General features: G+C 36.7%; 2 protein-coding genes across 3 annotated transcripts; one reads left to right on the forward strand and one right to left on the reverse strand.

Moving 5' to 3' along the window:
- Nucleotides 1-5914: 5914 nt before the first annotated feature.
- LOC124100753 (nodal homolog) lies at nt 5915-7849 on the reverse strand. Its single transcript, XM_046456369.2, has 2 exons — nt 7202-7849; nt 5915-6844 (listed from the first exon to the last, which is right to left on the reverse strand). Exons 1-2 carry the CDS (start codon nt 7610-7612, stop codon nt 6698-6700), a joined length of 558 nt encoding a protein of 185 aa, XP_046312325.2. The 5' UTR covers nt 7613-7849; the 3' UTR covers nt 5915-6697.
- A 33036-nt stretch (nt 7850-40885) lies between these two features.
- Nucleotides 40886-117652, forward strand: Map3k1 (mitogen-activated protein kinase kinase kinase 1). 2 transcript variants are annotated; one of them, XM_046456274.2, is made up of 20 exons: nt 40886-41166; nt 82620-82770; nt 85826-86026; nt 89370-89570; nt 89942-90058; nt 90434-90582; nt 97647-97768; nt 98340-98421; nt 98534-98717; nt 100658-100936; nt 102869-102990; nt 105015-105106; nt 105391-105580; nt 105891-107175; nt 107536-107688; nt 108464-108626; nt 110016-110147; nt 111937-112079; nt 112746-112877; nt 115035-117652. In XM_046456274.2, exons 2-20 carry the CDS (start codon nt 82627-82629, stop codon nt 115182-115184), a joined length of 4041 nt encoding a protein of 1346 aa, XP_046312230.1. In that variant the 5' UTR covers nt 40886-41166; nt 82620-82626; the 3' UTR covers nt 115185-117652. The 2 variants fall into 2 exon arrangements, with proteins under 2 accessions (XP_046312230.1, XP_046312229.1); XM_046456273.2 differs by lacking the exon at nt 40886-41166 and adding an exon at nt 42066-42569.
- The last annotated feature ends 26527 nt before the right edge of the window (nt 117653-144179 follow it).

The following is a 144179-nucleotide window of genomic DNA, read 5'->3' on the forward strand; positions in this document are numbered from 1 at the left end:
CCAGATCTCCTCTTTGATATCTTAATTACATTGACTTAGCAATGTAAAAAATTATTTCTACAAGAGAAACCCCCAGCTCCAAACCTTCCTGGAGCCTAGGCAGAAGTCCACTCACTCATATGGCCGTGCCCAGATGCAAGACCCCATCTCACCACACCCAGAAATGAACCTCTAGAAGAAGTGTGTCAATAAGACCATGCACACAAAAGCTAGAAGATACATAATATGTTTGATCTTTTTTATAGGGAAGATTAAGTGAATTAGAAACCCATAATCAACAAAAGCAATGATTAACTAATTTATATACATTAAACCTTCATGTAGAAGAGATAAACTTTAAGACAAAATGTGGCAAAGGTAATTCAGTATACTAAGAATTTTTAATAAAACCAGAAAAAAATATTTAATAAAAAAAAAACCTCAAGGAATTCAGATGGCCAATAAAAATATTCAAATTCTTATTTTGAAGATTCAAATTAAAACAATGAAATGATGTATTCTGATCAGAATACTTTTCTCTGGGTAGGGAAAATAAAAACTGAAAGTTGAGGGAAATATAAATTGACAGTCCTTAGAAGTTCAGAAGTATATCAGGACCATCTCTGTCTACCAGTTTCCCCTTTAGAAATTATCCTTGTACATGAAGATATATATTCAGAGATAATTACAGCACCATAGTAGAATGTGACTTCACCCCTTGAGTGTCTACTATTAGGTAATCAGTTATTGAACTATTTAAACCCTAAATAATACTCGTGTCTCTGAATATTTAATTCTGAAATGTACCAAATCCTTGCTAAGTAGCTACAGTATTGTTTTAAAGTTGTGTTTGAATGCAAAGCAAGTAGTTTTGAAGGGCATATGTCAGACCTCACAGTCATTATCCCAGGGTAGGACTGTATGTATACAGTAGACATTTCTTGTATACTTTGCTATTTTTTTAAATTTAAACCAAGTTTTCCAGGTGCAGTGGTTTCCACCTGTAATCCCAGCAGCTCAAGAGGCTGAGGCAGAAGCATCACAAGTTCAAAACCAACCTCAGCAACTTAGTTAGATCCTGTCTCAAAAGGTATGGGGATGTGGCTCAGTAGTTAAGTACCATGGGGTTCAATTCCTGGTATTAAAAAAAAAATTAAACTACTTTCATAAATTTGTCAGAACTTCAGCTGCGATGTACTAAGAAAATTAGTAATCAACAAAAGTTAGTAGATCCTTACTTCAGAAAATCCACCACCCAACTGAGACAAAGCTCAGAATGGACAGGAAAGACCACACCTTCTCTAGTTCCAGACCTCTCTGCCTAAACACCAATTTACATGGATGAGTAGTAAGACAAGCTAACAAGAAACATACAATTCTGTGTCTGAGTGTCTTAGTGTAAGACCATTTATAAGTTTCACTGATGTGCTTCTCCTTCGTTTCTAAGGAGTGAAGACAGATCAAGTCATGTGACTAAGATGCAAAGTGTCATCATGAACTTTCAGTTTCTCTTCTGCACCAATAGCTAGCAAGTAATTTGGGCATTAACATCCACATTGAAGTACTTCCCTGTGTCTCATTTTGTAGCTAGGTTTTAGAATCAAAAACCAGAAGTCATGTGAGTAAATGTTAAAATGGACAAGCATTTCTTTTAAAGAGCTTTCAAGTTGCTTCTCTTTTCCATGATCCTTGACAAGAAGGCTTGAAACTCAATGTACATTCACCCATTCTCCTTCAGAGGTGCTAAGACATTGATGGAGATCAAAAATAAAAGGCAACCCGGCTGCTGCACGGTAGGAAGAGAGCGACTATGCTGTGGCCCCATCCACCAATGTGTGGGGTGGCTTTCCCTGTTGGCTTCCATCTAATGACAACAGCCAGGACCTACAAGACCATCATCCAGGTTCCTGCAGGCAAGGTATTGGTAACCTACAGGGACACTACAAGATGTACCTTGAATCCACACTGTCCGAGAGGAAGACACACAGACAACATGAAGAAACAAGGGAAGAAAGTACCCAAAACAAACCAAGCTGATACAATAATAGATTCCATTGACAGCACAGTAAATGAAACATCAGAAAAGGAGTTCAGAATGCACATAATTAAAATGATCTGCAAAGCAAAGAACGAATTGAAAGTAAATACAATTGATTGATTCAACAAAGATACAAGAGAAAATACAGGCAACAAAAGATTATTTCAAGAAAGAGAGACTCTGGGGGAAAGAAACAAATCGTTAAAATAAAGGAAACAATAAACCAAATAAAAAATTCAATAGAAAGCATCAACAACAGACTAGATCACTTGGAAGACAGAACCTGAGGCAATGAAGACAAAATATATAATCTTGAAAATAAAGTTGACCACACAGTGAAGACGGTGAGAAACCATGAACAGAACCTTCAAGATTATGGGATAACATGTAAAGACCAAATCTAAGAATTATCAGGATAGAGGCGGCACAGAGATACAAATCAAAGAAATGCACAATCTCCTCAGTGAAATAATATCAGAAAATTTCCCAAACATGAAGAATAAATTGGAAAATCAAATACAAGAGGCTTACAGGACACAAATGTAAAAAATTACAACAGATCTTCACCAAGGCACATTATAATGAAAATGCCTAGCATACAGAATAAGGATAGACTCTTAAAGCCCACAAGAGAGAGAAATCAGGTCACAAAGGAGGAGACCAATTTGTATCTCAGATTTTTCAACTAAGACGTTCAAAGTCAGGAGATCATGAAACAACATATACCAAGCTCTGAGAGAAAATGGATGCCCAATCAAGAATTTTATATCCAGTAAAATTAAGCTTCAGATTTGATGACGAAATAAAAACATTCCATGGAAAAACAAAACTTTAGAGAATTTACAATGAGAAAGCCTGCACTACAAAATATTCTCAGCAAAATATTCCATGAGGAGGAAATGAAAATCAGCAAAGGGAGGAACTACACTAAAGAAAAATCCAATCAAAGTAGAAACCAAGTCAAATTAAAAAACAAAAATAAAGCAAAATGACCAGGAATACAAACCATGTCTCAATAATAACCCTGAATGTAAATGTCTTAAACTCAATTAAAAGACAGACTGGCAGATTGGATTTTAAAAAAAGACCCAACAATATGTTGCCTTCAAGAGACTCATCTCATAGGAAAAGACATCCACAGAGTGAAAGGATGGGGGAAAAAACATATCACTCACATGGGTCACATAAACAGGGGTTTCCATCCTAATATCAGTTAAAATGGACTTCAAACCAAAGTTAGAAGAGATAAAGAAGGACATTTCATACTGCTTAAGGGAAACATACATCAACAAGACATAACAATCGTAAATATCTATGCCCCAACAATGGAGCATCTATGTATATCAAACATACCCTTCTCAATTTCAAGAAGCAAATCGATCACAACACAATAATTTTGGGTCACTTTAACACACCCCTCTCACAACTGGGTAGATCTTCCAAACAAAAACTAAAAGAAACTATAGAATTCAATAATACAATCAATGATTTAGACTTGACATATAAAGAGTATTTCATCTATCATCAAGCAAATACACCACCTTCTCAGCAGCACATGGATCCTTCTCTAAAATAGACCATATATTATGCCACAAAGCAATTTTCAGCAAATACAAAAAAAAAAATAGAGATACTACCCTGTATTCCTGTATTCTATCAGATCATAATGGAATAAAACTAAAAATCAGTGATAGAATAAAAAATAGAAGCTCCTCCAACACCTGGAGACTAAACAATATGATATTGAAGCAATAGGCAGCAGAAGACATCAGGAAGGGGACAAAAAATATTCTTAGAGGTAAATGAGAACACTGATACAACATATCAAAACTTCTGGGACACCATGAAGGCAATACTAATAGGAAAGTTCTTTGCATTGAGCCGATTCATTAAAATAATAAAAAGTCAACAAATAAATGACCTAACATTACATTTCAAAGCCCTAGAAAAAGAATAAATCAACACCAAAAGTAGAAGACAGGAAATAATTAAAATCAGAGCAGAAATCAATGAAATTGAAACAATTCAAAAAATTGACAAAAAAGTTGGTTCTTTGAAAAAATAAATAAAATTGGTAAACCCTTAGCCATGCTAACGAAGAGAGAAAACTCAAATAACTAAAATTTGTGATGAAAAAGGAAATATCATCACACTATAAAATTACAGAAGATAATTAGAAAGTATTTTGAAAATTTATACTCCAATAAAATCGAAAATCTCAAGGACACTGACAAATTTCTAGAAACATATCAGGAGGACATACACAATTTAAACAGATCAATTTCAAGCAAGGAAACGGAAACTCCATCAAAAACCTACCAACCAAGAAAAGACCAGGACCAGATGGATTCTCAGCCAAATTCGACAAGACCTTCAAAAAAGAATACCAATATTCCTCAAATTATTCTATGAAATAGAAAAGAAGGGTACCATTCCAAACTCACTCTATGAGGCTAGCATCACCCTGATATCAAAACCAGACAGACAAATAAAGGAAAGAAAACTTTAGACCAATATCCCTAATGAACATAGATGCAAAAATTCAAAAAAAATCCTGGCCAATCTCATAAAAAAAACATTAAAAAGATAATGCACCATGATCAAGTGGGGTTCATCCCAGAACTGCAAGATTGTTTCAACATATGGAAATGAATAAATGTAATACATCACATCAGTAGACTTATTATAGATGCTGAAAAAACATTTGATAAAATACAGTACTTCTTCATGTTCAAAAACTAGAAAAACTAGGAATAGTAGGATCATATCTCAACATTGTAAAAGCTATCTATTGTTACACCCAAGGCCAACATCATTCTAAATAGAGAAAACTTGGAAGCATTCCCTCTAAAAACTGGAACAAGACAGGGATGCCCTCTTTCACCACTTCTATTTAATATAGTCCTTGAAATTCTAGCTAGAGCAATCAGACAAAAGAAATTAAAGGGATATGCATAGGAAAAGAACTCAAACTATCACTATTTGCTGAGGATGTGATTCTATATTTAGAAGATCCAAGAAATTCCACCAGAAAACTTCTAGAATAAATGAATCAGCAAAATAGCAGGATATAAAATCAATACCCATAAATCATTTCTATACATAAGTGATGAATCCTCTGAAAGAGAAATTAGGAAAACTTCCCCATTCAAAATAGCTTCAAAAAAAAAAATACTTGGGAATCAATCTAACAAAAGAGGTGAAAAACTTCTACAATAAAAACTACAGAACACTAAAAAAGGAAATTGAAAAAGACCTTAGAAGATGGAAAGATCGCCCATGCTCTTGGATAGGTACCACCATTTCACCCATCGATCCCACTCCTGTCTATACCCAGAGGACTTAAAAATCAGCATACTATAGTGACATAGTCACACCAATGTTTATAGCAGCTGAATTTACAATAGCTACACTGTGGAACCAACCTAGATGCCCATCAATAGATGAATGGATAAAGAAACTGTGGTATATATACACAATGGAATATTACTCAGCATTAAGCGAATAAAATTTTGGTATTTGCAGGTAAATGGATGGAGTTAGAGAATGTCATGCTAAGCAAAATAAGCCAATCCCAAAAAACTAAAGGCCAAATGTTTTCTCTGATTAGTAAGTGTTGATCTATGATGGGGGGGGGGGATGGGAAAAATGGAGAAACTTTGGACTGGGAAAAGGGGAGGGTGAAGAAGGGTTATGGTGGGGGGGTAGGAAAGATGGTAGAACGAGATGACATCATTACCCTAGGTGCATGGATGATTGTAGAATGTCAAAGGATGTGCATCTCTACACCGTGTACAACCAGAGAATTGAAATGTTGCACTCTGCACGATGAGTTGAAATGCATTCTGCTGTCATGTACAACCAAGTAGAACAAATAAAAATAAAAAAGACCAACAATGATGTTAGTGGAGTTTTATTGAAGAGAGTAAATAAAGCTAATCATTGAAGTCATCAGGCAGGAAGTGCCTTAAATAATGAAGGACTTAATCCTTCCATGAGTCCAAAGACCCCCTCCACCAAAGATCAGTCTCAAGTGACATCCTCCACTCCCAGCAACATCCAGGCTCTGATCCGACTCTCACCAGGTAGTTGTGAAGGCCTTGGTGCCCTGAATCCATGCATAGCCTGTGACAGGACACTCCCTCGGACACAGCCTTCACTCACTGAAGAAGCCAGGCAAGCTAGGTGGGGAGGAAGCAACATTCCAAGGCCTAGGCCAGCTTTGGACCAGCTCCAGGCCTGTGGTACAGAGCAGGACAATGGCAGAATAGCCCAGAAGGATCTGAAACAGCCCCTTTTAACCAATACCGTTTTAGCTCCAACCCAAGAACACACCCACCTATTTTGGTTCCTCTTTTCCCACTTAAGTGGCCTCCATGAAGCATGGCTCACTGACATAATCCAGGACAGAGCAATGTTCAGATGTCTGGACAACTAATAGGCCCAGCCCTAGGAACAGGAATGTCTGAGAATAGCAGTACAAAGTTTCTGCCCATGTCAAAGAAAAGTGGCCAAGGCAGAGTGACTACCATAATGCCATCCTTCTTACTGGGCTTTGAAAAATAATCGAATCCCCTCACCCTCCAAAGAACTCTAGTTATTTCCAGTGTCAACCCCAGTCCCTCACTAGAGTCCTGAGATTTGAGTGGGTATGGGACCCACAAGAGCCTCCAGGGTATCTCAGGAGCAGCCACACTTTTCTATCAGGGATGTGTTCAGGAAGTGCACGCTCATCTTGTATTCATCATCCTGGACCATCAAGGAGAAAAGCCTCATCTTGATGGGACCACAGACTTGGAAGAGCCAGGAACAGGTAGGTGCCTCCTTCTGTGGAGGCAAAAAAAAAAGAACAGGCGATGAGCATTATTATAGCCAGAGCCTCATCCTTAGGAACATCAGTAGATTTGACAGGGGTAAATGGGAAAGGAGAAGGAGGGCATGGGAAGTCTCTAGGTTAGGGCTACTTAAAAACAGTTGTTAGGAAATTGATGTTGTTTCTTATGGACAATGAGGATAGGGCATGAGGTCACCATGGGAGAAGATATGACAAAATTACATGAGTACTGGATTATGTTAGAGCCACTTTCATTGACTTCTTTGACACAAAAGGAGACAGGCCTAGAGAGTTGAGCATTTGTCCTTTCCCAAAATATCCCCAGAAGAGAACAAAGTTTCACATCTTACCTTGTAGCACTCAGAGCTGGAGTGATGGGGCTCACTGGTCAGAGCCAGGCAGGTCCCCTGACAGCGAGGGAAGCTGAAAGTCTTGGGTGCAACAATGCACTCACCCCAGAGAGCTCTGTGAAGGTTCACTTTGTGATCCTGCAGGTGACAGAGCTTTCCTGCTGGGAACTGAGCCTGGCCATGGTCTACCTGCCTGTGATTCTGGCCCAGAATCAGCTGTTCCACATTAGGGATAAAGGGCTCCTGGATATGAGGCAGGTGAAACAGAGGTGGTTGTGCATGGAACAAGGATATGAACAGCAACACCACATCTCGCTTTTCTTGGGTTCTGGAACACTCATTCAGGCTGGCGTCTGCAGTATCAGTGGATGAGGTCTTTCCCTCTGCCATGAGAGCAGGCACCACCTCCATCCAATACGTTAGTAAACAGTAGATCTCCAATAACGATCCTCTCTCTGACTGGTAGGATGGTAAGATAATGGGGAAAGAGCCCAGAAGGACTCTTTGGGGACCCCTTTGATGGTCCTTGAACTCTAGAATAAGGTCAGTGCCATGGGGAGCAATTGGCACCCAGGCCCATAGCTGTATTGAGGAAATCCCCAAGAAGTGAGCTGCCTCAAAATGGAGAAGCCAGTAACTGTGCAGGAACTGGATGCCTGTGGGGAAAGAAAAGGGGAAGCTTCAGGAGGCTGCTACCACAGATTCCCACAGAGAAAGCTTACTAAAAGCCTCCCTACCCATTTCTTGCTCCCTATCTACCAACCTTGCAGGACAGGGCAGTTACTTAGCAGATTCAGCTGTGTCTACCCATCTATAAAGCCAGCCCTTGATTCCACAGCAACTAGGAGTTAGTTTCCTCTACACGCATCACCCCACCACTGGAATTAAGTCTGAGAATGACAGCCCTAGGGCTGACGACCATCCCAGTCACTATGACTCAAGACAAGCCACCTGCCCTCTCGTGCCTCCTAGTCCACTGTAGTTGCCCTGGTTACCAGTTGTGCATTCCATGCTTTAGAACATCCTTCTACTTAGAACATTAAACTCAAGGACAGACCTACCTATGAAAACTGCCAAGATGAGACTGAAACAGATTCCTCCCCTGCTAGACCAGTTGAGTATTCCTGCCCCTTGCTCTACCCCAAGGAGGCCCAAATATCTGATGATTTACACTCATATTCCTATTTGCCCTACAAAATGCTGGCAGGCAGCTCCTGGAACAATCTCTTGCCATTAGAGGACAAAGCTTCTTCTACTTACTTTTAGATGTAAGGGTAAAGCCACGTTGCCTGGCAGAAAAAATCTCTTTCACATGGGAAGGCAGAATCCTACTGTGACAATCCAACGATTCCACCCAGCTAAAATGCATGCACCAAAGCCCCAGAGTCAAAAGCCCAGTAACAAGCCATGAGCTACCCCTCCTGCTGCTACCACCCTCCATGGCGCCACCCTCAGATGCTGGTCTGCCCACTTCATTGTCTTTAAATAACCAACTGCCCATGTGTGGGCCCTATACTAATCCCTGCAGCCTAGGACTGATTATGCACCCATTTAATTCAGGTGAGAGAATCTGACACTCCTGAAACCACTTCATTACCTACTGGGCTTACAGTGTGAAGGTGCAAGCAGTGATAATGTACAGGGTTTCTCTAATTAAACTTGTAAGTACAAAGACATAATTAGTAGACAGATACATTTATGTAGAAGATGTGCACTAACAGAATATGTCAGTCCAAATGCTGGCAACAAAGACAGGTAAGGATGTTTAAAAGTTACACTCTAACCCAATTTTGTATCCTCCAGAGTAGCAATCTTAGCCAACATTAGAATCACCTAGAGTGTTCGTTAAAACAGAGATTGCTGGGCCCTGTTGCCAGAACTTCTGATGAGTCAGTGGGGTCTGAGAATTCACCTATCTAGCAAGTTCCCAGATGCTGCTCCATTGATGCTGGTTCTGAGATCACACTTTGAGAACCACTGGTCCCATTATTTATATCATGACCAGGATATAGAAAATGCTCAGTAAGTATATGTGGTTTCATTAATAAGAAATGAGCTGTTCCTGGTGTGCTTTGCAGCTCTAGAATTTTTTTTAAAAAAATCATTCACATTAAAATAATGAAAGTCTGGAAATATCAACACAAGTACTCATAAGGAAAGTAGCATTCAGAATTCATGCTCCCAGCATTCTTTGGTTTCATTTAAGGAGAGTAAATACACAAATCTTCAAAAAATTAAAAATGACAAAGACATGAGAATTCTCTTCACATTTCACAACACTTACAAGTTATTATGAGTATATTACTTATATGTGCACAATGAAGGTATAATATTTCAATTAAACAGATGCTATAAGGCGTACTTCATTAACAAATTAGACTGTATTTAACAGTATTTGCTTTTTTTTTTTTTTTTTGGTACTGGGGTTTGAATCCAGGAGCACTTAACCATTGATCCATATCCACAGCCTGCTTTTTTTCCAGATTTTATTTTGAGATAGGGTCTTGCTAAGTTGCTTAAAGTGTCACCAAGTTGCTGAGGCTGGCTTTGAACTTGCAATCCTCCTGCCTCAGCCTCCTGAGTCTCTGGGATTACAGGGTGAACCACCATACCCGGCAATATTTGCTTTTCTTAAAAGACCAAATCACATTGTCACACACACAATCAAAAGAAGAGATACTTGAGGTTCATTTATTTTCAATTAAAAATTCAGTGCTTGTGTCCCAAATTATGTAAATAAGTTTATCACAAGTAATAATAATCAGTACATTCCATCTTCAGAAATGCTTCATCAACATGAGCTAATAAACTTACACAGCAAGCTCATGAGGTAGGCATAATTATGCTTCTTTTGTGGTTGGAGAAACTGAGGAAGAAGTTAATGAGTTCCAGACAGAACTCAGTCAGTTCCCAATGCAGAGTAGACTGTTGAGAAAATATCCTTGGATTTTTGTCTCTTAAAAATCAGAAGATGCCAAACCAAACCAAAGGTGAAAATAACTCAATTAATAGAAATTATCTTTGGTAAAAGAAAGGGTACTAAGGACAGAATTTTGAAAGTTAATAATTTGTAGGCACCCAGGGTCCCTGCTAATTACCACCAACTCCTCTGTATTATTTTTCTCGTGATTGAGAAGTCGATGATGACTCTCTCTTTTGAGCTTATAATCTTTTCTTTTTGATGAGCAGGTTCCTGTGGAACCCCAATTAAATACGTAGTCAGCTTATGCAATTTCTAGCAAACATGCCTTTCCTCGTTATTTACATAAATTAATCTTCATATTCTCAGCAAAGGGAAAAGAAGCAGCTTCCATCTGATCCCCCAGCCTTCTCTAAATGGCTTCAAAAGCTGTATCAAGTATGAATGTGTTAAGTAAAATCCTTCACCAGTTTGTAAATTGCTTTAAATAAAACCCTTCAATAATAATCTGGCATGAGGAGCTTATTTTTACTAATTTGTAGCTAAGCAGCTGTTGTTTTGTTACCGTCTTCAGCTTCTTTTACACAAAAAAAATCTTAAAATGAATCATGAAGACAGGAAAGTCCAGATTGCTTTCAATAGTAAATATTTCTATATACTTCTCTCAAAGGGCTTTGCAAGTTTCAGAAAAGTAAACACACACACACACACACAAATCATTTTGAAAAAAGATTACTGGGGAAAATGTTGGCTAATGATATGGTCAACTTATATAATTTATATTCTAATGGATTTTATATCTCATGTGTCACTGCCATGTTATAGGTGAGTATGTGTGAAGAGAATATACTAGTAAATTAGCCAATTCTTTGAAGCCTATCACATGCCTCAAGAGGGAAAGGTAGGAGTGACTTCTTGATTCATTGACTCCAGAATACCTGTATTGGCACCATTCAATTCTGTCCATTGGATGTGGTAAGAATCAGAAGCAGATGAAAATATATCATTACTAATGTGTTCAGTGTCTTCCTGACACTTGGGATAATATATGTAAGGGTGATTTACAAAGGTAAATTATAAATTGGAGTCCTTTCTGTGGACAGGGGTGTGATGTCCTTCTGTAATATAGGCATCTTTAAGCTTTTTTTTTTTTTTGAGTGCCTTGCCAATAAAAAACTTAGCTGCTCATTCACTAACAAACTATGTATGTATACTTCTCTAATAATATTAGATACATTATAAGACATACAAAAATAGAAATTGAAAAATAATTTAAAAATAGTTTCTTGTATTTCTAGTATTTTCTTCCAGTTTCTAATGGATTATCTTTGAAGACCATTGTTCTACTGTAATATTAAGTTCATTATGAAAATAAAGGGTGATAATTATAATTAACGTTTACATAGCATATATAAACACTGCTAAGTATTACTAATTCCAGTGCTTTTACATATATTGTTTAGTCTTGGTATCAGCCTTATGCAAGAGGTCTAATTATTATCTCCATTTCACAGATGATGAAATTGAGGCACAGACTGGTCATTTAATTTATTCATGGCCACACAATTACCAAGCAGTGAGGAAAGGATTTAAGCCCAGGTAGCCTGGGGCTAGACTCCAGCTAATCTGAAAGTTGAAGGCCTGGCAAGTTATTATACTAACTGGTAACATAGAGAGAAGGCCTCATACATATCAGCTTCCATAACACAGCATGATGGCTTATGTCTTACCATCTTATAATTATTGCTTTGAATATTTATCTCCCCTACTAATCTAAAAAGTCCTTGAGTGCAAGGACTGGAGTATTTTTTTATTTACATTGCAGCATTGAGTATACTGCCTATTGCCTAAATTGTTATTTAGGCATTTGTATTGTAATTGTTATTATAGGCATTTGTTGAATGGATGGCTTGATGAAAGAAAAAGAGATTTCTTTTTTAAAGATAGATGGATGGATTTATCCAAATTACTAGATATCCACTGAAATTTAAATGTACTTGATATAGGGATGGAAAGATTTTCCACCAATAAAAATATTCACAGACTTTCCTCTTTCTTCAGGTAAGAATACCATCCTATTTGTAAACCTTCTATTACCTAACCTTAGAAAAACCAAGAAAGGTGAAAGACGATAAGAATGTTGTTTATGGAAAGAATGTTTCTCAGGAGTTTCATTCATGTTTTCTTTCAAGAAAAGAACAAAACAAGAAAAGAATCTGCCCTTGTGCTCTATAGAGTCAATAGGAAATTTATCATTACAAACTTAGCCTGGGTACCTGCAGGTTAAAATATACATATATGTATGTGTGCACGTGTGAATGAATGAATGATGAGCTTGCCATTGTGAAGTGGAATCAGGTTTAATCCAGTCTTAATCCAGCATATGTGGTTACATTTTCATTAGCAATATGCTTTGTCACATTACAAACCACCAAACTGCAAGACTGTTTGACATTCATGCTCACACCAGGGAAGTTAGTCTGTTTCCTTCCTTTTGAGTGGCACAAGTCAGCACTGAGATATGATAGCCAATTTTGAAAAGTTTTCTATTTGAAGGTGGAAAATCTTCAAGGCACTTTGGAACACACAGTTTAAATAAAATACGTATATCCTTCACACTAACAACTTCTGTATATAGCTTAAGATACCAAAGCTTCTGAATCAAAACAGTGACTGTGGAATTGCTTTAATTCATCAAATTATGTACTTAATGTAATGTGATGAGTTCCATCTAAATACTATATAATTTTGTATGTTTTCATTGCTTTATATTCTTTCAAATTAAGATAGCATTATTGACTTCTTTTGGTATAATTATCTCTAGCTGTTTTTAATTAGAATGATTAGTATTGTTCTTTAGGGCTTTCTTTTAGCAATCAGTTCCCATTGTTCTATAACATTGCCTGCCAAATTTATTTTATCTGAGAGCTGTGCCTGTCTTGTCTTTATTTTCCTCTCTTCAGGATCATTGCCACCATGGGGTCCATAAATCATTACTGAATTGAAGTACAATTTAACTACTTGGCAAAGTTAGCATTTTTCAGGATATTATTCATTTTGATAAAGAGAGAAGGGAGCAGAGCTCTGCTTCTTAAACTGTGGTTAAGCAGATCCTCTATGCAGCATCAACATCACCTGAGAGCATCTCAGAAATGCAGAATCTGGGAACTCTGGGACTTAAATGTGCATTTGAACCAACCATGAATGAAGATTCTGCTTCAGTAGGTCTGGATGGGACTGAAGATTCTGCAGTTCAGGGAGCTCCCAGGTTACACCTATTCAAATAGTCCTGAGACCATTCTGAACAGCAAGGACAAGGAAAAGAGCCCATGTGATGATGCATCTGCAAGGTCTCTTCTGTCTACAACTGAGATTTACTGGGAAAAGTCAGTAGTTGATGCAGAATGGTTTGCCTAGCATATCATCTGTGACTAGACCTTGGCGTTTCTGCTTAGTATCACTACTAAGTGAAGGTAGTGCTTCAATTTATTTTCTGATAATGTTTACATTTGACCCTTGCAATGATTTTTGCATTCTATTGGTTAATATTATTAAAACCAGATAACTCTCATTTGAACTAGTTATTTTTAGGAGAGAGAGAAAATAAAAAACCGACAGAAGTAATTCTCAAGTAAAAAACAAACAGCTGGGGGCTGGGGTTGTGGTACAGTGGTAGAGTGCTCACCTACCACGTGCGTAGGCCCTGGGTTCGATCCTCAGCACCACATCAAAAATAAAATAAAGGTATTGTGTCGAACTACAACTTAAAAAATAATATAAAAAGCAGACTTGTCTGTTAAAATGTTAAATTTTGCAATGTTTTAATATTAGTTAAATGTTTCACAAAATGAAGTATATCCCAGTCATCTCCAATTTTGTTAGCGCAAACTTTGGAAAATCATCTGATCTGTAAATTAAGCTTAAAACTGAGTTTGTTCAAAACATGGATGCCAAAAGGTACTAAAAAATATATTGCTTCCTCTATATAAATTGTTCTTAGAGTATAGTCCCCCGGGATAACAGCATTCCCTGGGAACTTGTTGGAGAAACAAATTCTCAGACCCCACTCAAGACATACAGAATCAAAAACTCAGGGTAGGTCCCAGAAATCTGTTTTCAAGAAGCCTTCAGGTGATTCTGATACAAACTAAAATGTGAAAAAAACAGCTCTTTCTACAAAGTGAAATTATGATGATTCTCAGTCTTATTGCCCCAAATTTTTAAGGACTTTTCTATTCTGTTACATTAGTTCCATAAAGTTGTGTAGCACAAACAATTTTTCTTTCTATTTTATTTTATTTTTTGAGACACCGTCTTACTAGATTGCTTACAGCCTCACTAAGTTGCTGAGCCTACGTTTGAACTTGTGCTCCTCCTGCCTCAGATCTCCTGAGCCACTGAGATTACAGATGTGCACTACCACACCCAACACAAAAAATTTTCTAATAGTATAAAAGCAACGTAAACTAATTCCTAGAATATAAAGCACTGAGATACTGAGGAATCTCATATTACAATACATAGACATGCTTAAAACAAAACTAAACTCCAAAGAAATAATAGGAAATCTCAAGATGCAAGAAATGATATGGGAAAGCACAGGCAAAATGTAAGCAAGAGTAGATGCTTGCTCCAGGGGTTGGGTTCTAATGCTCATATTGGATAAGAGATGTAGACTGGGCTCACATAAGGTGGAGAAATAAAACTACTATTTTATAAACCTGGGTCCCTCTCAGTAAAAAGAGCATTAGATAAATTCTTCCCTCTGCCCAAGAAAGGTGGTCTTTTCCTCAAGCTCTGAGTAGAAAGAAAGGATTCTCTGGCAGATTTCAATCCCTGATTGGATCGTGCATGAATGCAGAATCTAATTTAACACATTGCAGAATGCAGAGATCCCAAAGTGACATCCTGAAACTCCTGGGACCAGCAAAAGCAAGCGTGAAACCTCTCTGCAGGGATATTTCCAACCCAATGTGTAGAAGTCAGCACTGGGAAAACAGAAAAAAGAAGTGTGAAAAAATGTTTTTCAAACAAAGAAAAGTCTTCTTCAAAAGACCTTGTCTAATGAAATGACTAAAGAGTGTTCCTCAGAGCTTGGTGTGGTAGCTCACGTCCGTAATCCCAGTGACTCGGGGAGGCTGAGGCTGGAGAATCACAGGTTCAAAGCCAGCCTCAACGACTTAATGAAGTCCTAAGCAATTTAGTGAGACCCTGCTACTAAAACAAAAAATAAATTAAAAGAGCTGGGAATGTGTCTCAGTTTTTAAGTGCCCCTGGGTTCAATCCCCAGTACCCCCACTCCCCAAAAAAGTCATTCCTCAGTGCAAAAGAAACAAAATAAATTGAATCCAGAAAGAATTTCTTACAACTCACTGTAGTTCAGTGGTAGAGCGCTTACCTACCACATGTGAGGCACTGAGTTCGATGCTCAGCACCATATAAAAATAATTAAATAAAATAAAGGTCTTGTGTCCATCTACAACTAAAAATATAAGAAATAAAATGAGTAAAATTCAAATAACCTGATTTAAAAACGAACAAAAGATTGGAATAGACTTTTCCCCAAGGAAGACAAACCAGTGGCCCAAAACCACATAAAATGCTTAAATTAACATCATTAGTCATTAGAGAAATATAAACCAAAATCAAAACATCCACTGGCTGCTATAATCAAAAAGACTGATAGCAATAAGTGTTGGTGAGGATGTGAAGAAATTGGAACCGTCATGCATTGCCTTTGGAATGTAAAATGATGCAGCTGTTTTGGAAAATACTTTGGCAATTCCTCAAAATGTTAAGCATAGAGTTACCACGTGACTCGGCAGTTTTTCTTCTAAATATATGTTTATGAGAGTTGAAAACACATTCACAAAAGAACTTTTCACAAATATTCATAAGAGCATAATAGTCCAAGGTGGTAACAACTCAATTGTCCAACTGATGAATGGATAAGACAAAATATGATAAATCCATACAATGAAATATTATTTGGCCATAAAATGCATTACTGATTCATGCTATAACATGGATGAACCTTAAAAACATGCTCAGTGAAAGACATAAGTCACTAGAATCACATATTATATGGTCATACTTATTTGAAATGTCCAGAAAAAATAAATCCATACAGAGACAAAGAAGGTCACTGCTTGTAGTAGAAAACAAGACTAACTGTTAACATGTATAGGATTTTATATGGGATAATAAAAACAACTTAAAAGCAGACAGTGATATTGGCTGCACAACTCTGTGAACATACTAAAAAGCATTGAATTTGAATCTTAAATGGTGAATTTGGGTTGTGGTGTAGCTCAGTAGAGCACATACTTAGCATGCATGAAGCCATGTTGAATTCCCACCATCAGAGAGAAAGAGAGAGAGAGAGAGAGAGAGAGAGAGAGAGAGAGAGAAGTTTATAATATATGAATTATATCTTTAAAAAGTTGTGATAAAATAAAACAAGAAAAAATAGAGATTACAGATAAGTAGAGCTTAGAGGGAAATGCATAAATTCAGATGTATATATTTGAAAATGAATGAATTTGTTTTCAACTCAAGAAACTAGAAAAAGGGTGGCAGAATAAACTCAAAGTTGAAGGAAGGAAATAATTTAGGAAGAACAAAATTAACAACAGAAACAAAAAGAGCTTATCAATAAAACCAAATTCTAGGTCTTTGAAAGTTCTTCGAAAAGACTAATAAAATAGACAAATCTGTTGTGATCAACTGAAAAAAAAGCCCAAATCAAAAAAAGGGAATGTGAAAAAAAGAATATTAGCTACAAATATCACAGAGATGTTTTAAATTTTAAGAGAAGTGTATGGTTTCCTTTAAGATAATAAATTTAAGCATACACAATAGATAAACTGTGGAACCAACCTAGATGCCCTTCAATAGATGAATGGATTTAAAAAATGTGGCATATATACACAACGGAATATTACTCAGCAAAAAAAGAGAATAAAATCATGGCATTTGCAGGTAAATGGATAGAGTTGGAGAATATCATGCTAAGTGAAGTTAGCCAATCCCCAAAAGCCAAATGCCAAATGTTTTCTCTGATAAAAGGAGTCTGATTCATAGTGAGGTAAGGAGGGGGAGCATGGGAGGGGTAGATGAATTCTAGATAAGGAAACGGGGTGGGAGGAAAGGGAGGGGGAAGGGAGTTATTAATGATGGTGGAATGTGATGGACATTATTATCCAAAGTACATGTATGAAGGCATGAATTGGTGTAAATATACTTTGTATACAACCAGAGATATGAAAAATTGTGCTGTATATGTATAATAAGAATTATAATGAATTCTGCTGTCATATATAAATAAAAAGTTAATTAAAAAGATAATAAATTTAAACTCCTAACCACATAGTAATTTCACAAGAAATAATATTTTCTTTATGGAGGAAATTAAGCATATTCATATAAGACAAAAATTAATATTTAAATATTTGGAGAAAATCTCTCTGTATATTTTCCTTTAGTAACTTTCCCTGTGGTAACCCTGAAAGTCTCCCTTCCTGCTCCTTAAAAGTGGGGTTTCTTGGTAGAGAGGATAGATATCTGAACTCCATAGGTCTCCTGTTCTCTGCAGGGTGGAGGTAACCTATCCAATTGCTCTAGCTGACATGAAGTAGCAAGGCTGAATGGCATGTCTGTTTCGCCAGCCCAAACTCTCTCTAAATCTCAATGTCCTCCAAACTGAATAGGAACGAGTAAAATCAGCAAATCATAGTTTTGTAGAGCTAAATCAACATCCCCTAACCAATTTTATTAATAATAAAAGTGATAGTTTAATCATCATTTATCCATCTCCCATATAGTAATTTGAGAGGGAAAAGGGAGATTATTTTATATTCCCTTAAAGACCCAACACTACATAATAAATAATCTTGAATGATTACTATGTGCTATGCAGAATTCTAAATTCACTTTGTGAGTTAACATTCTTCATTCCCCCTCAAAAAAAAAAAAAAAAGTATTATTTTTAGTCTCCATTGTACATGAGAAGATGAGGCATGCTAAGTAAATAAAGGTGTCCCCCATGTCATTAATGGAAAGACCCAATAAAATAAGGAGGTAAATTAATCTATAAATTCAACACAAACTCCAAATTATACATATTGATACATGGAGAACAAGAGGAAAAAGTAAGCTATTGATAGAAAAATGAAGACACAGAGTCTTGTCCTATTAGATATTAAACTTATTAAGATCAATCAATCAGTGTGACAGATATATAGACCCACTAGAGAGATTAACAAATCTAAAAATAGAACCAGGATCTATGTGAACTTGGTGTGTTAGACAAATCAGTGGAAGAAAGGGTGTACTATTCTAATTAGCTATCCATAGGGAACAGTAAATAAGCCTTATTAAATTAGGAACAATAAATTAGGCCTCACCTCACAACATAACATATTTAAAGCTATGCTGAGTATATATTAAAGTATAACAAATAAAAATCTAAAAATTTGACTGCATTAAAATGAAATGTCTAGGCAATGAGAGACAGCACACACAAAATTAAAAGGTAAATCACTTACTAAGAGAAGACGCATGCTGTAGAAAGTTCTTAGGATCTGTATCCCTAGGGTAGGTTTCTTAGACTCAACAAATGGAAGTCATTTATATATGTTTCAGACAGGCAAAGCCTAAGAACAGGTAATTCACACAATAAATGTGAAAAGATTCTCATCAGTAATTAGGGAATTGCAAATGAAAACAACATGAAAGACCATTTCATATTTACAAGACGGTCAAAAAGTAAAAGTCTAAGAATATAAACAATTGAGGAGTATTGCTGAAGTCAGCATTCTTAATGTAAGTTGTCAAATTTGGCAATATCCAGTTAAACTGAAAATGTCCATGCCCTACAAACCAGCCATTCCTCTTCTAGGCAATGACCTAAGCCCCACTCCTCAACTCCATTGGAAAGGTATAAGAGAATCTTTCAACATGGAGAAACAAGAGGAAAAAGTATCTTTGGGAAAAACAGGAGGTAATCACAATGTTTATTCATAAGTCAATGAATATATAAATTGATGTATATTTACACAATGAAATGCTATAGAGCTTAAAGCATATGAGGTAGTTCTGCTTACATCAATATGATTACATCTCAAAATCAGTGTTTTAAAATAGATTTATACAAACCACAAAACAATATTTAATTTTGTTAATCCCAATGGCATTCCTCATAGAAATAGAAAAAGCAGTCATGAAACTCATCTGGAAAAATAAGAGACCCAGAATAGCTAAAGCAATCCTTAGCAGGAAGAGCGAAGCAGGTGGCATCGCTAAACCAGATCTTAAACTCTACTATGGAGCAATAGTAACAAAAACAGAATGGTATTGGCACCAAAACAGACTGGTGGACCAATGGTACAAGACAGAGGACACAGAGACTAACCCACAAAATCACAATTATCGTATATTAGACAAAGGTGCCAAAAACATGCATTGGAGAAAACATAGCCTCTTCAACAAATGGTGCTGGAAAAACTGGAAATCCATATGCAACAAAATGAAATTAAACGCCTATTTCTCACCATGCAGAAAACTCAACTCAAAATGGATCAAAGACTTCACAATAAAATCAGATACCCTGCGTTTAATAGAAGAAAAACTAGGCCCTAATCTCCATCATGTGGGATTAGGCCCCAACTTCCTTAATAAGACTCTTGTGGTGCATTAAAATCAAGAATCAATAAATGGGTTGGACTCAAACTAAAAAGTTTCTTCTCAGCAAAAGAAACAATCTGTGAGGTAAATAGAGAGCCTACATCTTCAGAGAAAATCTTTACCCCTCACATATCAGATAGAACACTAATCTTTAGGGTATATAAAGATCTCAAAAAGCTAAGCACCAAAAAAAAAAAAAAAAACAAATAACCCAATCAACAAATGGGCCAAGGACCTGAACAGACACTTCTCAGAAGAGGATATGCAATCAACCAACAAATATATGAAAAAATGTTCATCATCATTAGCAATTAGAGAAATGCAAATCAAAACTACTCTAAGATTTCATCTCACTTCAGTCAGAATGGCAGCTATTAAGAAAACAATAAGTGTTGGCAAGGATGTAAGGAGAAAGGCACATTCATACATTGCTGGTGGGACTGCAAATTGGTGCAGCCAATCTAGAAAGCAGTATGGAGAATCCTTGGAAAACTGGGAATGGAACCACCTTTTGACCCAGCTATCCCAGTCCTTGGTCTATACTCAAAGGACTTTAAAATAGCGTACTACAGGGGCAAAGTCACATCAATGTTTATAGCAGCACAATTCACAATAGCTAAACTGTGGAGCCAAACTAGATGCCCTTCAGTAGATGAATGGATAACGAAAATGTAGTATATACACACAATGTAATATTACTCAGCAATAAAAGAGAATAAAATCATGGCATTTGCAGATAAATGGATGGAATTGGAGAATATCATGCTAAAGTGAAGTTATCCAATCCCAAAAAGCCAAATGCCAAATGTTTTCTCTGATATAAGGAGACTGATTCATAGTGGGGTTAGGAGGGGGAGCATGACAGGATTGTGATGAACTCTAGATAGGGCAAAGGGAAGGGAGGGAAGGGAGGAGGCATGGGGGTAGAAAAGATGGTGAAATTGTATGGACATCATTACCCTAAGTACATGTATGAAAACACGAATGGTGTGACTCTACTTTGTGTACAACCAGAGATATGAAAAATTGTGCTCTATATGTGTAATATGAATTGTAAAGCATCCTGCTGTCATATATAACAAGTAAGAATTTTTTAAATTTTTTAAATTACATTTTGTTTATGGATATCAATATATGTAGTCAGAGCAAACAATGGGGACAAGAAGGATATACACCAGCCTCAGGATGGTAATGATCTTTGGAGATCAGGAAAGAGAGGTCTTTCTATCAGTTACATTTTATTTCTTCAAAATGTATTTGAAGTTAAGCGTGCAAAATATTACCACGTATTAAAAGTGGTTGGTATCTAACTATCTACCACTACCACCACTTTTTGTAATTTTATATGATTTAATAATTTAAAAAGCAAAATAAGTTTCACTTATTTCTGTGTTTCTACAATTTTTGATCCAAGTAAAATCATCAGTTAATTTACGTTTCCTAATATACATACAAGAAGAGTATTCTTTAAAAACTAATAAAAATAGAAAACTTTCTCAACTTTCATTATGATACAGAATGTCTATGAAATAATGAAGATGCCGTTAAACAGACAAAAAAATGTACAAACAGAATTTTAGTTGATTACAGAGTAGGGTGAACATAAAAAATTTTGTGTATCTTTTTCTGGAATAAAAAATAGTCTTAAAGACCCTAAGGAAAAAGTATAACAACAAAAAGACCTTAATTCCCATCTGTTTTCAAGTATAATAAACCACCTGAATAAAAACAAATGAGACTGTTCAGTGCTTTGGTACTTTTTTAAGAGGACTTGTGTGACTTACTTAGATATTTCAAATGAGAAAACCAGTTTTGAGGACACATTATCGTTAGACCATGCCTTGCCTGTCTTGTTTTGTTTTGGCCCCCTTCCTTCAGAGACAGCCATTACGCCAGCCATGGTCAAAGTGTATGGTGATGTTTCCAAATGCACATCATTGCTTTGGTTGAGTGTATTTTCTGCATCTTCTTGACTTGAATCACGCCAAAAAGAAACTGTACCCATTAATGAGTCACTGCTGGTTTCCTTCTCTTTAAACTCTGGTAACCACTAATCAGCTTTCTATGTCTATAGATTTGCCTTTCCTGAACATTTCATATAAATGAAGTCATACAATACATAGTCTTTAGTGTCTGGTTTCTTTCACTTAGCTTAATGTGGTCAAGTTTCATCCATGTTATGTTATCAATCAGTACTCACTCCTTTTTATGGCTGAATGATACTTCATTGTATGGATTTGCCACATTTTGCTTTATCCATTCATTAGTTGGTATACATTTTGCCTTTAATCTGTTATGAGCAATGCGGCTATGAGCACTCATGTACAAGTTTTTGTGCAGACATGTGCTTTCAGTTCTTTTGGATCCATACCTAGAAGTAGAATTCCTGGGTCTTTAAACATTTTAAGGAATTACCAAACCATTTTTCAAAGTGACTGCATGATTCATATTTCTCACCAGTAGATTCTCCATAATATTTCCAACACTATTATTATTTCTAACATTATTATCTCTTGTAAACTACTATAACCATCATAGTGGGTATTATAGTTTAGAAATGAGATGTCCCCCCAAAGCTCTTGGGTGACACAATGCAAGAAAGTTTAGAGGCGAATTGATTGGGTTATGAGAACCTTGACCTAATCAGTGTGTTAATTCATGAATAGGGATTAACTTTGTGGTAACTCTAGGCAGGTAGAGTGTGGCTGGAGGAGGTGAGTCACTGGGGGCATGTCTTTGGGGTATATATTTTCCCCCTGGTATGAAGTCAGTCTCTCTCTCTCTCTCTCTCTCTCTCTCTCTCTCTCTCTCCCCCCCCCCCCCATTGCCATGTCCTGAGCAGCTTTCCTGCATCATGCCCTTTTGCCTTGATGTTCTGCCTCAACTCAGGCACAGAGTAAAGGAGTCGGCCATTTATGAACCTTTGAAAACTGTGAGCACAAATAAACTTTTCCTCCTCTGAAGTTGTTCTTGTCAGGTCTTTTGATCACTGAGGGGGAAAAAGTCGATAGAACAGTGGGTATGCAGTGCTGTGTCCTTGTTCCTTCATCTGCATATCCTTGGTGGTGAATGATGTTGGGCATCTTCTCATGAGCTCACTGGCCACTTCTTGTGCGTGTTCTTTGGAGAAATGTCTACTTTAATACTCTGCCTATTTTAAAATTGGGTATTGGTCTTTTCATTCTTGAGTTATAAGAATTCTTTATATATTCTAGATACTCTTCCTTTTTTGGGGTTGTGTTTCCAATTCCCTAATAGTACCTTTGAAACCCAAGAGTTTTTAATTTTAACATAGTCTAATCAAGCAATTTTTTTTCTTTTGTTCCCCGTTCTTCTGGTGTCATATCCAGGAAATCATTGCCAAATCCAACATCATACCATTTTTCCTCTGTGTTTTCTTCTAAGTTTTGCAGTTTTAGCTCCTACACTTAGGTCTTTGATCCATTTGGAGTTAATTTTTATGTGTGCTATGAAGGAGGGTTCCCACTTCATTCTTTTACATGGAGCTAACTAGTCATCCTAGAACCATTTGTGGGAAAAAAAATGCTATCCTCCTTCATTGCACTTTAGCACCCTTGTCAAAAGTCAATTGATTCTACATATGAAAGTTTATTTCTGGATTCTAGATTCACCCCATTGATCTGTCCTTGTGCCGCACCACACTGTCTTGATTACTGTCGCTTTGTCATGAGATTTTAAACTAAGGCGTACAAGGCTTTCAGCTTTGCTCTTTCTCAAGGTTGTCTGGTGCATTTATTTTTTATTTGTAACATATTTCATTTTTTACAGATCCCAAGTGTTTTCTTCTCTGGTTGACATCATCACCAAGACCTCCTTCCTGGAGCTGATTGAGGCAACCCCCATGAACAAAGGCCTGACTGTGACAGGGGAGGTTCTTCCTTCTTCTCAAAGGCTACTCTTAGACCAGGTCTCTTGTCTTTGCCTTGTTTTGGTTTTTTAATTATTTTTTTTTCTTTTTGTGAGTTTTGCTATTTTTATTGGTTCTTTTTAGTTATACATCAGAATATAGAAGCATGGAATATAATTTGTCCTCATTCAGTTCCCAGTACTTCTCCTTACCCTCCCCTGCACCCTCCCCCCTGTTCTCTTCCCTCTACTCGACTGATCTTTCTGTTTTTCTTATAGGATTTTTTTTTTTTTTTACGAATATACACGATGGTGAGATTCACTGTGGTATGTTCATATATGTTCATCGGAAAGTTAGGTCAGACTCATTCCACTGTCTTTCCCTATCCCATCCTTTCTCCCTTCCCTTTGTCTTCTCCACTGATCTTTCTTCTATTTTTTTTAATGCTTTCCCATCCCCCATTTTTGGTTAGCTTTCATGTATCAGAGAAAACATTCGCCCTTTACTTTTAGAACAATTGCTCTATCTCTGATTATTCTAGTTGAATTATTTAAACTGAAACAGAGTGAATGATTAATAATAGACTTTAAAAAATATTTTTGGGAAATATTTTTAAATTATGTGTATAAAAATATGTACATAGAGAGAAGCGCAAATCATAATGGTGCAGCTATGTACATATGTATATAGCAAATGATATTGTGAGAGATATATAAATGTATGCGTGTGTGTGTGTGTGTGTGCACATTTTTACTTTTCTCCACATTTCCACACGTGACTCCTTTCCTAGCTGGCAAAAAGCACCCTTGATTTCAGTCCCCCAGAGAGTGTAAATTTGAATTCAAACAAACAAAACAACATCCCTCCTCAGTCATTAGGCTCTCTTTGTCAACTATTTTAGTGTTCTGAGGAACACAGCTTCCCCAGTGCTACCACTCTGTGCCAACAACCCCGAGACCAGTGGCCAGCTGTCACCTGACACCATCTATGACTGTCAGTAAAAATTCTGAAAGCAAGTCATGCATGGTGAGAGATTTTCCCTGGCATGAGAGGCTGAAATATTTTCCAAATGTTTAAATCGTCTAATATATATCTCAAGAAACTGTTTTGGAAAAATAGGAGGGAAAAAGACTTTCCAAAACACCAACAAGAGGCTGAAAAAAGTCATAAAAATAAAAATCACGATGTGTTCAAATAAGATAATATGCTATTTATGTACATAATAAATACTCTGCTTTCTATCATTTTTGAATACCCTCTTAGTGTTTTGAAAATAAATCAAAGTACTCAGTTTTTACTTGTACCACATTGCTTTTTCTACATGCACACAATATAAACACTGACCAGATACTTAGATACCATGTATTGGAAAGGTGCTCATTACTAGCCTACCAAGGGAAACTCCAGATCTCAGCCCAACGCAACATTCAGCAAAACAAATTTTTCATTTCCAACTAGAGAAATTGGCAAAGAGTCTAAAGAAAGGTTTGATGGAGAGCTGGGGAGAACAGGAGCAGAGACTGTCCGAAGAAACTGGCACTTCATGGAATAGCAATTTGCTACAGTTTGCAAGTTGAATGTCCCCAGTAGGCCCATGTGTTGAAAGCTTGGGGCTCCATGGTGGATGCCACTGGGAGGTGGCACAACCTAGTGGGAGGCCCTTAGGTCATTAAGGGTCCTTCAGTCAAGGGGAATGGTGGGACCCTCACTCTTTCCTCTTCTTCTTTTGCTTCCTGGCCATGAGGTGAGCAGTTTGCTCCACCATGCACTTTCCACCATTGCCATCTGGCAACCCCATCAGAGGTCTAAAAGCAATGAATCTGCCAAAATAAACCTTTTCTCTTTATAATTTAACTACCTCAGGTATTTTGTTATAGTGATAACAAACTGACCATCCAAAGTTGTTACTAGCAGAGAAGCAGTTTATAGAACAGACCAACACAAGTACATTCCATGTGGTCTCTGACAGCAGGTTCATTGTGGAACTTGAATTAAAAAGCACCCCCTGATCTTCACATATGGACAATGAAGGGCAAGTGCAGACATAGCCCACCTGGGAATTGTGAGTGTGTACATACACAGACGAAGTTGCTTCCTTGCTTGAGTCTTTGGAAGAGCACAAGACAGATGACATTAATATCTAAAAGGAAATGTTATAATACAAAGATAATCTTGATGAATATATACTTCTGGGAACAAAGATGCTGCTATATATAGGGGCTAGAATAAACACTGAGCTTCTAAATGGCGACTTAGTCACCACTCCAAGGAGCACAACTACCTTAAGACATGGAAACTTAAAACAGAAACAACAATAACAACAGCTGACCATAACTTAAGGGAAAACAACGATTGATTTTCATGGATTAACTATAAGTGGCAGTCACAATCAAGGAAACACTGTGTTTTTGCATTATCCAAACTACCCCTTAACTCTGGTAGTGGATGGGGATGGTGAGGATGGAGGGAGGAAAGGGGACTAAATCCTTCCCTGCTCTACTAGAAAGACAGCTGAGAACACCTAGAAGGACATAATCAGGAAGTGACAACACAGCATGTTAAAAGATACATACAGATAAGCATAAAAATAAGCAGATACAAGAGGTGACCTGGTTGCCTCCAAGGTCTGGAAATGTGAGAAGGGAAGCAGAGAACCACTGTTTTCCATGACAGCACTTGAGGAAAGGTCCAGTCCTCAAACTATTTTTAATTGATAAAACTTTTTTTAAAAAGAAAAGGAAGAGGAGGAGAATATGGATCTGAAACATGAACTAGTGATCTATCACAATAACCCAAGAGCAACTGGACTGGGCCTGAAAAAAGGGAAGGGAGAGAAATAGGAGGAAACAATTTCTTAAGAAATATGGAAAAGACTCAGTGTGTGAGTTGGAGGAAGACAGAGAGCTGAAATTCAAACCAGTTTCCTGGGAGAAGAAGATGTCATCAGAGAAAAATAAACTATGTCATTCATACTGTCCACCTCATACAATTAGCATATTTCATATACCATGTTGTTTTTCTAATTGCATGACTCAGGACTGTCATTTTCATTAAATGCTTCATGCCTACCTTACTCATTTACCTATACCATAAATGCCTTTGTTTGAGGCCACTTTTGAACGTTCTCTTGGTTTTATGCAGCAAGGTATACAGTAGATTCTCTATAGACAGTCCATGCTTAATCGATAACTTCGTAGAAAAGACAGGTGTGAATGTTGATAGCTAGAAAGTAAAGAGGAATTTGATTCACTTCTTAACCAAGATAAATTTATTTCTTCCTTTCTTTTCCATATATGTTTTACTTCATCTTCTTTTCTTATTGCACTGGGTGGGAAATTAGAAAATAGAATTGTAAGTAATAGTGAGGAGAGGGCACATCCTTTTTTCTCCCAATCTTAGGGGTAAAATACCCAGTTTTTCACCATTAAGTTTATAGTTGGCTTTAGTTTTTCTGTAGATGTTGTTTATTAAGTTGAGGCAATTCCCCTTAATTCCTAGAGAGCTTAATTTCTGAGAGCTCTTATCATCTGTATCAATATGTGTTGGGTTTCATGGAATTCTGCTTTTTGCACCTATTGACATTATCATGATATGTCATTATTCAGACTTTTGATATTCTAAATTACATTAATAAACTTTCTAACATCGAATCAAAAATAAATAGTAAGTAAAATAGAAAAATAAATAAATTCAAACCTATAATTTCTAAAGTTACCTTATAAGTACTTTACGTGTGTTACTTTATGTTTTAGTCAGCTTTCTTACTGCTGTGACTAAAGGATCTGAACAGAACAACTGTAGAGGAGGAAACGTTTATTTGAGGGCTCATGGTTTTGGAGGCCTTGTTCCACAGGAGGCCGCCTCCATTCCTCAGGGCCCCAGGTGAGGCTGAACATCATGGTGGCAGAGGGTGGCAGAAGGAAGCAACTCACATCACAATGATCAGAAAGCAGAGAGAGAAGCTCCACTCTCTGATACAAATATGTACCCAAAGCCATGCCCTAATTCCCACCTCCTCCAGCCACACCCTGTGACTTCAATTAATCCCATCAGAGATTAACTCACCGATTAGGCTAAGGCTATATAACCCAATCATTTCTCCGCCAAACCTTCTTGCATTGTCTCACGTGAGCTTTCAGGGGACACCTCACATCCAAACCATGACATTTTATAGAGAAGTATTATAACTAACGCTTTTGTGATACTTTCTGCATTCCAGATTTGTTTTACATATTTTAAGTCATCATTCTTCACACTGAATCCATAAAGTAGATACTGAGGAAACCAGTGCACAGAGAGGATAAATGAGGTTTTCAAGGTTGCACAGCCAGTAAGTTACAGAGTCATGACTCAGATCCAGCAGTTTGACTCCAAAGTTTGTACTCACATATACATTGTATGCTCATACAAACATGGGTTGATACCATTATGTAGATTGGGAATTAAAGAATTGGCAGAGCATGTCATAAAGTACAGTGTGATTCACAGAGACAATATGAAAGGATTAGAGAAGACAGAGGTGATTATGAATGAAATGGCTGGGAAAGAATTTCTTGAGGAGGGGATATGAGTATCCCAGAGATCAGTTTATTGTGACTCAATTTATCAAATGATCAATTTACCAAATGAAATATTTACTGAAATTTGCTAGAAAATTTATCTGCAGTCCTGTCACTAGGACTGCTAGGAGCAGAAAGGAGCAGAGCTATCTAAACTGTGAGATTGGTAGCCAAAATTTATTGACACTTGACAAGCCTAACACATCTCTAGCTATAGGACTATACAGCAAAGCTTAAATGTGGTGAAAGTATCCATAAATGATTCTGCAAGTGGATTATTTATGAGATTGATTTTTGGTAAAATGGTTTGTGGCAAATTCACCATCAATGAATTGACACTTGTTGTGTGGCCCTGCTTCAATATCTAGAACTGGAATGTACAAACATCTGGTTTAGTCATACAGTCCTCAACCCACAGATCTTGAGTCTTTTTTCACCATAATATGCAGTAAGGAATATACTTTATTCCATAATACACACACACACACACACACACACACACAATTCACATTGTCCCTACTTCAGGCATTTCATTCTGATATTTCCTACTTTATTTCTTTTCCCCTTATTTTTAAATAATGGTTACAACCCACTAACACAGTTTCTTTTGTTTTCTTTCTTTTTTTTCCCCCTCAGCACTGAATATTGAATCCAGGGCCTTATAAATGCCAGGCAAGTGCTCTGCCACTAAGCCACATCCCCAATCCAACACCATTTCCTAATCATTCATTGGTTCTGACCTGCAATTTAGAAAACCTTGTAACAAATGAATATGCCAATTCCCCTGATCTGATCATTACATATTATATACATGTACTAAAATATCACACTGTACCCCCATAGATAAGTACAATTATGTACCAATTAAAAATTATAAAAATATATTTTAAAAAACTAAACCTTATAACAAAACATGTTCAAGCTTGATTATATAGTAGAAGGTTAACATTTCTGAACTGAACTGAACAAATACAGTAAATGCCATTTGGATGAAAATACTGGTTGCAATTCTACCATGACGTTCAGGGATGCAGTTCTCCACTGCAGTGAACCAGTGCTGTCCCAGATCCAGCCATGGGGAAATTGTCCAGCTCCAAATCTGGGGCAACCACTGTGGCCTGGTGAGGTGCTGAGGATGCAGCTAAGGAGCTGGAGGAATGTGCCTTCATCACAAGACAGCCCCCTAACTGTCCCCTTCCGTTTCTTCTGCTGAACCTGCCTGTCTCACTTTCCATGGTAGGCCTTGCTATCTGCCTCCTAGGAATTGCTCTTTTCCTTGTTCCACTAATAAACCTGACATCATGTTTATATATATAAATATTTGTTGATGGACCTTTATTTTGTTTATTTATTTATATGTGGTGCTGAGAATCAAACCCAGTACTTCACACATGCCAGGAAAGCTCTCTACCACCGAGCCACAACTCCAGCCCACCTAATGCCATCTTAAGCTTTCCATTGCCTATGCTGTTCTAGAATTGAGTCACCAATCCTTCAAGGCCCCTCAAGGGGATGTCATACTGACAGGAAGGTGGTAAAACAGGGTAAAAACTTACTGCTATATTTGCCTAATTCCTTCTTTCCCCTTGAGGCTGGAGGGAAAGACAGAATTGCACTCAGATTCTGTGGTAGTGTTTCAAATGCAGTAAAGTTGATTCATCACTGTTTCAAGAAAAACCAGACTTGGGGTATACTGACAGGACTTTCAGATCATCTGGCTAAAGCCATTATTTTATGTTATTTCTAATTCAGTGACATGGAAGTATCAAAGGAGAAATGATAAAAATCCATGCCAAGTGCTACTGTAGAAAGTCTCCCCATTTTACCATGCATTTAAACAAATTGGATACAGATGATACTTCAAGTACAAAACATTGCAGGCCTATTCTGCCCTTTTGAGTTCAGTTAAATTTGTAATTACCTGGTAAAAGGAAGTACACCAGGAGGAGCAATGACTTTCATCACGGACTTCTTTAAAGTTAAGAGCTGAGAAACAAAGAGATTGTAGTCTGCACTTGTTTCCAATGACAAGACACTGTTTTTTCTTCCCCCCTTGATACCAGGGATTGAACTCAAGGGCACTCAACTATTGAGCCACATCCCCAGCCCTTTTTGGTATTTTATTTAGAGACAGGTTCTCACTAAGTTGCTGAGGGTCTCGATAAGTTGCTGAGGCTAGTTTTTGAACTCACAATCCTCCAGCTTCAGCATCCAGAGCCACTGGTTTTATGGGTGTGCGCCACTACGCCCCGCTAAGACACTGCTTTTTTAGTGATCTTTTTCCCCCTTATTTGTCAGTTTTGATCCTCTTCATGTGCCCCTCTCCAATGGACTTGTATTGTACTGGCCCCACTGGATACAAGTAGCAAAAATTAGCATCAAAGATGAAGACTTAGTAAAGCCCCACCTGTTTTCAGGTATTCTTCTGACATTCCATCCTTTGCAGCCAGAGATATCCACATTGGAGTCAGCCCAACACTTAATTTAAAAAGAAAGTTTGATTAACATTCCTTAGGTTACAAGGACTTTATAAAGCAAAGTGCTTTCTTGGCATCTTTGTTAGTATTTTTTTTTTCCTTCTGAAGGCATACAAGTGTCTTTAAAGAAGGAAAAAGGGCAGAACTTTGGAACTGACTAAATAAAAAGGTGAATGTGAAGTACTCCACTTGCAAAGCTGGGAAAATGTAAAAGTGAAAATATTACATCAGTGTTTGCGTGTCCTGAATACTTGCCACACATATTCGATAATCCTGGTGAAATGGGTACAAACCTATATTGAAAGTCCAGCCCCACATTAGACATGATGCTAATGAGGAGATGGCAGGCAAGGTCCCCATTTGAGTAACTCAGCATCATTCAAAGAAATCTTGTTACTTTTGGCACCTATTAAACTTCTAGCCCCAGTAAAATGCTGGGAAATTGTGTGCTGCTGCTCACAATAAGTCCGACTGAGGAAATATGAATGATTACTACACTATCACTACTCAAAAAAAAAGAACTTTAACTGCATGGTACCTGATAAACATTTGATAAATATTTGCTGACTGATTAAGAGGTGCCTGATTATTATGCAAAGGATACATTTATTTTTCCCGAAAGCAGCAATGTACAGTTAGAAGCTTTTTTTTTTTTTTGTACTCAGGGGCATTTGGCCACTGAGCCACATCCCCAGCCCTATTTTGTATTTTATTTAGAGACAGAGTCTCACTGAGTTCCTTAGTGCCTTGCTTTTGCTGAGGTTGGCTTTGAAATCACAATCCTCCTGTCTCAGCTTCCCAAGCTGCTGGGATTACAGGTGTGAGCCACTGTTCCTGGCCCCCTAGGTGGTTTGAGACAAGATATATGATACTCTTTATACTCCATTTCCAAGTTTGTAAAATGGGAAGAACTTTGTCTACCCCAAAGAGGAGCTGTAGGGGAATTCAATGGACTGGTGATCTGTAAAAAGCCCAACATATGGAAGACCCTTAGCAAATGTTAGTTGAATCAAATGCTTAATGAGCCCGGCGGGGTGAGGTATTTCTGTAACCTCGGTGGCTTGGGAGGCTGATGTAGGAGGATCCCAAATTCAAAGCCAGCCTCAGCAAAAGCTAGGCACTAAGAAATTCACTGAGACCCTGTCTCTAAATAAAATAACAAAATAGGGCTGGGATGAGGCTCAGTGGTTGAGCGCCCCTGAGTTCAATCCCTAGTACCCTCCCCTCCAAAATCCTTAATTATTCATTTTCAGGAAAGAGTCTGTCCCTAATACTCATCTTTCCACCAATAATTGTGTTATACATTTATTTTTGTCCTCTGGATTATCTAGTTGTCCTTCTCCCTTAAAAACAATCAACTTGTTTGGCAAAATACAAAAGCAAACAAAAATAAAAGGAACATTAAATATTTCAGTGACAACAAAAATGATTAAAATCTTCTTGGAAAAGTTAATACACTCACAGAGCAATCCAAGCTCTGTCAGGGAGGCATTGAATCAAAAGCGACTTCCCTGGAGAAGTGCGACTGCAGCTTTTAACAGAGAACACAACTGATTTTATGCCATCCTCTTACAAGAATGGCCTCTTGACATTTAGTCACCTACCCTAACCGTATTATCATTGTTGATTACATTAATATGAAAAGTTATGACAGATGCTGAGTTACTTCCCTTCAAATAAAATGAAAATAGCATCCAAGGAAAAAGGAAGAGATACTAGGGAAGGGGCCAGGAATCTGCTGAATTAAAGGGGCCACTCTAAACAGATGCTCAGCCACTCAAGAGACTGACAGCTCCAGAATGTGACAGGCCAGACAGTCTGGGAGCTACCTCTTCCCTTCTGCCAGAGCAGATGATGATCAGCAACTGACACATGAATAGAAGAGTTGGGCCTGTACCTGGTACTGCAGCGATGAGCTCTTGTTCCAGCCAAAAAGCCTGCAAAGCAGTTGGAGAATAGAAAAATGCAAATGTCCTGGAACTTCTCAGCTGTCCACTTGGGACCTAAGAACCAGGAGATAATTGGCTATTTCAGGAAGATCAGGAATTACCCTTAGGAAAAGATGGCAATGTAAAAATTATTTCAGGAGGTTTAGATTTCTAAAGGTATTCAAATGAAATTTTTGCCCCTGAACATTTTAATATTTGAAAATAAAATTTTTAAACTTCCTCAAATTAGTTTCAGCTTATTTTTGGCAATACCCTATTTCTAAAGAAGGAAGTGAATCTTTAAAACAAAATTTTCAGAAGCTCTGAGATACCAAAAGTGATTTAAAACAATACGAAACAATAATTTCCATGATCTTACTCTGTACCAATCAATGTCCGTTTTACCTTGAGGTGAGTTGGCATTGCAATGTTTTCACGTTAATGAAGAATGACATCACTTGAGGATTTTATGTCACTGTATTTGGTAATAAAGAAGATAGTGGTAATTTTCCAAGGATTTTGAGTCCTTCTCACAGAAAAGTTATCCTTAATTTACTTTCCCCCCCTCTCAGACTGTGATAGGTTAGGACTTGAATTATAGTTCATAAAATTGAGAAAAACAAATACTTCCGTGTACACTTCCACACATTGCCATGTGGTGCTGCAGTGTGACTCTAGATTCTATCCACTAAATCACCTGAAGCACAAGTGCATCCCACAATTGCCAAGAACTCTATGCGAGGGGGTGGGCTCTCTGCCAAGTGCACCTTTGTGTTAGTCATTGCAGCAATGTTGTATTTAGTTTTGCATCTTATTATTATTATTATTTTTTGTAATTTAATTAGGGATGGAAGTCAATGATAAGCATCTCCTCAAGAAATGCAGACTGGTACTAAAAACTCAGTCTAAAAATCAAGATCATTTTCTCATCTCATAAGTTGGATTTTTTCCCCCCCAGTATGGTTTTTGGACTTAGCACCTCCCATCTTCTCAACCTATCTGTACTTCCCCTCTGGCTATGGCCTCATGCTATCTGTGGCCTGAGAGTGCTTCAGTCCAGTCCTGTATCTTTATCTCTCACTTCTGCCCCAGGAAAAGGATGCCTGTGGTCACCTGATCAGCTTTTGCACAGGTGCAAACCTCGAAATGTGGAAGATTAACATCTCCTGGCACAGTGTTTGTCCAATGAGGGCTGTTGCTGGTGAGAGTGTTATTCTACCTTGCCCATTCCTCAGGTAAACAATTGCCAGGCACAATCAACACAGCCCTTTAGAAGGTTCCCAAGGCATCAAGCCCCGTCCACCCTCAACAGAGGAAACCAGTGAGAGAGGACTCCCCTGGACTGGCTTCCCCCTCCTTAGTCCTATTCTTCTGTCTCAGGCTCTGCTTTTTACAGGAATATAGTAAACTCCTACCAATGGTGGCTGTTTCTTCTTGACCTCAGCAACCTCCAACAATCTCTGCCTTTTTAACTGTTGTCAATCTGATAATAAATAAATAAATCTCACTGTTTTAAGGTACTTGCATATGAGTAAGTAAAACATTCAATCCACTTTTAAAAAACACAATCAAGCATCAATAATTTCTCCTAAAATCAAAATCATAGAAAAACACTTTGTTGCTTTTTTTGCCTCCCCAGATAAAGCATTATTTTTTTATTGTTACCTAGCAAGGATGAAGGCAAGGATATAGCCTGACCAGAAGTCTTTTCTACTGACTGATAGCCCTCAAAATGTTAAAGCAAGATAAACAAATAATGGCTATATCATGTGAATTTTTGCTTTTGTCTATATGTTATAGGCTTTCATAAAACTAGAGAGCTGGAACGAGTGTTAAATGCCATCTAGTTCACTTTCCTCACTTTGAAAATGAAACATGGGGGCCAGTAAAGGGAAGTAACTGATGATTCACTCAACATGACTCCAATAGTGGTGGCCCCAAAGGGGGACTCTCAACTTTTTGGTGCTTTTCCTACTAAATACTTTTGCCCTTTCTTTATAAATGATTATTTGGTTTTTCTAAAGCATCCTCATTCACAGTGCCTGTGTTATCAGTCACCTTTCTGTTGCTGTGACAAAATAACTGAGATAATAAGTTTAATAAAGAAAACTTTTGTTGGCTCACAGCTTCAGAGGTTTTAGTCCTTGGTCACTTGGCCCTGTTAGTTTGGGCCTGTGGAGACCCAGTGCATCATGGCAGGAGCATGTGGAGAGAAGGCCAGTTTACCTCATGGCGGCAAGGATGCAAAGAGACAGGAAGAAGAAAGGTCCAGGGATCCAATATTCCTTTCATAGGCACCCTCCCAATGATCTAACTTCCTTCCAGAATGCCACATTTCCTAAAGCTTCCATCACCTCCCAATAGTGCCACAGACTAGTGACAAAGCCCCAACACATAGGACTTTAGGAGACATTCAAGATCCAAATAATTGTAAACTCCGTTTACCATTGAAATAAGGTTTTAAAAAAAGTTATAATTTAGCTGGGCATGATGGCACACATCTAAAATCTAGCTAGTTGGGAGGCTGAGGCAAGAGGATCTTGAGTTTTAGGCCAACGTGAGAAACACAGCAAGAACATCATCTAAATAAATAAATGTTTTAATTTCACCATAGAAGCATCACAAAGGACTACTTTTAAAGAAAAAATAGAGAAGTTACATCTTTTTAAGCGACTTTGTAATGGTGAGCTCCTGAGAGTTTTGTGCAGTTTGTTACTAGAAGACTAGGATCCTAGCATATATGGCTCTTCCATGGGGACATAAAACATGAGATCAACACAAGTGTCTAAATATTTAACAACACAGAATGAACGGTTGCTAATGCAAAATCAAAACCAATAAACAAAGAGTGTCAGATATCTTAAGATTTTGAGAAGCCTATATTTACAAGGAAAAGGGGGCCTTAAAATCTGTCGCTTACAAGACTACATTCCAGGATTAAATGTGTCTGTTTGGAAATATTAGGGAGTCCCTTACATTTTCACATGTATACTTTTTATTGATGACAAAATTCTACCAAGTGAAAATTAAATGTCACTGGAGGTGATTCATGTATGTGAAGCAAGTGAGTTTTAAATGCATAATTTTAATTCCTACTACAGTTAATTAACCTGTAAGTATTCCTTAAGCATAGGGAGGAGATAGTATTTTAAAGTGCCTACTAACTGTTCTGTACTTTCAATAATTTCCACTTTCTTTATTGTCATCCCCTGTCTTTCTTTCAGTTCCCCCAAATGTAGAGCTTGGAACAGGATTCTAGTTGATTTGGGAGGTGATAGAAATACTGACAAAGGAATAAGGAAGTAAGACAGGGAAACCAGCCAATAAAGTTGTGTTTTCAAACTGGTTTTCACTATGAGAAAAAGTTTAATCCTGTTGGGAAAAAAAAAAAATCTAGAAACCACTGTAGAACACACCCCTGAATTATCTTACCCAAAGGGCAAGAGAGCTGGTATGTTCATCAATGTTTAACAACCAGGTCTGGTAGAGGGTAGAACTCTGATTTGTAGCATTTGTTAGTTTCTATGGTGTAAAAACTCTCCTTGTTGCCAATTTCTTTTTTTTTTAATTTTTTTTTGAATTTATTTATTTACTCTAATTTGTTATACATAACAGAAGAATACATTTCAATTCATAGTACACATATAGAGCACAATTTTTCATATCTGGTTATTCACAAAGTAAAGTCACACCATTCATGTCTTCATACATGTACTTAGGGTAACGATGTCCATCTCATAACACCATCTTTCCTATCCCCAAACCCCCTCCATTTTCCTCCCTCCCCTTTGTCCTGTCTAAAATTTCTCCAATCCTCCCATGCTCCCCACCCCATCCCCATTATGTATGTGTATTAAGAATTGTAATGCAAATAATAATAATAATAATATTACCTTTGATTAAGTAGAGGGAAGTGAAAAGAGAGGAAGGCAGGGGATGGGGATAAGAAAAATAGTAGAATGAAACAGACATTATTACTGTATATATGTATGTGACTGTATGACCAATGTGATTCTACAATATGTATACTCAGAAAAATGAGAAATTATATCCCATCTATGTATGATGCATCAAAATATATAAGTGTATCCTGGGTTGCCAATTTCAAGCTACTAGTGTGACATCGCTGAAGTTGGAGTTAGGAAGAAGCATGAACTCTGGGTTCCCATACTTCCAAGCAAATCATTAGTTGCTTTTCCTGTCAAGTCACTCCATCACTGCCTCAGGCTGCACAGGATCCGATGGTGGGGGCACCCAGTTTTACCCTGTCATTTAGTAAACAAAGTAAGCATCAATAGCTAGAAAGATATGGGTGCTTCCATATCCGGTATGTGTATACCAAACTAGTGTTGAGGACAAGGGAAAGGGTAAGGCTTCAAAGGTGACTACCACATCCATATGTTAATGACAACTAAAGTATATACAGCCAAAGGTCACATCACTAATCGAGGAAGAGCTGAGATTCAAACACTAGGCCAGGCTGATACCAAAACCCTCCTGTCTTTATGTCATACTGCTTTTCCTATAGAAAGCTTTAAGTTTCACAATGCATTAGAGAACAAAGAAAATTATATTGTATTATTTAGAGTAGATTAAACTGCTATACCAAATACATCTAAACATGTAATGGCTCAAGACAATAGAATTTTACTCCTGGGAAGAAACTGATGTTGTCTGGGGGGCTGGGGGTTGGGGTGGGGGGCTGTCCTCCATCCAGACCTTCCAGGGACCCTTTTATTCCCTTGCTCTGCAATCCCCTGGGCCATTGTAGTCACTTGTATCCAGCTGTGCCATTTCTTTTAAATTGGCAGCTCTCATACCTAGCTGCAAGGCATGCTGGAACACATAGTTCCTAGTTAGTCAGAGGCTCCCCAGTACACTTGCATGGTAATGGATGGAGAGAGGAGGGAATTTTATGGGCAGCTGTCTCTACATTTTTTTTACTATTTTTTGTATAATTAATCTTAAGACCTATAGTAATTCAAAGGTAAATTTTTCTGCCTGGTCTACAAAAAAAATTTTTTTTTCAAATAGAAAAGTTGATGCAACTTAGAACTTTTATTTCAAAAAAAAAAAAAAAAAAAAAGCAAAGTGTAGTATTCCTCTCTCTTTCTCCATTCAAGGGGGTATATTGGTGAAGACCCTCATGGTATAATTTTCACTTCAGATGTTTAAGGCATTAGGGAATAAAAGCTGCATTGAGACAAGAACTCTGAAAGATTTGGTGAATAATTTTATGTTTACTAAGAAAGTAAGAACTAACTATAGAAAAACAACAAAGATATTCTAAATTTGTTAGTAATAATAAACATATATTGCAGCTTTGAAGTTATAAGAACAGAATATAGAGCCCATTCTAAGTTGAAATCTTGTCTCTGCTGCTTCCCAACTGCATACTCTTGGTTCAGTTATTTAATCTCCCTGGGCTTCAGTCTCTTTGTCTGTAAAATGGAGATGATGATAGTGTCTACTGCATAGGGTTACTATGTAGATCAAATAATTCAATATTCATGAAGTGGTTATCACTCTCCTGGCACATAATCAAGATTCAATACAGTTTTATAATTATTTTAATAGTAATTTTTAGCAGCCTATTCAGTCTAGAGACTTCGAGGATTCTCTTCTTACAACCTTTCAGATTTGTTTTATATGCTGCATATGGTATACACCTAGAGACATTTTTTTCTTTTTTTCTATGGGCTTCCATTCCAAATGTTCAATGCCATTTGGTTTTATAAACCTTAACTGCCACCTTGACCCAAATCCACTTCTCAAGTTTCCACCTCCTGCCTTCCTCCAACAATAATCTTCACAGAGGCCTTTGAAGCATGGTGAAGTGGAGGCTAGTTGAGAGACTTGCTACTATAATATCACCTACAGTGCCCTTATAGGAGGCCAATTACCACACAGATGACAAGATTTCCTGATTTAAAACATCTGGGAACACTGGGAAGTGTGGTGTCTAGGAAAAGGATAGAGAAATCAAGTTCTAGTCCCCATCTCTCCTGCATGTGTTACACAATAAATATCTACAAGTCCGAGAGGACAGCTTTTGGCCTATTCTCAAGGTTATACTCTTTTTGAGAGAGAGAGAATTTTAATATTTATTTTTTAGTTTTTGGCGGACACAACATCTTTGTTTGTGGTGCTGAGGATCGAACCTGGGCCGCACACATGCCAGGTGAGCGCGCTACCACTTGAGCCACATCCCCAGCCCTCAAGATTATACTCTTAAGTTTCTATGTCCACCTAAGGCAGATCTCACAAACATAGCTATGATATGAATATATTCACATACTGATGGATCTGAAATTCTGTGAGTCAGCCCAATAAATAACCACTAATAAAACTGTAGATGAGAATGTTTTGAATAAATGAAGAAAAACAAAAACATATCTCCCAGGAGGGGAAAAATTTCTTGCACATACATAGTAGATGCTTGATAAATATATAATGAATGAGGTACAAGCTGAAGTAATTCTGCCAGTGCATACATTTTTTTTTTCATTTTAATGCCTGTGATATTTATGTACAGCCAAAAAAATGTCAAATGTTTAACTGGATACTCCAAATGAACTTGACTTAGGAACTGAAGTGTGACTTAGGTGATTCCCAGAAGCACTGTGAGGGAGCAGTCATCTGTAAAGCACGGGTGTAAATTTACTGAAATTGCCATGGTGTATGGGAAATCACTGCAAAGTTTATATCTGGGTGAGAATAAAGAGCTTGGAAATGGTAATTGGAGTTTTTGGTCTAGAGGCAACCTTGTAAGAAAGATGTGTCCTTTATGTCATTAAAAAAATCAAATTAAGGCAATTAAGAGTCAACAGTAGCTTGGTATTTGACATATGCGTCTGTGCAGCGATATAAAGCAGGATTCAAGCAGCACCAAAACCATAGCAAAAGGTTTAATCATGCTTAAGACTCAGAAAGTTGGGCAGGAATCCATGCAAATACTCTTCAAAAAAAGACTTTCTAAGAATGGTGGAAGGAGACAGACTTCATTACCCTATGTACATGTATGATTACATGAACAATTTGACTCTGCATCGTGTACAGCCAGAGAAATGGAAACTTGTGCTCCATTTGTGTACAAAGAGTTGAAATGTATTCTGCTGTCATGTATAACTAATTAGAACAAGTAAAAAAAATTAAGAAGACTTTCTGTAAACATGCAAAATCAAGTTGATCCTTAGGTGAATTGTCTCTCTAAAGAATTCAGTGTGTCCATATGCAGATGCATATCAACACCCAGAATGTTTCCATAAAAGATTACAGGAAAAATCAATCAAAGCAACAGAATCTATGCGAATGACCAACATTTAGGTTTCTCAGTGATGCTGTGTAGTGGATGGAAACTATCATTGCTAGTTGATAATGTTGCGTTTGGTCCCCAGTTTCAATCATCCTACAGATAGAGGTAACCTCTTGCTGGAATCCCATTTTTACTCTGCTCCTTTGCTTAAACAAAATTGGTCAGAAGTTGGAACCATTTTCAAAGGTTAAATCTTACTTTTCTCACTTAATTATCTAAGTGAGAAAAAAATGTAAATAATTTTTGGATCTAAATAAAAAATGAGGAACGCTTATCCATTTCAGTTCAGGACTTGGTGGGTGGGGCAATCAGGGAAGACCTGGGAAATAGCTTCTGTTTGGTATGGATGATATGCTTGACTACCTTTAAAAAGCATATAATTATAATCTAAACGTAGAGCTAAAAAATTAACAGATTTATCTAAACTTTCAAAATTTGTATCCTTGGATGTAATGATTTAAAACTATCTTATGGCAGATGTCAGAGCAATATTCAAAACATTTAACTAATATGAAATCAGGACCCTTTTAAGAATCCCTCTATGTCACCTTCCTTTTCAGTTAACATTATGTCTGAGAAGGGGGCTTTCATTTAATCTATTTTCGAGAAGTCAAAATAATTATTTTGTAGATTGCTCAAGCTTTTGTCTAGATACATTATGATTGACAAAGATAGCTCTCCCCTTTCTCTATGTGAGAAACCCCTCCTGCCCCCTGTCTTAATTAATGTTTCATAAAATAAATCTAGAGACATTGCTCCCAGGTTCTGGGAGATTTCCCAACTTAGACCAAACGTGTAGAGGAAAAGAAGAGACGGGGGAAAATAAACGCGATACAGAAGGTCTACTCGGTTGAAAAAAAGTCAAAAATCATTAACATGTAAATGTTGCTTTCACTTCCCAAAGCACCTTCTCGCAGAGTCTCTCCTGGTCTGCAAGGGTTTCCAATGCCACGTTCGACAACCCGGGCATTTCAGGGGTGGGGACTTGCGGACTGGGGAACCCAGCCTATCACCTGACTGCCGGAAAGAAGGACGTGCAGACAGAAGCATCGGATTCGGGGAGGGCCAAGACTTGACGGAAGATGACATGAAAGCTCTTCCTGGCACAGCATTGGTTCTTACCCCAAACGTGCGCTCTGTGGTTCTGTATATGCCTGCCGAAGGAAAAAATAAAGATCTGCAGGGACCCCCGCTCCTCCCTGTCTCTCTAGCCGGTGGGTGTTTGTGCGGTGGCGGTGGTGGTGGTGCGCGCGGGGTGGTGGGGGTGGGGGTGCTGTCCCAAATCACAGTTTCAGGATGTGAAGTAAGGATGAGAAACCTTAAAGTTTTGCGATTTGTAGCACGAGGGGGTGGGGATGGGACAAAAGAGCTGGAATGCTTTCTTCAAAACTTTTTATTTACTTTTGGTCCGCAACAGCACGTCTGGTAAACGCTGGCTTTTGCTTTGCAACAAGCTACAATCCTGGGCGCCACCTGCGCGTCGGGCGCGGGCGGGCTAGGGGTGGAAGGCTGGTCGGCGCTGGGACCCCAGACATCCACTGCAAAGAGCAGTGCGAATGACAGACTGCAAACCTTCTGGCCTGCGTCCCCTTCAAGCACCATAAATACAAGTTCGAACTAATTATTTCGTTCAGAATCTGCAACTCCCGTTGGGCGCGCTTCATCGACCCCCCCCCACACACCCACACACACGCCCCCAAGCTGGGCCGAGATTGCAGCAAAGGGGAAGAGGCGCAAAGCTACCACCAAGCCCCAGCCTCTCGCCCGTGTGGCCGGGACTACCTGGGGGCGCAGCGGTTGCAGTGCGCCCATCCCATCCCAGAGCGCCGAGCGCGGGCTCTCGGAGCCCACCGTGCTCGCCCTTGTGGAATCGGGCGCACTGACCACTCCCTCCCTTCCACCTGCGCCCACCGCCTCCCCGGGCGCACCCTCCGCCTCCGCCTCGTCGCTGGCCGGCAACCGCGCGCCCGCCCGCGGGTCCTCCAGGCCGGCGCTGGCGGGCCGCGCTCACGCAGATAGCGCAGGCAGTCCTACGCCGGCGGCGCAGCGCCCGCCCGTCCGCCCGCCCCCTGCGCTCTCCCCGCCCCCTCCCTCCCTCGCAGGGGCCGAGCGAATGTAGCCCGCGAGAGAAAATGGCGGCGGCGGCGGGGAATCGCGCCTCGTCGTCTGGATTCCCGGGCGCCGGGGCGACGAGCCCCGAGTCAGGCGGCGGCGGAGGGGCTCTCAAGGCGAGCAGCGCTCCCGTGGCAGCCGCAGGGCTGCTGCGGGAGACCGGCAGCGGGGGCCGCGAGCGGGCTGACTGGCGGCGGCGGCAGCTGCGCAAAGTGCGGAGTGTGGAGCTGGACCAGCTGCCCGAGTCACCACTCTTCCTCACCGCCTCTCCGCCGTCCTCCTCCACTTCCCCGTCGCCGGAGCCCGCGGACGCGGCTGCGGGTGGAAGCAGTTTCCAGCCTGTGGCGGTGCCGCAGCTCCACGGACCCACGAGCCGCGGCGGCGGCGCCCACCCTCTGGAGCCAGCGGCCGCGCCGGACAGCGGCGCCCCGAACCCCGTGGGGGCCGAGCCCGGGGAAAAACCGGCGCCTGCCGCCGAGCCGCCTCCTGCAGCGGCCCCCGCCGGGTAAGCAAGCGCGGCCGGGGTGCGGCGGGTCCTGGGCGGGCGGAGGGCAATGAATGAATCCCGGGCACCGCGCACGGAGTCCCGGGGCTCGGCGTTGCGGGGCTCGGCACCACTCGCCTGGACCTGCGCCCACTGGCACCTCGGAGCCCTCCAGGGTCGGCCGGCGTCCGGGTCCCAGCCGGGGGACTGGACGAGGACGTGCCGGAGAGTTTGTTATTGTTTGCAGACATGTGACAGGCGTGCGAGCCGCGCTGCGGGGACCCGTTGGGGAAAGGTGTGGGGCCCCAGCTGGCTTTGTGGGTTTCCGGGGATCGGGGCTCCCCGAGGAGCACGGGCGTCCCGGGGCTGAACCAAGGGTGGGTACCAGCCCAGCGGCGGCGCCCCGGGCGGGTGTCCCCGAGGGACTGGGGAGCGAGGCCCGAGCTGCGCGGGCGGAGGTCGGAAAGGGGCGGGGTGGACTGGGAAGACCAAGGTCGGGTGGGGGGCACGGAGGGCCAAGAAGGCGGCAGGTCCCCGGCTGTGACAGGCAGAGCCCTTGGGCCCGTAGGAACTTGAGTGCCCGGGCAGGAACCGGGACCGGACCCGGGCGCAGGCGGCGCGCCTCGAGTACCGGCCGCGGGGGCTCCGGGTGTATCGCGGGGTAACGCCTGTCAAAGCGGCACCGGCTGACCGCTGCAGACTCGGCGGGGCTTGCGGTCTTCTAGGACGTGTGGTTTTTCGAACTGCGACCCCCAACAGCTCCTTGTGTTCTTGGGAATTCATACTGCATCACTAAGACTCCAGTGACTTCTGTTTGGAGTTTGAATTTGGCCTTTGAAGTTTGCATTTGGCGAAGTGGTGTAGGAGCCAGGACCGGATGTGTCAGCCATTCAGTTTCAAAGCGGTGGTGACTGCTCCCCGCAGCCCCTGCGGCGTGGCTGGGAACCGCAGCGCGGGTGCGGTGCTGCCTGCTTGGTGCAGCTGCACCGGCCGCCGCCGAATTCCAGGGGTCACGGTGCTGTGGGCTTCGGCTCAGATGGGTCTTATGGTGCACGTGAATTAGGAAATGTGTAAGGTAATTTGGCTCCTCGGCCTCACACTGTTTTGGCTATTGGAAATTTTTCTGTTAAAAGAAGTTCTTTTAAGTGTGACAGCTATAGTCTTTTTTTTTTTTTTTTTTTTTTTAAACAACTGATAGTAATTGCAAAAGCACAAAGTGTTGATGGGCGTTTAGAGTTGCTGGAAATATTTTCGTAATAGTCACTCGCTGCTCTATAGAATTCCCTGACATTTATTAAGGGAGTAAAGTGTGTCTACTGTGAGATGCGTCAGACAGTAGGTTTTGGTTAATTATTTAATATGCTTTGATTCTTTTTTGTGCACTTGTATGTTGGTTTAAAAACATGGTCCGTTTATTACTTGGAAGTCTTCCCCTACCAAAAAATAAATAAAATCTAAAAAATATGCTTAGCACTGTACCATGGCAATATTACAATGAAAGGAGATTTGTGACTGGTACAGTTTTCTGTATGCAGTGGTACACATAACTTAGTCTTACAAGAAGAAATGTTGCTCCACGGTGTCTTGTTTCTGTGCAGATCAGATTAAAACTCAATCAGAATAATTCTTAGAAGGCAATTGTTACTACATTTCGGATTTTTAAAAAAATTGACCCCAAATTTGAGAAATTAATTTTATTTATTTTTTGGATATAATAAATAATTTGTGAGATTCAAAGACTAAGTAATCCATGCTTAATTTTTGTTTCCTTTCTTTAAGGGGGGATTTAATTGCACAGTATATTAAATAATGGATTAGTAAGCATAATATTTTTTCAAACAAGTAATTTTATTAACCAGAATGCTCTTGGTTCATCCCAAATGTCATATGCAAAGATTTCATTTGTAATAAAATTTTGATCCCTATCTTTTGAAATGTAGTGATTATTTTTTTCAGTTTTCTTGACAGTGGGGTTGAAATTCATTTGAATCTATTGGTGTAAAAACTTAGATTATAGAGAAAAATACTTGTACTATAATATTTCCATGTGTTTTATTTATATTGTCAGATTATTTACCACTTAAAGTCTTAGAAAAAGCTGATTGTAAGCAGTACTATAAGATCTCAGTTGAATTGTGCATTTTCCTCTTTTTGACAGTAGTTATTCATACTTTCAAGAGGAAAATCTAAAACTGAAATTTTTAAATATTTTTGTTTCAACAGTAGTGGAGGTCTGAAGACTTCTCCTACAGAACTACTGAATTTTTTAAAAAGAGAGCTTTGTGATTTTTACTTAAGAATTTCCTTCAGTTTATAATTTTGGATGTAGAAATTGGAAGTATAGGAAATACATTTACAAATAATAAATTATATAAGAAATACCCATTAAAATCAAAGATTTTATGTCTATCCCTCTTCAGGGTAATAACTGAAATCAGTGAAAGTTTAGTGCCTGTAAGTGGCGCCCAAGGGTTTGGGATTTTTCCTTATATTACGGAATTAGGGGCTTTTTCTTCCTATTTACTGTCTTTGAAGAAAAATTACAGTGTTACTCTCCATTGAACAGGCTATTGTGAGTTTGGTAGATATAATTACTCCATCCTATTTTTGTAACTTAAAAAACCAAACTATCAATTTGCTGGCCCATGAAAGAACAAGATATGCTGTACTTGTTAGTGTTAGTTTTTGCTTAAAACTAAGAATATTTCATAGGCTGCTGTTATATCCTCATATAGCCCTCAGTTTCACTTCCTTTTAGAAGTTGTTGAAATGAAAATACAATTTAGTGACCTGTTACTAGAAAGGACATGTAAGAGTTAGCTAAAAATAAGTCTTTTTAAAAATTAAGTTGGTGATTTTTTTTTAATAAAATAATAGAAGTAGTCACATAAGATAATCTTGTATGATTTTGTGTTGTAGTTATAAATTGTGTCCAAATTCCATTTAAAATCAGGTAAAAAAATGGATTCTTCAAAGATTAACCTTATTAAATATAATTCTGGAAGAGAAATATCAGAGCTAGAATTGTTGCCAACTTTTGTTTTCTTTTCATATCTGATCTTGGCAAGAGTGACTGGTTAACCAACATTCCTTAATATATGATTTCCAATACACTATAATAACTCCATTTTGTTAGATAGGAAAAACAGGAAGTAACCCTGTTCATTGATATTCTTTCAAGTCTTCTGTAGCACCTCAAGCAAAATATGTTGCATGTTTTAGAAATGGTCACTGACTTGTCAACTTGAAGATTTCAAAATGTGGGAAGAAAGGAGTGTTCTTTTGGTTTCACCAAGAGCAAAAAAAAAACTAGCTACAGCTTGCCTAGGCTGAGTCTGCTAATCAGTCCTTGACACTGGCTATGTGCATTCCAAAGGAAGAAGTGATAGGGTGGCAAGTAGTGGGGAATGGATTTCCCCTAGTTATAATACGGGGCAGTCAGAAGTGCTCTGAGTTAGAAAGCACTACTTTTGCATTCTGTATCCCACTCATTTTCTTGGGTTGAGGGATATCTCTTGGTATGGAACGCAGTGGAAAAATATGGCCTGGAAAAGCAGTTGTCTTCAGAGTCTGCTTAAGAACTCCATCATGTGAATTATACCTCTAGCCATGGAATGCTTTGCTTGTATAAGATATACCATGTATATTCCTTAGACTTAGTTATTTCCTTAGTTCTGGCCTCCTCTTTTAATTTTAAGTCTAAAGTGAGAGCTACTTTAAAAAGTAAATGGGAGCTGGAAGTGAGGCTCATCAGCAAGGCCCTGGGTTGGATCTCCAGCATCCTTCTCAAAAGTTAAGTAATTGCACAGAATATTAATATGATGAAGTGTGCAGTATTAGGAATAAGCCAAAGTTGTCTTTAAGAAATAATTTTAAAACATTTTATTTTTTTTTTAATTGAAGCACAAGAACATTTTAATCATGAAAGAAATCAGAACCAGAATTAAAAGGTTTATTGCAATGCAGTGAGATTAGTCAGGTACTCTTAAAATTACAAAAATATCAGGATTGTACCTGTGGCTTTTAACATGTTAATTGAGCATATAGATAGGTGTAGATAGCTTTTATATATCACTTTCCTTGTCTTTTATGTTGGGTAAGATACACACACACACACTTTTTTTTCTTATTTAATCATCTTATTTAATCTTATATAATCATCACTATAGCCCTCTAAGGCATTGTAATTTCTCTTTTCAGGAGGTTGAAACTCATTGGGGATGGTAAAACTCCATGATCATACAACTAGAAGTCAGAGCTAGGATGCAACCCCAAGTCAGTCTGACTCTGTAGTCCATTGCTTTTCATTACTATGTGCTTCTTCCGTCTTCTTTTTCAAATTAACTGAAGGTTTTAAGAAGACAGTTGTTTTGCAGGAGTTCTGATAGACCACTAGCTTGGTCTCTACTCAGTGCTGCATTCATCTGCTAATACTTACATGATGCACATCTTTCTTAAACCTGCCTTGTACACCTAATACAAGTAAGTAATATTCAGGATCCTCCAACATGCTAGGAAAAGAGGATAAATGATTAGTGTCAGTGTTTCTTAGATTTATTGGTTTTTGCTATATTAAATTATATGTGAAAGGAAATAAAGAATATGGACTGTCATTCATTCATCTTGATAACCACACAGGGTGAGAGACTTCCAGTATTGCTGGATCCTGCCTCTTTGTTACTGTATGAGATTTCATTCATTCAACCTTTATGAACCTTTGCAGATAATTGATAGTAGAGGAGAGGGTCAGCAGTACATAGCCTCTGTTTTGTTTAGTAGATGAGGATATGGAGGGGCACCCAGATTAAATATTTGTGCTCTGAGTCTCATCTACAACATCCCATACCATATTCCTGTGGCCAACCAGTGTTACCGTCTTAATTTTCTGAGGAATGAATTGGCCTTAGTAGTTGTGAGGGGTAGGTTTGTCTTATCTTTTGCTTATACATTCAGCCTGCTAGTTTTTGCCCGTTTTCTTTTGGTGTTCCCCCCCCCCCCTCCTTAGGACAGAGATGCTTTAGTTTAGGATCACAGAAATGGAAAAAGAAATCTAGATACAGATTAGTTTCAAACTATTTTTCTACCTACTCTTAAGAGTAATATAGATGGAGCTGCAAGTCCAGACATGATATTTTTTTTCTTTTGCAAGAGAAAATTAAAATGAGGGCATGAGGAACAAGAAATTCAGTGTCTGCCAACATTGGTTTTAAAATTCAGTCAATAATAAACAGCAACTCTGCTCATTAAAAAAAACTACGTAGGGAAATGTAAAATATGCTCTAGGGCATAAGATGATCAAGAAGATATCCTTGTGTTCATCTGCCTATGGCATGTCACTGTTGATGTAGGTATGTTTGGTATGGAAGGGAGTTCTATATTATTAGTGACTGACTCCTTTGCAATGCCAGGCTGGTTAGTTTGATGTAATAGATTGAGATGTAGAATGGTAAGGAGAATCATTAAGACCCACTAAGTATATATTTCTGAAAGTACACTTCTGTCACCTGGGATTTATTAATGTGGCCATTAAACCTCTTAAAGAGGAAGTTCTTGGAGTTACATGGTACAACACACACATTTCTATCATTAGTGTATTAACTAAGTTTATCACATGCAAGCAGGATGATGATGGGTATATATGGAATGAGGAGAGTGTGGATACTGGGCTTTGTGTGGATGCACTGTTCTTGACAAGTAGATGTTATCATTACTTTTCTGTGTTGCCTAAATAATCATTTAACTGATATGTTATCAAATAATCTTCAAACTGGTCTTACAGCATTCTGAATACCAAATATCAGTTGTTAACAGACTAGGAATTCTATCTTACTTTTTGTATCATCTCCCAGCATGAGTTTTTATGTTTTATACATTGCTTAATATTTAGTTGCAGTAATTGATATTTAATAAGCAGTCATCGATCATTATGACCAATTCAATATAATATAAAATTTAAATAATTAGTGTACTTCAATGACTTAAGTATAGTTATAAAAAATTGGAGCCACGTTCAAGCTGTCAAATAATTGATAAAATTGAGTTCCTCTGTTTGAAACAGTGTTACTTATGTTAATGAGTAAGCCCTCCTGATTTTCTTCTTAACCTTGGCAGTTCTTCCTTGGTGGCCGTCTTCATCCCCTGGAACATTAATGCTAAAAGACCCTTAGGGTGTTCCTAGGCCTTTCATTCTGTGTCCTCCATACCAACTGAGATTCATTAATGCCCTTTGATCGGTTATTGGCCATTCACAAGTGATTTCAGAGGTTATTTTCCCAGTTACGATCTCTCTGAAACTTAAGATCTACACTTAACTATCTGCATGATACTCTGCACTCGTATGTCCAAGTCCAGATTCACAGTCTTCACTAAACCTTTTGCTAACATGCTCTCTGTTCATTAAATGGCAGAATTAGAATCTAGGAGTCATCCTTGACCCTCATGCTCCCCTTCTTAGGTGCTGGTGATTTGAGCTGCCATCACATCCCAGTCTCAGCATCCATTATCTAGTTTGGACTGATGTCACAACCCCCCTCACACACTGCTACATTATAGCCCTTTTCCCTCCCAGTCTGCTCTCTGGATTATGTGGCTAGAGATTAATCAGATCTTAACTTACTCCCTCCAGAAAAGTGAAATGAATTCAATTGAATTTTAAAACTTTTCAAATGCTTTCCATTTGGATAAAGACAAAATGAATCCTTAACTCGCCTTACCAGGACTCTTATCTGCCTTTCCAGGTCTGGATCCATCTGACACATGCCCTTGTTCTCCCCAGACCTGACTGCTTTCATTTCCTCAAGTTTAGCATACTGCCTCCTGCCACAGGTCCTTTGCATGCCCCCTCTGCCAGCAACTCTCTTCCCATTCCCCATGTCAGCTCTTCTTTGTTAAGACATTAGCCCATTCACAGATTACCTAGTCTGGCTTTGTGGTACAGCATCCCTACTGTCAATATTGAGATTTATACTTTATTTTCTCAACCGGCTGAACAACCTTCTTCCCCAGAAGATGGCAAGACCTGAGTGTACAGGGCCTTTGACTGGTTAGGGACTCAACACCTAGCAAAATGCCTGCTACAAGATGAATATTTGGTAAATATTTATTGAATAAAAGGAGAAAGATAATGCCATAGTGTGCCCAAACTAGTGGGGTCATCTGTTCTTCCTTTTTGGTCAGACGTAGTTTAGGACCTAGCTAAGAAGAGGTTAAAACGCAAAATCTTAGACTATTGGTGTTTCCAAATTATTGGTTTGTGATAGACTCATTGGGAGATACCCCGACTTGTAGATATGCCTGGTACCTCAAGCCTCAAGGAAGCTAAATAAGGTTTACAGCAAATAGCTATATGTATGATAATTTTATAAGTTAGAAGCATGTGCTATGCATATGTAATTCTCCTATACTTTCTAGGGATTCAAGAATGTTTTTCCAGGAATAACATTGTGCATAAAAATGTTATGCATTGACATAACTGTTTGTTTTTCCAGGTTCTCAGAAAGTAACCTAAAGTTAAATACCACTTTTAGGATTCTTGTCTTGAAAACTCTAATCTCATCCAGAATTGACTAATTTGATAAGTCAGCCTCAGATAATAAAAGTTCACATTTGCATTAAAGAAAAGATTTATTAGACAACTACTATACAGTGTTTCAGGAGCTAAGAACCCGTGTAACAGAAAACTTAGTAGTGGTAACTAAACCCAGCAGCATCCCTTATCTAGAACACAGTTTAGCACTAAGGGGAAAAAAAAATGTCTCTGAGCAGCCAAAGGTTCTGAAACAAAATCTGTGCTTTGAAGTCCTTTGATTTTACACTCAGAAGAGTGTCCAGGACATTTGCTGGCTGTTGACACTTATCTAAGATGTTGTCCTTGCAGTTTTGTTCATTTGGTGTTCCTAACACACAACTTTTAACAGCAGGAGGGATGGCAGTGTGAGCTGAGCCAGAGGCAGGCAGGTTACCTTATGGCAGCAGGGTTGGCTGACCTCACAGACACAGGGGAGGAAGGCAGAAGAGGATTTTAAAACAGTGCATTCGGGGGCCACCTGGTGTTGGGACAGCTAGGTCCACCTGGATAGCCTCTAAAATTATATATTATTAAATCATAGCACTCACTATTCAACATTACTTTTTGAAATAACTTTCCTAACTTGTAAAATAAGTGTGATCAAGACTACATGATTATTTTTATTTGTCAGAGCTACTGTAGCTCATTATTAAAAAGTTATCTTGTTTCTATAGTCTCAGTGAATTAAAGTTGAAAAGTTATAATTTATTTCTATTAAGGAAAACGATCCTTGAAGTGGTAAACCTCTAAATTATCTGAGTTGTAGTTCTGCGGCCCTGATATACTAAATTAAGAGGCATACTTTAGAATTACATAAAATTAGGTGCTGCTTATTAGAAATGTCTTGTGGATTATCTGTATGGAAAACTTCTTTGCTTTATTTGTTGGCCTATGTCATTTTATACCCTACAAGTTATTTGAAATACTTAATAAGTATTAAGACACACCAATGTATTCTGACCTTTTTCCTAGTTAGATTTCGAGGAGTAAGGTTCCAACTCTGTAGCATTGACCAAATTATATAATTACTGGTAGCTTTTTCATTGAAATGAGATGGTTTCACAAACATTCTTAATGTCTACATGTTCTAAAATGATATTTGTATCATCAAACAGCACTTCATAGTTTCTTGCTTTTTCCCCCCTAAAATATCTTAATTGGCTATAGCTATTATCAATTTCCTGAACTTCCATTAATGCTCTTAATTTATTTTTATTGAACCTTAGATTTGAAAAAGGTGCAACAGATTGATGTAAATATCAATACCCCTGAAAACATTTTTACAATTTTAATCTGAATTTATTTTGAATTTTGTAAGTACATTTTATGCATTCTGGTACAAAGCATCTTCAAACCATTATACTGTATTATAACAAGATTATGATGTTATATCTGGCATCTCAAGGCCTTGATGGTATTTAAAATTTATAGAATTTAATTTCAATAACATCATTGAACAGTTCTTTTGAAAACAATGGAACAATTTTTTAAAAAATGATGTCTTCATTATTTAATAAATAGAACCATACTATGTGTATTACTGTACAGTGTGCTTTTTTTCTTAACAGTATGTTGTAAGTTATCTTTCTGAACAGAGAGCTGTCAATTAAAGGACTGTGTAGTATTTCATCAACAATATCTCAATTAGCCAGTTTCCTGTTTTTAGACATTTATATTATTTGCTTTTAGGTTCTTATGTTAAGCTTTAGTGACTTCTTTTATATGTAATATTTATATAGTTGGGCCTTTTGTTCTGGACAATAAATATTCAGAAATGGAATTCTGAAACAGGGGTGTGCATATTTAAAATTTTGATACTATAACCAGTTTGCCTTGTAAAACATTGTGCTAGTTTACATTTACCTCATAGTGCATGAGAATGCCCATTGCCCAACATTCTTGCCAATATTGTGTATTATTGGTCTTCTATTTTTGCCAATCTGGTGAATGAAAGATGGCTTCTCACATTTCTTAGCTTTTCGTGGTCACTGTATATTTTGTACTTATTTACAATTTCATGCTTCTTTTGAGTACTTCTTTCTTTCTTTCTTTTTTATATATATTTTTTGTTGTTGTAGATGGACACAATACCTTTATTTCATTTACTTATTTTTATGTGGTACTGAGGATTGAACCCAGTGCCTCACACATACTAGGCAAGCACTCTGCCACTGAGTTACAACCTCAGCCTCTTTCTTTTCTTTTTCTTTTTCTTTCTTTTCTTTTCTTCTTTTGTTGTTGTTGGTACTAAGGATTGAACTCAGAGGTTCTTTACTACTGAGCCACATCTATAGCCATTTATTTATTTATGTATTTGAAACTGGACCTCACTTACTTTCTGAGGAAGGCCTCAAACTTGTGGTTCTCCTGCCTCAGCCTCCCAAGTCACTGGGATTGCAAGTATGCACCACTGTGCCTGGCATTTATTTTCTTTAAAACGTGGAAGAGAATTGGTATTTTTCTTATTGATTTGTAAGCACTCTTTGTGTATTGTAATATTAGCCCTGACATTTGTTGCAGCTGTTTTCCTCTATTTTTATGTTATGACTTTGATTATTATTATTTGTCCATTAAGAAGCTTTAATTTTTTTTTCAAATTCCAGTTGTTTTTCTTTGATAACTTCTGTTTAAAGCACATCGAATGCCTTTCAGAGAGGCAGTGCTGTGTAGTAAGAGTATAAGCACCTGAATGCTAGTCAGTTTCACTCCTATCAAGCATTGTAACTGACCAGTTTCTTATACAAGTATTAACTTGTGACTATTAGCTATATAATTATTAGCTATTATTATTCCCTATTGTAAAATTTCTAATAGTATTTTTATGAGTTAAAATACTTTAATCTCATATCCATCTGAAGCTTAAGGGTTGATTTTAGGGATCTAACTTTATTTTCTTCAAATGATTGATTGGCCAGGTGTCTCAACACTGTTTATTGAGTTAAAAAAAAAAATTCCCTTTATCATGTAGTAAAATTTTTGCATACTTGGAAATTCTCAAACACATGTATTTCAGACCTTTTTTTGCTCTAAAAGTCTATATTCTTAAATAACAAAATTTCAAGTTTTATAGAAAGAGTAAAAGAAAGCCAGTCATTCACCAGAAAGGAAAGGGTCTATCAGAAGATTATCAGTTATATCTTTGCTGACTCATCCTTATTAATATTTTGGTCCCTAAAATATGTTTGCCTTCAATGATAGAACTGTATGACCAACTGTCATCTGCATAGTTCCTCCTAGGAGGGACAGCTCTGCCAGGCACTTTAGCTATTGTGTATGCATACTGAACCCCAGTCCTCCCAGCCTCTCCATCCTTGTAGTCAGAGCTTCTTGTCCTTTTGGTGGGTGAACACTGCCGCCATCTCCCTGGTTGGTCTGCTGTTAGTCCCCTGACTCCTTCCTCTCACCCTGTACTCAGTCACCCATTCTGTCTCACTTCTCTCTAACCCTACGTCAACCCACTTTTCTCTACATCCATGGCTGCTCACCCAGGGTCTGGACAGTCAGCCTTTTCTTCATCCTCAGGATGAATTTGAGACTTAGAAGTCCCTGGGGGTAGGCCTTTCCCACTCCTCGGCACCTCCTTCCAGGTCACCCTCTCCTGTCATTCCATACTGCTCATGTTTGTGTCCCCCAGCTGGCCTTGCTTCCCTCACAGGGTGCCGAATGCTCCTTCCCTTATCCAGTGTACTCATTCTGCCTCCTCTGTGAGATATTGGTTTTTGTTTATTTGTTTTTTCCCGTTTGCAATAAATTATTGGCATCTTACTAAAAGCAAAGGTGGCTATTGGTAGAAATCAGCACTATACTGTGAGTGAATTCTGCCGAACTCTACCGTTTCTCAATATTTGAGTTAGAGTTGACACCTGTTAAACATTTACTTTTTCCTTTATCATCATAGATGTAGTCATGACTTTCTGAGCAATAGTATTTTCAAAGAGGTGTATATAAAGCACATAGTATTGTAAAATGAATCAAAATTTCCTATTAATTTGTATTAAAATTTCAAAGGAGAAGTCTCGGGGGAAAAAAAATGTTGATGCTTAGCAAAGGTTGTCCTCTAGAATAATCCAAGGCCTTCACAGGTCAAACAACAGATAAGCTCAAATGCTTGAAGCAGAGAGCTTTACTAGGGCATGGGCATGTCCATCACAAGATTTATATCAGCTGCTGGACCTCTGTAGGCAAAGGTCCCAGCAAGCTGATGGATTATAGGTAAGCAAGCATGTCATGTGAGGCCCGTAGAATCCCCTTTGGTCTAGTCTTTGGGTGTTTCTAGAAAAATAAAAGGGCAAAGTAGTAAGCATGCCAGAGTGAGTGCCCATCATCAATGCTGCCACCAGTCCTGATGAGGGGGCACATATGCCAAGGAAACTTAGTGAATGCTGTGCAATGCTGGGACCCAGTGGGGAGGAAGTCTCCACCTGCTGTCACTTGACCTACAGGGGAGTTTACCTGATGACAAGGGTGGTTCTGGCCTTAGTCAGCTGAGTATGGGGGAGATGCTGGGATATTTGAGGTGGTGTGCCTAGTCCTAAAGAATGCAGAGGAGTGAAATAGGCAAAAGGAGCTTACAGGGGGTTTCCTGGCTTGGGGCTAGGTGGAAACCCCACAGGCCCAGAAATTAGTTGTAGGACCATATTCAGGGTGGCAAGTATAGTTCAGGTAACCCCATCTGGGTGGAGACAGGGTGCAGACAGGGCCCAAAGACCAAGATGGGGACAAGAGTCAGGGCTTTAGCCAAATAGAACCAGGCAGAGCTCTCTGCCTTATTATTGTTCTGTTTTCCAATCGTTAGATCTCAATGCTTAGGACAAAATAAAAAGCCTTTGTAGCTGGACAGGTAACCACAGTGCACTAGGAAGTGGGTCAGGAGGCCCAAAAGAGGAGTTGCACCAGACCTAGACAAGAACAGTCTAAAGTCATACTTCTGGGAGCTGTGGCTCTTCTACTCCAAGCTGTTCCCTGTGATTTCCAAGATTTTCAGATTAGGAAATGTTCTCGTGCACAATGAATTTCATCTACTCTTCTGAATGTGGTTTTAGAACTGCGCATTTTCATTTCATATAGTACTATGTGGAGATTCAGAAGGTCAGCCTGAGGAGTCTGACTTATTAGGTACTTACTGACACTGGATTCTGGGAAAGTCACTTCATTTCTTTGAATCTGAAATTTCTCATCTCTAAAATGGGGTTAGTGGTGGTAATTAGCTGATATAATGAAACATGGTTCTTTTTATAAGTTTTTTATTAATGTGTATTCATTGTACATGTTAATGGGATTCAGTATTTCTTTTCATATATATACGTAGTGACTGTGAAGACACGCTACAGTACTTTGACTATACCAGAGAGGATGAGGGTGCTCAAGGTTACCTTGCTAGTCACTATTAGTGTAGCAAAGGCAGGTTGTATAGGTTGTGCATCTTCTTTAAAGCAATTATTTTTTCCCTATCATTTTGAAAGAATTTACTAAGAAAAACATGGAAAACTGAAACATTTAAAATTCTGTGATAGGGGTAAAGCATCTCACCAGTAGTGGATAGATCAGGGTTCTCATTACTTTGTGACCTAAGGCAGGTCTCCTGGGTTTTGTTTTCTTATCTCTGAAAATAAATAGATTGGCTTACATAATCTTAGTTCCCTTCAAGTTCTTGTAACTTTCCAAAAATTTAATTTAAAATTATTTCTTATGATTAAATTTATCTGTAATTATTGAAACAACAGATAGTTCTTTGAACTTATCAACTCTTGGGATTTAAACCTGGGTACCAGCAACCATGAAAAGATATACAAATGAAAAGCATTGAAGGCTCAGAAAAATAGAAAACATATATATTAAATGACATTAAATAAAACAAAAAAAATAACTATGCTGGAAGAATATTATTTTGCAAAGTGAGAAAATAAATTAGGGCAAAGCAGTAGCATGTTTGTGTTTAGAAGATATTAATTACCAAGTTGGGGGGGCAGTTTTGAAAATCTACTTTTTGGTAAATTTACTGTTACAAGCTAATTTTTTTATCTCACAGTTTTAATTACAGAAAGAAAGGATATTCATCAGGTATACTCTGTAACAAGCAAAACAGTCCTTTGTTTCCTGTGTTTATAAAGGTCTCTTCATAAATGTGTGTGTGTGTGTCTCTCTCTCTCTGTATGTGTATGTATATATATATATATACACACACACACACACACACACACTTTTTTAAACCTTTAAAATGCATTATTCAGTGATACTTTGTTTCATTGTTTCCTCATTGTGAAGGCTCAGAAAAATAGAAAATATATATTTCAAATGACATTAAGTTAAAAAAATATGCTGGAAGAATATTATCTTAGATTTAATTATATTTGGGGGCCCTTTTCACAAATTTGGACAGAGTTGGCAGTTACTGGAAATTACAAATTTCACTATGGATCATTTTATTTTTGTGGTACTGAGGATTGAATCTAGGGGCACTCTCTTACTGAGCTATACTCCCCGCCCTTTTTTAAAAATTTTGAGACAGAGTCTCACTAAATTACCCAAACTGGCCTCGAACTTATGATCCTCCTGCCTGCGGCTACTGAGTAGCTGAGATTATAGGCATGCACCACCAAACCCTACTTTAATTTTCTTTTTAATCTAATAACTTTAGTTTTGAGTTCTAGAAAATTATGACTTTCAAGTAGATTGAGTAGAATAAGACCCTTTGACTGGTTTAATCATTGTGATTGTACCAGCTTGAAACATTTCCTCACACATCTTCTTGCCCAGTGCTCTTCTTCATACACAGAACTGTAGCTGCTCATAATTCATTGCTAAACGCAGGGACATCAGCAGTAATTACTTTTTGTCTTAGATTCCTGGTAGAGAAGAATACTTAACCCTTGCTGCTTCTGTCACAACCCATGGCAGCAGTTCCCTAGTTTTTAGTGTTTGAAACTGTTATTCAGGTATTTATTTGGGGCACTTACCACTTACTATACCAGCTCATGGATTCCAGATAAGGCTGGGATAAGGAATAGAGCAGTCTTTGATGTCAGTTGCTTTAGCAACATTCTCAATTCTGTTGTTACTGGTCCTGTTAATTGGCTATAGGTGTTGTCACCAATAGTTAAAGACTGTCATCTGCACAGTGCAAACTGAAATTATTCTGCAGTTTTTAAGTGGATAGTAGAACATTCCCTCCACTGCAAGAGGATTTGCTAGGAGAGTTTTAAATAGTGCCCAAGACACATGAGAACAAAGCCTTCCCTTTTTGGGCTCAGGTCCAGAAAGGCAGTTTGGGCATCAAAGAGAAAAGGTTATGCTTAAGAACTTGCTTTCTCTTCTCCTTCTTACTTCCTGGGCCAAGTTTTTTTTTTGATAAGATATAAAACCATTAGTGTCTGAAGTCAGCTTATCTCTGAATCCAGCCACTTGCTAAGAAGTATGTTCAGAATTTCTTTGTGCAATATAATCTGTATTCTTGTTCAGGGGTCTCCAGAATAAAGAATGTCAGAGATTTTAATTTCTAAAAACAAGTTAATAGAAAATTCTCATCTAAGTAGAGATTATGTTTGTCCACACTTGACCCAAAATGAAGTTTTGTGATTTTTTGTTGTTGTTGTTTATTTTGGCAGATTTTCTGTTTCGTGTTTCTTCTTCTTTCAGCACATACACATATAACATTTGCACACCCCCCCCCAACACACACACTATACATGCACAAGTTTTGCTAAAGAATTTCCTTTTCACTCCTTCCTGCCATGCTGTTCTGAGTGATTTCTGAGTGATGCTATTGCAGGATCTGTGAGCTATTCTCGCTGAATTCTTTCCTACAATAAGGGTTTTGGAGTGCCAGTGCACCCAGTCTGCCTGTGTTTCCTCAGTGCATTGTTAAAAATAAACCTTGTTTTATAAGTCACTTATGGAGCACTGATAGGGTCTGCATTTGTAATCAAATGTTACCTATCTGTTTGGAATTACCTATACTGTACTTTTACTCCTAAGCAGTTCTTATGCTGTTGGGTCATTTCTACCCCAACTATTTCATTTTGTATATATTTAGAGCACATGAGCTACATTTTTTATTAGCCAGAGAGTTTTGAAACCAGTCATACAAAAAAATAAAAAATAGCCATAAAAGGTAGGTAATTTGAAGCTGTCATTTATTGATATTTTAATGTCTAATCTGGGATTGATTTTTTTTAATGTTCTAGGGGAGAGTACATTAAAAAGACATTGATAAAAAGCATTGATAACAGCACTTATATGCTTTGTAAAAAGTTTCTGATTAATGAATGTAGTGTACTTAAAATGTTGATTCATTCTTTTCTCTAGGCTTAGGCAGTCACATGTGTCAAATCTTTTAAAATAATATTTTTTTCTTTAAAATATTATAATGTGTTGGAAATTTAATTATTTTGGCATTGCAGCTCTGTCTTCCAGGTTTGTTCCTATGAAAATTACGTATTTTTTTTAGGATCAGGTGTGTACATTTGACTATAATCACTGCAGAGGCCTGACAGGCATCATTGGTTCCTGCACTGTCACATGATTCCCATGTGGGTCAGTAAGGGTGACAGTACTGTCTGTGCTCTTAGCTATGTGGTTTCATGTTCTCTCCCATGGCCCAGTAACATTTTGGAGTCTTTTAACTCTGGGAAGTGAAAGCCTCACTAGTTTTCACACTGGGGTCCTCAGCAACAGAGGGAAGTGCTACTTACTGTAATGTATTGCAGCCAAGGCCAGGTGGACTCCCAGGCGTGGATAGTTGAGATGCTTCCAATGATTGTTCTTCCTGAACAAGACTTGCTCAAAAGGATATTGAGCTATTCTCCTCACGGGAGCAGAGAAGCAGCCAACTTTTTGAGGAAACCTGAGCAGGAACAAGACAGAGAACAGAAAGTAGGGAAGGGCAGGCAAGTAGGGAAGGTTTTGTAGTTGACTCACTCTGGAGCCAGTAAACTACAAAATCCAGTCAGGCCTCTTCCTGGGATGGGTAGACTCTGAGAGAACATGAAGAACCATAAAAGATCTAGCTCTGAATTTTTTTACCCCTTGACTTTTTTTTTTTTTTAATTTTTTATTGTGGGTTGTTCAAAACATTACAAATTTCTTGACATATCATATTCCACACTTTGATTCAAGTGGGTTATGAACTCCCACCTTCACCCCATACACAGATTGCAGAATCACATCAGTTACACATCCGTTGATTTACATATTGCCATACTAGTGTCTGTTGTGCTCCGCTGCCTTTCCCATCCTCCCCCCTCCCCCCTCCCCACCTCTCCCCTCCCCTCCCCTCCTCTCTCTCTACCCCCTCCACTGTATAACCCTGAGGGTCTCCTTCCATTACCATGCAATTTCCCTTCTCTCTCCCTTTCCCTCCCACCTCTCATCCCTGTTAAATGTTAATCTTCTTCTCCTGCTCTTCGTCCCTACTCTGATCTTAGTTACTCTCCTTATATCAAAGAAGACATTTGGCATTTGTTTTTTAGGGATTGGCTAGCTTCACTTAGCATAATCTGCTCTAATGCCATCCATTTCCCTGTAAATTCTATGATTTTGTCATTTTTTAATGCAGAGTAATACTCCATTGTGTATAAATGCCACATTTTTTTTATCCATTCGTCTATTGAAGGGCATCTAGGTTGGTTCCACAGTCTTGCTATTGTGAACTGTGCTGCTATGAACATCGATGTAGCAGTGTCCCTGTAGCATGCTCTTTTTAGGTCTTTAGGGAATAGACCGAGAAGGGAAATAGCTGGGTCAAATGGTGGCTCCATTCCCAGCTTTCCAAGAAATCTCCATACTGCTTTCCAAATTGGCTGCACCAATTTGCAGTCCCACCAGCAATGAACAAGTGTACCCTTTTCCCCACATCCTCGCCAGCACTTGTTGTTGTTTGACTTCATAATGGCTGCCAATCTTACTGGAGTGAGATGGTATCTTAGGGTGGTTTTGATTTGCATTTCTCTGACAGCTAGAGATGGTGAGCATTTTTTCATGTACTTGTTGATTGACTGTATGTACCCCTTGACTTTAACAATATTTTCCTGTTGGTTCATTTTGTAATTCAGGTTTAGTCACACCAGCTACCAGGTGGACATTTAGTTTACCTTTTCAAAGATTGGTAGCATGTTAACATCTGCATTTAATAAATGACACTCAGAAACACTGTTTCTTTTAGAACTTTAAATGTTAAAAAAAAAAAAAAAAACCCTTTTGAACATTCTGGCTTATTTCACAGTATCTGGTATTTCTTGTGTCATACTAATGCAGAAACCAAAAACATGAATTCTGTGAGAATTCTTTGACCTCCTATGGAGCTCAAAGAAGCTTTACTTTATATGAAGGTAAGATGATATAAATGGTATTTTGAAAACCAAAATTATTCTGATAACAAATCCCAGTTTCTTGTACTGCTTTTGTTTTTTAAAAAGCCTAATCAAATTGCAATTCAAATTCAAGACTAGACATTCCTTTTGGACGTATTTGATTTTCTGTTACCCCTTTTACCTGTTGGAGAAGGAATGGTCAGGTATCTTTAGTTGAAAGATACTTAACCTGCTCTCTTATTGCTTAAGCATTAGCATTGGCTCAGGCTCGTGAGGCCTGACTCCATTACTGTTTTACCATCTTTGCAGAATATTGAGTGAAGTTACCCAAATCTATTTTGAATTTGACTAGCCTCCTCTGTAAATGGGAAATAATTACACCTTTTGTAATTCAGAACTTCGGTATGTGAAATGAGATGATGGATGAGCATTTTAAAATCAAAAAGGACAGCCTCCTGACTATGTAATGCAGGGGGCATTAAAGAGTGGCAGCTATCTTCAGGGGGATTCCTACTTCAGTGCAGAGGTGAGTCAGAGACTAACCATGCCTAGTACATCCTACTTCTTCCTTCTCCTCCTGCTGTACTTGTCTTATGTAAAATAACAGTGAAGTTGACTTTCTCTGTGCTTGGTACACTGGATGCATTTTATGGATTATCTCATTTAAGCTTTACATCATCTTTGTGAAGTAAATGTGATATGTGTTCCCAATTTACAGGTCAGAAAGCAGAGAATCTGAGAGGTGAGATAACTTGGCAAGACATCAAAGCAACTGGTGGTCAGTGAAGCCTGTGTGTTAACTCCTGCAGTTAGTCTCCCACTCTGCACTCTACACCTTTAGAAACATTTTTAATGCATTATTTTACTTTTTTTTCCCCTTGATTCTGGGGATTGAACCCCAAAGTGCTCTATCACTGACCTATATCCCCATCCTTTTTTATTTTTTGAGACAGAGTCTCACTAAGATGCCCCGGCTGGCCTTGAACTTGTGATCTTCCTGCCTCAAACTCCTGAGTAGCTGGAATTATAGGCAATGTCACCAGACTCAGCTACTTTTTTTAATATTTATTTTTTAGTTATAGGTGGACACAATATCTTTATTTTATTTTTATTTGGTGCTGAGGATCGAACCCAGTGCCTCACAGATGGTAGGCCATCACTCTACCTCTGAGCCACAAGTCCAGCCCTTTTTTTTTTTTAATAATGAAATAAGTTTGAGTTGCATTAGAACATGAGATTCATAATCTTGTCTTGAAAATTATTAATTTCCTTTACTTAACTTTTATCCATTCTTCCTCATACAGTATATGATGAAATCAAAACCATATCTAGTGATGACTTTTTAAGGTACCTGTTTATATCTTCCAAAACATAGGAAGCATCAGCAAAACATTTTAACATTTTTTGTTGTTATGTAAAATTTTTTTAAAAATAAGGCAAGTTGTAAACACAAATAAATTTAGATTTCAACATGTTTACTGTGCCAAGCTGAAGACCAGGATCCAGACTACAAATATGGTTAAATTTCCTTAACCACATATTTTTGCCAGCTGAATGGGAGAAGGGTGTATACTACATGCATTAAAAGAGTAACTGCTAACACTTATGGAACACTTTACCCTTTACCAAGTGCTTGTCCAGACTTTGACTCACCTAGCATCCTTCCTGTTTCATGGTTGTTGGGAATAATTCAGAAGGTTAGGTGGTAAGGGAGAGTGTGACAACTGCTGACCTGCTACTGTATGCCATATATAGTTCCTCTCCTGCCATCTCTCATCTCCCACCTGAGTGTCCTGTACATACTCTCTGGAAGCTTCCTTTGCTTCCTTGGGCATTTTGAAATTTCTTTCTTTCCATTTAGCTGTAGCTAGTAGAGCTCTTTATTAAAGTGTCATGGAGGCCAGGGAGACTAGCTGATTTTCATTTCCAGTGATTTTAAATTTAAGTTCATTTCTGACTTAAGCAGCACTGAAGTTGTATTTTAATAATTGGTAAAGACTGTTTACTAATTTGAGTAGTAGAGACAGTGGTATCTAACACCAGTATCTACTATATAATGTTATGCCTAAATGGGCTTAAATTCATTTATTCTTGTATTGAGGTTTGTTCTCTACTAGGACTGCCTGCTTATCAAGCGTGAGACCTTTATTTTGTGTTAGCAGGCATCTTCTTTGATAATTAAAAGAGCTTAGTGGCTCTGGGAGAATTCAGTAATCTGTCTTCCCAACACATAAAGGAGATTACCTTTGAGTTTAAGTATAAAAAGGGCACTCAGGTAAAACTGAAGTGTCCTTCAAGGCAAGATAAATATCTTTGCCCAGAACTGTGTCTCTGACATTGCATCATATTGTTTTTTTCAATGATAATAGTAATGTGTTTGCCATCCCATAAATCTTATAAATGAACTGCTTATAGAAACTCACACTATGGGGCTGGGGTTGTAGCTCGGTGGTCGAGCACTCACCTAGCACGTGCGAGGCTCTGGATTTGATCCTCAGCACCACATAAAAATAAATAAATAAAATAAAGGCATTGTGTCCAACTACACCTAAATATATATGTGTGTGTGTGTGTGTGTGTGTGTGTATGTATGAGAAACACTATCACTTCAATTCAATGTGTGTTAATTGACATACTTTTATTATATGTTTGTACTGTGCTGGGAACTGAGTTGGTCCCAAGTAAAAGCTGGAGTTGGGGAGGTCACACGAGAGTTTAGTTCTTGTGATCTCTACCTAGTTATTGATTACTTACAGCTAGTTTAATGAGAAACCCTTGAGGAAAACTCATGTATAGTGTAGGCTCTACCTGGATTGGATAGTATTCTTGTGGGTGCTGCTGCATATGAAGATATCTTGATGAATGAAAATAATTAGTTTAAAGTAGAATATGCTTAATTTTACATCAATAGTAATTTCACCTTCAGGATTGTTTCATGGCTTGTAATACATTTATCTCTAATGAACCTTTGCTTAGTTGAACTATGGATTGCTCAGAATCTGGCACAAGTGCTGAGGGTCGAGAAGCACATGGATGGTTCCTGTTGGCAGTCATAATTCCTTGATAGGTTGGCCCAGACTTGTTCCATACCATTGAAAGGGCAGCAGGGAAATGTTAGCTCAGATTCCTCCGAAAGAGCCAGTATTTCCTGGAAGATAGGGGAGAGGATCCCACAGAGAGGCCTGAGACAATTGCCAAGCAGGAGACATAGACAAGGTGGGCCAACAGTTTTTTCCCAAGGAGCCAGCTGTCAGCAGTAGCAGTGCCACTGGAGGATGGGTACAAAGGGTGTGGTGACTGTCTCAAGACAGAGTAGTTGAGTGGAGTAACCAGAGTGGGTGGGATGAAAGGTAGGTGCAGAAGCCTGGAAGAAGAGGGAGAAAGAATTGGAAGCCCAGTAGTTCACAAAGACAAAGTATTTAGGGGGTTGTTTGGTTGTTTATTCTTAAAACAGGAAGAGCTAAAGAGATGGAGCAAAGAGAACAGGAAGTTTTATGTGTTGTTAAAGTAGTCAGCATTCTTTTCTGAAACACATTTCTCGAGAGGGAGGATCAGAGGGGGGTTGATAGATGGTTAATAGGAAGCCAGTCTGATGAAAAGATTGCCATGATTCTGAGACCTGAAGTATGTACAGAGAAGTTTTCTCATTGTTTAAATTAACTGTTATAGTTTATGGCATAACTCAACAAATTTAAAGTATTGCATAATTTCTGTTTGCATGATTTTTTCCCCTGTTCTATGAACTTGGCTTGGGTATTTGAAGTGAATACTTCCCTTAAAGTGACCATCTCTAACCCAGTTTGTTTAGTCATTTAATTGTCCCTTTTAGTTACCTCATAGAGATACTGCCGCTCTCCACATTTTACCTTGGTCAGCTTAGACTTTGGTGTTGAAACATAGGTGTGGCAACATACCTGGGGATGGGATTGATCCAAGAGTATTTCCTTAGCAATAATAATATCAAAGTTTTAAAATAATTGCCTTTTAGAAAAATAATTTAGGATCTATTTAGAAATAACCCTGTAGATAACTATTTATTCTCTTGCATACTGATAGGCTTCCTTGGAAGGATAGCCATAGAGGCATGGCTAATGTGCATGTGTCCAGTTTATCTTATAATGCTTACTTGGAATAGTGAACAAAATTGATTCAGGTTTCATGGTTTATCTTAATTTATTTGTATTTTTTTTAACATAAAACCTTCCCTGTGTACCCCTTTGCGAATCTTGGAGTGAAAATCAACACTCTAGAGATAGAAGCTCTATCTTTCATGTTTACACTGTGGTTTCAAATGCATCCTGCCAGCTGTGTTCTCCAAAATAGGAGAATCCAGGTATGAGGAATCTGAATTCTGGATTCTGACAGTCGCCGTTTCCCCGACACATGAAGCACAGGCCCTCCGAGTTAGTTCCCTTTCTTTCTCCCAGGTTGCTTCCCTAGTTGGATGTAATCTCATGGCTTCTGCCTCTCCCTTTCCAGGCAAAGTCTTTGGGGGTTTTCTTCAAGGCTTTGTATTCCCACTTAACCACAAGAAAATCAACAGTCATTAACAAAATTACAGACATGGGTATGTTCCAAAGCTATGGGAAAGTTTTTCACTGAAATATAAATGATCTAGACTCATGGTTCTTAGCTTCTTTTACTAACCATGTCTTAGTGTTTTCCTGGGAAAGGAATCTCATTTTCCCTAAGACTGGTGTCAAAGCTCTTCTCTCTTCTTATGGTGCCCGCAGGATTAATGGCACATGCTTGGTTTATACAGAGGCCTCAGTGAAACTTGTTTATGACTTGGAGACCTTTCTGGTTTTTGGAGGCTTCTGTTGGAAATGCATGACTTCCTTACAGCCTTCCATGAACAAATACCGAGCATATGAGAATCAGTTCTACTGGAGTGAAAGATGAGTAAGACAAACCTTGCCTTCAAGTAAAAACATAGCCCAAAGGGAAAGCTCATTCCACTCATTTATTCAACATCTCTTTATTGATACCTCTCTTATGCCAAGCTTTCTGCTAGGGCAAGGGACATAAGGTTGAGACCTCTTTACACCCTCAAGATCTCACAGTCAAGAGGGTGCTGGCTGCTGTTTGCTGAATGAGAACTGAGGAAAATTCCCTTCAATATGTTGGGGGGTGTGGGGGAGGCCTGTGGAGGAGGCACCAGGGACAGGTTCTCCCAATTAGCACTGACCCTTCAGCTTGTGTAATAAGGTGGGACCTATGGGCTATTAAGACCAAGGGTAGTGCCCAAAGAAAATCAAGCAAATTGTGGAGTTGTATTTTTCACTTCTTGTGTGTGCTAGGTAAACTCACATTTTATTAGCTGTCAGTTTGTTTTCGTGTTTCATTTTTAATGTTTTAAGGTTTGTAACTTTGATTCACTGTCAGCCAGAATGGTAGTGAATGAATCCGTTTTTCTCAGTAAAAGGAATAGTCATGTACATGCTTAGGAAAACAAGTTGTTCTCATGTTTTAAACAGGAGTAATACAAGTTCTATATTACAAATGTAGTTCTTTGTCCCATTTCTATTCAGATTGTTCTTTTGTATCTGAAATCATTAAAAGTACAAAATGGTTATGATGACAGGCTTTTGAAGCATATACCAGATGTTTTATAAGTCAAAACCTGCCATTGTAAAGTAGATGCAATTTGGTCCTACTAAATTGTTGTTTTTACTATAATGAAAAGAAATTGGCATATTTATGAGCAACTCCAGGGGCCCACTGCAAAGAGGAAGACATTATTTGAGAAGACTGATGCATACTTTATTTAGGACAGGAGGTAGGAGATAATGTGCCTTCTCTTTCAAGTGAATAGTGGGCAGACATCTCTGCTATTAGTAATTGCCTAAGGGACATTTCTAAAGTAAGAGTGCCATCTACTGAATATTTTTTTCTTCCCTCATTTTTGATTCCTAGAATCTTCTGTTTACTTTGAATTCTTAGTTTCTCTAACTGGGTACTGAAATTAACTCCAGTAGGTTGCTTGTGCCAACAGTGAGACCATCTTCCAGTGAATCAAATAGGGTGGGTAGGACTCTCGAGGGAGTTTATGCTTCCAAAAACAGGTGTAGAAACAAAACCTAAATGTTAGCCTGATTTAGTACTTGGCAAGTTTCAAAACCTTCCTATCATTTTAATGTACTCCCTGGCTCAAACATTTTTTTGTTTGTTGTATCTTAAGCTGGCCATATGAACACAGTAAGTGGGAGTAGGTTAGCAAATGGCCAGGAGGAAATGAACTAGTCCAAGGAGTACTTGAAGAGGATTGAGGAACATATGACATTGGCCAGGATCTACTGGGGAGACCTCAGTTTCCTGGGGGATAATATTAGTTCAGATATTGTTTGATCCAATTGCAAATCCAAATACGTACTTCAGAATGATCTATATGATGCTTTTTAGGAAGTTTTTAGCAATAATATATTATCTCATCAGTGAAAAGTTGAGAACATAAACACTAGCAAACACATCAGCATCAGGATTAAAGTATATTATTTTAGAATTTTACATTGCCATTGTTTGCAATATATTGGCACATTTTTGGTGATGTGGCTTAATTTATTGCAATTTATTAACTTATCAGTCATCTCCTGCTTGTTTACTTGTTTTTTGAACTATGCAAGTATAAAATGATTTTTTAAGGAAGATATTCTGTATGCTAAATTGATTTATATTTGCTGATATATTCAGATTATTATTCATGGGCTATATTCTATAGCCTGATTTTTAAAAACAACGTATAATGTATTAGAATTCATTCCACATAAGATGTTTATGTTTTTAAGACAAATATGACAAGCTTATGTCCTGAACACTAGATCTTATTAACCAAAGGTTAGTCACTTTTTTCCCCTCAGTTTAAAATCCAACTTGCAGTGACATCTACTCATGTTAATTAAGTAATGAATGTTAAGTGACTAAATAGAAAATGTTTTCTGTAAGTTTTTATAGGTTTTAATAATACAGAAGCAAAAATATTTTGCAATAATTATGTTTTTGGATTAGCACTCAAAAGGCGACTATTACTCTTATTAACATTGTATCCCAGCTTTTTTCCTTTAAAAAAAAATGCGAACCATAATTTCTGTGACTTGACACAGATTAAGCATTTCTTATTGTTATTCCAGATCATAAGCAAAGTAGGCTGTGTGGCTATAGTAAGCCCTGGCCCCAGGAGTTATTTTCAGACATCAGCACAACTGAACCAAGGCTCTGTCAGAGGGTGGACATGCTTCCTTTCTCATTTCAGGCCACTACTTTATTTCTTCTGACTCATCACTTCAATATGGAAAACAGTTATGTATCTTAAGGAAAATAAATTTGTGGCATGTTGTTGTTTTGTAGTACTGGGGATTGAACCCAGGGGGGTTCTACCACTGAGCTATATCTCCAACCCTTTTTATTTTTGTCTTCAGACAGGGTATGACTAAGTTACTGAGGCTGGTCTCAAACTTGCCGTCCTCCTACTGCAGCCTCCTGAGTACCTGGGATTTCAGGCATGCACCACCGAGCCCAGCTGTAGCACATTTATTAAAAGAGAGAGACAAACAGATTAAAAGAGTTAATGTTTTCAGTGTAAGACAACCTTTAAGTCCTACTTTCTTAAATGTTCCCTTAGTTGTATGGTCTTTCTGAGAGAGCTTTGATAGTCTTTTATATAAATATTTCTCATCCCATATAGTAATTAAGTTTGGATTGCTTTCATAATAGTGAATATTAGTACTGAATCTAAAAGTTTATATAGCAGTATTTCTTAGCCTGAGTTATCACAAAGCGTCTGTAGATTACATAGCTACTGTGTAGATGGTAGCAATAATGTAAATAAAGCATTTTCACATTTGAAAACGTTGGGAGCCACTGGAATAGAGGAGTGGCAAAGAATGTTTTATACAAAAATATAAAAATAAAAAAGTGAAGTACTCCCCAGATTTAACAGTTAAAGGGAGTTTGTGGTTCCTATTAAGCTTTATATTTTTTATACTCTTATCTTTAGAGCAAGGATACAGCATCTGTATATTGGTGGTAATATATGAATCATAATGTTCAGACTGACCAACCTGTTTCCTCCCTTGGTGGCCAAGAGGCAGTCTGTTCAACAATCTTCATATTCCATACATCTCTAGTTGATAGTTACTTTCCAAAACCAGAAAAAAATAGTTGTTATATTGCTTTCATCTGTTTTTCAAATAACAAATAGCATTAGAAGAAATGAAACAGCACAGTATAGGGTACAAGGACAGGACCTTGAAGCTGGAGACACCTGATTTTGAAACCCAGGACTTAGTGTGGCTATTTAATTAAGCTACTTAATCTTTCTGTAAGAGTTTATCCTTGCAGTGAAGATGAAGAGTGTCGCTTTGTGTCCTTGGTGAGACCTAGAGCCACTGTAGGACAGCACCTAGCATAGGAGGTACTCCACAAAGGGCATCTTTAACCATAATAAGAGTTGTCATTACATTTGTGGTGTCCTTTCCATTTACTTGACACTGCTGTAAGCATTCATCCAAGTTCATTCATTTTAAAACTTGGGTGAGAACTACATCCAAAGGGCTTATAACAGGTCGTAGCCCCTTGTGAGTGAGTCACAAGGTATTAACTATTATTAACCCATTTTACAGAATAAGTTAATGGGAGCAAATATGAAAGTTAACTTTCTTCTAAGTACTTTGCACATAAACTCATTTATGTGTAATAGTCACTTTATATGATAGGTACTGTTATCCCCATTTAACAGTCAGGAAGTTGACAGAGAATTAAATAACTTATCCTAAGTCAACACAGCTAGTAAATATCAGACCTTGAATTTAAATTCAGGCAGTCTAGCTCCAGAGCTCATGTCCCTGATCACATTTTTTGGTTATATATGTGGTATGACTTATTACCTTTGCTGCCCCATCCTAGGACCGTGTCTTTCAAAAGGTATATGATCTCTGTTGACTAAGAAGCTCTTTTGGTTTTGTTGTGTGTACAACCTAAATTTCCTCATGGACTCTAGCCTTAAAATGAGGTCATTTTGATGGAAGCTACCCAGATTTTCCTGGTCTGGGTGGTTGTGCCCCATCAGCACCTTTGCAAGCAGTCTCCCCATTCCCCCAGCAGTCCCCCCACCCCTGTCCACACACAAACTGCTTCCTCAAGTCCCCAGTGTCAGGTCTTACTCTGCTGGTGAACAGCTGTGTTCAGTTGCCTGTCGCCTTTTCTTGAGCAGCACTGCATCCTCAGCCATAGCCATCGCTCCTTCTGATTGCACTGGTCTTGCTGCCTCTGCCAGGTACTGATGCTGATTTTGTCAGATCAGTCACTGCCCGTGACTCTGCTATCAGTGCTGAAGATGTGTGAATGTCCTGCTGTACCAGAGACCTAGGGTGTCTTAGGGTCACTTGCAATGAAATGAGAGTCATTCTCCACTCCCTTTTAAAATTTTATGGTCTGAGGTTTTCTTGTAGCCATCTAGAGATTTTTGCAGAAAATCATTCATCAAGGTTTTTTTTTTTTTTTTTTTGTCTATAGATCATTTATTTATTTATCTATTTATATACAGTGCTTAGAATTAAACCCAGTGCCTCACACATGCTAGGCAAACGCTGACCACTGATCCACAACCCCAGCCCTCATCAAGTTTTTTTGCTCACAGCTTCTTTGTCTTTGTGCAAGACCTGAGTCTTGGCAGAGAGGAAGTAGACTGGGCCAGGGGTAAATCTTTGTGACAAATTCTGGCCTCAACCAAATTCCAGTGTCTGGCACCTACTTCATTTAGGTAGATTCATACCAGGAGACTACCTGTCTTGCTGACTGACTCTCAAATAATCTTTTCTCCCAATATTTTGCATTTTTGAGTCTTAATTGCGACGATGGCATACTGAATTTTGTGATACTTAAGAAGTCTTAAATTAAGACTGCTGGTGTTAGTTTCTTTGGATTTTTCTTCTTAGAAATACTAACTTATTGGAGTCAGAGAGTCTGCAGAGAAGATCCACTACAGATTTGTTTTCAGTGTGTTCTCTAGCAAAGGTATCCTGCTGAAAAAGGACTTCATGCCACACAAGTGTGACTCATGATGCACATAGATCTTTATTAGAGACTCTGAGATGTCCCACAATAAATAAACCCAGCTGTATTTTAGCTAGTGTTTTTAATATGCAGATTCTTAAGAGATTTCATAGTATAGAATATATTTGCCAAACTTATCTTCCACCTAGAATATCTTCTTTTAGCCATCACCAGTACCATGCCTGCCAGCCCTGTTTTTTACACATATTCAGGACTTACCTCCCTTGTGGATCTTTCCATACGTCCCCTTGAGAAAATTAGCAATGGTGTGTTCCTATTGTGGTTATCTGTGGTATTTTAAATACTGTCATAGAAACCATGGCTTATCTTTTCTTACTTCTGTTAGAATAAGCCGTCTGGAGGGTTAGGAGCCCTGCCTTATTTATCTTTTTGTTTATTTTCTTGCCCAGTGCAAGGCTTATACATGCTTGGTGTGCCAGCATTCATTGGATGGAGTAGTTTACTAGCATTAAAAACATAGAGAAGAAAAACTGCGTTTGTCAGGAAGTTATTTTTTCTCATTCTGAGCAACCCAGCTCATATACCTTTCCACCAGCCAGAAGGAAGTAGTATAGGTACTAACTGTTCCACAGAGTTTTGAAAGAAGTCATTCTGCTAGCAAAAGCTGTTAAGAGAACTTGATTTCTAATTCAGTGATATCCCCTCTTTCTCATTAATTATTATTTGGAGGCCAGTTAAACCAAGTAAAGGGTTTTATTAACAGAAAATACTCCCTCAACTGTTACATATTTAAACCACTTTGCTTAATAGCTGGGAGAAAAGTGTGTGCAGTAATAGACAGCTTTCCCCTGTTAGTAGCCTTTTTATTTGACCTCTTAGAAGAATGCTTAAACTAGACTTCACATTTCTTCAAAGAAAATTGATACAGTAAAAAGGTTTTCACACACATTTGGAGAAAATTCCAAGGAAAAAAACATACACCAGAGCACTGACTTGATATCTTTTTGATGCAAACCAAAATGTTAAAAGAGCAGCCATCTTTTCTGTCAGTTGCCTACACTGTGCCACGTGCGCTGTGCCAGGGTTCCAGTATAAAGAGCAGAACGTGGAACGTGACAGGTCGCCTGGCTAATAACTGCCCTGCATTAGTAGTAGCAGTGTTGGGAGTTCCAGTCTGCTTCTCTAGTGGAGTATGAGCTCTCATTAGGTGTGTTCATCATTGTCATGTAGACATTCCCAGCCCTATATTTGTCAAGTAGCACAAAAGGGGAATTCTTGAAAGGAAATACACATTTAGCCAAATACTGTGGAGGAAAAAAAAAATGAGCATCCTTTTCCTTACTTACCCATGTTTGTTCAACAATTAAGGAAGAGGATGCTCACAACATCCATTTTTTTCTCCCGAAGATTTCTAAAGATTCTTTGTCAGCTATCAAGTACACAGCAAAGGAAGAAATAAACTGAAATTTTTAGCAATGAGTATCAAAAAAGTACAGGCTTCTATGGGCTTTTGTTGAAAAAGAACAAATGGGAAATTAGACCATATTGATCTCAAATGCTCTCAAAACACATTGGCTCTCAGACAATTGATCGTATTAAACCCAACAGATTTTCTGAGTTCCTGGGTGAGAAGATGTGAATAGAAGATGTAGTGTAGAAGTGATTACTTTGATGAGTGAGAAAAATATTTTTGAAAAAATATTTATTTAAGAAGTAAATATTCCAGAGACAGACAGTAACTTTACAGTTCATTTCTTTTGTCTATCACTGATAGTGGAACAACATGTTTTTCCGTCTCTAAGATTTTCATATATTTCATGAGATGACAAATCTTAAAAAATTGCCACTCATTTCTATGCAATTCTGACCATTTTTATAGTTCCTACTTGTCTATATAATATTACCAACAGAAATTTTATTAGTTCACAGTTTCTGACACGTCATCAATTTTGATTGAACTTGCATCCATAGGCTCCTATAGAATTGAAATTCTATAGAATTGAAAATTCCACTTTAACTGTTTTTTTTTTTTCTTTTATGCCCATACAGAAGGGGTGTTAACCTGAAAAGATATCTGCCCTCACTTCTTGCTTTTTCTGCTCAGCTGATTTTTTTTTTTTAATAATCTTAACTGATCTCAAATTTCTAGTCTTCCAGGATCTTCATTTCATTACCAAACTAACTTAATTATTCAAGTTAGTAAACTTGATTATTCTTTCTTAATTTTCCTTGAAATTCTTACTAATTTTACCAGTCATCTTCTATTCTTAACTGTCTGGGTAGCTATACCACACACACCCCACCCTAATTTCAGATGTATATTTGGCTTTTCACTGTTATCTTTTCCTCCTGGCAAGTCTTAACTTCTGTTTCATTTTGACATTTGTTCAACCTGTGAGTACATATGATTGTTCTCAAGACTTGACAGTATACATAGTTGTCTGAATTTGTTGGTTTTTATATTCATCTATCAATACATTTAGAGGGAAGAATTATTCTTTTTCTAGATTTGGATAGAACATTCCAGTTCCATTGTTCAGTGATGTCATCAGTTGTACACATTAGATTGTTGTGACACATTAATAACTTGAATGATAGTTTTTAATAGAATCTTCAGTTACATTTCCAAGGGACATGGGTATACCAAGGAAACACTTTAGCCAAACTTTTGCATTCCTGCTTATTTTCTTTCTGGGACTAGGTAGGTGTAAAGAGATGATTTAGAAAATATTTTTGAATTGTATCACTTTTTATTCATCTGATTTTGAGCTCAGGGAGTACAGCTCTTTTAGTGTGATAACATTTACTTGTGTATAACTATGTCCACACTGAAGTCTAGCCTTGGTGTTGTAATAAATATCTCTGTAACCTTGGAGGGTATTGAAATAGACCAAAATGTTTGTCTGCTAATTTTACAGATTTACTTTTGCTGCAAGGGAATTTTCAAAATCCTTTTTAAACATTCCTATGAATATTTGTGATCAAGAAAGATACTTTTTTAATATTTAAAAGGTATAGATACATACCTTTATTTTATTTATTTATTTTTATGTGGTGCTGAGGATCAAACCCAGTGCCTCACGTGTGCTAAGCAACTGCTCTATCACTGAGCCACAACCTCAGCTCTAAGAAAGATATGTTTTAATCATAAAATATTCTTGAATAGCTTTCAAAATGCAATCCCTTAGACAAACTAAAGTTTTTTTCTAAATAACATGCCCTCTACTCATCATAATAGTTCCCTGGTCTGTAGTTGGCAATATTTTATGTGCATATTATTTTGTAGTTTTAATAGTGTGTGAAGTTTGTATCAGAGTTTGAATTTTACCAGTAATAATGTACTTAGCAATCCCTTGGAGTTTATTCAGTACTCGGTAGAATGTCAGTTGCTTTAAATATATTCATACATTTCTAACTCAAGAATACATGGTATAGAAGAACTACACAGTTAAAATACAGATTTACTTGCTTCTAAAGGGAGACTTGGGCAGACTTACACGCATTACTTACTAATTTAGAAGTTGGAAAACCTTTTGAATATCCTCCTCATTCTCTTTGAATTTGTTTACATGATCCCAAAGGCACTATTGGTGGTAGAAGTTACAGGCTGTTAAGGGCTGTGTGTGTCCATTATGTATGTTAGTGCCTTGATCTTTGTTGATTAGGAGTGATAGCAGCTACTGGCACCTGTTGCTCTGAGTGCTGGGTTGATAGCTGCAGGACAGGACAGGAAAAGGCCATGCTCTCAAAGCACTATCCTTTCCTCATCTAGGTTGCCTAGTGAATGGGTTTTTGCAGTGTGATTGTCCATTATTTTGGTTTTAGTTAATTTCATACATAGTCTTTACATTCCTATACCATGTTTTACTTTCCAGAAATCCTGTAATTCTTGGTGTGGATTACTTTAAAACTCAAATGGGGTGATATTTTAATAGAAACGAATCTATGAAACTAATCTATACTATAAATGAATTTATAGTACATGTATGGCAATTTAGAATGTTTTATAAATGTAAATCAATCAAAATCATTGAGATGTGGGGCTGGGGATATAGCTCAGTTGATAGAGTGCTTGCCTTGCATACACAAGGTCCTTGGTTCAATCCCCAGCATCATCAAAAAAAAGAAACAGAAAAGGAAAAATATATATATATTATATCACTGAGGTGATATGAAACTGATTATGTTTGTTGTTTATAATTATGTTCTTTGTTATTTCTCTTCCATATTTTTGACATTTTATCATTAATTAGAACAGGAGAATTTTGAGAGAGTACTCTGTACCCCTCAAAGGACTAAACAGAGAGGTTTGTAAGCAATGCTAAGAAATGGTGTCCCTCATAAAGATTTCTGGTGTAAAGACGTTATAAAACTGATTATATTGTGCTATATCCACATTAAGAAATTAATAGTTCTTTGTTGTGCTGAGAGGACGTTTATTCTATACAGGGTAAAGTAGGTCTGTTTCTCATAAATAAATAGGAGTTGTGTCATCTTTAGCTCTCAAGGTCAAGCATCACTGAGTAAACTGGAATAAAATATTTTGGGAACTAATGTCATAATGTGAGCCATTTTTTATATACTGTTAGTTATTATGCAAACTTATCTGTGTTGTAAGTGTTGCATATTTTAAAGATGGCAGTGGTTTTATCCTTCTTGCTCAGAAGGAGGAAAAAGCCAACAACCAATGATAGTGCATCTTACTGGAAAACAGAATTGTCTCAGTGTATTGAGATACAGAGTTTTACTTTTGTTTTCCTGTTTGCCTAGGTCAACAGATTTTAAACACTTGTAAATACTCATTTTCTTTTTGTCCTGTAGGTGAAAGAGACTGCAAAGGCACTCAGATCTGAGTTTAAATTCTGTATTTTTTACATAAACGCTTTATCACCTGGAGCATGTAACTTAATTTCCCTTGTCTTTTCTCATCTGTGCGATGGGATAGTAAGAGTCTTGTCTAGTGAGAATTGACTGAGCTAACCCTGTGGTAGTTGGTTGCCGGCCCTTTTGGCTTGTCATGCTGTTCCCATCCTTACCTGAGTCGTTCCTCCTTTTTTACTTTTTACCTGGAAACTTATATGAAGGGTGTCATGGTGGGCTGGTATTGATCTGGAACTTAGTTCCTCCCTTGCTGTCCTCTCTCCTGGGTAACAAAGCTTGGAAGTTTGGTAGTATATGAGTTCCTGCTGGTAGGAGGACTTCTCAGGTGGCTCTCAGTTGTGCCTGCCCCAAGTAATCCAGTAAATCCTTGAGATTCTTTGGCAGTCCCAAGAATCAAAAATTTTCTCTGTGTAGAGTTACCCAGATTCAAGACTGTAAGGAAAATCTTTATTTATGCTGAGGTTAAATTCTATTAATGTCCAGAATGGTTTTATTTGATCACTATAGTCTTAGTTGCTCCTATTATAACAAAGAATTTTTCTAATAATGAAAATAATTAATGTGCTTCTTTAATTTGAGTAGTAAAATTGTCACATTGTAAAACCTTTTAAAGCTTGTTTGTGTGATTATCAATAGAGATCAGCATAGATGTCTAATTTTTTTCCCATTTTTAAAAACCTTTAAAATTTTTTAAATTTGTTATATATAACAACAGAATACATTACAATTCATATTATACATATAGAGCACAATTTTTCATATCTCTGGTTGTACACAAAGTAGAGTCACATCCTTTGTGTCTTCATACATGTACTTAGAATAATGATAACCATCAAATTCCATGTCTTTCCTACCCCTATGCCCCCTCCCTTCCCCTCCTTCCCCTTTGCCCTATCTAGAGTTCATCTAATCTTCTCCTTCCCCTTTCCCCCACCCCCCACCGCAGCATTATGAATCAGCATCCTTAAATCAGAGAAATATTTCAGCATTTGGTTTTTTGGGATTGGCTAACTTCATTTAGCATTATATTCTCCAACTCCATCCATTTACCTGCAAATCCCATGATTTTATTCTCTTTTAATGCTGAATAATATTCCATTGTGTGTATATATACACCACATTTTCTTTATCCATTCATCTACTAAAGGACATCTAGGTTGGTTCCACAGTTTAGCTATTGTGAATTGTGCTGTAATAAACATTGATGTGGCTGTGTCCCTATAGTATGCTGTTTTTAAGTCCTTTGGGTACAGACCACAGAGTGGGATAGCTGGGTCAAAAAGGTGGTTCCATTCCCAGTTTTCCAAGGATTCTCCAAGGATTTTCCACTGACGCACATTCTTGGACCAGCCAACTGAAGACTGTGGGATTGGTTCACATGTACAAAGCAAGATGCCCTCAGTATTAGAAGGGAGGTGGCAGTCCCATCAGCAATGTATGAGTGTGCCTTTTCCCCCACATCCTCACCAACACTTATTGTTGTTTATATTCTTGATAGCTGCAATTCTGACTGGAGTGAGATGAAATCTTAGAGTAGTTTTGGTTTGTATTACTAGAGATGTTGAACATTTTTTCATATATTTGTTGGTTGATTGTATATCATCATCTGAGAAGTGTCTGTTCAATTCCTTGGCCCATTTATTGATGGGGTTATTTGTTTTTTTGGTTTTTTTGGTGTTAAGATTTTTGAGTTCTTTATATATTCTGGAGCTTAGTGCTGTATCTGATGTGCATGTGGTAAGAATCTGTTCCCAATTAGTAGACTCTCTGTTCACCTCACTGATTGTTTCTTTTGCTGAGAAGAAGCTTTTTAGTTTGGATCCATCCAAACTAAATTTATTGATTGTTGATCTTTATTCTTGTGCTATAGGAGTCTTATTAAGTTGGGACCTAATCTGACATAATGGAGATTTGGGCTGACTTTTTCTTCTATTAGATGCAAGTATCTCTGATTTAATTCCTAGGTCCTTGATCCACTTTGAATTGAGTTTTGTGCATGGTGAGATATAGGGGCTTAATTTTCTGCTAATGGTTTAATAACAAATCAGACTTGACAGTGACCAGTCGTAGCAATGATGAGCACATGCTTTAGGGTCATACCTATAGGGATTTGAATCCTGGTCCTGCTACCCACTTACCAGCTGTCTGACCTAGCTTTTCCAAGCCACAGATGGTAATGACCTCATAGGACTGTTGAGAAGATGAAGAAAGTTCATACATGTAAAGTACCTAGTACCTTGTCTGGCATGTAACTTTTAACCTTTTGTGCTATGATACAATCTGGCAGTTATTTCTCCCTTTCACTAGGTGTTTCCTTGCTAAAGGTGAACCATTTAAGAAATAACTTTCTTTAAAAAAAATTACAGGGCACTTGGTAGGATTCCATTTTCAAGGGTTAGTGTCTTCTTTGTGCCAGGCATTATATAGAACTAGTATTTTAGGCTCTTTGGCGTAGCACAGAACAGACATATGTTAGGGTGTATTTCTTTCCAAAGTAAAGAATCCACAGAGGCATTTCCTCCTTGCAGCATGCGCGAATGGCCCCTGGAACCTAGGCATTCATTGCCCAGGATGTTTACATGTAGCACTAGTTGTCTGTTTGCATGCGAAGGTACCCAGGAACAACTCTTAGGTTTACTTTTATTGACTTTCCATTGTTAACTACATCTTCTGACAAAGATTTCTCTTCACCCTATTTCTGTCTCATTCTTTTACTTACTATCTGGCTCTTTTCCTCTTTAATGTCATTCTTCCTGCAGTAACTCTTACCATGTATCTTACTTTTAAATTCTCAAAGAGAGGAGATCTAAAATATACAATACGATTTAGTATAGAGGGTCTTTCCACTGACGTGCATTCTTGGACCAGCCAACTGCAGACTGTGGGATGGGTTCATATGTACAAAGCAAAATGCCCTCAGTATTAGAAGGGAGGTGGCTGTGCTGGGTAGGCTTCCCAGAAAGGGAATACCTTTTTTGGGCTGTACAGGAACATTTGGCACTGATGATAAAAATAGAATAAGATACAGCCTGTCTTGTAAGATCTCCCAATGTGATGAGGGAGACAGATACATAAAACATATACTTTATTTTAATACTCTATTACAGTTAATCTTTAGCATTCTGGGAAGGAGTAGCTAGTCACCATAGAACAGTGACAGGAAGTTCTTTACTGAAGGCATATGAGGTAGCAAAGGGTATTCCTGACAAGGGGGGAAATTTTTTACCTGCGAAGACAGGTGTGAAATGCCTTGGTGAACTTAAGAAGAATTGTAGTGCTACAAGAACAGGGCAGTGGTTGGTATTTAAGGCACTCCAGGCTCGTTGATGGTACTATGAGATTAGTAAGATGATTAGACTCAGACCTAGAAGAAAAACGATCTTATAGAAGAGAGGGGAGACCTACAGGTGAAACAGTACAGTCAACAATGGTGGTACCACACTGGTCAGATAAAAGGAGGACCAACTGGCTCTCCTGAGAAGGGGCAATTGAAGCACCCCATTTTTAGCAGGTTAAGTCTGTAGGTCTGGAAAGGGTCTAGGATTGATTACACACCCAACCTCAAGATGGAAAGGTCCTCGAAAATCTAGGTCAGTCATAAATTCATTCTGAGGAATGTTCAGAAACAAACAAAAAGCAAGAAACATCATGTTTCCTAAGTGAACAAGAATTCTGAAGATCAAGCCTGATCTTGAAAGTTTCTCATATTTATCTGGCTAAAACTTTGTTTCTATACTTTTAAATCTTAAAAGGCAGTTTCTCAAAACACATTTTTGCTTTGCAAATACTATCTATTATTTAAAAGTAAGAAATATATAAGCTGTTTTAGTTGAAATAACAGATGTGTTTCTAGATAATAACTATGGCAGAAACAACTCCCTAAAACATGTTTCCCTACCATAAGTTAGAGGTGGCTCTCATCTCTTAGTGACTTTGCAGTTATCTATTAGTTTGGTTTAAAAACGTGTTTATTTTCTGCTGTAGTTGTGATAATAATTGAATGGCAATTCATTGCCATGTACATACATACAAACACACTAACACCTGATAAAAATAAAAACCACGTCTATGTGATCTGTGAAGGTTATGTTAGGATTATGAGAAAACAATACAAGCATGTAGAAAAACTTGGTTTTTCTTTCCACATTTTGATTTTCATTTTTTTCAGAGACAAACTGAGTAGGAATGATTCCTTTCTGGCATGTTTGATTCTGAGAATTCCAATGGTTGTAAATTATAAGGGGAAAAAAATATCTGTTAATTGCAACATTTGCTCTGAATGTTAAGAGACATTTCAGAATTTAGATGTTAAAATATGAAAAGATACATATTTTAGAATTAATGCTATATAATCATGAAAAGACTAGAAAGAACACTTTGGTGTGTATTTGCAGAGTAACTTATAAACAACAAAAAATCTTCATCTGAATAAAATCTAATTTGCAGATTTAGTCATAATTAAATAAAGAACCATAAAAAGATGAAGTAACATGAATAGTCATTAGGTTTTAAAGGTTTCCTTAGGACTGCTAAAGATATTAATAAATAATCAATGTTTATGTTAGTGCCTATATGTTAATGACAACATGCTTAGATATTGGCTATATAAATGAATAAAACATCTGGACCCTGCCCTCATGGATCTTATACTTGGTGAGGGGTCGGGGGATGCTTTGCAAATTGCACTGAGCAATTTAAAGGAAAAGTACATGGGCTGTGAATGAATAGAACTGGGAATTCCTAATTGAGACTAGGAAGGTCTCTGAAGACGTTGAGGAAAAAAATCTAGATGGAATGGGTAAAAATTAACTAGGTGAGAAGTAGGCAGAGTGAGAAAAAGCTCTGCAGAAGCCCTGAACAGGAAGGATCCTAGGGTTCTTGAGACAGTGAAAGAAGCAGGAGAGTGGGGTATATGCCTGGGACACAGGAGTTGAGGTGAGGCCATGGTGCCGAGCCTCAGAGGGCATTCCATACCTTTTGGATTTTAGTCTAACCGCAGGGGAAATCTGCCAGAGGATTTTAATGGGTAAGTGAGCTTAGAGTCTCTGTGGATTGAACAGGAGTAAGAATTCATGAGAAGTCCCCTTAGAAATAGGTTGCTAGTTCAGACCAGATATAGCAGCTCCACCTGGGGGAGTAAAAGTGGAAGATACATATTCTTAAAGATAATTTGCCAGTATTATCAAAAGTTTTCATTTGTACACATTTTGACCCAGCAATTCCATTTTCAGGCATTTATTGTAAAGAAAAAAACTCTCTTGTGCAAAAAATTAGCTGCTAGAATTCACATCCCTATTGTTTAGTATTTTTAAACAAGTGGGGGGAAAAAAATAAATCATTGCAGACTCTTAAGGAGACTACACCGTCCAGTCCTCTGTGCATCTGGATGGGTGCCAGGAAGAGAGGCGCTAAAAATGCAGAACCTTCCTCTCCCCAGCTGGGGGGAAAAATAGAATTAATGAGAAGAGACCCTCTTGAAACAAATTTGGGAGAGGGGAAACATGTAGTCTTAGAGGGAAGAAGATAAGCACCTTTGTCTGGAAGCATAAGAATTTCTGGCATAAAAATGCACAGCAGTTCCACCCTGGGACTGAATTTTTTTGAGAACTAGGCTGGGAACCTAAGGGTACCTCAATACATTGTTACTGAAAAGGGAAAATTTTTGTTTTTTATACTGGGGACTTGCAAGTAAATTTTGGTAGGCAGTCAGATTACAAAACCTGAGCTTCCCTCAATGCAAGTATTGATTGGGATGAATTTTGGGCAAAATGTTTCTACCCCATCTCCCCATGTATCCCCTGTGTTCTTTCTCCTGTCTCTCCCTTCCTCGTTCTCCCTCTTTCCTCTCCCATCTTCCTCCCTTCCCTCCCATTTCTCTCTTTCCTTATCCCTTCCTCTTAGCTTTCTCCTACATATACCTGTCACATTAATATGACATAACCAGAACATGAAAAGAAACAGATAATTCTAAGTAAATGAGATAATCTTTCTTTACAAAAGACAAAAATGACCTTTTTTCCCCATCTCATGTTCATTTATGCTATATGACAGTTTTTCTGTGTGACAGAAATATTTTACTATATGGTCTTAATGTCTGTTTGCAAGATTCAACTCAAATGTTATATCCTCTTTGTTTTCCTAAAAATATCTAGACCAGTCTCTTGACAGTTAAAAACATGTTGGTTCCCACTCCCCCACAATGTCATTGCTTCATTAAAACCAGTTAAGCATTTCCTTTTTAGTGCCTATTTATTTTGTTTTAGATGTTTTTGCTGGTTCTTTGAAGATATTACTTCAAAGTTGTGATTAACTGAAAAATTCCTAAAGGAGTTTGAATTTGACTTTTTAGTAAGCTTAACGTTATCATCTTTGGTATTTCCATATTTTCATTTTCCTGTTGGTAGCAAAAAAAAATCAGTATTTTCTAGCTTTTCAATAACTGTAAATTAACAATTTAAAAAATGTTGCTTCTCCCAGAATACAATTACTTTAACTGTTTCCTTATGAACCCCGTTGTTACATCTTTGCATGTTGTGTTTGTGTGTGTATGAATATGCATGCACATGTAGATATGAATATCTTTTTTTTGCTGAGAATGACACTTTACCTCTGATGTTTTGTGGAATCAGTTCTCAAAAGTTCTTAGCATAGAAGTTATTCTGGTACCTCCATATTATTTTATGAAGTAAAGATCAAAATATTTGTACTAGGTAATTTTTACTCTTTAGGTATGGAGTACCCAAGTGTTTTTTTTTTTTTTTTTGGCTAGGAAAATACAAATTTAATAATATAGCCTTTGAAACATTATATTAGGATCATAGAAGATCTAGTTAAGTTCCTTGTTAAATATTTATTTAGTTCATTTCAGAACTAAATCCATGAGAAAATGGTAGTTAAGATACCCTTCCTTAAAAAGAAACAATAAATAAATAACAAAAATAGAAAATAAAAAATATACCCTTCTAAATACTTTTCTGCCTTATACATGACTGTGTTAGGGTGGTAGAATTAGAAGCAGTGCAGTCTTCATGAATGTGTTTGTTAATGTTTAATGCTTAGGATCCATTTGGGTAACCACCTGGAGCATCATTAAATTCATGTTATCAGACAACATTCAATACTCTCCACACAGTAGTATTTGTAATATAATTTCTAATATTTTCATTCCTTGCTTAAATCATTTGGGGCTTGTGGTAGTTGTCTTTTGGTTACATGTTCATTGGAACATTGAAACAGAACTGTTCTGTCTTTGAAATTATTTTTCCAGTATAAAGAGTCTCCTTTTCATTTCTCCCTCCATTTTAGTCGTGAGATGGAGAGTAAGGAAACTCTCAAAGGCTTGCACAAGATGGACGATCGCCCAGAGGAACGAATGATCAGGGAGAAACTGAAGGCCACCTGTATGCCAGCCTGGAAACACGAATGGTTGGAAAGGAGAAACAGGAGAGGTCCTGTGGTGAGTGACTGGGGATTACCTGCTCTAAAGCATAGGAGGAAATGGAAAATTAAGCATAAATAGATCCCCTTGTAAGTTTTCATCTTCTTTATTTTAAATGCAGTAATTTTGTTTGCTTGCTATTCTGGCCACTTGAAACAAACCATAATTAAAGCTATGCTAATTGAGAAACTGTTGTAGGAACTTAACTGTTTGGTGGAGGGCTAAATGATTAAAGCAACACTGCCCTCTAATGTCAGTATCTAAAATTCTTTTATTGGAGCAGTTTTTCCAATATATTTTGGATGCTTTATCTCTAAAATAGGATGCAAGGATCTTAATTCCAGAAGTCTTCTAAGAAAGCAGAAAAATTAAATAGATACAAGGAGTTTAAGATTAAAGATGAATGAAAACTTTATGGGGTTTGATAAAAGATAACCTAGGTTCATAGATTGGGAAAGTTAGAGATACTCTATTCAAAGTATGAAGACAGCATTATGAAATACAGTTCTTTATTCTTATAAAGGAAGAAATAGATTCTAATTGTTACAGTGTCCTAGCACCAATCTATACCAACAAGTTTTTATGTTTTTTCTTTATAAACAAAGACTGCAGCATAAGATTCATCTAAACTACACCCCTATCAAATATCTAGCCTTACTTTCATTCCACATACCTGTTTAAATTAAACATAAAAGTAAAAATGTAGTCCTTCAGTCTCACTAGCCACATTTCAAATGCTCAGTAACCACATGTGCCTGGCAGCTGCCATTGGGGCAGTGTAGTTACAGAGCATTTCTATCATCTCAATGCTGCTGGAGGTCTAGCGCTAATCAGAGTTAGATATCTCAGTAGCCCCGAAGGCTTTGGACACCCCGTATCACTGAGTGTCAGCTGTTACTTGTATTCTACCCACTGGTTCTAATTCTGTCTCATGGACTTATACAGAATAAATCTGTTTGTCCTTTACCTGCAAACTTTTTTGGCTACCTTGGTATTCACGAGTTCTTTCCTTTCCAGCTAAACCTAGTACATTTCTTGCATTTCTTCCTCACTCGAGATATGGATGGAAACCCCTCACCATTTTATTATTCTTGTCAGAGGATAAAAAAAAAAAAATCAAGGCCTTGTCTTAGTAGAATGTTCTACTGAAACATCTTATAGAAAGTGGCAGTTAGAGGGGGAGATTTCTACTCAGTATAAAGAACTTTTGAATAATTAAAGCCATGTGAAGTTAGAATGTGCTGTTTTCTGAGCTCTTTGAGCTAGAGGTATTAAGAGTCTAACGCTTCTGAGAAACCCACAGAGCAGAAATTACAACTTTTTAAAGGGGAGCCAACCATCTATCTTTTGTTATGGATAAATTAACATTTTCTAGTTTTCCAAAACCAAAAATTTTTTTCTCACTGTCCACTTTCCAGCAAATACTTAAATACCTTGTCTACGTATGTAGAACAGGAGTGAAGAGGGCAGAGGTGTGTAGAATAAGACACCTAACATATTGTCCCTAAGCTTAATTACCCCATTCTGCATTTTATGGTTTATAGATTTCAAATTATCCTTAAAAAGTTAACTATCTACTTGGTTTTGTTTATTTTTATTGTTTTATGTAAGTTACTTTATATTCTTCTTGAAACCTAAGTAAGCCATAAATATTTCCAAATGGGAAACTAAGGCTTATACACAATAACTAAAATATCACATGCATGAAATATCACAAAAGTACTTTGTGACTAGGTGCTAATGAGTGGGGTGTGCAAAGAGCAGTAAGGACTTAGGAAAGAGAATGTCAAGCTGTGGAGTTAAAGGACATTCCACAAAAGGTAGGATTTTAACCATGCCTTTAAAATGGATGAGTTTCAGATTTAAAGAAGAATGAAATATGGCATTTGCCAGTGAATGGATGGAGTTGGAGAATATCATGCTAAGCAAAATAAGGCAATCCCAAAAAACCAAAGGCCTAATGTTTTCTCTAATATGCAGATGCTAATTCACAATAAGGGTGGCAGGGTTGGAAGGCACTAAAGAAAAACAGAGTTAGATTAGGTAGAAGAGAGTGAAGGTGGGGGTGGGGGTAGATGTGGGGATAGGAGGGATAGTAGAATGAAACAGATGTTATTACTTTATGTATATCTATATGACTGCATGACCAGTGTGATTCTATAACATGTACAATCAGAAAAATGAGAAATTATACTCCATCTATGTATGGTATATCAACGTGCATAAATGCATTCTACTGTCATGGCTAAGTAAAACAAATAAAAAAATTTTTAAAAAAATGGATGAGTTTTTTTCACATGATGGTATGCTGCCTGGGACACTGCATGCTGGAGATGAGGATTTGGAGGAGAGTGAGTGGAGCACAGAATGAGGGAAGGTTAGACAAGGTTAATGGAATAATGACTGACTGTGTAATAGAAGTAGTAGGAAGACCAGAAAGTTTGGCCTTTTGTTTATGGCTATATTCAATCTGAGAGATTTAAAATTTAAAAAAAAAAGTATTTTAAACTGAACTTCTACTTGAGATTCTTTAAGCTTCTGGCTTCTTTTGGTTTTCTGAGATATGTGTCTAGACTATTATGAAATGTAATTGTTTAAAAAAAATAAAGGGCAAGATGGTTTATATTCATCAGTCAGATTATTTGATTACTTAAAATCATGCTGAGTTTTTCAGACCCTGCATTTTTTCAAAATAAATGAAAAGATCTTCATTTATTTAGTAAATTAACTATAGATGTTATAAGTGCTTATTTTTCACATTTGTTGGTTAACTTTTGATTATTGATTTCAAATATTAAATGAGTTTGGGCATATAATAACAGTACCATTTCTAAAATGTTGTACAAAAACATTTTAACTAATAAGAAACCATAAATGACTTGACTTTTATATAAGTAAAAATGTCTTTAACATTTATGGTTTAAATTTTTAAAAAATAAAGTAATACCAAATAAAATTTGGTATAATTTCTGGTATATTTATATAATCTGATTAACTTCCTAGTCTGTGATATTCAAGTTCATTTATCATTTATGTTTTTGAGTAACCAAAATATTGAATACTTTTTATTTAGGTGGTAAAACCAATCCCTATTAAAGGAGATGGATCTGAAATAAATAACGTGGCAGCTGAATCTCAAGGAGAGGTCCTGGCAAGTGCTGCTTCACCAGCTCCCAAAGGCCGTCGGAGCCCATCTCCTGGTAGCTCCCCATCTGGTCGCACAGTAAAATCAGAATCTCCAGGAGTAAGGAGAAAAAGAGTTTCCCCAGTGCCTGTAAGTTAACGTTTTGACAAATATATTATTTTCTATCATTTCTAGACTCATTTATAATACAGAAAATATTGCCCAGCATTCTGTTAGAATTTCAAAGTATGATCTAGATACTCATGTTGGGAGTGGGGGTGGTGTCCTGAGACCTCTTCTGATCCATTAGGTCAAACTAATTTTTTAATAAAATATGTTTTTTGCGTCTTTCACTGCACTGGTAATTGTGGTGGGTAAAACTTCTGGTGACTTCACCTGAAATAAGGCTATGACAACAGAATTTTTCTTCTTTATTGCTATATGTTGGCCATTAAAAGAAACAAAAGCCACTTTTACTTAGGAATGCCTTTGACAGAGAAATACAAATTAATTTTATTAGGTCCCAACTCTTATTAAATACACACCTTTTAAATATTCTGTGATGAAATGAGAAGCTTTCATAAAGCACTTCTCCTCCATGCCAAAATATAGTGGTTGTCTCAAGGAAAAACATTCATGTGATTGTTAGAGTCACAAAGTGAACTAGAAGTTGTATTTTTATGAAATATTATTATTTGAAAAAATGACTGGCCAACAAACTATGATTATTCAGACTTGGGTATTTGGCAGATATTTTTCTGCCAAACAAATTGAAACAAACTCTTCACCAATGACAAAATTTGAGATTTTAAAGCAAAAATTAGAATTTTAGAAAAGTCATATTCACCACTGTGAACTTAACAGTTTCCCAAGATTTCTCTAATGAGATAGGTGACACCAGATGTGATTTTTTAAAAAAATATTGTAATGAAATGTGAGTGTTTGGAAGATCTGCATGACTCAGTGAACTCCAGATGAGTATTATGTGGTATAAAACAATGATTTCATAGGATCCATATAAAGTATAAAATAGGTCATCTGGATTTTAACCAGTAGGGAAACATTGTTGGTGTGATTTCATATTTCACATTACAGCTACTTTTAAGAAACCACTTTTGAGCCTTGGTGTACTATGCATAATTATTTGAAAAGTCTATCAGAATATTCCTTTGTTTTATGTCTACATAACTGTGTGAGGTCGGTTTTCTTTCCTACACTTACCCTGGCCAACACGTTATATGTCAGCAGATTGAATGCAGAAGTAACTGAGAATCCAACTGTTTTTTATGTTAAGCCAGTCATCAAAGAGATTTGCAAAAAAAAAAAAAAAAAAGCAGGTGGGCCCTTCATGACAGACACTTAAACTTTCTAAAACTTTGAAGCCAATGAGTAAATGGAAAAATGGTTAGAGAGTGACCAAAGGGAGGAGCTTTGGTTTTCCTCAGATCTCAAGTTGTGAAAGAACATAGACCCTTCTAAAAAAGTACATTTTCATTATTAACACAATAACTATCTTTTAGTAATTCCCAAATTTTGCATATTGGGCACAGCTCAGCAGAGGTGGCTTTCTGCTCCCCATGGCATCTGCTGAAGCTGGACTAGCTAAGGGTGCTTCCCCATTCACATGCATGGCTTCTGCTGGAAGGCTAGAGTAGTTGGGGACTATTGGCATCCCTTTGTCATAGCAGGGTGCCTGGATTGCAACAGTGTTTCAGGAGGGCAAGCTGCAACATGCAAGCTCTTCTTAGCCTCCACTCTATCATGTTGGACTGCCTGATTGCCCAAAGCTAGCTACCTGCCCAAACCCAGTATCCATGTGTTAGGGTTTACACAGGCTGTAAATAGTGGGAGGTGTGGTTCGTGGGGGTCATGGTGGTAAAACTATATAGAAATATAAACAGAATTGTATCCCACATCTCCCCCAACCCCCAAAAGAATCCCACTCTTAAAGCAAATTAACCAGGAGGCTGTTGGTCTGGAGCTGTTTTTGTACCTGGAAACCAAACTGACCATTGGCCAATCACAAACAGCCAGCCAGCCAACTGGTTATATAACTAGGGACCACCAGATAAGGCAAAAGCCTCCCTGTGGCCATCCAGCAATTACTTTGTGTTCAGCCTATAGAAGCTGATTTTTTACTTCATGCTGCTAAGGTAAAGCTCTCTGACTCTCTTCTAGTTTTGAGTACTGCCTGATTCATGAATCATTCTTTGCCCAAATAAACTGTTAGATTTATTTAGTCTAAAGTTTTCCTTTGAACAGCGGACTGTGCCCAGCCTTAGGCAGTTGCTAATCTGTTTTCCCTCTTCTGAACACTTCATATAATGGAACCATACAATATGTGGTCTTCTATGAAAGAAGTTAGTCACAGTCAAGTTTATCCATGTTCTATTACATGCATCAATATTACATTAATTTTCAATTGCAGAATAATATTCTTTTTTATGCATATATAGTATGTTTTGTTGACCCATTCATCAATTGAGCTATTTTCACCTTTTGGCTATTATGAAAAATGCTGCTGTGAACATTCATTAACAAGTTTTTGTGGGGGCATATGTTTTCATTTCTCTTGGGTTATTCCTAGCAGTGAAATTGCTGAGTAACATGTTTAACATTTTGAGGAACTGCTTATAGTTTCCCAAAGCAACTACACACAGTATTCTGGTTGCTTTGTGCTCTTGCCAACATTTATTATTTTTAACTATTCAGCTGTGCATCCAAAACAACCAGTATTTTTACTGGGTAGTGATGAAAAGAACAAGTTGTAGGAAAATCAGTGAAGTATAGTAAGAGCAGTATGTTACTCCACAGGAAAGTTTTTGTCAGCCTCCACCGAGGTTTATTTACTTACTTATTTACTTATTTTAATTTTTCTTGGTACTGGGGATTGAACCTAGAAGCACTGAGACAAAGTCTTGCCAAGTTGCTGTGACTAGCCTCAAACTTGTGATCCCCCTGCCTCAGCCTCTCCAGTTGCTGGGATTCCAGTGAGATGTTTTAATCAAGAAAGAGTATCTATAGAATGTATAATAGAAGGAGTTCCAGGAAGTGTTTGTAAGTTCCAAATCACCGAAGAGCATTTAATAAAGCCTTAAGTAGAAGGCAGGAAGTTGGATGTTTAATTTTTACCCCTAGACATAGTCATTTTGCCTGCTGCTGGAGTTTACTTTTTATGCTTTTATTTTGGTTTATATAATACTTTCAAGCATACTTTTCAGATGTTTACAGAGTAATTTGTGAAGTTGACCTGTGGTTCTCACTCAGCCAGAGTTATCACCAGTTGTAAGGATGACTGAGATTACCAAAGTTCACCTGAGATGAGTATATCAGGACAGCATTTTGCCTGACTTTGCTTCATGACACATTGAAGCATTTTTTTTTTTTTTTTAGAATATAATCTACCATATGGGTGTCTAGTAGACTTTTTTTTTTACTATTAACTTCTTGTTGAGAAGTAAGAAACCTAGAAAACAAAAACACTGTCATAAAGTTTCAGAGCGGCAGAATCACACCACCTCGAAGAGCCCCTTCCCCGGATGGCTTCTCACCGTACAGCCCTGAGGAAACAAACCGCCGTGTGAACAAAGTGATGCGGGCCAGGCTGTACTTACTGCAGCAAATAGGACCCAACTCTTTCCTGATCGGAGGAGACAGCCCCGACAACAAGTACCGAGTGTTTATTGGGCCACAGGTAGTATTTGTCACCATCTTATATTGTATTAGCATCTGGTACTAATTCACATTTACATACTATCTTAAATTGAGATCAGTTAATCCCCTTGAGTAAAGTGAGTTTAAAATGTATTTGGGGGCTAATAATGTTTTTCTTAAATGTATTTATGAGATTTTTTACTATGAATCAATACCTTAAATAAATTTGATCTTTTTAATAAGTTCACTGAAATAAGAGATTAATTTGTAGAAATATTTGTAGACTTGTCTTACATGTAAAGATAATGAAAAACATTAATATATATTTTCTATAAACACTTTAAAAATATTAAGAAAGTGATAAACCACAGATTTATTAACCCATCAGTTTTAATTCTTTTAATTCTTCAGAACTGCAGCTGTGGGCGTGGAACATTTTGTATTCATCTATTATTTGTTATGCTCCGGGTGTTTCAACTAGAACCCTCAGATCCAATGTTATGGAGAAAAACTTTAAAAAATTTTGAGGTAATTTTTTTTTATAAATACTTTGGAATTTTTAAAATTGTGAACAAATTTATATATTTCTGAAAGTTTTCTTCTATGAGCTCCAAATTTAAATAAACAGTGATCATTTTGAAGGTGCAAAGGTATGTAAGAAGTATTTGGTACTGATAGTTTTCTTGAGATCTCTTGAGTGATAAATTTTTTTTTCTAAAATGAATAAAACAGTGAACACTGAATATTTTTCTAAGTAAACTGTGTTCTTAATTTTGAAGCTCTTAAACCAGCTTTATGAAAAACATATGTAAATAAAAGATGAATAATATTTCAACCACTAGAACTCTTCATATGTATAATTATGGCACAAATATCTTTATTACTGTCTTTTTCCAATGTTAGGTTGAGAGTTTGTTCCAGAAATATCACAGTAGGCGTAGCTCAAGAATCAAAGCTCCATCTCGTAACACCATCCAGAAGTTTGTTTCACGCATGTCAAATTCTCATACATTGTCATCATCTAGTACTTCTACATCTAGTTCAGAAAACAGGTTAGTACATTTTAAGGAATTAAGCATTAATTTAATTTTTTAATTAGAGGTGATTTTTCATATCTATTTGTTAAATTGCTCAAAAATGATTTAATTTTTAAATCTTGGTTTTCATGTTAAAATCAAGGGTAAATAAATATTAAGTCATTTGAGGATATTTTATTCTAAAATCTAGAGTGCTGGAAATGGTACATTCATATAAGAAATGTCCATTTCATGAGAAAAATTATGTGGCAGATGTAAAATACTAAGTGGCTACTGTCTGTCAATCATACTCTGTGCCAGAGCACCTGATATATTGTCTCATTCTAACAACCATGTCATTAGGTAGCCATGGGTTACCACTGTTTTATAGATAATGAAGCTGAGTATTGTGTAATTAGAAGGAAATGTCTGTAGTTTTTTGATAGTTTATTTACATTTCCAAAATCACTTTCAACTAGAGGATTTTTTATTGTTTTTTAAATTATTTGTTTATTTTACTTTTTTTGGTATGGTACTAGGTATTGAATCCAGGGGTGCTTTAACACTGAGATACACCTACTATCCTTGTTATTTTTTGAGACAGGAACTCAGTAGTTGGTGCGGCTGATCTCAAACTTGAGATTCTCCTGCCTCAGTGCCCCAGGTTGCTGAGATTACAGGAAGGTGCCACTGCACCCAGCTTTAGGATTTTAAATTATATAACATTGTTATTTAATTAATAGCTATTTAATTAATTCATAGCTATTTCCAGATAATTCTCTCAAACTCTTTTACCTTTGAGAATGTAAACATATTCCAGTTAAATAGACTTATCAGTTGTAATAAAGAAGTTCATGTTAATCAGAGTTTTTACTTGACATCTACAGTGCTTTTCCAACTTTCCATGACCTAGTTGCTGATAAGATGAATTTATAAGCCTTGAAGGATCAGAGAGGTAGCCCAAAATGACAAATGTAAAATTCTTTTTTAAGTCTCTAGTATCATCATAATTCAAGTGAATTTTTTTCTATTCTATGATATTTCTTTACCGGTGTTAATGGGGAAAATGAGATATTTAAATTATTGCAGAAACCTCCTCTTTGTTCCCAAGGCACTGGTCTAAGTGATTAAGTCCCATATTCATCCCATCATCCTTTTAAGTATTGTAACTATCTCAGAATTTGTGAAGAAGGGGAAAGTGATGACATGAACAAGGGCTCAGTGAAGACAAGAGAAATATTTATCATCTGTGGAAAATACAAATATTTGAATTTGCTTAATTTTAAATGAACTGATTGTAGAATCCTAGATTTTTCCAAGTTGTTTAGGGCATTAAAATTTTCTAGGCCTAATGACTAAATCCTTAAGAGGTCATGAAGCTCACTTGATTAAGAGCATAACCAGGGTATCTTGGCTCTTAGTTCAGAGCTCTTTCTCTCACATCTTATCTCTTCTAAATAGAATGGAAAGAGAGAGAGAGAGAGCTTTATTTCTGCAGCTTTCTGACCCAAACTTATTCTAATTTTTCCTTTCTCCTTTGAATTGGCATTTCCATAACTTTTAACTTTGAAGAAAAGTAACAAATACTTAAAACAAGCGAGCCAAAATTAAAAGAGAAAGTTTCTCTGTAACATGGAAAAAAAATATGCCTTGAAAATATGGATTGACCATAATTTGGGGATTCTGTTGATTTATTTTAAATTTGTTTATATGTGAGGAGAAACTACAAATATATAGTCATGATATACTTAGTTTTTTCCCCCACACAATCATGTTTTTATATATAAAAACTAAACAAATTAAAGGGAATTTATCTGCAGATCTAATTACATTAAAAATTTAAATTTATTTCAGAAATAATAAAAATCAGAATTAGAACAAATTGAAAATATTTGCAAAATCTAACAAAATCTTATCCATAAATAAATAAAACTGCAAAGAGGAATCTAGAATCTCAGTGCTTACATAAATGGACAAAGGGAATGAAAAGGATGTTCACAAAATAATTTGAAGGGGATAACGAACATATTTGGTCAACCTAATAATTAAACAAACAAAACATCATTTTAAAAAAAGGTAATAGTTTTTATTTACAGAATTAGTGAAGACTTTTATAATGAAACAAGTCTGTTCTTAGAAGGATGTGCTTCATGTATGTAAAATGGTTTTGTACCCTTTCTGGGAAAAGGTAATGTGTCTTTTTAAAACGTTTTGATTCATGAATTCAGTTAAATGGTTTAATGGTCAAATTAAAGTATGTCCACATTATGAATATGTTAAGGGGGTGGGGTTGTGGCTTAGTAGTAGAGTGTTTGCCTAGCATCTGTGAGGCACTGGGTTCTATTCTCAGCACCACATATAAATAAATAAAGGTCCATTGATAACTAAAAAATATTTTTTTAAAAAATGAATATGTCATGCAACCATTAAAATTGTACTTTTAAAGAATATTGAATGGCATGGAAACATGTTTATAACTGAAAGCACTTTCAGGTTATAACACTATATTATGCACAAACCCAGTTTTTAATATATCAAAAGTATTACAAGTACATAAAAATTGTAATGGTTATTACAGGAGGTGTTAACTTAAATGTTTACTTTGTGGGCCATTGGGTTTCTTGTTGTAGCTACTCAGCTCTGCCCTTGTAGCCTGGAAATAGCCATAGATAATCTGTAAATGAATGTGATGCATTCAAGTAAACGTCATTTACCAGAGCAGACCACCACCTGATTTGTTGTCTTGCAGTTGGCTGCTCACTGCTCTATATTCATGTGATCTTCTGAAAAAACTACCAAAATGAAAATAAGCTGAAATGTCAAAACAGTGGGCACAAAGATGTTCCTAGTGATTTCTTATAACAACCCAGATGTCAACAACAAATGGATAAACAGTTATCTAGTCAGTGGAAAATTATAACACCTTAAAAATTATGCACACACATACAGTGGAAGCAACCCAAATATTCATTAAGTGATGGATGAAAAATGAAATTCAAAACATTTATACAATGAAATATTATCCAGCCTTAAAAAGGAAGTAAATTCTGATATATGCTACAATATGAATGAACCTTGAGGACATTATGCTAAGTGACATAAGCCAGACACACAAAAAACAAATACCATATTATTCCAGTTATATGAGGTGCTTAGTCAAAATAATAAAAACAAAAAGTAGAATAGAGGTTGCTAGAGACTGGGCAGAGATGGGACTTGGGAATTATTGTTTAATGGGATGTAGTTTCAGTTTTACAAGATGAAAAGAGTCCTGGATAGTGGTGATGGATGCCCAGCATGAATGTACACTGAATTGTACTTTTTAAAAATATTTTTAGTTGTAGATGGACACAATAGTCATATTTTATTTATTTATTTTAATGTGATGCTAAGGCAAGCACTTTTCCACAGAGCTACAATCCCTGGCCTGAATTGTACTCTTTTTTTTTTTTTTAAGAGAGAGAGAATTTTTTTTTTTAATTTTTTTTTTTTTTTAGTTTTCGGTGGACACAACATCTTTTATTTTATTTTTACCTGGTGCTGAGTATTGAACCCAGTGCCCCACGCATGGCAGGCGAGCGCACTACCGCTTGAGCCACATCCCCAGCCCCCTGAATTGTACTCTTAAAAATGGTTTAGATGAAAATAAAATGTTTGATATGGCAAATTTTAGATAATATATATTTTTTACCACAACAAAAAAGCAAAGAAAATGTTATAAAGAACTTAATGTTTAATAACAAGTAAAATGTTATAATAACATTTTTGTAAATATGAAATAGTATATGTATACAGCTAAGAGATGAATGATATGTACATTGGAAACTTTGAAAAATGATGGGTAGAAAATACGCTGAAATGATACATATGTGGTCAAAAAAGCATTTAAATTACAAATTGCACTTGCAATTTGATTTAAATTATGCAACTTTATTTTTGCTCTTGAATAAGCCCATTTTGGTGTAATTATTTGAAAAGTTAGTTGACCTTGCATCATTTTTGCCCCTAATATTTTTATTATACATTGTTACATAAACAATAAGTAGCATTGTTTTAAGAATAATTTATCTTTAATACATTGCATATTTTGATAGCTTTTCCACCTTCAGATAAAACAGGAGGGAGAAAGGCTAGTCATTGTGACTTCACCTCAGGAATTACGCATTGTGACTTTTCTAGCCTGTTTGTTCAGCTTATTGGGAAATTTTTTGTAACTGATTATTTTGCTGTTGGTCACTAAGACCTACTTTTTAGGAATCGTAGCCTTAGACATTAGAAGTACACTATTGGGCCCAGGGGAAAATGAAAACCTGAGCTTAGCACAGAACCTAGTTTTTAGAGGTAGGTAGATTATGACACATTCTTCTAAAGTAAAAGTTTAATGATAGGTCTGCCACAGATTGGTTTTATAACTAATTTAACATCCTAGATTCTTATATTTATGTAATAATGAAGTATTGTTGATTTTAAAAGCTGTTTATCACTTCACAAAGGTTCATAGTAAAATGTTGAGAGCCATGGCCCAGTCAGAATGAGCCTGGCATTTGCCAGAGGGAATGTTTGAAAGGTGACGCCAGCGAACCATTGAGATGATGATTTGAGTTAAGCTACATATAGCTGCTGTGATGCTGGATTGATTGTATTGTATATAGGGCCGGCTCTTGCTGCCTCTGGTGCCCACTACTTTGGAGTTCTCGTGGGGATTCCTGGAAAGTTCGTGTTGGTTGGGGAAGTGCTGGAGGAGGGATTTCCAGTAGGTGGTATATCCTGGAAGGCCCGCTGTGGGTGGTGTCCGCGGGAGTGCGGATAATAGGAGTTCCTGTTTTGAACCTACAAGTGCCTCGGGGCGGCTCCGTTATTTTGTGCCCAGCCAGACTGCAGCAGTGAAACCTTTATAAAAATAAGAAAACAAAATCTTTCTCTCCAGACCAACTGCACACAACATAACTATTGTTAAGCTTTGTACAACTTTTTTAAATTATATAACACAAGGAAATAAATTCTTCCTTTTATTCAGTGTGAGAGAAACAGGTGCATGTGCACACACACTATTTCCCTCTCTTTTTTTTTTTAAAACAAATACAAAGTCATGCCATATGTTTTGGTCTGCATCTTGCTTTTATTTTCATTTTATTTTAAATATCATTTTCCCAAGTAACTCCTGGGATGTTCCTCAGTAGCAGAACACTTGTCTAGCATGTATAAGGTCCCAGGTTTTTCCTAGCCCCACCACAAAAAAAAAAAAAAATAGTACACACTCCTTTTTTTATGTTGTTGATACACCATAATTTAATTTATCATTACCTTGATTGATTGATATTAAGTATACCAGTAATTATTTGTCTACTAAGTGCAACAAATTTTTCTATTTTTCTGCTCACATGCTTAAAATATTTCTGTAAGACAGCATCCTAGAAAATAGAACTTTTAGATCATGAATATATACATTTGAATATATTAAGTCATGAATATATACATTTGAATATATTAAGGATCAATAACAAAATTACCTTTCAGAAATTTTATTTTTTATTCCTACCACCAGTGTATATGACAACCTGTTTACCTATGCCATTGTCAGGATGTTACCAATCCTGACAAATGTTACCATTGCCAAATGTTACCAATCTATTTAATTTTTACCAATCCAAAAAATAATAATAAAATAATGTATGGTTTCGTTAACGTGCATTTTGTACTTCTCTTTTCATGTTTGTATTGGCTATTGGTATTTTTTATTTTAATTGCCTTTTATCTCTGTTCATTTTACTATTGAGTTATTAGTATTTTTCTTACTGATTTCCTAAAAGCACTTCATATATTAGGAATATTCAAATAAATACAACATAATTGCCCATTTTATGTTGCAATTTTGACATATTCGGCCATAAACGTTTTGTACATGCTAGAATTTTGTCATGTTACCTTTTTCTTCACCCTATAATATATTGTGCATTATTTTTAAAAATTTATTTATTATAATTTGTATACATGACAGCAGAATGCATTTCAATTCATAGTACACATGTAGAGCACAATTTTTCCTGTCTCTGGTTATTCATAGAGTCATATCATTCGTGTCTTCATATGTGTACTTAGGGTAATGATGTCCATCTCATTCTGCATCTTTCCTATCCTTTTGAAAGATTTATAGTGTCTGGTTGAGCATAATTTTTTTTAACTTCTTTTTGATGTCCATTTGATTGATTTCATTTTTTCATTATGTTAAATAATATTGCAGTGAATATTCTCACACATATCTCTATTTTTGTTTCATCGTTTCTTAGAAGTCTAGATGAAAGGTTATGTACATTTAAAATGCAACATGTCTCTAGATCTAGTTCTAAGGAAGCTGATACCATGTAGTTTTATTTGTAAAATAAAGCAAAATCTTTCTCTCCAGACCAACTGCACACAACGTAACTATTGTTAAGCTTTGTACAACTTTTTTAAATTATATAACACAAGGAAATAAATTCTTCCTTTTATTCAGTGTGAGAGAAACAGGTGCATGTGTGCACACACACTATTTCCCTCTCTTTTTTTTTTTTTAAACAAATACAAAGTCATGCCATATATTTTGGTCTGCATCTTGCTTTTACTTTTATTTTATTTTAAATATCATTTTGTCAAACCTTATAGCAGTTTGTTTATTCAAAAGGCACAGTAGCCACATTTTAGGGATACATTGCTATTTTTTTAATATTTATTTTTTAGTTGTAGTTTATTTTATTTATTTATTTTTGTGGTGCTGAGGATCAAACCCAGGGCCTCACACCTGCTAGGCAAGCACTCTACTGCTGAACCACAACCCCAGCCCACAAGTGCTGTTTTTCAGATCGCAGTTCATGTGTTGAGTTGTATTTGTGGCAAGGACAAATTAACTCACACTTACAATCTGTAAATACACATATATGGAATCTGATTTGAAATTTGTCTAAGCTAATAGGAGAAATAATTATCCCTGAAATAGTTAATAGAAGATGCTCTTGATTATTTTGTGTTTGTATTTTAAAGAAGCATAATTCTAATTAGCATATTGCATTAATTCTGTCTTATATTCTTTTGTACTTAGTACTTTTGCTCCTCCTTCCTTATAGCATAAAGGATGAAGAAGAGCAAATGTGTCCTATTTGCTTGTTGGGCATGCTTGATGAAGAAAGTCTTACAGTGTGTGAAGATGGCTGCCGGAACAAGCTGCACCACCACTGCATGTCCATCTGTAGGTGCCTCCTTTATCCCTGTGCTTACTCAACACAGTTACTCTCCAGCTAACCATTTTATTTGGAATTGTATGATGAGTTGTGGGGAAATTAATGAGAACGGGGGAAAAAGTGTTCCTAGGCCATATGTAAAGTTTTCAACAAATTAGAGTTTAGGATCTGTTAGAATTGATCTGTCTGAGCAATGACATCCAATATCGTGTGATACAAGAAGGAGTGCAGAGTTCCCACCTGGAAGGTGTACATGAAAGAAGGTCTGGGGAAGCTTTACAGAAAGGGGGAACATCAAAGCAAGGCCCAGAATTACCCAACCTTGTAATCAAATGGGGCAGAACATTTTGAACAATAGTGAGAAAAGTACATGTTGTCTTGACTAATAAAATAGCATTTGCAAAGGCATCAGAATAATTAAACTGCTATGCTTGCCTGCTTTCAGATACTCCAATAATTGTTGGTGGTTCCTTCCATAGAAATCCTGTACTGTTATGAACAGTTATGACATATAAATACATATAAATACTTAATACATTTACATTTTTGTAAGTATTCTGTATTTATTTATTTTTTTAGGGGCAGAAGAATGTAGAAGAAATAGAGAACCTTTAATATGTCCCCTTTGTAGGTCTAAGTGGAGATCCCACGATTTCTACAGGTAGTAATTTTGAATTAATGATTTGCATATGATAAATAAAAGTAAAAATATTATCAAAGTGATCTGTTAATCTGTTAATATTTTTTAGCAAACTTTGTATTTTTCATTTTAGCCATGAGTTGTCAAGTCCCGTGGATTCCCCTTCTTCCCTGCGTGCTGCACAACAGCAAACCACACAGCAGCAACCTTTGGCTGGATCACAAAGAAGGAATCAAGAGAGCAATTTTAACCTTACTCATTATGGAACTCAGCAGATCCCTCCTGCTTATAAGGATTTAGCTGAGCCATGGATTCAGGTAAATAGTTCTTCATTCTTCATTTCTCAAAGAAGATTTGCAGATCAATTAATGTGTTTGTCCCCTTTCTTTACCCTTTTATAACTTATCAAATATTTTGCTTGCCTTCATTATGACTCAGTCCATTGAGAATTTTACTTTTACTTTGGTATTAATACAGCTAGACTTAAAAATTTCTTTCTAGGTTCAGATTTTGTATCTGGAAACATCTCATCCTGAACTAACAGATAAAAAGTCTACCCAAGAGTAGAAACTGAAACTCTTTAGTGCTAGCTTTTTTCAGTGTTTAATCCTCATTCCTGCCAAAGATTTCTTATTTGCTACCATTGAAACTCAATTTCTCCTTAGATCCTACCAGCATATAAAAATGGGTGCTTGCTTAGTGGATGAATAAGAAAAATTTGTGGTAATTACTTTGTAATAAGCATTTTATTTATAAGGACAGTTTTCATTCTTTTACCTTCTCTTATGATTGCTTCTTCATCCTCAGTAAATAAGGTTTTTGGTTGCTTGGTCTTTCATGATTTTCTTGATTGTTGAGTGCTTAGTCTGCTATTTTGGAAAAAAATGTGGGGCCCAAAATCAGTGTCTTCAGTAAACAATAATGAAGTAAATATATAATTTTTATAATTTGTTAAATTCTGTTGAATACTGTTAAGTTTGTGAACAGATGTATTAACTCATTAAGCTTTTACATCATTAGGACTTGTTTCCCTTTTCTTTTTATGACCATTATAGTTCTGCGGCTTTGCAATTCTCTTTTCTAAGCATGTTAGCAACCTATTATCTAATAAAATCCACAAAATTAATAAGGCATCTCAATTCTTTTATCTAGTTCACTAATGATATTTAATACAGATCTTGACCTGCTCCTTCAGGATCCCATAAAGAAATCTCATGTTGATTCTAAGCTATTAGATGCTGTTCTTTCAAGGCCATAGTCTAGTTTATTTTGCTTAAGATTTGGTTTGGTCTAGGTTATATATTTTAGTTGTTTTGTTTTAAGAATGTTATAGGCTGAGTTAAAACTTAAGACAGTGGTATTCTACTTAAGAGTGCCAGAAGTTTATATTCTTTTTGGTTTATTCTTATTTAGGTCCCTTTTTAAAAGGACACATACAAATAAGTATGTCATGGTCTGCTTTTCCCAAAATTGTGTTTTCATCTCTAATATGTAGAAATTTTTCACACAATAAATTATCTTAGTTGTTAAGCTTATTTTTAGCCAATTGGTTAATAATGTCAATGCCATTTACCTTTTTCCTTTTTTAGGGATTCTTTATTCTGCAGCTTTGGAGGCATGGTAGTGAGGACTGTAGCAACATTCATAATTCTGAGTGCATCATTACTGATTTAAACACACGCATTCTTTCTTTAGTTATTTGGTTTTTCCTCTCCATTCATCATAGTTCCTGTTTTGCCTAGACCCACATATTTTTTCAACCGTTTTGTATAAGACAAATTCAAATAAATTATTTTGACTTACTACAGTCATCTATAAGAGAAGTACTCTGTTTTGAAACCTCCACTCTAGTTCCTTTCTTGACTTGGCTTTTTTAAAAATCTTGCTCCAGTTGTTTCTTTGTAAACTACCTTAATATGAATATAAAGTTGGAATTCTTCACAATTTTTTTAGTGTGGGCTTTTTGTTTTTGTTAAACACGAAGGGTACAGGCCTAAAAATACAAGTATATCCATCTAATTTATGGAGTTTACTCATCATTTTCCTTGAATTAATAGGTGTTAATGACTTAATAATTACCTTGACTCAAGTGTAAAATTCCTCCTTAGGATTTCTAAAAAACTAGGCATATTGAAATTGAGTAGTATAATGAAGAATAAAAAAAATGACTATTTTTTCTTTAATAATCAAAAAATTATGTTTAACTCAACACATTGGATTTATTAGTTTTTCTTCACATTGTGTTTGTTTGATATAGGTGTTTGGAATGGAACTCGTTGGCTGCTTATTTTCTAGAAACTGGAATGTAAGAGAGATGGCTCTCAGGCGTCTTTCCCATGATGTTAGTGGGGCCCTGCTGTTGGCCAATGGGGAGAGCACTGGAAATTCTGGGGGCAGTGGTGGAAGCAGCCCAAATGCTGGAGCCACTAGCGGGTCTTCCCAGGCCAGCATCTCAGGAGATGTGGTGGAGGCCTGCTGCAGCGTCTTATCGATGGTCTGTGCTGACCCTGTCTACAAAGTGTACGTTGCTGCTTTAGTAAGTAGTTTTATTCCACAACATATCATTATGGTTTTTCTTTCTTTCATAGATACTCTTTTAAAGATATAATAAAATTACTGTCTTTTTGTCTATAGCTGGTCCTCATTTTTGAATGTGTGTCTGCTTTCCTAAGTCAATCTGTGTCTCTGGAAGGAAAAGGCAGGGGGATTGGGAGGCAGGTACAGTAAAAGTATTTTACCTGATTTAATTTTGGAAAATCCAAGTTCTACTTTTACTTCATAATCCCAGGAATTTATAATTTTTCATTTATCTGTCATTTGAATTTTATTGGTTTTAATCTGTTAAAATTTCCTTTATATGCTGCTTACTCCCCCCAAATAACAATGTCTTGCTGCTCGTGTTTTCCTCAGTGGTTGCCTCACCCATGACCAATTAAAAATGTTTTGTGGGATTGAAAAGTGATCAAAGTTACTTTGATTTTTTTTATGTTGTCAATACAGATTAAGAAAAATATCTTTCCTTTGCATTTACTAGGGATTCTTCATGTTTTACTTAATTTTGCGTATTAATCTTTGTCAAGTAATATGTTTGTCAAGTGGCATTCCTTCCATTAAGGCACTGAAAATTCTATTTATGTTATTGTACAATAATATATTTCAAGTATTTTGCAAGTGCGTTTAATGAGCGAGCCCTGGGATTTGAGCCCCAACACTGCAAAATAAATAAATAAAAAATATAATGAGCAAATTCATTCATTTTTTTAAAATCTTAAGTGGTTATAATTGTTTTATATTTTCAACACAAATAAATAATATTTGAATGGTTAAGGTTTAAATTATCAAACTTATAGCTATCACTAAAGAAAAAACATTATAGAAAAATTATATATTTTTATAATTGATCTTTTGGAGATTAATTCTTCAAGGAGAATTTATTTATGATAAACATTTTGCTTGACTTTTTATAAATATTATATGGAAATTCAGGAAGCTTTTCACAGAAGAGGGTTCCATGACATAGACACCAAGCTGTTTTTCTAGTTTAACCTGTTAAACAGTTGTCTTTCATGAGAGCAATAAAGAGGATTTTACAGACAAAAACTTTAAGTGTATATTTCTTAGACCATTGTTTCTCAACTTCAGCACTGTTGCCATTGGCCACATAATTGTTTGTGAGGAATGGGAGAGCACCAGGGATGCTTTCCTGTGCACTATTAGGATGTCCAGCAGCATCCATAGCCTGTTCCCACTAGATATAGTAGCAAACCCACCTCACCCCTCTACCCCCTCAGACCCCTAGTGATGACAAGCAAGACTGTCTATGGGCATTGGCAAATGTGCAGTGGAGCTCAAAATTGCCTCCAGTTCAGAATCATTGTTGTAGAATAGTTCTTAACTAGTATGTTTTTAAAACTCAGCCTCTAAGCTACCTCTCATAGTCTTTTTTCTTCCTTGCATTACCACTTGTGCCTAATAAATCTTCTTGAGAAGTAATACAGTATGATGTTTGGGGTCAGAATTGAGTGACTTCATCATTTATCATACTAACTGGAATACTAATGTATTGATTAAATTGGGTCTAGTGTAAGATATAGAGACCTGATTCACAATCTATTTTCCCATTTGCTAGCAGTATGACTTTAGTAAAATTATTTAACTTCTTTTAAACTTAACAAGTCTCTCTTAAACTTTAGTTTGCTCACCTATAAAATAATTAAAAAATCTGAACTGTTAGATTTGGAGTGATGTTATGTAGAAGAAACCTAACCATGATGCCTAGCACATTGTGAGAATGTTGAATATATGATACCTATCATTGTTTCTTAAACACCATTTTAATTAACACCACTTTGAGTTATGATTCATTTCTATCATGATTTATTTGGTAGCTCATATTGTCTCAGATTAGGCCATTGTCTCTGATGCTTTTTAAATGTAGTTAAACTGACCTTCAGGTTTTTTTCCCTAGAAAACTTTAAGAGCCATGCTGGTATATACTCCTTGCCACAGTTTGGCAGAGAGAATCAAACTTCAGAGACTTCTCCGGCCAGTTGTAGACACCATCCTAGTCAAGTGTGCAGATGCCAATAGGTAAGACCTTATTGATGAACCACTTCAAACCATTGTATGAAAAGTTTCTCACACCACTTCAAATCATTGTGTATTAAAAGCTTCAAACTGGGCGGGGTGGCACATGCCTGTAATCCCAGTGGCTTGGGAGCCAAGACAGGAGGATAGCAAATTCAAGATTAACCTCAGCAACTTAGAAAGGCCCTAAGCAACTTAGTGAGAACCTGAAATAAGAAACTAAAATAAAAAGGGGCGGGGATCTGTGGCTCAGAGATCAAGCACCCCTGGGTTCAATCCCTGGTACCAAAAAGCAAACCAAAAAAAAAAAAAAAAGTTTTTAGCACAAGCCTCACACCTCATAGAATATTTGGTGCATATTTGTTAAGTGAGTCTTTGAATATTGTTTTCTAATGTAAGATTTGAAATTAAAATTTAGAAACTTAGAAGACTCTTAAGGTCTAGGAAAAGGATCTAATAACAAGTAAAAGCTAGCATAAAAAACTGCATGACCTGCACAAGTTGTATTGTGATTGCTTCTCTTACAGAACTTCATAATCTGAAGTCCAGTGATAAGAACAAGAGCAGACACACACACACACACACACACACACACACACATATATATATATATATATATATATATATATATATATGTGTGTGTGTGTGTGTAATCTCATTTTAGAGAAAGAGTTACACAGGATAGGCACCAGTGACATCATTATACCTACTAATGCCCTCTTTTCATAATCAAAAAAGAACCTCTTCCATTATTTTCATTGTAATGGAATTTTACTTTATTTATGATGGTTTAGTTTTTGTGATTTTATGTTCTCCTGCAATATCTTTAAAAATTAATAAGAAATGAGAATAATACTAACTGGAGAGAAAAATGTGAAGTTTGGTACAGTAAAAATGGGTATAAGCCATGCTTTTTTCAGACCAGTGGTTCTCTTTGTTTTCCCCTTTTATAAAATGGTAGGAAAAATCACTTTCATTTAATAAATATAGCTATAGTACATGACTGTTTGGAACTGCTCATTTTTACATCCCAGCAGATCCTGGATTGCAAGAAGTATTCAATCTCCCTTATTTTGCTTTTCTTGTTGCACCCAGATCTCTGCCAATTCAATATTTGTCTTCCTGCCCAAATTATCTGAGTTTACAGAGGGTCTCAAAAACTAGGTACCTAGGGCTAGGGATGTAATTCAGTGGTAGAGTGTTTGTCTATCATACACAAGGCCCTGGGTTCAATACCCAGCATTATATATATACACACACACACACACAAACACACTCACACAAAAGAAGTACCTAGCTGTGCCTAGATTCTTATCCCACGAAGTCTGTTTTGGTTCCATTGTTTTCTCACATAAGCCTCCAGATTGAAAGTATTAGAGGTTTTCTACTTGCTTGGGGAAATACCTGAAAAACATTGGCAAATTAACAAATAACTTGAAAATGCATAGGAAAAATCATGTGAGTCTTCAATATTAGAATAGGTAATTTTCTGAGAATGTGGGTGTTTTGTGGCATTTGTTGTTCACTTTCTGAAATTCTAAAGTCAGGTTGTTCACTTGGTGGATTGGAATAATTGAAAACATAAGAAATACTATAAAGGGATCTTATGATATTTGGGTTTTATGATATTCTCAGTCTGGAGAACACAAGGGTTTTGGATAGCAAGGTTTTGTTTTTAATTTTCAAAATTCTTAATGAAAGTTCAAAGATAAAAAAGTCATAATTTGCATTCATTTTTATTTTAAAAAGATAGTATATGAAAGTAAACCTTTTATCTGATTTTTAAATAAGTACTTGCTTTCTAAGAGCCAGTACTGAAGATTCTATGCTTAATGTATGTGATAAATTTATGAATTATACCTACTAATAATTATTATTACTTGGAGTAGTATTGTTAATGTGATTTTAGTGGTGGAAAAGTAAACACTCCAGAAAATATTGTTTTTCTGCTTTATCACAAGGCTTTATATTACTACTCTGATATTGATATATATTTTGAATTTATATTGCTTTCCTTTCATTTTTAGCCGTACAAGTCAGCTGTCCATATCAACACTGTTGGAATTGTGTAAAGGCCAAGCAGGAGAGCTGGCAGTTGGTAGAGAAATACTTAAAGCGGGTAATAACTTTATTACTTAATTTTATTACTTAAAATTAATGCAGCATGTTTTATCATTTTCCTTGACCTAGTTAGTCTCTGCTGGGTCCATTACAGGATTTTGAAGTAATTATGTAAATTGATTCACCCAGCTAAGGTTAGAAATATGAGTTTATCAAGGAGAAATTCTTAAAACTAATATAATCCAGGGTATTCTCATTGGCCTTACACCATTCAATCATATTTTGTTTTAGACTTTCATATCACTCTTTTTAAGTCATTTTATTTTTACTTTCCTTTTGTAGGATCCATTGGTATTGGTGGTGTGGATTATGTCTTAAATTGTATTCTTGGAAACCAAACTGAATCGAACAACTGGCAGGAACTCCTGGGCCGCCTTTGTCTTATTGATAGACTGTTATTGGAATTTCCTGCTGAATTTTATCCTCACATTGTCAGTACTGATGTTTCACAAGTTGAGCCTGTTGAAATCAGGTGATTCTTTTTCCTGTGCAAATATATGACTTTCCTCTTCATACTTACCCCACATTCTCTCCAAGAATGGTATAGTTTAGATTTATGAAAAGCTCAGAAATTTAAAAGCATAGATAAGTTACTTGTACCCTAATATTTGCCTGGCATAGAATCCTAAAGTCTAAGCTATTTAATTAAAAAGTTAAAGATCTCTCATACAAAATTATTTTTGAAGTTTACAATCTATAAATTACCTTTTTTAATGTTCCATACCTTTATAGTCATTGAACTTGTCTAGAAATTGAATGTGTTTTGTTTTGTTTCCTTTCAGGTATAAGAAGCTGCTGTCCCTCTTAACCTTTGCCTTGCAGTCCATTGATAATTCCCACTCGATGGTTGGTAAACTCTCTCGAAGGATATATTTGAGTTCTGCAAGAATGGTTACCGCAGTACCCCATGTGTTTTCAAAACTGTTAGAAATGCTGAATGTTTCCAGTTCCACTCACTTCACCAGGATGCGTCGTCGTTTGATGGCTATTGCTGATGAGGTGGAAATTGCTGAGGCCATCCAGCTGGGCATAGAAGACACCTTGGATGGTCGACAGGACAGCTTTTTGCAAGCATCTGCCTCTAATAGCTATCCAGAAGCCACAGAGAACAGTTCCCTTGAGCTCACAGTACATTTAGAGAAAACTGGAAAAGGATTATGTGCTACAAAATTGAGTGCCAGTTCAGAGGACATTTCTGACAGACTGGCCAGCATTTCAGTAGGACTTCACAGTTCCACTACAACAATGGAGCAACCAAAGCCAATGGTTCAAACAAAAGGCAGACCCCACAGTCAATGTTTGAACTCCTCTCCTTTGTCTCATCATTCCCAATTAATGTTCCCAGGCTCATCGACCCCTTCTTCATCTGCCCCATCTGTACCAGCTGGCTCTGTAACAGATGCCTCTAAGCATAGACCTCAGGGTTTTATTCCCTGCAAAATACCTTCTGCATCTCCTCAAACACAACGCAAGTTTTCTCTACAATTCCAGAGAAACTGTTCTGAAAACAAAGACTCAGATAAACTTTCTCCAATCTTTACTCAGTCAAGACCCTTACCCTCCAGTAACATACACAGGCCAAAGCCATCTCGACCCACCCCTGGTAATACAAGTAAACAGGGAGATGTTTCAAAACATAGCATGACACTTGATCTAAACAGTACTTCCAAATGTGATGACAGCTTTGGCAGTAGCAGCAATAGTAGTAATGCTGTTATACCCAGTGACGAGACAGTGTTCACACCAGTAGAGGAGAAATGCAGATTAGATGTCAATACAGAACTCAATTCCAGTATTGAAGACCTTCTTGAGGCATCTATGCCTTCAAGTGACACAACAGTCACTTTTAAGTCAGAAGTTGCTGTCCTCTCTCCTGAAAAGTCTGAAAGTGATGATACCTACAAAGATGATGTGAATCATAATCAAAAGTGCAAAGAAAAAATGGAAGCTGAAGAAGAAGAAGCTTTAGCAATTGCCATGGCAATGTCAGCGTCTCAGGATGCCCTCCCCATAGTTCCTCAACTACAGGTTGAAAATGGAGAAGATATTATCATTATTCAACAGGATGTAAGTATCATCTTTAAGAGGTTAGAGTTTCCTTGGGGCATGCTAAAATATAATTCAGAAATGCTGTTTTTGTCATTGCAAACAGGTTGTTCATATACAGTTATTAAGTATACATTAATAATGTCTGTATCATTTAAAGAGCAATAGTTTGGCCTATTTCAGAAACATTTCTGGTTGATTCTGTAATGGTAATCACTTCTTTAATAAACATTGGTTGCTAGCATTGTCTGCTCAGAAATGAATTTTATAGGTGATTTGGGAAACCAGACTAAACAAGAATGATATTTTGCCAGGTTAATTTTATACAATCTTGCTCTTTTAATTTAACAGTAAAAAGAATTACTTTCATTTAATATGTAGACACTAGAGACTCTACCAGGACATACCAAAGCAAAACAACCTTACAGAGAAGACACTGAATGGCTGAAAGGTCAGCAGATAGGCCTTGGAGCATTTTCTTCTTGTTATCAGGCACAAGATGTGGGAACTGGAACTTTAATGGCTGTTAAACAGGTAAATATCTAGTGAGCACATAAGTGAAATTATTCAAATTATAAAATGAACCATGGATAAGTGAATAAAGGACATATGTAATCATGCATTTATATACTTTAGCAATTTAAGCTTTGAGAAATCTTAAGTTTTAAAATAGATGTTACCAAAGCACTACACACTCATGAATTCTTTATTAGAAGTTGAAGCCTGGTTATTGTAAGATATAGTAAGATGGGCCTTATGGATGTTTTGTTTTGGTTTTTAATTTGTTTTTGCCTGTTATGATTATTAGAAGTATGGTTTCAATACTGTTCAGCAGTATACTAGTATAATACTGCCTTGCTTTCTGTGGGTTGCTTTTCATATGAGCATACTTATCAAGATGTGAAAATAATAAAGCTTTCATTTTTAAATCATATTGATTGTTCTCCCTGATCAAGCTTTTCTTATCTTAATGTTGTCTTCAAACAATCAGTATCTTGACTGTATCCTAGTTTGGTTTTTGGTTTTGGTTTGGTTTTAAGAGTATTTTTCTTGTTTTTGGTTTTAGTTTTGGTTTCATTTTTCTGATATTTCATTGCTGCTTATGCTACATTCTTATTTTCTAAAACAGTTTGACTTGGCTAGTTGTTTTTTTTTTTTTTTTTTTTTTTTAAAGTACACTGCACTCGTGAGTACAAATGCCATCTGCTATTAATGTAAAAGCTAATTTGGATTTGTTCATTTTAGATCAGGTTGTTGGAACTAAAGAGAAACACCAGAATTCATATCTTTGTGAACATGTTTGAAACAGGTGACATATGTCAGAAACACATCTTCTGAGCAAGAAGAAGTTGTTGAAGCATTAAGAGAAGAGATAAGAATGATGAGCCATCTGAATCATCCGAACATCATTAGGATGTTAGGAGCCACATGTGAGAAGAGCAATTACAATCTCTTTATCGAATGGATGGCAGGTATGTTCATATATTAAATTATGAGTAATAATGCATAGACTTACATTTCTGCTCTTTAGGGAAAACAGTGTAATGAACACTTATTTTTTTAAATAGATTGAGTTTCTAAAAGCAAACCAATTCTAACATACTAACATAAATTATAACTACTTTGTTTTATCTTTTTTTTTTAATATAATAAAATACTACCTCTACCTTTAAGTTTTTACCAGTGTTTTTAAGTGATTATATAGTATTGGTTTATAAGAATCATCTTTTTTTTTAAATTTGGTTTGTATATGATCCATATTTTTCTGGGTGGCCATCATTAATTAAACAGATTTAAGAAGTATTTTCACATAATATAGAAGTCAAGTTATATTTTTAAAAAATTAGTACAGGTAAACTCGTTCAACCTTGTCATCTTGAACAAAGACTGAATTTTATTTTCTCTTATACGGAGTATACAGTAAAATAAGTGATTAAAGATGTGGTGAATAGATTGTGTTGATTTTTTAGATTTGCTTATCTCTGATCTACTTTTTAGGTTAAACATATAATTATTTCACTGTCTTATATGCTTTCTTTATATAAATTTTGGAGTCGTCTTAATCTATAAACAGAATTAAAAATAATATGTAGATATTTTAGACTATTATCTCAGAATAAAGACATTACATTTTTATTTTAATTAATTATTTTTATGTTATGTATTTTAATTTATTCTAATGTTTCTACATTGTAAGTTATATACTTAAGTGGCTACTTATATGTCCACAGCGTTTATGGCAGCATAAATATTTTTGAACGTATTGAAATACATAATATTTGATAGATTATAATATTTTAGACAAGAATTCTTAGATTTTTTTTTAATTTTGAAGAACAATAATATTGTAAATACTTCCAAATGAAGTCATTGAGTTTGTGACTTGCCCCAGGTCAGAGCTAGTAAATGGTAGGACATGACTGGGCCTTTGGCTTCTCCTTCTGGTCTCTTTACCTTCTGCTAAATAACATGTTAGCGTTGCTTACTTAAGTTGGTAATAAAGGCATTTGTATATTTTGATTGAGAAGATAGAGGAGTAAACTGTATGTTTCAGAAGTGGTACGATTCAAAATTAACTTCTAAAGCTTTCTGAAATCTTGGGCTTCCAGTAAACTAGCTTCATGAGGATTCTATAAAAATTGAGATGATCTAGGAAGTCAGTTTCACCTTGGTTTTTTGTTTTGTTTTGTTGTTTGATTTTGTTTTGTCAGTTTCACTTCTGATAGTAAGATATGAATTGAAAATTTCAGTTGAGAATATCAGTTCTTGCCTTTCAAGCTTAAGAAATCAAAGTGTAATAGACAATCTTAATTCTGGCCTAAGTTTTTGATAATCATTACTGTTTTGTGTTTGTGTTACAGGAGGATCTGTGGCTCATCTGCTGAGTAAATATGGAGCCTTCAAGGAATCAGTAGTCATTAACTACACTGAACAGTTACTTCGTGGCCTTTCTTACCTCCATGAAAACCAGATCATTCACAGAGATGTCAAAGGTAAGAATTCTTTTATTTTCCACTAAGAAAATAAATGTCATTTTAAAATTTGGACATTTGTTGATGATTTCTAACCTAAGTTTCTAACTATGGGATTGTTTCTCTGAATAACTTAAATTTTTAGAATACTAGAACTTAAAGGAGCTTTAAGGTCATTTAATCTGCAGCGCTCATTTTATAGAAATGTCAGTACAAGAAAGGCTGTCTCCTGATCACTTGGCTTGTTGGCTTCATATTGTGCTGCCTCCCAGGAAGTTTCTTTTCTTGGTTTTATTTGTTTTATTTAAAGTAATTGGTATATCATAAACTTCTGTTAAGTAAAACTCAGATCTTTTGTGGTTTAGTTCATTTTTATAAAGGACAACTTTGGTATTTCATAATGAGGCTCTTTAGTACTTCACATAGCCTATCTACTGAAGGAGTGTTATAAGGTTAATTTTTAGGAATAAGATCAGAAACTTTGCAATTGATTAAAAAAAATACCTAGAGGAAATACTCTAATGTGTAGGCATAGATAGCACTTCCTCAGTAAGACTCATGTAGCTCAGGAAATAATAACAAGACTTAGTACGTGGGATAGCATCAGATTTAAAAGCTTTTTGCACAGCAAAGGAAACAACACTCTGAAGAGAGAACCTACAGCATGGGAAAAAGTCCTTGTCAGCTACTCTTCCAATAGATTAATATCTAGTAAGACCTCAAAAAACACCAAAACCTCCAAATAACTCATTCACTAAATGGGAAAGTGAATTTAAAAAAAAAAAAAAAAAAAAATCCTCAAAATAACAAATACAAATGGCTTACAGTTATCTGAAAAAAATTTTTGACATTTTTAGCCATCAGGGAAATATAAATCAAAACTGCACTGAGATTTCATCTCACTGCAGTTAGAATGGTAGCTATTAAAATACAGATAACAAATGCTGGTGAGGATGCAATGAAAAAGGAATTCATACACCTTGGTGGGAATATATAGCCACTATGGAAATCAGTATGGAGATTCCTCAAGAGAGTACGAGTGGAACCACCATATGACCCAGGTATTCCACTCATCAATATTTATCCAAAAGAATTAAAGTGTACAGAGATATATGCATACCCATGTTTATGGCAACACAGTTCACAATAACCAAGTTATGGAATCAGCCTACATGTCATCAACAGATGAATGGATAAAGAAAATGTGGTGTGTGTATATGTACACTAGGAAGTTTTGCTCAGCCAGAAAGAAGAATGAAATTAGGTCATTTGCAAGAAAATGGGTGGAACTGGGGAGCATTATGTTAAGCGAAATAAACCAAACGTGGAAAGACAAGTGTCATGTGTTTTCTCTCATATGCTGAAACTAAAGGAAAAACAGTTTAAAAAAAAAAAAGATTAATTTTTTTATTAAGCTAGAATTATGAAATGAGCATAAATTTAAATTGGTCTAGACCAGAATGTTTTCACAAAACTTTGTCTTACAATGTAAATTATACTAAAATTTGAATTTTGGAGAAAGATTTTGTTGGAAATCATTATACTGAAGGTTTTTGAAAGGTTCACCAAGTCTCTGTCCTTTTTCTTTGTATGCCTTAATTGTTTTTTTCCAGATTTTCTTTCTGAGGTTTTAGATTTTATTTACACTGGAGAGATCTGTGTGTAAATAAAGTGAAGGGAGAAGAGAGGATCTTTCTCTTAACCTCTGACATGTAGTCCATTCCTTTCTTTTTTCTTAGTACTGGGTTTTTTAAATCAGTCCTTACTTTTGTTTTTAACATACAAGGTCATTTCCTGTTTCTCTTGACAGGTGCCAATTTGCTAATCGACAGCACAGGTCAGAGGCTCAGAATTGCAGATTTTGGAGCTGCAGCCAGGTTGGCTTCAAAAGGAACTGGTGCAGGAGAGTTTCAGGGACAGTTATTGGGGACAATTGCATTTATGGCACCTGAGGTGAGAAGTAGCTTTGTGATGAAAGAAAATATTTTGGAGGTCTATGTAACAGCATTATACCACATTACTTCACAGTGGTATCCAGTATATGCTTAGAACTCCAGGGCCCTTAAAAAAAGATTTTAACAATATCTACATTTCAGACCCTTATTTCAGTCCTTTCCTTCGTCTTGAAAAAAATGACAAACATTTTTAATAGATTTGCTTAAAGGCAAAGTACTGTGGGTTAGTTTATAGTAGTTGTTTTGTAATAAACCCAAAGTATCCATAATAGAAATATTTTTAAATTATCTATTCCCAGGGGACATGAGCCCAGAGGCAGGCCTTGTCAGTAGTAGACATTTACTATAGAGCATTGCTCCACTGAACTCGGCCTCTCAAGAACTGTATGCACAGTTCTTCATGTTCATAGTCAGTGATTATGTGTTGCCTACTTGCCCCATCATTTACTAAGATCATGGGGTGCTGCTTTGGAATTCTGTGATGTTTATTTTTGTGTGTACATAGGATATTAAGCTTATTAATGACGTATCAGGCAGGCCAGGAAATTGTTATTTATTTATTTTTTGCTCTGAAGTAAACTTAGAATTTAGAATCCAGAACTACAAAATTGTTTTCTCTTTTTTAAATGAATCATGTTACCAAATTAACTCTGCTTTATTTTAGGTCCTGAGAGGTCAGCAGTATGGTAGGAGCTGTGATGTATGGAGTGTTGGCTGTGCTATTATAGAAATGGCTTGTGCAAAACCACCTTGGAATGCGGAAAAACACTCCAATCACCTTGCTTTGATATTTAAGGTAATTGTGAGATAGCAATTACTTCTTTGTGACTTAAATTCTCATGGGTTCTCCCTGTCAACCTAACATAAAGACATATTTTCCTTGAAATAAATGTATATGTATATATCTCCAGAAATTTAGATAGTGTTGTCACTTTAAACTACTTTTATGTGGCATTTACAGCCATTTCCAGTGTTCCAGGTTGTTATGGTCTGTAAAGTCTCTTACAAACACTGAATCACTGTCCCCAGGCAAAATATGCACATATACCTGTCACTTTAAAAACTTGAAGTTCTTCATGTATTTTGCACAATTAGAATTTTTTAAAAAAATCTAATTTACTGTTTTCTTTATTTAAAAACTTTACATCAATTATCAAATCCTATTTACCTTTTTTTCAATTCCCAAATTCCCAACGTAGACTAGTGTACTGGTTGAGATTTTTATCTTTTGAGTAGACAAAGTGATAGGCCTTGAAATCATACAGACCTGGTTTCAAACTCTGACTTTCAATGCCAATGTGACCATAGGAAAATAACTTTTTGTGTCTACCATTTGTTTTCTTCTTTGTCAAATGGATACAATAATAGGACTTATTTCATGGGAGTAGTATAAAGATAAACAGAAGTACCTCTGGGACTTAGTCAACCACTTGGCCCACAGTCACCCCCTCACCTGCCATAATTTCCTTCAGTTCTCCCCACCCCTAGTCACCTCTCTAACAATCTTTTTCTGGAGTTCTCTCTCACTTTCCCTCTGTTCTTTTATGCTTCCCTTGTCCCCTCTCTGTTGTGGTTCAGATGCTGAATCTCATTAAGGCCCACAGCCAGTGCTGCACCCGCTGCCGGGGTGTTTCTTTACACCTCTGCCCACATCTGCTCCTTCTCCAGACTCCCAAAGCATTTCTGTATATGTCTGTTTCTGATCCTTCCTTTGTTGTTATTGTGGTTATTTATGTTCCCATCTTATCTTTTTCAAACTGACGCTCCTTGAGTCTGTTCATGTCTGATTCATTTTTTCCCTTCCAGAGTCTTATACAGAAGTTACTCAATAAAATATTCATGGCTAGGATCAGTGTGAAGTTTGCTGTTATTTTTAGAGCTTTGTTAAAATCCCAGAAACAAATGGAAATGAGTTTCAGATTGGCACAGTTCAATATTATAACAGATTTCATTGCATTCTTCCTCACAGGTAGAATTTAAAGAGAATTATACTGTGACATTTTCAGTTTCCATAACTCCCAGTAAATACTTTGAGATCTATGAAAGCCACAAATATGTAGAAAAACAGCTTTTTTCAAATACTTTTATACCCTCTTTGTGCTAGTTTAAGTTGCTATAGCACCTTTTTTTTTTTAAGAGAGTGATTTGGCAATAGCTGCCCAAATTTTAAATGCCCTTATTCTTTGATTCAGCTCTGCCCATTGTTAGGAATCCATTCTTAAATTTATCCATAGGAAATTGCCAAGTTCAGGATTATCCATTGCACAATTAATTGTAGAATCTAAAACCTGAACTAATGGAAGTGCCCAACACTAAGAAATTATACACACAATGTAAAACTGTACACATTTTGAGAGTAAGGTCAAGTTGGTGGTGTTGATTTACAAAGTACTATGAGATATAGTAATAAGTGAAAAGAGCAGAATGTATAAAGTGTTCCCTTTTGTAGGAATTTTATAAAGAAAATCTAAAGTATGAAAATATTGACTTTTTTACTTCATGAAGGAAATACGAGAAATAGGTGAATGGTTACATTTGGAAATAGGGAGAATGGATGTCATTTTTTGTTTTATATTTTTTGTTTTCTGGTGTTTAAGGTGTATACATATCAGTCAAGTATATCTTGGTATAAGATCATAGACTTTTTAGAATTTTTTTATATCTGTATATTTTAATCCAAAGCATTCACTTACTAGGGTGGGAAAAGGGAAAGTTTTCTTATGATTAGAAGTAGGTAGGTTTAAATTATTTAGATTCATTTTTAACTTATTTATCAAAAAGTTAGTTCTTCATGGTGTTTGATACTAAGAATTAAGGTGTGTCCAAATTGAAGATAAAAATTAATGCAGTGGACAATCATGTATAGATAGAGGTTTTGAAATTCATGCACATGTTTTCTATATCCAAAATGCACTTGTGGAAAATTTCAACACTATTGCTTTTTTTCTTACAGATTGCTAGTGCAACTACTGCCCCATCAATCCCTTCACATCTGTCTCCTGGCTTACGTGATGTGGCTCTTCGTTGTTTAGAACTTCAACCTCAGGACAGACCTCCATCAAGAGAGCTACTGAAGCATCCAGTCTTCCGTACAACATGGTAGCCAATTTATACAAATAAAAACTGTAATAGAGACAGGATGCTCAACAAGGAAAAAAAACTTTCGTGGGGAACCACGTTGATATTCTACTGGCCTTCATGCCACTGTACAGCTATGAATGAGGCCAGTGGGGAACCCTTACCTAAGTATGTGATTGACAAATCATGATCTGTACCTAAGCTCAATATGCAAAAGTCCACAAATTGTGCAGAAACTGTAAACCGTGCCTTTCAACGAACTGGCCCTAGGTGAACAGGAAAGCAATGACGTTTGCATGACTAAACAGAAGCATAATTTTATTTTTTTGGAGCACTTTTTCAGCAATATTAGCAGCTGAGGGGCTCAGGATCTATTTTAATGTTTCAGTTATTCTTCCATTTCATATAGTGATCACAAGCAGGGGGTTCTACAATTCCGTTCCTTTTTTTTCTTTTTTTTTTGGTCACTGGCTATAAAAATCAGTATCTGCCTCTTTTAGGTCAGAGTATGGTATGAGTAGCAGTAAATACATAATTTTTTAAAGTTGATATCTTCTTGACCCACAATTGACTTTTTTTTTTTTTTTAAATGCCTGGGCAATTGTGGTTCATGTGCATTTTACTGTTGGCCCATTCATTTCGTTTTTGGAAATTATGGTTCTGTATTTTCATTTCACCTTCATTTTTCTTTAATATTCAGGGAAAGGTGATCTTTTCAAACCAGAAAAAAAAAATAGAACTAGGTGTGAATTAGAATTTATTAAATATCTTGCTATTGCAAGAGTTTTTAACTACAGATTGAAAAATTTTTAATTGGAATATAATAAAGTACTGCCTATATTGAGTCAGTCACTACTTTTACTGTGCAAGTTAAATATAAATTAACAAAATCAACTGTTCAGCTTACAATCAAGAACAGGATTACCTTGAAATTTATTTGAATTTTTTTAGTGTTTCGGTTTCTTTCGCTAAATGGTAGGAAACTTCACACCATTTAAGACTTACTCTTTATATAACAATCCATCATTCATCATTACCATTGATTATAAAATGTAACTGCTATATTCCTTCCACCATGCATCGTCTCTTTAAACTAGGTATAGCTGATAAAGAAAAAGTAACCTAATTACTCAACTATTAATCAGTAAATTTTTAAAAAATAAATTTGCTTTGAACTTAGAAAAAGTGTTCAGAAAAAAAAGTGAAATTGAATTTCATTTACATAATAATTCCTTGAATTTTGTGCAGTTATTTAATGGTTTTAATCTGGAGTTGAATTCAGATGCATGGAATTCTGAAGGAAAATGGTAGCTCTCTTATCCTTTCATGTATGTGAGTCTTTTAAATCATGTACTGATTAACTATTAAACACAACTTTGAGATGTTAAGTTTTAACTCTTCAGAAGCCAGTGTGAAATAGAATTGGTTAATCTCAAAGACTCAGGATAAACTAAATAAGCTATATAGAGTACATTTAGAATGTACAACACAAATTGGAAGTAAAAGAAGTTACAAGATAAGTTTACAGGGATATATTGCTATAATTTTTAAAAGGCAGTTTTTTTTTTTAATGTGATTGTGTTTCTTAGTGAAATTTTACATTCCTTTGTTTTGGAAGATTGGCAATATTTGAAGAGTTAAAAATAGTACAGAAATGTGAAGTTTGGTAGCTCTAAATGTGTTGTACTTTGCTTTTTTATTTTGTTTTTGTTTTTGGTTTTTTTGACTACTTAGAATTTTCACAATTCTAATAAGATTGTTTCCAAGTCTCTCAAGTGCAAGCTTTAAAGGACGCACTCTTGCCATTTTATGTACTGGAAGATCATTGGTCAGATTAATACTGTGTCTGACAGAAATGTAAACTGTATAAACTGAGGAACCTCAGCTAATCAGTATTACTTTGTAGATCACCATGCCCACCACATTTCAAACTCAAACTATTTCTAGATGTCAATCCACTGTGTTTGAGTTTGTTTGCAGTTCCCTCAGCTTGCTGGTAATTGTGGTGTTTTGTTTTTTGTTTTGTTTTCAATGCAAATGTGATGTGATATTCTATTTTCTTTGGATCAAAGCTGGACTGAAAATTGTATTGTGTAATTATTTTTGTGTTCTTAATGTTATTTGGTACACAAATTGTAAATAACGTCTACTGCTGTTTATTCCAGTTTCTACTACCTCAGGTGTCCTATAGATTTTTCTTCTACCAAAGTTCACTTTCATAACGAAATTATATTTGCTGTGTGACTATGATTCCTAAGACTTCCAGGGCTTAAGGGCTAACTTCTATTAGCACCTTACTATGTAAACAAATGTTACAAAAAAAAAAAAAAAAAAATCTCTGGGTTAAGAAAATTTGGCTTAAATGTATCCTTTGTTATTTTAAATATATCAAGATATTTTAATTAAAATTTTTACCCCATTGAACCAATTTTATAGTATTTGTACCTATTTTGGTGTTTTGTCTTTATAGTAAATAAAAATTTTTGAACAAAAGTTAATTTGTTACTTTTGAGGTTTTTTAAAAATAATTTCATACTCATAAAAACGTTGCAAGAACAACAAACAGTTGCTATATACCCTTCACCCAAAGACCCTAGTCAGATTTCTCTAGCTGCCCAATTATGTCCCTTATAGCCAGAGGATCCAAACCAGGATTACTTGTTGCTCTTACTGTCATATTTCTTCGGTTTTAGAAACATAGAACTGGTCATTTGTTCTTCCTTGACCTTCATGGACCTAGTATTTTTTAATAATTATAGGTTATTGGTTTTAGAAGCCCCTCAATTTGACTTTGGTGCTACCTCATAATGAGACTCAGAGCGTGCAGGCTTGGCTCTACCATCAGAGGAGACGCTGTGCTCTTCTCAGCTCACCACAGCAGGAGGCATACAAGGTTCAGGGTTCACCAGTGATAGATACTGCCACTGTGGAGTTACTGTTTCTCTTTATAATTAATACTCACCTAAATATTAAGTATTACATAAATAGACTATTTCTGATCCATTGCTAGCTCCTGGCTCTTATTACTCAGATGGTTGCCAAATGGCATTATTTTCTCTTTGTTCCTTATATGGTATTAGTTGCCATTTTGCCATTAAGAAGAACTTTCTCTTCTATTTATTCATTGCACGTCATGAATTTACTCAATTTGTAACAGATTTGATTAGTAGGAGCTTCTGATTACTAGCTGCTCTGTCCTTGGCAAGTCACCATTATTCTTTGGACACCTCCATTACTTTCAGTGCCATCTTATGTGTCATCTGCTTTGGTTCTTGGATCAGCCATTTTGTCCAAAAAACTCGATTCCTTTGATGGAAAATGATACTTGAAAACCCAAATCTACATACTGTATACATATATAGAACATTACATGGCACTCCAATAATATGTACAATTTTATCTTTTATGTATTAGTTTTAAAACAGTTACCTCAAAAGAAGGAAGGAGCCTCAGTGTGTGGCACACAGCTGTAATCCCAGTGGCTTGTGAGGCGGAGACAGGAGGATCGATCACAAGTTCAAAGCCAGCCTCAGCAACTTAGCAAAGCCCTCTCTCAAAAAATAAAAAGGGCTAGGGATATGACTCAGTGGTCACAGAAGAGAGTAAAGGGAATCAGAGTAAAGGACAAATGGAATAGAAAAAATAGGAAAATGTCAGACCTAAATCCAACTGTCAGTTACACTAAATGTGAATAAATTAAATATTCATGTAAAAAGCAAAAAAATTAAAACCAAGATCTGAGTGCTAGCTCATGTGGGTATCAGTACTCACAGGCCCTCTTCATAGAACTATAATATATACATGAATATACGCAGTTTTATACACACAAATGCAAAATAGTATATATAAACCTATATGCACACAGCCACATGCAAACCATGAGTTCACACCAATCTTACGATTTGATCAAACACTAAAAGGGTTTATTCAAGCAGTCTCTCTTCCCAAATTTACAACTCTCAGAGAAACCTGGCACCAATTCTTTTTCTTGTTTTGTTTTGTTTTTGTTTGTTTGGGGTGTGTGTGTTTTCATTTTTGTTTTGTTTTTTGTTTTGATAACTGGGAATTGAACCAGGGGTTATTAACCATTGAGCCACATCCCCAGCTCTTCTTATTTTTTATTTTGAGACAGAGTCTCACTGAGTTGCTTAGGGCCTCACAAAGTTGCTGAGGCTGGCCTCAAATTTATAATCACCTGCCTCAGCCTCCTGAGCCACTGGGATTACAAGCATGTACCACCATGCCCAGCTTCCATTTATTCTTAATATACTTGGCTATTCACTCAGTTATTCCTTGTCTTTCTCTCCCATGTAATTTATCTCTATTATCCACCCTACTTGTCTTTCTATATGGACTGTCCTTACTTCAACCTGACTAGGGCTTTTTTTCTAATAGGCTTTATTTTTTATTGTTCTTAAATTATCTATACATGTGTATCTCTATTTTAACTGATAAAGATAAATTGTATACACTTATGAGATACTATAAAATGTTTTTTATTTATTCTTTTTAGATATACATGACCATAGAAAGAATTTTGGCATACATACATGGAGTAAAAATTCCCATTCTTGTAGTTGAACGTGATATGGAGTTACACTGGTTGTATATTCATATATGAACATAGGAAAATCATGTCTGACTCATTCTACTATCTTTACTATTTCCATCCCTCCTCCCTTCCCTTTATTCCTCTGTGTCTGATCCAATGAACTTCTAGTCTCCCCCTGCCATTATGTGTTAGCATCAGCATATCAGAGAAAACATTCAGTCTTTGATTTGGGGAGACTGACTTATTTCACTTAGCATGACAGTCTCCAGTTGCATCCATTTACTGCCAAATGCCATAATTTCACTTTTCTTTAGGGCTGAATAATATTCTGTTGTGTATATGTACCACATTTTCTTTATCCACTATATGATGTTTTGATACTTGTATACATTGTATGATGTTCAAATCAATAAAATATCTCTTCAGACATTTCTTTATGGTTAAGTCATTAAAAATCTTTTCTTATTGAGCTACATACACACATGCACGCACACACGCAGTTATCTATAGCACACTAGGACTTCTTATTCTTATCTTACTTAGTACTGATGATCAACTCTTTTCTAACCTTCCGTCTGTATTCTCCTCAGCCTTTGGTAACCATCTTTCTACTCTCAGTTTCTAAGGGATGAGCTTTTTTAGGTTCCAGATGTGAGAGAGATCAGGTAGTACTTGTCTTCTGTGTCTGACTTATTCCTGTAATGATCTCCATGCCCATCCACGTTGTCCCAAATAACAGGATTTAATTTTTCATGTCAGAATACTATTTCATTGTGTATGTGTACCTCATTTATCCATTTGAGTTGATGGACACTGAGGTTATTTCCGTTTTTTAGCTATTGTGAATAGTGCTGCAATAAACATGAATGTGCAGATGTGTCTTTGATTTCATTTCCTTTACATAGTTACCTAGGAGTTGGATTGCTAGATCGTAGTTGAATAGACTTTATTTTTTAAAAACAGGTTCAAAGCAAAATTGGGCAAAAGGTACAGATAACCTTTATAACCTTTCCAGATAACCTTATATATAACACCTGTGTTCACACACAGCTTCCCCCACTCTCAACAAAGTGCTTTTTGGCAAAATAAGGAAAGCATTTTTAAAAAAACTTCAGTGAAAATAATACCTCTTTTTAACATCTATATGATGTGAGTTATATACATTCACATAAATGCTCAACTACTCCTAGATGTCATAAACTTAACCGATTGTGCTCTATAGCTACTTTTAGATCCTGTATAAGAAAGCATAAAAACTGTTAAGCTATGGAGAAGAGGAATATAAATTTCTTCACCAGCTACTATTTATTAGGCATAATTTGAAGCACAAGGATTATACTCTATTTTACAAATGAGGAAAAGAGAATATCAATCATTCTATAATTCAAGGTATACCAAGGAACTCACTTTGGTCAACCCCATGGTTTTAGCCTCAGATGGTGTCTTCTATTTGAGTGTTGCTGTTTTCCACTTTTTATTATTTTTATTTCTGCTCTGTAGTCATTTCTCACATCATCAAACTAGATGATCCACCTTGCAAGATGGCACTGAGTTCCAAAGCCATTTGAGTCCCTATATTTGTTTTTCAGTTTCTGTAAAATTCAATTTAAAACATATATCTTGTTTGTTTATTATTTCTCTATTTCTTTCTTTATTTTGGCTCTGGGGATTGAGCCTAGGGGTACTTTATCACTGAGCTATATCCCCAGCCCTTTTTATGTTTTTATTTTGAAACAGGGTCTCAGTTGCTTAGGGTCTTTTTAGTTGCTGAAGCTGGTCTCAAACCTGCAATCCTCCTGCCTCAGCCTCCTGAGTCACTGAGATTAGAGGTATGTGCCACAATGCCCAGCTAAAATATACATCTTAGAATTTACAACATGTTAGAACTTCACAAAATTGCAGGATACAAAATCAACATACAAAAATCAGTAGTGTTGCTAGTATGAATTAACTGAAATAGAAATCAAGAAAACAGTCCCATTTATAATAGCCACAAAAAAAACAGTCTAGGAATAAGTTTAACCAAAGAGGTGAAAGATTTTTACAATGAAAACTATAAAACCTTAATGAAAGAAATTGAAGAGGACATACATATACACACAGGGGTAATACATCTCATACTCATGGATTGAAAGTCTCAATTTGTCAAAATGTCCATGCTATCCAAAGCAATCTACAGATCCAATGAAATCCCTGTTATAATACCAATGACATTCTTCAAAGAACTAGAAAAAAAAATCCTTAAATTTTTATGGGATCACAAAACACTCTGTTTGGTCAAAGCCAATCTTGAACAACAACAACAAAAAGTAAAGTCAGTGGCATTACACTACCTGACTTCAAATATACAAAAAACTATAGTAATCAAAACAGCATGGTATTGGCATTAAAAGATACACAGAGGGCTGGGGTTGTAGAGTGCTTGCCTCACATGTGTGAGGCCATGGATTCGATTCGATCCTGAGCACCACATAAAAATAAATAAATGAACAAAAATAATGATATTAGGTTCACCTACAACTAAAAAATATTTTTAAAAAATACACAGAGACCAGTGGAACAGAATAAAAAGCAAAGAAATAAACCACACACCTATAGTCAACTGATTTTCAACCAACATGCTAAGAACACATTAGAGAAAGAATAGTCTTTTCAATAAATAGTGCTGGAAAAATTGGGTATCCACATGCAGAGGAATAAAACTAGATGTCTCTCAACAGTTAAAAAAATCAATTCAAAATGAATGAAGGTTTAAATGTAAGACATGAATATATAAAACTATTAGAGAAAAACAGGGGAGCCAGGCCCAATTACACACACCTATAATCCCAGCAACGTGGGAGACTGAGGCAAGAGGATTACGAGCTGAAGGCCAGAAACGGCAACTTTAAAACGGACTGAAGATGTTGTTCAATGATAAAGTGTCCCTGGGTTCAACCCCCAGTACCAAAAATAAATAAATAAAAATTCTAGTTAAAAAACAAATAAAGTTGTTTTAAAAGAAATAAGGAGAGGGTTGGGGATATAGCTCAGTTGGTAGAGTGCTTGCTTCATGTGCACAAAGCCCTGGGTTCAATCCCCAGTACCACAAAAAAAAAAAAAGAAGAGAAAACAAAACACAGGGGAAAGATTTGAAGACATTAAACTTGGGCAAGAATTTTTTGGAGAAGACCCCAAAAGCAGATAACAAGAGCAAAAATAGACAAATGGAAGTACATCAAACTAAAAAGTTCTGCACAGCAAAGAAAATAATGATTAGAGTGAAGACAGCCTGCAGAATGAGATACATTTTCAAACTACACATCTGACAAGAGGTTAATATACAGAATGTATTAGAAAGATCAAAACGTCCATAGCAAAAAAAAATTAATTTAATTTAATTTAATTTAAAAATGGGCAATGAGGGCTGGAGTTGTGGCTCAGTGGTAGAGCACTTGCCAAGCATGCGTGAGACACTAGGTTTGATCCCAGCAGCACATAAAAATAAACAAAGGTACTGTGTCCACCTACAACTTAAAAAATTGTTTTAAAAAATGGGCAATGAACCTAAATATACACTTTTCAAATGATATACAAATGGCCAGCACGTATATGAAAAAACACTCAGCAGCACTAATACTCAGGGAAATGCAAAACAATAAAATGTCACCTCACTCATTAAAAGTGGCTATTATCACTCAGGAGGCCTAGGCAAGAGGACCACAAATTAGAGACCAGCCCAAGCAACTTAGGGAGACACTGTCTCAAAATAAAAATATGAAAAGTCCTGGGGATGTACTTAGTGGTCAAGCACACTTAGGTTCAATTCTCAGTACCAAAAACATCAATGGGTACTAAGTTACAATCAGGAATAAGAAGTTCAGGAGTGTTATTGTACAATACAAGGATTACAGAAACAATTATATACTGGATATTTCAAAAACCAGAACAAAGGATTCTGAACGTTTTCCTCATAAAGAAATGATAAATATTTGAGGAAATAGTATGTTTAACTTGATTAGAGCATTACATAATGCATACATTTATTAAAATATCACAGGAGAAGAGCCATCTTGGGACTGCAGCATGATGGAGCCTATGAAAACTTGAAATCCAGACTCCTGAGATCGCATTTTGCAAGGGGAACACAGATTAGAGAGGTAGGAGAGAGCCAGGCCCTCCCCAGCTCCATAAGCCCAGAGGCTCGGTAGGGACTGACAGGACTGGTTACAGAGGGCAGAAGTTTAGAAGAGGGTATGAAGGAATTTTGTCCTCGCCCAGCCAGTGGGTCCACTGTCCCCCTTCCCGGGGCATCCAGGCAGCACTCACTGGGTCCCTGCACCAGCCTGAGCCCTGACTTCCTCCCTGAGCCCAAGTCGGGCTTTTACTGGTCCGTAAGTCCCACCAGGTCCAGTATCAGTCTGGCATCCAATATTGCCCTCTGGCTCCCCAGTCCTCAGTCTCACAATTCCTTCCTGGCCCCTGACCTGGCCCATGGCTCACAGCTTCTGGGCCAGCCCACAGGCTACAGGGCCTGGCCTTGATCTGTCATGTGAAACAGATGGGTTCTGGGGTGGCTGGGCCCCAAATTGCCCCATGGCTGCTTAGCTGCAGGACCACCAAGTGGAGTGCACAGCTTTGCCAGGGATCGCAGGTCCTGGCATCCAACCACATGTTCTGTCACTAGGCCTTGATCTGCCCTTCACAGAGCAGCTGGACACCCCACATGGCCAAGACCCCAACTTGCACCACACCTGCTTAGCAGACTGACTTGCCTGGTCCAGCACACAGCTTGTGGCCCCCCTCACAGGTACATTGATTTATTGTCAGAACAGCTAATAACCCCACCTAACTGCTGAGAAGGGAAGCTGAGAAACTATTGAACACCAGTGAAAACAATTGTTTAACTTTTCATTAAGATCCTTTTTTTCCTCTTTTCTTTTGTTGTTTTTTTTTCTCACATCTCTACCATTTTTAAAGCAATTATTTTTCATGCATCAGTTTATTGAGGACTGGGACATGAATAGTATATTTCATATTTTTCACTCTTTTATACATTTACTTTCTAAAAATATATTTTTTTAAAATTTTTACTTTATATATCTATTTTTGTCTGTCTTATATCTGTGTCCCTTGGTTCTCTGTCTTTTCTCCTGCTAATAATCAACCTTGATTATTCCCTCTTTCACTCTTCCTATACTTTTTACTTCTATCTTCTCCTTCCTCATAAACATTACATTTTACACCACACCTATTCTCTTTGTCCACCACCAGCATTATAAACCTTTTTGCAAACTTACTGTTTTTATTCTGGATAATAACTGAACACATCATTTCTGTTTATTGCAACAAAACTGTAGATGTCGTAGTAGGGACTATTTGGTTTAATGCTATATATTGTTTGCCTTGGTTGCTTTAAAGGCAAGGTACTGGAAACCTCAGGGACACTATAAGTCTATAATGTAGACTACAGGGTAGAAAGTGTATTGCCTGAGATCCACATTACTAGATGGGTATACACAAAAACAGTGTGAAGAAAAAAAAAAAAACCCAACAGGGAAAAAATTGCCCCAAACAAACTAAGATCCACCAAAAATAGAATCCAATGATACCACAGTGGAAGAAATGTCAGAGAAGGAGTTTAGAATGTACATAGTTAAACTGATCCATGAGGTAAAGGAAAATGTAAGGAGTTAAATCAGAGATAAAATTCAGGAGGTAAAAGATGACTTCAATAAAGAGATAGAGATTCTGAAAAGAAACCAAGGAGAAATCCTCAAAATGAAGGAATCAAATATAAAAACCAAACTAAAAATTAAATAGAAAGCATCACCAAAAGACTAGACCACTTGAAAGACAGAACTCAAGCAATGAAGACAAAATATATTATTTTGCAAATAAAGTTGACCACACAGAAAAGATGGTAAAAAACTATAACAGAACTTCCAAGAAGTATGGCACTGCCGCAGTCTGGCTGGGCACAATCAGGAGCCACTTGTCAAAAGAAACTAACTTTATTTTTAGAACCACACACGCCAAACAAAACAGCCTCTCAGGAAAAACCCTCAGAGCCCCAACTGCCACCACCGGCTTTCCACAAGCCTCTCTCTCCCACAACACAAGCCTCTCTCTCCAACAAGCCTCTCTCCACCTCCCCCAATCCTCCTGCTCTTGAGGCCGATTGGCTGGGTCACGTGGGCGAAGCCAAAAAAGTCCCCCAATGAGCAGCTCCGTGGTCTGAAAGGGCAGGGAAACAGCCCAATGAGCATCACCACAGAGGAGCCAATCAGCTAGATGTTGCTGGGGCCGCTGTGAGCCAATCATCAGCCGGCAGCTGGAAGTTTGCTGGCAGCTGGAAGTTTGCTGGGGCCCCTTTGGCTGTGGCTCTCAACATGGCACAACATAAAAAGACCAAATTTAAGATTTAGCAAGATAGTTGAAGGCATAGAGATATAAACCAAAGGAATACACAAACTTTTCAAAGAAATAATATCAAAAATTTTCCCAGTCCTAAAGAACAAAATAGAAAATCAAATACAAGAGGCTTACAGGACCCCAAATATACAAAATTACAACAGGCCCACACCAAGTCACATTACAATGAAAATGCCTAACATACAGAATAAGGATAGAATTTTAAAGGCTGCTAGAGAAAAATAACAGGTAACATTTAGAGGGAAACCAATCCAGATTTCAGCTGATCTCTCAGCCCAGACAGACTATCAAAGATAGGTGGTCTTGGAATAATATATACCAAGCTGTTAAAGAAAATGGATGCCAGCCAAGAATAATATACCCAGCAAAATTAAGCTAAACATTTGAAGATGAAATAAAAACTTTCCATAACAAACAAAAATTAAGATAATTCACAACTTGAGAGCCTGCACTATAGAACATTCTCCACAAAAGATTTCATGAAGATGAAAGGAAAATAAAAGTGAAAACCAGCAAAGGGAAAAACTTCACTAAAGGAATAATCAATCAAAGGAGAAAGTAATTCAATTAAAAAACAGAAATAAACCAAAATAATCAGGAATACAAATCATATCTCAATAATAAACTTGAATGTTAATGGCCTAAACTCATAAACCAAAAGACACAGACTGGAAGATTGGATTAAAAAACAAGACCCAATAAAAGCTGTCTCCAAAAGACTCACCTCATAAGGCAAAGATATTAACAGACTGGAAGGTAAAAGGATCACTCACATGGATCACATAAACAAGCAGGGGCTTCTATCCTTATATCAGATAAAGTGGACTTCAAGCCAAAGTTAATCAGAAGAGATAAATAAGGACATTTCATGCTGCTTAAGGAAATTATACATCAAGAAAACCTAACAATCATAAACATTTATGCCCAAACAATGGGGCATCTATGTACATCAAACATATCCTTCTCAATTTCAAGAACCAAAAGATCACAACACAATAATACTGGGGGACTTCAATACATCTCTCTCACTAGTGGATAGACCCTCCAAACAAAAACAAAGAAACTGTAGAACTAAAAAATAGAATCAATAATTTAGACTTAATAGACCTATATAGAATATTTTATCCATCAACAAGCAAGTACACTTCTCTAAAATAGACCATATCTTATACCACAAAGCAACTCTTAGAAAATACAAAAAAAAATAGGGATACTGCCCTGCATTTTATCAGATCATAATTAAATGAAATTAGAAATCAATGATAAAATAAAAAATAGAAGCTACTTTAATACCTGCAGACTAAATAATATGTAACTGAATGACAAATGGATAGTAGAAGAAATCAGGGGTGAAATAAAAGAAATACTTAAAGGTAAAAGAAAATAGCAATACAACATATCAAAATCTCTGGGACACAATGAAAGCAGTGCTAAGAGGAAAGTTCATTGCATTGAGCTCTTTCATTAAAAGAACAGAAAGTCCACAAATAAACAACCTAACATTACATCTCAAAGCCCTAGAAAAAGCAGATCAAATCAACATCAAAAGCAATAGAAGACAGGAATAATTAAAATCAGAGCTGAAATCAATGAAATTGAAAGAAAAGAAGCAATGCAAAAAACTGACAAAACAAAAAGTTGTTTCTTAGAAAAAATAAATTAAATTGATAAACTCTTAGCCACACTAATGAAGAGCAAGAGAGAAAAATTTCAAATTACTAAAATTTTTGATGAAAAAGGAAATATGATAAGCACTACTGAAATACAAAAGATTACCAGAAACTATTTTAAAAATTTATACTTTAATAAAATAAAAAATCTTGAAGACATTAGCAAATTTCTAGAGACATATTACCTACCCAAACTGAATCAGGAGAATATACATGATTTAAATAGATCAATTTCAAACAATGAAATAGAAGATGCCATCAAAAGCCTACCAATTAAGAAAAGCCCAGAACCAGATGGATTCTCAGCCAAGTTCTACAAGACGTTCAAAGAAGAATTAACATAATACTCCTCAAATTATTTCATGAAATAGAAAAAGAGGGAACCCTTACAAACTCATTCTATGAAGCTTGTTGTGGTTTGGATGTGATGTGTCTTCCAAAAGCTCACAACTGAAACAATACAAGAAGGTTTGGAGGAGAAATGATTGGATCATAGCCTTGACCTAATCAGTGAATTAATCCCTGATGGGATTAACTCGGTAGTAAATTGAGGTGGGTGGGGTGTAGTGAGAGGAAGTGGTTCATCGGGGATGTGGCTATGGGTGTACATTTTGTATCTGGAGAGTGGAGTCTCTCTCTTTGCTTTCTGATCATCATATGAGTTGCTTTCCTCTGCCAAACTCTGCCATGATGTTCAGCCTCATATTGAGCCCCTGAGGAACAGAGCCAGTCTTCTATGGACTAAAACCTCTGAAACCATGAGCCCTTAAATAAACTTTTCCTCCTTTACAAAAAAAAAAAATTCAGCCAAGTAACAAGTGACAATTGTTCTGGTTGGGTCCTTCAGTCACAGCAGTGAAAAAGCTGATTAAAACAAAGCTAGTATCACTCTGATACCAAAATCAGATAAAGACACATCAAGGAAAGAAATCTTCAGGCCAATATCCCTGATGAACATAGATGCAAAATTTCTCAATAAAATTCTGGCAAATTGCATACAAAAATACATTAAAAAGATAGTGCACCACAATCAAGTGGAGTTCATCTCAGGGAGCAAGGTTGGTTCAACATAAGGAAATCAATAAATGTAATTTGTCCCATCAATAGACTCAAAGACAAGAATCATATGATCATCTCAATTGATGCAGAAAAAGCATTTGACAAGATACAGCACCCCTTCATGCTCAAAACACTAGAAAAAAATAGGGATACTAGGAGCATATCTCAATGTTATAAAAGCTATATATGCTTGGGGGCTGGGGTTCTGGTTCAGCAGTACAGTGCTTGCCTTGCACATTTGAGGCACTAGGTTTGATATTCAGCAACACATACAAATAAATAAACAAAATAAAGATATTGTGTCCATCTGCAAGTAAAAAAAAATTAAAGCTATATATGCTAGGGCTGGGGGTTGTGACTAAATGGTAGAGCACCTGCCTGGCATGTGTGAGGCACTGGGTTCAATTCTCAGCACCACATATATAAATAAAGATCCATTGACAACTAAAAAATATTTTTTAAAAACTATACATGCTAAACCCAAACCAACATCGTTCTAAATGAGGGAAAACAAAGCATTCCTTCTAAAAACTGAAACAAGACAAGGATGCCTTCTTTCACCTCTTTTATTGAACATTGTCCTTGAAACTCTAGTGAGAGCAATTAGAAGAAAGAAATTAAAAGGATACGAATAGGAAAAGAAGAACTAAAACTATCATTATTTGCTGACTACATGATTCCATATCTAGAAGATTCCAAAAATTCCACCAGAAAACTTCTAGAACTAAGAAACAAATTCAGCCAAATAACAGGATATAAAATTAACAACCATAAATCAAATGTGTTCCTATACATCAGTGATGAATCCATTGCAAGAGAAATTAGAAAAATTTCTAATTATAAATTAGAAAAGACTATTCATAATAGTCTTAAAAATAAAATAAAATATTTGGGAATCAATCTAACAAGAGGTGAAAGACCTCTACAATGAAAGCTACAGAACATTAAAGAAAGAAATAGAAGAAGACCTTAGAAGATGAAAAGATCTTCCATGCTCTTGGATAGGCAGAATTACATTGTCAAAATGGCCATAGTACCAAAAGTGTTGTACAGATTTAATGCAATCCTTATTAAAATCCCAACTTACAAATCAACATGATTTTTGAATAGAAAAGAATTAAGACATCTAATTTTAGTTTATTCCCCTGGTTTAGTCAGATCAAAGATCAGTAATTTCAAAAGCCACAAACATTAGGTAAGATAGGATTCAAGTCTCAGATGATGAATGTCAAGAACGATTCCAGGGGAGTAGAATAGAAGAACCAACATTGTATATGGTTAGTGTAAAAAGAAAATGTGGATGTGGAGATTGATGTGCATGACTTACTTAATTGAAAAGCTTTGATTGTGACCACCAACAGAAAAGGCCCAGTGGCCCGCGGCGGGACAGAGCTTCCAATCACTCCTGCAAGGTAGGCAGGCCTGCGACCCACCGGCAGAAGAGGAGCAGCGGCCTGCTGAGAGGCAGAGCCGCCCCCTACCCCCGCGCCTGCAAGGTAGACGGAACTGTGACCACTATCAGAACAGGCCAGACCTGCAACTGACAGACAGAACAGGCCCAGTGGCCTGAGGAAGGGTAGAGCCGCCCCCCCCCCCACACCTGCAAGGTAGGCAGACCTGCGACCCACCGGCAGAACAGCCCCAGAGGCCTGCAGAGGGGCAGTGCCACTGCCTGTGCCTGCAAAGTAGGCAGAACTGCGACCACCGACAGAACAAGCCTAGCGGCCCGCAGAGGGACAGAGCCACTGCCTGCGCCTGCAAGGTAGGCGGACCTGCTACCGACCGGCAGAGCAGGCCCAGCGGCCTGACGGCGTGGTAGGCACATTGCCCCAATTGGAGGAGGGGCAGAGCCGCCGCCCGCACCTGCGAGGGAGACTTTGCAACTATACAAGAGCAATACAAATATATAGGGGGAAAATTCAATAGCACAACAGTTTCACCAAGTAGAAAGGAACGCAAACAGTATGAAGAGACAAGGAAAGAAAGGACCACAAGCAATGTAGGTCAACTCAACGTTAGAAGAGGTAATAGCTGCAGCAGATGGAATTTCAGATAAAGAATTCAGGATATACATGCTTCAGATGATCTGGAGTCTCAAGGAAGACATCAGACAGCAAAATCAGACAATGAAAGATCACTTCGACAATGAATTACATAAACAAATCCAAGAAGCAAAAGATCAACTATACAGGGAGATAGAGGTTATAAAAAACAAACAAACAAACAGAAATCCTAGAAATGCAGGAAGCAATAAACCAACTTAAAAACTCAATTGAGAATACTACCAGCAGAGTAGAACACTTAGAAGATAGAACATCAGACAATGAAGATAAAGTATTTCAACTTGAAAAGAACATAGACAGCTCAGCAAGACTGTTAAGAAACCATGAGCAGAACATCCAAGAAATATGGGATAACATCAAGAGACCAAATTTAAGAGTCATTGGGATACAGGAAGGGACAGACTTTCAAACCAAAGGAATGAACAATCTATTCAATGAAATAATACGAGAAAACTTCCCAGACTTGAAGAATGAGACAGAATCCCAAATCCTAGAAGCCTACAGGACGCCGAATGTGCAAAATCATAAGAGACCCACACCTAGACACATTATAATGAAGATGCCCAAAATACAGAATAAGGAGAGAATTTTAAAAGCTACAAGAGAAAGGAAGCAGATCACATTTAGGGGTAAGCCAATCAGGATAACAACTGATCTTTCAACACAGACTCTGAAAGCTAGAAGATCCTGGAATAACATATTTCAAACACTGAAAGAAAATGGGTTCCAACCAAGAATTGTGTTTCCAGCGAAATTAAGCTTCAGGATGGAAGATGAAATTAAAACCTTCCACGATAAACAAAAGTTAAAAGAATTTGCAGCTAGAAAACCATCTCTTCAAAACATCCTTGGCAAAACATTACAGGAAGAGGAAATGGAAAATAACAATGAAAACCAACAGTGGGAGGTAGGACAGTAAAGGGGGGAAAAATAATCAAAGAGGAAAACAAACCATGTTTAGTAACATAAATAAACAAATATGGCTGGAAGAACAACCCATATCTCAATAATAACCCTAAATGTTAATGGCTTAAACTCACCAATCAAGAGACACAGGCTAGTAGAATGGATCACAAAACAAGACCCAACAATATGCTGCCTACAGGAGACACATTTGATAGGAAAAGACATACATAGGCTGAAGGTGAAAGGTTGGGAAAAATCATATCACTCATATGGACTTCGGAAACAAGCAGGAGTGTCCATACTCATATCAAATAAAATAGATTTCAAGCCAAAGTTAATCAAAAGGGATAAAGAGGGACACTACATACTGCTTAAGGGAACCATACACCAACAAGACATAACAATCATAAATATATATGCCCCAAACAATGGTGCAGCTATGTTCATCAAACAAACTCTTCTCAAGTTCAAGAGTCTAATAGACCACCATACAATAATCATGGGAGACTTCAACATACCTCTCTCGCCACTGGACAGATCTTCCAAACAAAAGTTGAATAAGGAAACTATAGAACTCAATAACACAATTAATAACCTAGACTTAATTGACATATATAGAATATACCACCCAACATCAAGCAGTTACACTTTTTTCTCAGCAGCACATGGATCCTTCTCAAAAATAGATCATATATTATGTCACAGGGAAACTCTTAAGACAATATAAAGGAGTAGAGATAATACCACGCATCCTATCTGATCATAATGGAATGGAACTGAAAATCAACGATAAAAGAAGGAAGGAAAAAGCATACATCACTTGGAGAATGAACAATAGGTTACTGAATGATCAATGGGTTATAGAAGACATCAAGGAGGAAATTAAAAAATTCTTAGAGATTAATGAAAACACAGACACAACATATCGGAATCTATGGGACACATTGAAACCAGTTCTAAGAGGAAAATTCATTGCTTGGAGTTCATTCCTTAAAAAAAGAAAAAACCAACAAATAAATGATCTCATACTTCATCTCAAAATCCTTGAAAAAGAAGAGCAAAACAACAGCAAAAGAAGTAGAAGGCAAGAAATAATTAAAATCAGAGCTGAAATTAATGAAATCGAAACAAAAGAAACAATTGAAAAAATTGACAAAACTAAAAGTTGGTTCTTTGAAAAAATAAACAAAATCGACAGACCCTTAGCCATGCTAGCGAAGAGAAGAAGAGAGAGAACTCAAATTACTAGCATACGGGATGAAAAAGGCAATATCACAACAGACACTTCAGATATACAGAAGATAATCAAAAATTATTTTGAATCCTTATACTCCAATAAATTAGAAGATAGTGAAGGCATCGATAAATTTCTTAAGTCATATGATCTGCCCAGATTGAGTCAGGAGGATATGGACAACCTAAACAGACCAATATCAATTGAGGAAATAGAAGAAACCATCAAAAGACTACCAACTAAGAAAAGCCCAGGACCGGATGGGTATACAGCAGAGTTTTACAAAACCTTTAAAGAGGAACTAATACCAATACTTTTCAAGCTACTTTGGGAAATAGAAAAAGAGGGAGAACTTCCAAATTCATTCTACGAGGCCAACATCACCCTGATACCTAAACCAGACAAAGACACTTCAAAGAAAGAAAACTACAGACCAATATCTCTAATGAACCTAGATGCAAAAATTCTCAATAAAATTCTGGCGAATCGGATACAAAAACATATCAAAAAAATTGTGCACCATGATCAAGTAGGATTCATCCCTGGGATGCAAGGCTGGTTCAATATACGGAAATCAATAAATGTTATTCACCACATCAATAGACTTAAAAATAAGAACCATATGATCATCTCGATAGATGCGGAAAAAGCATTCGACAAAGTACAGCATCCCTTTATGTTCAAAACTCTAGAAAAACTAGGGATAACAGGAACATACCTCAATATTGTAAAAGCAATCTATGCTAAGCCTCAGGCTAGCATCATTCTGAATGGAGAAAAATTGAAGGCATTCCCTCTAAAATCTGGAACAAGACAGGGATGCCCTCTCTCACCACTTCTGTTCAACATAGTTCTCGAAACACTGGCCAGAGCAATTAGACAGACGAAAGAAATTAAAGGCATCAAAATAGGAAAAGAAGAACTTAAATTATCACTATTTGCAGATGACATGATTCTATACCTAGCAGACCCAAAAGGGTCTACAAAGAAACTATTAGAGCTAATCAATGAATTCAGCAAAGTGGCAGGATATAAAATCAACACACATAAATCAAAGGCATTCCTGTATATCAGCGACAAATCCTCTGAAATGGAAATGAGGACAACCACTCCATTCACAATATCCTCAAAAAAAATAAAATACTTGGGAATCAACCTAACAAAAGAGGTGAAAGACTTATACAATGAAAACTACAGAGTCCTAAAGAGAGAAATAGAAGATCTTAGAAGATGGAAAAATATACCCTGTTCATGGATAGGCAGAACTAACATCATCAAAATGGCGATATTACCAAAAGTTCTCTATAGGTTTAATGCAATGCCAATCAAAATCCCAATGGCATTTCTTGTAGAAATAGAGAAAGCAATCATGAAATTCATATGGAAAAACAAAAGACCCAGAATAGCAAAAACAATGCTAAGCAGGAAGTGTGAATCAGGCGGTATAGCGATACCAGACTTCAAACTATGCTACAGAGCAATAGTAACAAAAACAGCATGGTACTGGTACCAAAACAGGCGGGTGGACCAATGGTACAGAATAGAGGACACAGAAACCAATCCACAAAACTACAACTACCTTATATTTGATAAAGGGGCTAAAAGCATGCAATGGAGGAAGGATAGCATCTTCAACAAATGGTGCTGGGAAAACTGGAAATCCATATGCAACAAAATGAAACTGAATCCCTTTCTCTCGCCATGCACAAAAGTTAATTCAAAATGGATCAAGGAGCTTGATATCAAATCAGAGACACGCAGTCTGATAGAAGAAAAAGTTGGCTACGATCTACATACTGTGGGGTCGGGCTCCAAATTCCTCAATAGGACACCCATAGCACAAAAGTTAATAACTAGAATCAACAAATGGGACTTACTCAAACTAAAAAGTTTTTTCTCAGCAAAAGATACAATAAGAGAGGTAAATAGAGAGCCTACATCCTGGGAACAAATCTTTACTCCTCACACTTCAGATAGAGCTCTAATATCCAGAGTATACAAAGAACTCAAAAAATTAGACAATAAGAGAACAAACAACCCAATCAACAAATAGGCCAAGGACCTGAACAGACACTTCTCAGAGGAGGACATACAATCAATCAACAAGTACATGAAAAAATGCTCACCATCTCTAGCAGTCAGAGAAATGCAAATCAAAACCACCCTAAGATACCATCTCACTCCAGTTAGATTGGCAGCCATTATGAAGTCAAACAACAACAAGTGCTGGTGAGGATGTGGGGAAAAGGGTACACTTGTACATTGCTGGTGGGACTGCAAATTGGTGCAGCCAATTTGGAAAGCAGTATGGAGATTTCTTGGAAAGCTGGGAATGGAGCCACCATTTGACCCAGCTATTCCCCTTCTCGGTCTATTCCCTAAAGACCTAAAAAGAGCAGCTACAGGGACACTGCTACATCGATGTTCATAGCAGCACAATTCACAATAGCAAGACTGTGGAACCAACCTAGATGCTCTTCAATAGATGAATGGATAAAAAAAATGTGGCATTTATACACAATGGAGTATTACTCTGCATTAAAAAATGACAAAATCATAGAATTTACAGGGAAATGGATGGCATTAGAGCAGATTATGCTAAGTGAAGCTAGCCAATCCCTAAAAAACAAATGCCAAATGTCTTCTTTGATATAAGGAGAGTAACTAAGAACAGAGTAGGGACGAAGAGCATGAGAAGAAGATTAACATTAAACAGGGATGAGAGGTGGGAGGGAAAGGGAGAGAGAAGGGAAATTGCATGGAAATGGAAGGAGACCCTCAGAGTTATACAAAAGTACATACAAGAGGAAGTGGGGGGAAAGGGAAAAATAATAGAAGGGGGACAAATGAATGTCAGTAGAGGGGGCAGAGAGAGAAGAGGGGAGGGTAGGGGAGGGGAGGGGGGATAGTAGAGGATAGGAAAGGCAGCAGAACACAACAGACACTAGTATGGCAATATGTAAATCAATGGATGTGTAACTGATGTGATTCTGCAATCTGTATATGGGGTAAAAATGGGAGCTCATAACCCACTTGAATCAAAGTGTGAAATATGATATATCAAGAACTATGTAATGTTTTGAACAACCAACAATAAAAAATTTAAAAAAAAACCAAATAAAAAAAAAAAAAGAAAGAAAAGCTTGTCTATGAGTGAATGTGAAGAGAAGCAACTAACGGGTGCATGGACCCAGAAAAAAAACTCAAATATTTAGCATGGCTTAAAAGGTTCTTCTCATGGTCTGGCTTCTACTCAACTCTGGCCTCCTGACCTGTCACCCTCTCCTGACTAGAATACCTAACAGCCATGCTATTTCTTAGTATAGGCATCAATATGCAAAAAGACAAACCCCAAAAGAATGTGGCCAAGAGAGAAGGAATGAGGAAGTCACTGTCTTTCCCAATGACAAGACAGGCCCAGGGGAGGAGATATCCATCAAGTTTTCAATGACAGTTTCTGGGAAGAGGCCAAAGCATTGATCCCACCCTAACAAAATTCTTTCCCAGATACTGACACCACACCCTCCATCTGACCCAGTAAAGACAGACCAAACTGACGTACTCATTGAGTCACTTCTCAGTTTAACCTATAAGCCTAACCACCCACCTTTGGCTAGTGGCTAATTTTCCACAAGGAAAATGGGTCCATTGGAGGCATTACTCCATTCCTGAACAAAAGTTGTGCTGAGCTGATCTGTGAAGTTTCATCCAGCCTGGTCCTTTTGTGATAACAAGCATGGTCTCTCTTGCCGTCACATGCCTATACCAGGACTCCTGTCTCTCTTATCACCTGACTCCTTCCTACTTGTTCTTCAAGATTCACTCTTAATTCCTCTAGGAACTAACTCAACCCTACTCAGTGTGAGTTGATCTCCTGTAATGCCTTGGCATCCGTGGGTCAACTGATTTGGTCCTTTTCCACTGCACCATAATGTTGGGGCTACTTGTTTCTTACTCATGTAGCTGTGAGTTTTGCAGCTATAGAAACAGTATCTTACTTATTTCTGCACCCTCTGTGACTAATACAGAGACTGAAACATATTAAGGTTAGTTGAACTACATGGTAAGAAGAAACCATCCACTAAAATAGTAGTTGATTTCTAATATCAATAAAATATCTCTAGCTTAAATAACTGAAAAGATTTCTAACTGTATACTTTTAGTGGGACAGAGTCAAAGTATAAAAAGTGAAAAGATGTATTTGGCTTTGGTGATGGTATAATTTTGAAAGCATTTTGTGTGTAGTAGAATAGAGTGAATAAGTAATTATTTTGGCATTTTGTGTATAGTAAAATAGAGTGAATAAGTAAATATACAGATGTTTTTGGGAAACAGGTTTTCTCTGTGGAAGAATAGGAGATACAAATATGAATGTGAGAAGGTAAAGAAGAATCATATGGTATTTTAATTTTCAAATGAAAATGGACTGATGAATTTCAAAATATAGTTCCTGGTAACAATGAGCACACCTATTTCTTAGAAACTGGCTTCTAAGTAAAAGAAATAGGGCTCCTTATCTAAATAACTGTTCCAGGTCTGAAGCAGTAAAATATGAAGTAAGCTTGGTATATTTTGTTGTTCTAAAAACACATGGTACTCAAAAATTAATGGGAACATGTCAAAAGAACACAGCTTGATAAGACTTGTACACAGCAATTTGGCACAATTTGATTCTCAAGTAGAATAATGCTAACAAGCTGACTAAAAAAGACCCATGTGGCAAAGATTCAAGATGGTGGATTAGAGGAAGGCAGCACTGCCAGTTACTCCATGTCTCAGGATTCAAGCAGCAGGAGTACTCTTCTCAAAAATATGGGTGAAAAAGGGAATTCACTGAAATCCAAGATCAGATAATCAGAATCTCATATGAGATTCAGAAATTTGGGTGCACTGAACAAAGAACAAGAAACAATACTTTGGAGCCAAGTAGATTGTTACAGCGACACTGGTTCACTGCAAAGGGGTGGGATAATCCAGAGAAACACAATGGACAAATTGGGCATGAAAAATTCTGTGGATCAAAAAAAGCAGCCTGAACTTAGCTGATCCAGATGCTACATGGCCACCTGGTGTCTTTCAGTGCTCTGTGTTTCTCAACTGGTGAATGGAGAGCTGAAGTGGGGACCATCTTGAGGAGGCCATGCAGCAGCTTTCTGCTGCAGGAGCCCGGGAGATCATAGCTAACTGTCTTGGCAAGTGACTACCATACTGTCCTGGCAATCAACTACCATCTGGCCTCCAGTGTACCTAGAAGAATGTGAGTGAAACAGGCCCAGAGAAGATTGTTCTTGAGAAGAATCCAAGTTAGAAATACAGAGGAAAGTATAATTCACTTTCCCTTTGAGTCTAGCAGTTTACATATGAAGGTCAGAAATCTGAACAGGCAGGTGTGAATACACTCGGGGACTAAACCTGGGAGGGCCATATTTGTGGGCAGCACAGTGTATGGAGGGTTGGCTTCCCTGCTCTGCAAGCAGAATTCCTGAGAGATTACTAAGATCCATATTCCCAGTAGAGATCAACTTCTGCCTGACCTAAGGTTGTATTGCTCCAATTTTTTTAGAACAAATACCACCCAACAGAGCCCCTAAGGCCTGATTAGACCTCAGCTTCTGGAACTCCATTCTTAAAAATCAGCAGCAGCCCCAACCTGGGAATGCATCCATCTGGTCTGTCCAAACAAAATTTCCTCCAATCAACAACCCCCATTCTGTTCTACCTTATACTAGTGAGAAGGTGAGAGATATTTCAACCAGTTACAGTTTCAGATCACTCCAGTTAGCAGCTTGGTGAGCAAACACAAAGAGATGAAGGAATTAACCACCCCAACCCTTGTGCACATATGTGAGCTGCTCTCTCTCTCTCTCCGCCCAAGACAAGCTCCTCCCTGCCAAAAATGGAAAAGATAATTAGGCATAGACAGTGAACATTCTCCTCCTTCACAGTTTTGACCACTTCACTGGAGATGATGCTTTCATTTTTTATTTAAGAATCTTTTTTTCTTTAATTTTTATTTTTAGTGTCTTGCTGTGCTGATTGTTTGTGTATATATATGTTCTTTTTACACACACATATACATATTTCTTTTTTTTCATGTTTAGCATTTTTTTAAATAATAGTTTTCCCTGACTTTTCAGAGTTAGGGTTTTTTGTTTATGTCAGTATTATTTTGTTTCTGTTTGTTTCTCTTTTCTTCTTGGCTAACAGTCAATTTCTCTTTCTCTTTCTTTACTTTGTTTTTTCTACTTTTCTCTACTTTCTTTATGGCCATCACCTCCTACATTTCTTCTGCCTTTTCACTGCTCATATATTGAACATTCTAAACTTTCTTTTACCTTCCTATCACATTTGTTCGTTTTTGCTGTTGGCAATTGCTGACCCCACCACTTCTGTTTTTGTGGTAATTAGTGTTGATGTCATAGTAGGAACTATTTATTTTAATGGTATATATTGTTGGCACCCTAGGCTGCGGCCATGTACTATACAACTCTATAATGCACACTACAGTCCTACTAGATTTGTGTACTTATTATAATTATGTTCCAGTAGATGGCAGTAGAGTGGCAGAGGAAGAGGGGCTTTTGCTAATTCACACAAGAGCTAGCAGAAAACTCCCCCCCACCCTTTGATGCAATCTTAGGTCATTTGCAGCACAAAGTAACTTAAAAATACTTTGGTCTAATTTGACTAAAATTTACAATTATAATTCGTAGAACTGGCATTAACTTCAACATCAGATAAAATGCCTTTTCACCTACTTTCCTTCTCGAAATTTTGAATTGCACTGTGTTGTTCTAGAACAAATTTTCTTTTTTTATCTGCAGATCACATTACACTTTTAAAAATTATTGGTCTAGAGGGTAACTCAATGGTAGAGCACATGTGTAGCATGTATAAGACCCTGTATTTCGGTCTTCAGCACCAAAAAAAGAAGTCTTTCCAGAAATTATCAAGGGTCCCTAGAGAATTTTTGTTTATACAGCTCTTATCTATTGATATTCACTGTTAGCATAAAAAAATGATAGATTTAAAAATATTTACTTATTAATTATAAATGATAGTGAAAATGTATTACATATTAAAATGGATAACATATCTTTATGAAAACAGCTACATTCATCCCACCAAAATAGTGACATTTTCTTATATTTTCAAATCTGCTTAATTTCTGTGTTAACATTAAGACAGTTGGATTCTCATATCTGCTTTTGTGTTATCATGCAACCTCTGAAAAATCATATTTTACCTTTGTGAAAGAATAAGAGGAAAAAGAAACAATTTCTTGGTATTATTATAAAAGTAATTTTGACCTTGTAGATTCCAGAAAAGATCCTAGGGACCTCTAGTGTCCCCAGGCCACATTCTGAGAACTACTGGCTACTGCTTATTCCTTCCATTCCACTTCTCTTCTACTTATTTCTCATTGAAACATTCTCTAACTCCATTCACACTAAAAATATTGATAATTAATATTTAATTTTTCTAAAGTATGTTTTCCCATTTAAACTATAATATTTTGAAGCCACATGTAGGCACACAGTTGTCAGTGAATAATTTTTTACCAGGTATGTCAACCCTATTAGACAATACACAGCTATTCAAATAGCCTGCAGAATGTCCACCATCTCTAAACATCATCTCTTCTCAAACATAATTGTGAAATTCAAGTCCTGTCCCTACTCTGCCTGTTTCCCTGCCTCCCGACACACACACACACACACACACACACACACACACCAACTTGCTTATTTATTTTTGGTACTGGGATTGAACCTAGGGGTGCTAACTATCAAGCTACATCCCCAGTTCTTTTTTTATTTTTGAGACAAGATCTTGCTAAGTTGCTAAGACTGATTTTGAACTTCCAGTTCTCTTGTGTCTACTTCCTGAGCTGCTGGAATTACAGGTGTGTGCCACCACATGCAGCAACTTTTTTTAATTTTAAATTTTTTACCATTTTTATTAGTGTATGATAGTTATGCATAATGCTGGTGTTCAATTTGACATAATCATAAAAGCAGGAAATATAGTTGACTCCACTTCAGGCCCCAGCATTTCCCCTTTGTTTCCCTTCCTCTAATCTATTGGTTTTCCTTCTATTTAATTTATAATTATTTTTTAAATTAGTGCTTTATAGATATACATAAAGTTGAAATTCCCTGTGGTATATCCATATGTGTACATAGCACAGTTTGGTCAATTTCATTTCATGGTTCCTCTTCCCATGCCTCCTCTCCCCCCGCTTAATCATCTTCCCCTCTTCCACTGATTTCCCTTCTCTTATCATGAGACACGCTCCCCGCCTTTTTCCTCCTTATTTTGATCTAGCTTCTGCATATGAGAGAAAATATTTGATATTTGACTTTTTAAGTCTGGCTAATTTCATTAAGCATGATGTTCTCCAGTTCCACCCATTTATTAGTAAATGCCATAATTTCATTCTCCTTTATGTCTGAGTAAAACTCCATTATGTATATATACTACATTTCTTTATCCATTCATCTGTTGATAGGCACATGGCTGATTCCATAACTTGGCTATTGTGAGTCACAATGCTATAAACATTAACGTGGCTGTATCTCTATGATAAGGTAATTTTAGCTCCTTGGATAATCACCAAGGAGTGGGATAGCTGTGTCATATGGTGGTTCCATTCCTGGTTTTTGGAGGAATCTCTATTCTGCTTTCCAGAGTGCTTATATTAATTTGCAGTCCCACCAATAATGCATGAGTGTACTGTTTCTCCAACATCCTGACCAGAATTTATTTATTTGTGTTCTTGACAATTGCCATTTTGACTGGAATGAAATGGAATTTCAATGTAGTTTGATTTGTATTTTCATGATTTCTGAGGATGTTAAACATTTTTTCCCATATTTTTTGGCCATTTGTATTTTTATTTTTAGAAGTGTCCATTTAGTTCTTTTACCCATAATTGGGTTATCTGGAGCTTTTCTGGAATAAGATTTTTAAATTGTTTATATATTCTAATATTAATTACCTGTTGGAGGAGCAGCTGGCAAAGATCTTCTCCCATTCTGTATGAGGTTTCTCTCATCATTTGATGCCATCCCACTTATTCTTAGTTTTATGTCTTGCACTTTAGGAAGTTTATAAAGGAAGTCACGTGCCAGAAACAAAATGTTGGGCATGCTAAATCTGTTTTCTTCTAGTAGTTGAGAAGCTTCTGGTCTAATTTCTAGGTCATTGATCCACTATGAGTTGAATTTTGTGCAGGATGAAAGTTAGGAATCTAGTATTGTTCTTCCACATATGAATTTCCAGTTTTCCCAGCACTATTTGTTTAAAAAGGTTCCTTTTCTCCAGAATATGTATTTGAAACCTTTGTCAAATATCAGATGATTGTATCTATGTCGATTTGTCTTGACGAGTCCATTGGTCTTCATGTCTGTTTTGGCAGTAATACCTTGCTGTTGTTGTTACTAAAGCCCTGTAGTAAAATTTGAGATCCAGTACTGGGATGCTGGTAGAATTGCTCTTCTTTCTCAGGAATGCTTTGGCTATTTGGGGGGTCTCTAATTCTTCCAAATGACCATTGGGAATATATATATATATATATATATATATATATATATATATATATATATATATGGTCATTGGTATTTTGATACCAATAATATGTAACACTTTTGGCAGTTTGACTATTTTGAAAATATTATTCTGCCTATTCAACAACATGGGAGGTCTTTCCATCTTCTAAGGTATTCTTCAATTTCTTTCTTTAATGTTTTGTAATTTTCATTATATAGCTCTCTCACTTCCTTGGTTATATTTATTCCCAAGTTTTTTGTTTGTTGAGATGATTATGAATGGGATCATTCTCCTGATTTATTTCTTAGCAAATTTGTTAATGGAGTATAGATAAGTGATTGTTTTATGTATACTAGTTTTGTATCCTGCTACTCTCCTAAATTTATCAACTCTAGAAGTCTTCTGGCAGAGTTTGTTTTTTTTTTTTTTTTTTTTTTGATGTGGGGGGGTTCTAAATATAGATAGGATCATATCATCAGCAAAGGGATAATTTTACTACTTTTCCTATTTGTATCCCTTTAATTTCCTTCTCTTGCCTGATTGTTCTGGCTACAATGTCAAGAACTATGTTGAATAGGAGTGATGGGAGTAAATATCCTTGTCTTGTACCTTATTTTAAAGGAAATGCTTTCAATTTTTCTTCACTCAGTATGATGCTGGCCTTGGGTTTGTTACATACAGCTCTTACAATGTTGTGTTAAATTTATTCTGTCACTGTTTTTTCCAGTGTTTTTAACATGAATGAGTGCTGGATTTTGTTGAATAGCCTTTCTGCATCTATTGAGTGGATCATGTGATTCTTGTTCCTAACTCTATTTATGTGGTTATTTATATTTATTAATTTACATATATTGTATCCCTGGGATGAAACCTACTTGATCAGGTGTCCTATCTTCTTAATGTGTTTTTGAATGTGGTTTGCCAATATTTTATTAAGGAATTTTTGCATCTATGTTAATCAGGGATATTGGTCTGAAGTTTTCTTTCCTTCATATGTCTAACTGGGTTTTGATACTGGCTTCATAGATAAATGTGGCAGTGTTATCTCTTTTTCTAGTTCATGGAATAATCTGAGGATCGCATTAGTTCTTCTTTAAAGGTCTGGTAGAACTTGGCTGAGAATTTATTTGGCCCTGGGCTTTTCTTTTAATTGCTGCTTCAATTCCGTAGCTTGGTCTGTTCACATTTTCCAATCCTCATAATTCAATTTATGTAGGTCATTGTGTGTCTAGAAATTGTCAATAACTTTTAGATTTTATAGTTTGAGTATAAATTTTCAAAATAGTTTCTAATGAGCCTCTGGATTTCAGAAGTGTCTGTGGTGATATCTTTTTTTTTTAATCACTGATTTTATTAATTTGAGTCTCTCTTTCTTTTTGTTATTTTGGCTAAAGTTTTATCAATCTTGTTTATCTTTTCAAAGAACCACTCCTTGTTGCATTGATCCTTTGCACTTTTTTGTTTATTTTTGTTTTCTCAATTTCATTAATTTCAGCTCTGATCTTAATTATTTCCTGTCTTCTACTGATTTGGAATTAGCTTGTTCTTTTTCCAGAGTCTTGAAGTATAA

Source organism: Marmota monax, unplaced genomic scaffold (assembly GCF_021218885.2).
Source record: "Marmota monax isolate L192 unplaced genomic scaffold, Marmota_monax_Labrador192_F-V1.1 WCK01_AAM20220418_F8-fsc00037, whole genome shotgun sequence".
Lineage (NCBI taxonomy): Eukaryota > Metazoa > Chordata > Mammalia > Rodentia > Sciuridae > Marmota > Marmota monax.

Coding starts and splice junctions, on each gene's coding strand:
- LOC124100753 (XM_046456369.2), bottom strand. CDS start 7,612: ATGGAGGTGGTGCCTGCTCTCATGGCAGAGGGAAAGACCTCATCCACT. Junction 6,845..7,201: donor CCAGCTCTGAGTGCTACAAG/GTAAGATGTGAA, acceptor TTGCCTCCACAG/AAGGAGGCACCTACCTGTTC.
- Map3k1 (XM_046456273.2), top strand. CDS start 42,085: ATGGCGGCGGCGGCGGGGAATCGCGCCTCGTCGTCTGGATTCCCGGGC. Junction 98,718..100,657: donor TAGCTGAGCCATGGATTCAG/GTAAATAGTTCT, acceptor TGTTTGATATAG/GTGTTTGGAATGGAACTCGT. Junction 105,107..105,390: donor TAGAGAAATACTTAAAGCGG/GTAATAACTTTA, acceptor TTCCTTTTGTAG/GATCCATTGGTATTGGTGGT.